Source organism: Prinia subflava, chromosome 13 (assembly GCF_021018805.1).
Source record: "Prinia subflava isolate CZ2003 ecotype Zambia chromosome 13, Cam_Psub_1.2, whole genome shotgun sequence".
In the NCBI taxonomy this organism is placed as follows: Eukaryota; Metazoa; Chordata; class Aves; order Passeriformes; family Cisticolidae; genus Prinia; species Prinia subflava.
In genome coordinates this window covers 11941774-12074676 of record NC_086259.1, presented here as the reverse complement: position 1 = coordinate 12074676, position 132903 = coordinate 11941774, and the positions used below count along the sequence as shown (strand labels likewise).

Below are 132903 nucleotides of genomic sequence, written 5' to 3'. Positions count from 1 at the left end.
TCCAAATGTGGTCAGGCTGTGCATGTCTGGTCTCCATTTGAGATTTGTGTTGTATTTAATTTGAAACTCCAGAATTGCATGATAACCAGAGCTGGTGGCAACTGGGATGGCTGATTCTGTTGTAAATAATGAAGGTGTGCATACTGTTCCCTTGCTTGACTTATACCAGAAGTTATTAATGAAGTTCTGCTAGTTCAAGTAAAATTCAAGTTTTGTCTAAAGGAACATGCAAAATAGTTACAGAATCCCGCATCTGTCTCTACATTTCTCTGTAATGGGAACCAGTTAGCCCCGAAGAGATAAAGATAATCCCTTGGAGATTTTTCAGAAGATACAAAATCTCTCCCTGGTTGCCTTCCTAGAAAAGGCTCTTTGGGACTTAATCATTGCTACTTGTCACAGGGGGGAAGTATGACTGCCTGCTGACTTGCATAAAGGGGTCTTTACAGATTGTTCAGAGAAGCTGTAGTTGAGAAAATTTAAAGTCAGGTTGGATGGGGCTCTGAGCAACCTGATCTAGTTGAAGATATTCCTGCTCATTGCAGGGGGCTTGGGATGAGATGAGCTTCAAAGGTCCATTCCAACCCAAAGGATTCTATGATTCTGTGGTGTTTGGAATTCAGTCTGCTGAAACACAGCAGGTCTATTTCTGGTGACCACAGAAAGGAGAGTTTTCCTTCTTCCAGCTGGACATTCCTCCATTCTGGGAGATTAAACATTTGAAGTATAACTCATGGTCTTCCACACCTTGAACACAATCCAGCACTACTTGAACAAGACTGGAAATAAGCATCTGCTTCAGAAAATAACAGGATTCACAGGTTGTATATGTGAAAATGTACACAAGGTGTATGGTGGATTGCTAAAATGGGAGGCTTTCATTCATCAGCAGCAATACATTCTGATCTGTTTGGGACTCAGTCACAGTATGTCAGTGTGGACTCTGCTCACTGGGCTTTAAAATCCAGGGTGGGATTTGAGTTCTACTTCTGGGAAGACCTTGAACTGGTAAATTCTGCTGCTAGTCAGCATATTGAGTTTTAAAAGTTTCAAGCAGTCAGCTGTCCTCCTATTGTGAGTAAAAGCAAGGTGGTGTACAGAAGTTGAGCACTTCATGTTTAGTTCCATGGAAATGTTTATCTTCTGATAAAGCATTCTCCATGAAGGAAGGCTGTTAACAGAAACAGCGATTCAACTTACAAAGCTTTCCCTGTTGCAGAAGCAAAATTCTTAGAACATCCAACCTTTAAGCTGTTTAAATAATTTTATATTTAAGCTCCACACTTGGAAGATTACAGAAGTGACAGCTAAAATCAAAGGCAGTACAGCCAATAGGAAAACAATTGTTTTTTCAGTAGTGATCAACGACAGCCAATGACACACCTTTCAGGATATTTTAAGGTATTTAGCAATGTGGGCTAGGAAGATTAAGCAAGGATGCAGAGGTAACAAGCATCTTTACTGGTCCTGTTCATTCCATTCAAACATAGTCAATATTGTCCTGTGTCTCCCATTAAAACAATCTGAAGGAAAACAGAGGCTGAGTTTGGAATCAATCCTTTAGAAATATCACTGCACCAGGAATTGGTGAGATTATTAGCAGCTTGGTATTAGTCATGCACAGTTGGAATTCTGCACATTAGCAATGATGTGTTCTATGTAGAAGGAAAGCAAGTGATGACAACGTAAGAAAAGGTAGCAAAAAGGCTTTGCCTTGATTTGTTCTGGCTACCATAAAAGGTGACATGGAATAATGTATGTTTGGGGCATACATGCTTGAATTAAGTAGGACATAATGTTGTCCTGAACAAACAGATGAAACTTAAAAAGAAATTCCACAAATAACTTTGAAAAAATGGACAGTGCCTTTTAAATGATAAAGGGCTTCGCTTACAGGGTTGAAAATACAAAATAGTTGACATTTAAAATGTCAATAGCTTTGGTGTTTACCAAAGAAGTTCTGACATTTTAATAGTGGCCATTTGAGCTTTTATTTGTTGTTAATGCCTCACTTAAATTCTTTTAGCAAATTATTGGTGATCTGGTCATCTCTGAGAAGTGGCATCTTTTGGAACTAGTGCTATTGGGGGAACAGAGATCTTAACTTTTGTTCATACTCAGTGAAATGAGGTCAGCCAAAGATGGGCACTTATTTCCTACTGCTTGCATTTGCATTTTGCTCTGGACAGGTAAGAGAACTGAGCAAGAGGTAATTTCTTTTTTTTTTTTTTTTTCCCTGAAAATGTGGATGAAAACCTTTCTTTAATGATCCTTAATGATCTTTAAAATGCATCTTGACATCAGTGTTAGGGATAAATTCATGATGTTTATTGACACTGCAGAGTCTTCTGAAACTATTTTAGAAGATGAGAGTTAAGATTTCCCTATTTAGAACTTAATCTATACCCAATTATTCAGTGCTTTATGACCGCTAATGGAGAACTCATATTAAAAGTTTTTCTATACCATAATCTTAATGTATATAACTGAGCTGAGCTAACACTTCCATTAGGGAGATATTGAAATAATTAATTTGGTGCCATTCTCACTTCCAATGCGTGTGCTTGTTTTGCATAAACTTCTAATGCAGTCTGCAGTATCTCCTGTGTGCTTGTTTTAGCTCATCTAAATAAAAAGTCTGGTGTGAGGATCCATTCCACAGAGTTTCATATCTACATCATATGCACAGTAAAAGGAATCCCCATCCCCAGTTTCATAGGGTGAAGTGAAACAAAGTACACGTGAATGCCTTTTGGCTGAAGAAAACTGTGTAGCATGGCTTGCCAAAATATACTTATTCTCCATGAAATTCTGCTGGCTTGCAGCTTTTTCTGTAGAATGAAGAATTTCTGTGAATGCATGGTATATTTTGGTTGTTGCTATTCTTGGCTCTCTTCATAAAAGAAACAACATAAGCTATTACTGCTATTTATAAAAGTACTTTGTGACCCAATGCCATAGTGTTGAAGAGTTTTTAATCCAAAAGTTTAACTGCAGCAGAACAAAAGCTGATAATGGCAAATCTGTTTTTAATTTAAAAACGCCTATTAAAATTCATTGATGTAGAACTAATATGAGAAACCAATTAGATTGCTCTCAAAACTTCCAAAATGCTAAATGTAAGTTTAAGCTTTTTTTTAAAAATGTGATTTAAAAAAAAAATTCTGGATATTTTATCTCTTTTGTTATAACTCAGAGTTTTATTCAGAGCTTGTTAAGACATTGGAATTCCTTACTGGGACACTGCCAAATGAACTCATTTGCCTCACTTAAGTGGAATATGTGGTGGGAATTTTCTGGCTTCTGTACCTGCAGAGATGAGTAAGGTTCTTTAGCTGTGCTCAACAAATAGGTTTATATTGGATCTTACAATATTTCAGTCTTCAGAAGGAAATCCCTCATGAAATTTAGGATGGTGGTTTTTTCCCTATGAGGTAAAAACTATTCAATAAGGGGCCTGTGCCAAACCTGTCTCTGTTTCCATGGACAGAGGGATTTATTCTGGTTTCTATTCTCTGGCATGTCGGTTCACTGTGTGTCTTGAACATTGCATCAATAACTTGAATTAAAAGGTGTGTGAATGATGAAATAAACGTGATGGTTTCCATTTTACTTCTTGAATGCTGTTAGAAAAGGGGAGCAAACACTGAAGGGCAGCAGCTGTATCTGTTTTCCTGCTCAGACTCAATAGAAGCTCCTGTAACCCAAAATGCTGAAGCAGTTCCTTGATTCCATTCAGTGCCATGGAAGACTCGTTCCTGCTAAGGAAAATGGAAGCAATGTACTTCTGAGGACTGAGGTAATCTGAGCAATTCATTTCTTTTGAGATCTTTATTTCTATTCTATCATCAGGGCCAAACATTCTACTGCAGCTAAATGTGTTGGCTATGGCAGAATGTGAATAAAATTAATAATTACTGATGATTTTGCCCCTGCAAAAGACCAGCTGCAGTATGTGAGGATTATGTATGAAAAGGGCAAGACAGAGTTTGGCTTACTTCACTGTGGTCTTATCCTGACGTAGGGAGCTGTTATGTACAATGAAAGTCCTTACCAAAACTCTGTTTGATGTTTGATTTCTATGTTTCCTGTTCTGCCAAATTAAATGCATTAAGTAAGAGACACTTGGGGATGAGCAAGGGGCTGTGTCTGTGTGTTCAGTGTCAGGAGAGGAAGATCATTCACAACCATCTCCCAAGGAAAAAGCTGTAACTGAATCTCTTCATTCTGCTCCTCCCTTGATGATGCTATCTCTCACTTGTCCGAGCTGTGGGGAAGCCAGTGCTGCACTGTAGGTGTGAGTACATGGTTATAAAGGGAACAGATAGAGATGGAATTGAGTAACTTCCATGGACCATGGTTTTGCACACACTAATTGTGCTGTGTCAGTGGCCTTGAAATGCTGCTGGAGCACTGCGGTGCCTGCAGGTTTTCCCAGCAGCTTCAGTCTGTGTCATGGAAAGATTAATGCTGTGAGACTCATGACATAAGAGTATAAGCTGGCCTCATGTGCCCCGTGATGACTCTTGGAATTGGTAGATAAGCTTGCTCTCCAGCTTTCTTGTTTTTAATGAGCAATTATCTTCCTGCAGGATCCTGCAAATAGTGCAGTGACTTCTCAGCAATGCAGAGGGGCTAAAATGGTGTCCTTTTATGGCAATGTCTTCGATGTGAGGCAGTTTTCAGGGACTTTCAGGGACTTGGTGTTGGAAGATTATTGCTGCTGCTACAGTGGATCACACAGGCAAGGGTCCTTTTTGTCTTTGGCTGTAAAATCTAGAAGGAAACCAAAAAGACCTTGAAGCAAAGTCCTGGTGACATTAACACCTACATGTCCTACTGATGGCAGGGAAAAGGGAGAGCCAGCCTATTCCACCAGCCAGAAAGTGAACACAGCAGCTCTAATGGACTCTTACATTTTCAAAAAGCCTGAATCAGACCAAACCCTCTAGAACTAAAGTTCTGCTTATAAAGACTCATAGAACTGAGGAGATTTTGGTATGAGGGGACTGAATTTTGAAAAGGAGTTTTCATTTTCAGCACGCTTCTGTCTTCTTTAAAGCCATACCTTTTTGCATTATTATTTTTTTTTACTTCAGTTTGGATATAATCAGTCTGAAGTAGGAAGGTTTATGCTTAGTTTTATGTGCATTTTTGTATTCATATTATTTGTTTGATGCAGAAGTGCTTATCTCCACACTAAATTAGTCTTATTTGTTTTAAAATCCTTTCTTCATTCAAAAAAATTACAAAACATTTGAAGGATACAGACTGTTTCCATTTAAAAACATCATGTGCCTGCAAATCTTGTAATATCAATTGATTAGATTTTGTCTGCCTTTATGGATACAGTGTTAAAGTTCTTTTCAAAACTAAATATTGTATTTTTGTGACTAGTGCTGTGGATTCTTTTCTTGATAACTGCATCATATGAGATTTTGTCTGCTATATAAAATACACATTTAGTTGTGAAGACTTCAAAATCTTGGGAGATGGGAGGAAATTCCTGTAGCAAGATCTAAGAAATCTAAAAATATTTCCTTGTTTGCTGATGTTTTCTCACAACTCTCTTCTGCTGGGTGTCTGGTATTTGTTTAAACACTCTTTGCCCTTGTAGTGGGTACGTAGTTGAGTGAGCAGGCAGCACTGCTGTGATCTGTTTGGTAATAAATACAACTTGTTTAGAAGTCACATTTGTTTGAGGAATCATTTCACCTGGAGCCTGCAGGAATACCTATGGGTTTTGCTTTTACAAAATGTACCTTTTGCTCTAATAGCTTTAAAATAGACTGAGCTGGAAGCTTTCCTACCTGACTGAGCTCTTGTCTTGGGTGTCAGTGCATCCCTTCCTTAAATATGAGGAACTGAACTGGTCTAAACTCAACCATATAAAACATTTGAGGTGCTGATAAAATGGCTTTGGGCTTTTACATTTTGCATTATTAGAGGAGTCAAGTTTAACCCTGAATAGAATGATCCTGTTCTAGTCTTGTTTTCCTGAAGGTGCACTGTTCCCAGCCTATTAAGGATGTCAGCAATGCTGGGTAGAGGAGGGTTTTTGAATAATCCACCAAGAGAAAGGCACTGATGGGATATGAGAATAATCTTGCATAAACTGCTATATAGGTGACCATCAGAGCTGGCAGAAAAGGCATAGTGAGGAACTGGAATGTAGGATTTAAAGCTTATAAAAAACTTTGTGTGTTTGAACACAAAATTATCTGCTGAATTGCAAGGGGCATTTAAAATGTCAGAACTCATGTGAGCTGTGACACCCACTTGTTTTTTAGCAGCTCTGGCAGTGAGGTTTGTGGGGATGGATGCTGAGACCCTGTTAAGGCCAGGAGAGTTGTTGCCATAGTTGAAGTTGGGAGATACTTCTTACTGACCCAGTGCTCGTGTTCAGCTCCACACTGGCAGATAGGCTTTATCTCAGGATAAACCTCAGTGTAACTCAGAGGCAAATTCATCCATGAGGTGACTTCATTGAAGTCAGTGAGTTACAACAGCCCACAGGAACATTCAGCACAAAATTAATTTCTGTGTAACTAATGAGTTTTATTACAGAGGTAGATTAACATGACTCTAGTTTTTAAATCCATTATCTATTATTTTCTTGTCTTCTCAGCTCTGTTTACTCCAACAGGAGCTGTAATTCTGGTCAACAGTAAGCAGTGTGTCTCTATGGCAACTTTCAATAAAAGAATTATTTATTTGTACACACACATACTTTTTGTACCTCATTTATACCGTAAGTGAGATGTCTGAATCACTGGAAAAAAGATTTACAGTTCTATCTTTTTAAATAAATTAAACTCTCCCCTTTACAGGCCCACCAAGGGACCATACTAAGCAATTGAGGCCTGTGCACACAGGAAGATGTGCTGTAGGAATGTTAGATCTGGGTGGGGCCATAAACACTGATTCTTTACTAAACACCTCTAAGTTCAGAGACATCAAGTGTGTACATCATTTTCCTTTTTAATCTTTGGAATTTGAATGAACTTAACAAACGTATTATAGGTTAATATATTTGCAAATATATGGAAAATATTATTATCACCTCCAATTGTATGTGAGGGAAGAGCAGTGTTGCCCAAGTAGAAGGCTGCAACTGAAATGAATCAAGAATAGCAGGTGTGTACAGTATATTAATGAGAAAAGCTAAGAAGTTGAATTAAATTCACTGTTTTTTTTCTTTGGAGGTTTCAAAGAACTGTTATGAATATGCTGATTTCTGTTAGGGAATTTAATGCCACAGCATTTGTTTTATAGGGGAAGAATAAGACATGGCAGGATAACCTAAAGCTGTACCATGAGCCTGAATGTTCCTTCTAGTAACATTTTGGACTGTAGTGATGTGGAAATCGCATAGTTCTTACACCATGTCAAAAAAAAATGAAAAATCTTTGTACTTTTAGGTATTTCATTGTTTTATTTACCACCAAATTTTGGTATGACTGGGATATGTTAGAAAGGAGTGCTTCCTGAGGAGAAAAGCATTTATTTTTTTATTGCTCAAAAACTCTTTGCCTCTAGATATTGTTGTCTAAATAGTTTTTGTAATAAAAAGCCCCAGTAGGTCATGTCAGGCTTGTTTATTATCATTACTCCTGAAGTTTTTTGGTGTTGTTTCCATGAAAGACAGCCAGTGTCACAAAAAGCTGTGGAGCCCTATGGTGCTTAGGAACCTTGAAAATGAGTCAGCCTGAAATAATTTGTAACAGACAACCAATGCTCTATTTTCCAAATATGTGAAAACTATTAGCAGTTGCTGCACAAGTTAATTTGACATTTAATTGCATGGTATTTGTCTGTGAGCCAGAAAAATATATAGAGCAGGCTTTGTTTATTGTGATGCTATGCACCAAAAGCATGTGCATAACAGCTTACCCCTAGCATGAACACCAACTTTCCAGCAATGACTTTTCTTTTGGGAATCCTACTCTGGGGTGCAGCTGCAACTTTTTAAAATATTTTGCTGTGTGAGAAATAACACGTGGCCTGGCTTACGTATAGTTGGCAAAACATGGAGAAGAAGATGTATGAGTTCAAGTAAATTGTCAGGTTCAAGTCTCTGATGTTATTTTCCCCATGTATATATGTTTCTTACACAGCTGTGATGCTGTGTCTGAGGCGGCAGAAGTCACAATGTTTGTGCACCTTGCACATCAAGATAAAGGGATTAAGAGGTGTTGTGAGGCTGGTTTTAGTAGCAGCCCCAAGTTACTCCTGTTCTTCCTTCTTGATGTGCCAGCTGTGCCCCAAGAGCCTGTGACAGCATCTGAATTCAGAGAGGATTACTGCCAGTGCTCCTTTTTGGGGCAGTAAAACCATTCTGCAGCTCAGTGCAGCCCTTAGTGGTTCAGTTGTCTTCATGCCTGTGTAGAAGTTTTATTTACCCAGAACAGATTGGTCACTTTTACAGGTTTTAGTTGTTCTTGTGTTTCAGATTTGCTTGCCAGGTCAGAGGCTTGAAATTCTTTGCCCATGTATAGCAGGAGTGCATTTTCTTTCCGTGTTTCTAAACCCTTTAAACATTTTAATCTGTTGACTTGGGAACAATTAATAATGTTTTGGTAATAAATTTGGATATATATTTGACAAGAAAAGCACTATTTATAAAAAATATACTACGTTGTCCATCATAAACCTTATTTATAAATGGTTGAGGCATTTTTCTTAGAGAATGCAGTCTAGTATTACTAAGATGAGGAAAGGAAAGCTTCCTTTTAGAATTCTAATAGTGCTGTTCCAGATTAAATAAAAAAGGAAAAAAAACGCACTTTAGCAAAAACTAATAAAAATCTTTGATCTGCTTGTTACCACAATTACATGTCAATAACCTGGTGCTTGTATAGACCAGGAGACATTTTCTGGGCATTTATATGTGGGGGTTTTTTTCGGTGGTCCTAAATTATTCTGTAGGAATACCGACATATGCCATTAGTAGAAAGGGAATTCTCCCCTCAGGGCCTTTTTCCAGTCTGTGAGCCAAGAACTCGCAACTTTCATGTTTGCAGAAATTTGTAAGTCCAAAATTTTATGTTGAGTTCTAGTGGATGTTCATGGCAGATGTTTCCCTGCATTTGCTATGCCCTCATTTTAGTTGTCTGTGTGACCACTTCAGGGGAGATTGGCTGTTTGAGGAATGGCTGAATGAGAATTTTCTGCAGATCCTCTGAACACCTTCACTAGATAAATCCAGGTATGATCACACAGTTGAATCTGGGCATATTCCTGGGCTGATAGTAAATGAAATTATTGCTGCTGTGGAAACTGTTTGAAATGACGGAAGTGCCCTCTCTAGGGATAATGGAAGCTGTGATTGATGGGTTTGAGTTTATAGTTTATTTTAGCCAGGTTTAATACAAGAATTTTCTCTTGGCAGAAACATGCATCAATCTAGTTGGCACTGGTTGGGCACAGAAAGTAAATAAACAAGGACTAAGAGACATGTATTACTCTACACACTTGAATCACAATAGAGATGGAATTGGAATAAAGTGTCTTCCAAGAGCTGGAGATAGCTGGAACAGCAGCTGAGGGTTATTTACAAAGTTATTTTTATGGTAGTCCTCTCATAAAGAAATTTCCTATAAATCAGCACATTGCATTGCTTGACATCAGGCTACTCTTGGTTTTTTTGTATGTTGTAGGCATGTCTATAAGCTATACTAATAATTATATATAGGACAAACACAGTAGGAACTTCAGCATCAGGAATTACTTTTCTTGCTTGAATATTTCTTAACTGCCTTAAATTTGGTGTGATATTTGATGTTTAATATTAATAAATCATGGAAAAGACCTGTACAAGGATCAAAATAGTGTGAGTGATTATACTTTTTCCTGCTGGAAGGTATTTGACATGTTTTTATACATCTTGAAAACATTCAAGCAAGAGCAGATGGAAGTTTTTGAGAATGGTGGCTTTTAGATCAGGAACCAGACAGATTAATGTTATGTGAATTAGATTAGAGTCCAAATTGTCTGAATGAGTTTGTTACCAGACGTCTAACCAAAGTGTGTTTTTTCCTCTGGAATTGGATTAAACTGTCACAGTCACAGCAATTATGCTGTGGTTTATGGGAAGTTTACTGACTTTAATTATTGAAATAAATTTTAAGGAATTCTGTAAGTTTGGCCCTTTGTCACACCAGATAGCAGCAGGTGTTTGGAAGGAAATCAGCTGGCTAAAGAACTGTTGAAAAGCCAGATTTGCCCAAGTATACGGTCATTTTTGAGAACGGATCATAGTAAAACTCCAGAAGACCTATGAAACCTCTTGAATAATTCTAAGAGATATTTTTCTAATTTTTACAGTTTGTTCACATCAGTTTGTTTTTTTTTTTTTAATTTCTGTGTTGGAAATGAAGTCTTGGAAATTAGGAAGTACTGAGTGGTACTTGTTACCACCCTGATGCATTTGTTCTAGCCAGGTAATGGTTTATTCTGATTGCTTACAAAAAATATTAAATATCAGAAATAAAGGAAAAAATATCCACAAATAAAGGACAAAAATCCCTGGGAATGTCTGACAATCTCTATGGGGTTCTTATCTAGGATTTTGTCTCAAGGTATAGCAAGTAGAGATTTAAATGAGGATTATGCAAATGTACATCATGAGTAGAGTTGTTTCAAGCCCAATACAAGTAGCAGAAAAACCAATGAAGGTAATAGTGATAACTTTCTTCTGATGTTGTGCATGGAACAGTATTTTGTATGTGCAATCCAGTAAACGTCCTTATGGGTCATTATTTTGTATTTGGTCCAGAAAGGGGAATATAGCATGAGGATCCAGTCAAAATTGTCTAACCTTCTCTGGCATCTGTATTTATTCTATAAAACATATTTTGGTCTTAGCAAATAACTGAGCAGAAGTTAGCTATTCAACAGACCTAAAAGGATTATTTTTTTCTGAAATTGTAGCAAGGTGTTATGAAGAACGAAGCAGTAAATAATATCTGCCCTACTTTGTAAAAATAAATATTCTGAATCAAAATATTGGAAGAGTTAGCTTAGGTTTTTTGACAGAGGTTCTAACTCCTTGCCAAAAAATACAGCCTGTTTTACACAGTATTATCTCAAAAGCTTTGTTAGCCTGAGATCCTCATTTGGTCAATACTAATATTAATCTTATGAAGACTGAGGTTGCTAACAAAATAGTCAAAAAAGTCTATTCTGGTGTAGCCATAGCATGTGTAGGGGGTTGAAGACATTCCTGGAAATCAGGCTGGTATTGCTGATGGATGCTGATGATGGCAAATGAAAAGTCACAGTGAACACTTGTTTGTCATGGGCTAGAACATAATTCACGGGAAAATGAAAGATGTCTCTTGAATACAGGAAACGTCTGAGAATTCTTTAGGTCAGGTCCTGCATAGTGCCAAAAGAGGTCCTTCAAGGGGAATTACTTGGATCAAAACATCTACAGGAGGTAGTGAGGTGTCTTGTCTTTGAAGTTTTGTCATAGATGGGACTCCTGTGTCTGAATCAACCTCCCTAAAAATGCCAAATGCCTGAACTGAACTCTTCCTGGCCTGAACTTGCTTGCTGCCTTCATTTGTACTGTGAGGGATATCAGAGCTGATGTATCTCCAAGAGGCTCTGCATGGAAGGGGTGAGTGGGAGCAGAAATGGTTGAACATTCTTCTTAATCTTCCTTTTAGTTGCTTAATTGTATCTTAGCTTTGTATACAGTGACTTTTCTGTGTTACCTCTTTCTTGATGACAGCAGCCTCATGTACTTAAAGGGTAATGTCATTTTGCTTCAGAAAGCATTGAAAAGTCAATGGAAAATGTGAACTAATGAACTGGCATATTACAAGGACAAAAAAAAGTCAAATCAGATGAGTAGAAAACAGGTAGTTTTGTTCTTGAATAGCAAAGAGTATTCTATATGCCTAGGAGGGACATGATTATTTCAGGTTTGATTTTTAAATAAAACAGATTTAAAAACAACAAAATAGTTCAGAGGTTTCAGGGTCAGTTCAGTAGGTAAATGCAACATGCTTAAGAAATAGCAAAAGAGCAAAATAGTAATTTAAAAAGATATTTTGAATTTCCTAGGCTGCCTAAGTATTTCAAACCAGCAAGGCTGGTGCGTGTTTCTGTCCTTTCTAGGTGGTTGCACTGGCACTCGATCAGCACCCAAGCTTTTCTTGCCATTGTTTTGGATGAGGCAACTATAAACTCAAAGCCAGTTTGGTTTTTTCCAAAAATGGGAAATCAAACTGTGTTCTTACACAGTTAATTCTCAGCCTTGTTTACTATCCCCAATAGGAGTGAGGCCATTGAGGCCTAGTGATACAGGAAGCAAAATGTAGTATCTGCAAAATAAATAATATAAAACCAACTCTTTCTAACATTAAAATTTCACAGTCTTCAGCTACAGACACTTATCTATGTACTCTTAGATTACATAATGTTTTATGGAAAACTCAATGCTTGATCCTATTCTTTTAGAAGGATTGTGGGTTTCCTATCTCTGTACAACTCCTGGATTTCTATCACTTGGCCTGCACCAAATGGGCAGCAGATGGATTCAATGCCATAGCTGATTTGAAGTGGTGTGAGCAAAGAGGACCAGGACATGCACAGGTTGCATAGGTGGCAAACCTGAGGCAAGGCAGACACCTGGCAAGTGGAGCAGTGCAGCTTGGGGACAGCATTGGAGTCACCTGGCAGAGCTGATGCCAGTCCATGTGTGCCATGGCCTTACTGCATTAATGCTGAGTGTTCCTTTAGAGGGCTCTCCTTTTACTTTCTGAAACTGCTGGTGATCTCTGCTTTTCACCACGCAGCCCTACAATGCCTTTGTCTTCTTCAGATTTGTTGTTACTGATGATGAAAGCTAGGTGATGGAAGAATTCAAAACTGGTTGTAAAGTTCAATCTAAATAATCATTACAATCAGGCTTAATTAATTTTGAAGTTTGAAAACAGAAGCTTAAGGGAAGCTGTCAGTGACCTCAGCAGAACATGGAAGACTGAATGTTGTTCAGCTCAGGACCAGAGTTATAATGGAGACAGTAGGTGTCAGAAAAATACATCAGTTCTAGGAACTAAAACCAGGACAAGATCCATTATCTGGCAGTCAGTGTCTGTTTCACCTCAGGCTCAAAATTCTGGTCTGAGCTTCCTTTAATGTGGTCTGGAAAGAAGTCAGGAAATAGTTTAGATAAATGTGCATTTGGTTGCAAGCAAATCACCCATATTTACCTTAAAGCGTGATTTAGGATAAACTTCCCTTCTTGGGGAGGGAGGAATTAGCCTTATTTGTCTTGGGAGGTGGCTGAGGGGAGCCTCCTCCGTGTCTGTCAGTGTCTGCAGGAGGTGTCAGAGGATGGAGCAGGCTCTGCTTGGTGGGGCCAAGCAAGAGGACAAGAGGAAATGGGCAGAAAGTGAGGGATGGGAAATTCCACCTGAACATGGCTGTGGGAGCCCCTGTGGTCCCTTTCCACCAGAGGCATTCTGAGTCAGCAGAATGTTTCCCATCTATGATTTTTTTTCACTTTTGCAAATTAAAGAAATGGGTAAAAATATGGAATATCGATTATGATACTTTCAGTTTTGCAATTGAATAGCTGTAACTGTGATCATTTCTGGTCATATTCAATGTAAAAATAGTGAATTTCTTGAAAGATTTGCTTTCACAAGCACCACTGATGGAAGCATCAAGCATCTCTTCTTTGAAAGGTGGTAGAACTTTTTCTCTGCTAGAAATTACAACTTTTTTTTCTACCTGCATTCCTTTATTTTTGCTCTAGTGTTTTGTGAAGGTTTTGTTAAAAGATAATGAGTGAAACCACTTGACAATTTTGTTCCCTATTTGGGACCTGTCACGCTCACATTGGTTAATATTGTTGCAAAGTGCTGCTTGTGGAAATTTATCTGGAAACAATAATGTTCATGTTGATATTTGTGGGAAGCAAGTGCTTTTTTTTTTTATAAAACTGAACACACAATTCTGAACATTAATCTCATGAATTTATCAGAAATCATATGGTGTGTCAATTAGTTAAGACAACTTGAACTTCAAGAGTTTCTGAGGCCTATCTTTGGAAAATTCGTGATCAGGGATTTAGAAAAATGGTATTGACCAACAGTATTCCCTGCTTGATTGTTTTCTGGCTTTGGCAGAGAGAAAGGAAATTAAAAAATGGATTTTCATTTTAAAATGTTTCAGTGGTATGTAAGTATCTTAAATTATGTTGTTTTTTTCTGAGTCTTAGTGACTAAATGTAATCAACACTCGACACCAGTGCCCTGAAAATGTATGCAGTGTCATATATTATGGTTAAAGCCAATTTCTGTCTGAGTTGAGACCTAAATCTTTGCTGAAAGAGAAATCAATGGTTTGATTATACATTTTTGCTTGAAATGACAGCAAATTTCACAATTTGATTTTAACATGACCCTGCAGAAAAATAATTAATGGGTGGCTGAACTTTGAGTCTCCTTGTGTGCACAAGGACAAATTCAGACCAGTAGATGTTGAATTTGCCAGTTTGGTTCACTGTGGATTTATGTAATGTGGAACAGCTTTCATTAAAATGTGTAAATGTTTCCACATGCACTTTGTAGATATCTAGGAAGAAAATTATTGACTTATTTTAGGTTTTTTGCAAACTACAGGAAGGGGACAAGCTGATTTAGTATGTGCTTTAAAGAGGGGTTTAGTAATTGTAGGAGCGAAGGGTTCTAATATCTGGCTTGTGTAATGCCATTGCTCTGGTCTGTTCCAGATTTTGTGAAGATTAGCAGTATTATCAGTGTTTTTACAGCTGAGGAAGGAGAGGGCCTTTCTATTCTCTAGGAATCGCTTTTGATTTATTGCTGGAATTACACATCAGTGGATTATGCAAGTAGGCATATCTGGATCTCTTTCAATTCTAGCAGTTCACTCTTAGTTTTTAAAACAGGTTTCTTGTGGAACTCGTAAAAATAGGTCCTTGTTTCTTTAGTTACTACTTTTAAACATGTCGTATTAATTTTCTCTTCGTTCTCTTTGCTTGTACCAGAATGTAATATTTCAGCTTTTTGGCAGCATTGTTGATTTGTCTTACAATGAAAAAGAACCAGATGTTTTCTGATTTTTCCAAGCCTTCAATTTTCTTTTCAAAGATCATTTTTGTTGTGCTTTTGCATTTTAAATTATCTTAGGCTATAAATATTAGCTTAGGTAAGAAAGCAAATTGAAGTTTCATTTTAACTTGTATGAATCTGAGATGCTGAAGATTCAGGGATGCTGACACAGTTGTTGAATCTGCTGGTAGCATCCAGTACCTCATCTGCCTCTTCTGCTTTGGGTGTTGAAATATGATGCTACTTAAAATCCTACTTTTAGAGAAAATTAGGGAGATATTGGAAGAGGTAACATAGGTATCCAAAAACAGATAGAAAACTTGGTTTCAATGATACTTCCAAGGGGACAGAATGATTCTCTTATTTTAAGTAATTCCTGTCTAGTTGTATTTCCATAATAATCTGTTAGTGCTGAGTCTTAAAGACTTACCAATTGACAGAAGCTTGGTTAAAGCAGTTGATAGGAGAATGAGGAGTAGTGATTAAATGAAAATTTTGTAAACAGGCTGCTGCCGAACAGTAAAATATTCAGTGTTTCACAGAAATTTGTTTTGAAGAATCTTGAAATTACTCAACTTCTAATTGTTTTAATACTAATTTGTGGGTTTGAGTGTTTGACATGATTAAAAAATTCCACACAAAAATTTTGTTATTCAAAATCTTTCAGACTTTCAGACTCAAAATAATCAAAATAATTTAAACCATGCATTTCTTATTTGAAGGCAGTAGAAAAATATAAACAATTGAAGGTTGTACCTTAGTAATATTGAGATCTGCTTAAAGAAAAAAGCACCAAGGAAGGTCATTAGGTTCTGTAAATTCCAAGTATAAAATTTGTATGGAGACAAGTGAGATAGTCTGACAAAACGTACCTTTGGAAATTGTGGTTTCATTACTGATGTGGAAATGTTAGAAACTGATGTGGAAATATAAGAAAATTATTTTAGTTATAATAAAAATGTTAAATTAAATAATTGTCATTTCCTAGTCTTCATTTAAGTTGGGTTAAGAATCACCTTTTCCTGGCTGATCTGTAAATTATGAATAATGTGCTTATAGCTATTACTACTTATGGCAAAATTAACCAGGCAAAAGGAATTTCTTGTAAAGAGGAGAACTTGGAGATGTAGCCTTGGAGATTTTGGGTATCTGTGCTCTGCATCTTGATTCACATGCCTAGAAGGTCTTGATTTTTCCTTTCAATGTGTGATTGTGGAAGCTTCATCGCATTACTAGAATTATTTTACTGAAAGGAGTATAGAAATCATTCTGCCCACTGCATCCACTGGACAACAAAAGGATGTGAACAATCTCCTGAAGGCTGAGAGCTGTGTAGGTTTCCACCTTTTGGGATTTTGTTTGTAGCTGGCTGCTGAGCCAAGGACCAGGTGCCCCTGCAAAGGTTTAGCTCAAATAGTATTGACAAAACCCAAAAATTTCATTTTAGCTTTTAATTGACAGAAGTAAATTCCTGGTACATAATCCTTTTCTTTATACTCTTCTTATGTGCATATTTGTCAGATTTTTTTTAAATAATTTTATACACAATATTGGGATAATCTGTTACATTAATGCACAGCTTAAAACAGTTCTTATTTACACTGATCACAGAAAGACAGAGGTATGAGGACAAATAGTTTACATTCACCATCTTTATCAGCATTTTAAGTATAGTTAACCAGCACACATCACACACATCCATATCCATATTTATAAGAAATGTAGTTTTTAATTACACACACGGGCATGTAGGTGTCTCCCTTTGAAAACACCAAAAATTAATGAAAAAAAATTGAAATGCCATTTCCCCCAGATAACCAAAGACTTTAAAAAGAAAAAAAAAGAAAAGGCAAAATTGACCTGCAGATTGCACAATTAATGGAATCAGGTGTGGAAACGTGGTGGCTGTGTTTGGACACTTTTGGTCACTGGGGCACTTTGAAGAGTATTTTTACTAGTGGCAAGTTTTGAGATCCTATGAAGATTTATTCCTGAAAACTTCAATGTGTTCTCTTGCTTTGGAAGTGATCTACTGGACACTAACACATTTGGTTTATTGTTAAGTCATCTAACAACACAAAATTGCAGCCAAAGGATACTCTGGATTTTTTTGGTGTTTTTTTTTAGAATATAAATTAAATACACATGACTTCATTCTATGAGATTAAGGCAGCAATGGAGAATATTGTGCTACAATGTGCATTAGCTGTAGGTAATATTTTATTCTCCTGTATCACATTTTTACATTTATAATCAAAGGCCAACATATTATTGAACTAGACTGGCTGACTACAAAATCTTGTAATGGAGAGATAGGTCTTGTGTGATAACCTTGTTACATCAAAGTTGAATTTCTCGCCTTACAATATACATATATTCTATGAAAATTAAAAAAAACAGGTAAAAATATTAAAATATTTCCTATACAGAGGTACCCTTATCTAAGTTAAATTCTAGTCACTGCTATAAAAAGGCATTAAAAATTAAGTAAAACACTGGTGTAAACCAAGTAAATGCTCACTGTAAAGCTTTTATTTGTAAGGCAAATCTTCATCAGACCTATTAGAATTTATATTTAAAATGTACTGTTTGGAGGTTCTCCCTTTGTAACTGATATTGCCCATAGCAAAGGAGAGCTAAGTCTTGCAGAAAGGTTCACAGAGAGTGCAAGGTAAATTACAAACACAGGTCACCTGCAAGCTTGATGCCTCTTGGCAGTGACCAAGAAATAACATGACACTGTCAAAAGAAAGCCAGCTTAAGGCTTAGTAATTCTCTTAATTCACTGAATTTATTCTGTTTACTTATAATGAGATTAGGCAACTCATGTTTAGTACAGCAGCTAAAGGAACACCTTAAGAAAGGAGGAAAGCAAAGCACACAGGTGACTCAATCTTGCTGTCAGTGCTTGGACAGGAAAGATCCCCTGTTCTTATGGAAATTAATGCAGTCATTGTTAGTGTACACTGCTGGGCTGAGACTTAAACCTCTCCATTTATCCCCTGCTCTTCCCAGCCACTCAGATCTAGAGACCTCCACGTCCTTCTAAAAGCACAATTTCACTGAGCACAGTCATATCTGTGTCATTTATATTCTTCTGGTCTTCAGTTTCTTGGCCTGCTTCTTCTTGTCAGTCACACAGTGACTGCCATCTGTCTAAGCACATTCTGGTTTTTAATGGTGAAGGAAAACCAGTCAAGTGCTGTATTTAATCGTGACTGTGTTACCCTGTTATGTTCTTTTACTGATTGAATGTTTTTATTGCCCGTGTAGCGCTCTGTAGTAGTCTCTGATGAATTTAGATGCATCTAAATTTGACCAGTACCACTGTACAAATGAATCACTTTCCATTGATTAGCCAGGTAAGCCCAGTCACCAACAGGAACATGGATATGAGTCAGAGGAAGGGAGTGAGAAAATCTCCCAAGTTGTTCAGGGGTCTAATCTGAAACATCATGTTAATCTTTACATTAAGAAAATCAGGTTCCTACATGAGGTGATCTATGGACCACAAATATTCCTAGTACTGAGAAAATAAAGTGTGTAAGAACAAAAGTCCTAGTTTACTGCTCCAAGAGGCTCAGAGTTCAGATTTCTGCAGGTAGGGCTATATACTGTCATTTGTTGAACTGTGATAGCTTTCTAATGTCCGAGCCCTTCAGGCTCATTTTAACATGGCATGCTGATGAAATATTTTTAAGTCTCACCTCTTTTGAAATTGTTGAACTATAGTTTTAATTTGGTTCTTAGGAAAGAAATTCTTAAACATATGCCAATTACTCATTAAACTTAGCAAAGCAGTCCAGAATATGAAGGAAAGCTATCTACTCCCATAAAAGCAAGTATCTGCTAATTAATGCTTTGAATTGGAAGAGCTGCAAGAGAGACATTAACTGCAAAAGAACTTTTGATCTGGCCTCCTACAACCTAGCAGTACAAAACAAACCTATTCATATCAAAACAATAGCATAAGAAGTGAATGCATATACAGAATGTTTGGGCTTGACCCTTTTAAATAATAACACTTAAATGGTATTTTGCTAAGAAGAAATAACCAAGTACAGGAAATTTCCTCTGGGAAAAGTACATACAACACACATTGCACGTGCAGTTAGGGAACATGCACAGTAGTAACAGCCAAGTAATTCTCCTACATTCTGTATTTAAAATATCATGTTTGATCCTGGATATCCTGCAGAGTCCCTCACTGTGTTTCAAGTGTTGCCAGGGTGTATGTCTCAGGACATGGTGGAACACAAGAAGGACTGACAAAAAAGGTATAGGTCAAACAGGGGCCCAATAATAAATAACACCACTGCTTTTTGGACTATTGCTTTGAAAGGCCCACTGTGTCTTCCAGAAATCTATATCTGTGGAGTTTTACTAATGTAGCTTTAGAATAGTTCCAAAGATGTGAAGAATTATCTGGCTGAATGACGGCAGGGAGGGGTACAAAGAGAGAATGGAGGCCCTCTTTCCTTGGTGCTAACTAACTTTCTGTGGATTGATGAAACATTATGGAGCACAGGCAGGTCTTTTTCACTGGTCAACAGAAAGGTCAGAAGAGAGATACTGATATGTGACAGCTGCCTCCTTTATCAAATTAAGAAAAGGCTTTCAAGAAAATATTTTCTGGAACTGTCAAACGAGCTCTTTAATTGCTTCATTGAATTCTTCCCATGGGCTTGTTACCCAAACAGCCAACATAATTAGCAAGCAGATGATTCTGCAGCTTGTACCAAAAATTTTCTTCTTTAAAAAGTGGGCTGCCTACTCAGTCAGAATATACATGCAATTCCTCAGGGGCATCTGGGGCAGTGGCATTCCCCAGAGAGGGTCTGTTCTTGAAATAGATGCAGCTGAGGGAGAGGGTGAGCTGCTGCTGGGCTGAAAAGTCAAGACAGAGTTAGGGGAAGGCTTGCACTTAAGTGACATGGATGGATGGTAAAGACCTGACTGGCAGCTTGGTCTTTTGTGTTTTAACTACAAGTATTTTAACTGAAAGGAGATGAGTATCTTTGTGGCATTTGATGTTTTCCATATTGAAAATGTATTTAGGAGCCCAAAGAAGGTGCTTAAGAGGAGGTGGGTGTCCATGCTATGGCTTCTTATTGGACTGTCTGTACCATATCACTGAGTGGAAGAAATGAACATAACCTGGTCTTCACAGAAGTATTTGTCATTTGTATAGATGCTAGTTTGTGTCTAATGGCATCATCCATCATCCAAGAGGCATGAGGTAGTTCATCATCTTTTTCTGTGGAGAATTGAAGACATTTGTCTCCAGGACAGAAGTCATATTATTTGGAGGGAGACTTTCTTTGGGCAACTTGTTGAATTTAAAGTCTACCTATGCAGTCATGCACTGTGTATTGTCTTTTTCATTCAGGCTAATTCTGATAATAAGATTTCTACTTTCTTTGATAAGACTTTTGTCTTCTGTATTGATTGCATGTCCTTTACCTAGAAAACCTCAGAACAAGGTGACAATAGTGCAATGTAGTCCTGAGCTATAAATACTACACTTAACCCAAGAAGTAAAACAGTAACAGAAATAAAAAAAATGCAGTAAGTAATTGCCTTGGGAGTCAGCATTAAAACTACAGTCAGACCCAAACACACTGGTAAAGCTGATTTCACTCCCAGGTATGGTCGCTTTGCTCTATGTCAGAGCAGAGTGGTGAGGACATGTCACTTCTCCTGCGTGGGTTGTGCAGTGGGGGTGATGCTGATGGACTGTGTCACAAGTGAGCATTGGAGGAGGTTTGTAGCATTTCCAATCATGAGCCAACCAAACAATGTGTAAAGTGACAACCTATTAAAGCTCCATGTTAAACAGCCCCCAGAAGTTTCAAAACTTGGTAATTACATCTGTGCTAAGAAGCTTTTGAGCCATGCCAAGACAGTGACTGAAGCAGCTGGATTGCTGAAAAGTAGGCTTTAAAACAATGGAAAGATTCTCATATAGTTTGGCAAACAATAAAAATGAGATTACTGGGAAGTTTGGGGGATGACTTTTTTGAAGCCTTCAACATATTTGCACTATTTAGCCTTTTGTGTAATTACAGCATTAGAACTGCAACATTTGGAATTCCTTTATCATTGAAATATATTTAATAACAGGGTTTAAGCAGCTGTTGGCCATCAGCTGGGCCAGAAAATAAGACTTCCTTTCTAATTAGAAGAAAGTATTCTTTGGGTTTAAATCCTTGTTTAAATAAAACTACTGTTTGTCACAGAGACTCTTCAAGAGGACACCACTTGATTAGTTCTGAAGTACTGAATATGTTGGAGGAAAAGAATGAATAAGGAGAGAAATTTCCCTTTCATTATTTTGAACAGAAATCAATGTTAAGTAGAAAAAGCCCAAAAGCACTTGGCACGTTAAAACTTGGCTATTTTATAAAAGAAAACAACTCAACAAAAATTGTTTTATAAATAAAAAAGGCCTATCCACTTAAAAGGTCTTTTTTTAAAAAAGAGGAAGCACTACATACATTTAAAAGACAAGCTCAATTGAATGTATAGAGACAAAAAAAATCAGAGGTAATGCCCAGAGATAAACTCTGGGCTGGATCCAGCTGAGAAGCTACTGCCTCTGAAAATTACTGTAGACCTAGTGATAAATAATTTACAGGAACTAACTCAAAGCTACTGAATGTAGTGATCACTTGAAAGGTACTACAGTGACAAGTGACCACAGAATAAGAACAGCACCCAAATGCAGTTTGTTCTGTATCTTCTACTTTGCATAATACTACTAGAGAACAGAGCTGGAATAGTTTTAGAAAGCTGACTGTGCCTAAAATATACTTTTAAATTATTCAGCAAAATATTACTATATTTTGATAGGTGAATCCTGTTTAAATGATAATAATATATTCACAGTAGGGGAATAAAGCAAATTTGGTTTTTTGTGCCACTTCGTAATGACGTAATTCTAAAAATTATCTCTTCCTATCTATTTTACAATGTTCATTTGGAACAAAATACAACAAAAAGATGAGTGTCTATCTATTTGGATGTAACTTTTATGCTTAGCTGGAAAATATGGAGAGTGAGGGTCATATGATTAAGCCATTTCAATTGTTGATTTAAGGGAATATCTCTTTTGTGAAGTGCACTGTGATATTTAGCTGTCTTCTGAACTAGGAACTGTAACAGGAATTCTCTTCAGCTTCAGTGTAATGAAGCTGGTCAGAAAATGGCATGGACATGTACAGCAAAGACAATGTTCTTCACCAAAAGAAGGAAGTAATAACAAATCACTGAAAATGAAGCACTGAGTCTTCACTTCAGAAGGATGCAAACTCACATCCCAAAGGACAGCAAGAAACCTAATGACATGAGTACACAGTTAAAATTGCTCTTTTGTCATAACTGAGGTGTACTTTTTCCTTAGATCTAAGAGTGCTCAGGTGTTGTTGCTTTAAAAGAGGTTGTGGCATTAATATCTGAAGAAGTAGTTACTGTCAGAAAAGTTTAATTTACTTCTTCACAATAAAAAAAGCACTTAACTTATGCTGATTGCTCTTTTTCTCTGCTCCCCACTCCTCTACTTCTGCCCATAGCAAAACTCACAAGTTTTGGTCATGTAGGGATCTCATGGCACCAAAGGATGCAAGAAAAATTAAATGGAGTCTTTAAAGATCATTTGAAGCCAAGTAATAGAAGGGAGGCATTGACAACAGAGAGCAGATGTCTTCCCTCAAGGAGTCAGTAGATAAGCTCTGGGCCAGCCTGGTCCAAGCATAAGTGAGGGAGCTTTGAACTTGACTTTTCTGTATTCTCAGTTTTGCTGAACGTGGGATTTTTCCTTGATCTGTTGGTTGTCATATTGTTAGCCAGTGTTGGAGCTGTAGGGAAACAGAGGTGGTTGTTAAATTACATCGTTTCAAATGATGATGCTGACGGATAAATTTTTTGACAAATCTAGAGTTACAAAGAGGTTTCAAAATAATGGCTAGATTATCCACTCTGTAACTAAGTTTCTGTGCAGTCCGGTGAGAAATGTGCTGGATGTAAAGGCTACCTAGTTAGCTCTCAATTCAGTTCTAAAATTCAGAACAGCCAGATATATATGGGAATAAAATATTTGTATTTGGTTACAGTAGGCAGTGTTTTGTTTACAATCTTAAACATTGTGAACAAAACACTAAATATGCTTTAGCACCAACAAAACCATTCCTAGTTGTTCATTGAAGATGGCAGCAAATTAAACTGCTCTCATGTTTGACATGGTTTGAGGTAACTTTAGTAGTTTGCTTCTGAGGACAGCTTTTACTAATTTACATGAAATTAATTTGCTACCATTTTGTTATAGATTTGTGTTCAGAAGGCCAGCACTGTGGAATAGCTGTTTATAACACTTTCACACAGGAACATCTGCCCCTGGAAACACTGAGTTACAGCAGGAACAGTAAATCATCTGACAACTGAGGGCAGAAACAGAAGAAAGAGAAGGCAGGAAGAGGTGCTGTGCTATTTCATATTCTTGGCCACATCAAATAAATTGTGGTCATGAAACAGGAAGCCTATTTGTGCTTTCATTCTGCATCCCATAAATCTACACAGATTATTTCCTTTAAAAGCCAAAATTTACTTCAAACAATATCTTTCAGAATAAGCAAAAGCCAGATTTATTTTCAGTATCAAATATACAAACCACCACTGTAAAATCTGGGTCACGTTTTGAGGAGGTGTGCATAATTCTCATTGCTTTCAACTTTGAAGACAGAAAGTGGTCCAGAACGAATGCTGATAAGTGTAACAAGCTTCACATTTGCATCCTTTTTATCTTCTACATAAAGGAGGTTTTTTTCAATAAGCTAATTTTATTTGCTAAAAGGAAAGCAGTATTTGGAAACCTATAGCATATTTTTCAAGGCTTATGAAGTCTCCAGCAATGTTTTCAATCAAATCTAGTCCTGTGGGGAAAGCCAATTCCACGTAACCTGGTATGACATTATGGGTAAGCTCTGACATTGGATATTTTTTTTTCCTGTTTATCGTGTCTTGTGGGACATAATTTCAGTTTTGGAAACATGACTTCGTGCTGCTGTGCAGTAACTGAGTGAGAGGCCGTGGCCTCTTCAAAGGCACATGATAGTTTGGAAATACCTTTGTTTCTTGGTGAGATCTCACTGTATTCAAACATAACCTAAAATACCACATTCAGGTGATCTGTTAAAATTGAGGGCTCTTCTTAACCAGAGAAGGAAGGTCCCAAAAGCCTTCTAAAAGTGTTAATGCATATGGTACTGAGCCTCCTACATCTTGTGCTGGCAGAAATAAAGAACTACAGACCTGCAAAGGCATTGACCGTGAGGAGATTGGTGCAAACCAGTAGCTATTGCTAAAGCCAGGAAAGGACTGGGATCAGGAGAAGTACAAACCTTAAACTGCCTGACATTTCCTTGGGCCACGAGTTGGTGCTCATTTTCAGGTGTGATGCAGTAAGCTAGTCTCTAAACCAGACAGGAAGAAGAGGAAAAAGTCAGCCATATGAAGTGGGATTATGTATGTAATCCCCAATCTATAGTGGGGAAATAACATGAACTTTATTTAAAATGGTAAATTAAATCTTTAATATCACTGCATCATGTGCATTTACTCAGTCACTGAGAGAATAAGCCTATTATAAGCCCTTGGGTGTTAGCCTTTAATATAAGAAGCAACAGTAGAAAGTGTATGCAAATACTAAGTCCAAATATTTAGCAAGTGCATATAGAAAAGAACATCAGGAGCAAGTTGGTATTACAGGCCTTAGATCCCCTAAATTCATGCTTTTCTGTTAGTGCTCTAAGAGGGTTGGCCAGTCCCAGAGTGGGAGAGGAAGGAGGTGCTGGTATTTCCCAGCTCATCTCCCTTGTCTACCCTGTGCTGGGCCCTTTGAGATCACATGTAGATATTGGTTTATTAAGAACTTTTAATCAATTTAAGGACTTCCCATTAGGTTAGGTTCATACCTTTCCCCACCCTTTTAAGAGCCTCAGTTTGGGGCATCGTGTCTTGAGCTGGTTACTTGGATATCCTGTATTAGCCTTTTGCCATAATGCTCATGGGGAAACTGGGGAGTTGCTCTTTGCAGGAGCAGTAACAGACAACCCAGGACTTGCTAACAAGACAGATGAATGAGGGAATGGGGTTTTGGCCAAAGGCTTCTGCATCCCCATAGCAGTAAACCTGAGCAAGAGGGAAAAAGCCTGATGGGCCAGTGCAAAATATTCTTTGAGACTTAAATGCTTGAAGAAAATGTGTTTGTAACCCTCCACAGGATGGACAAAACAAAAGGCTTCCAGAATTGCTGGAAATGAGATCTAAATTTGTGCACAACATTGAGATGTGGGAGCTGATGAAAACAGGGCAGCTGAGGAGTTCCCACTTTGGGGTGCCTCTCTGAGGTAAACAACACATGAGTTGACTGTAATGTTTCAGAAACAAGGTCTTTGTTCCTTTGGGTTTGCTGGGTCAGCGTGACCTATCTATGTAAAGGTTGTGATCCCATTTTCTGCTTAACTCTGTGTGTGGTGTTGGTTCAGTGATTGGCCTAAGAGCATCAAAATCTTGCTACACTGTTGTGTAAATGTATGTGTAGGAAAGGAGAGCAGTAGAACTAGGTGTAAATCAGTGGGTCTAGATAAGGTTATAAAGTTATGATGTGATGGGAAAAAATTGGTCCTGTATAATGGTGAGGAGGCTTCTGAGCACCATTAGAGGTTTTGAGACTATAGATAATAGTGAGGGTATATAGACAGTGAAGTTAATATGATGGTAAAAATGATGTGGTTAGTGAACCTTAATCCTGAGCCATTTTGAACTGACAAATTAAAGTACAGAACAGTTTGAAAACCATACCTCATAGCTGAGTATGAAGATACCCTAATTTATACATTCTTTGTTAATAACAAACATCTAATCTCATCAACTGGATCAATTGCATGCATAAAAAAATATTTTTTTACTATTATTATGGTGCTGTCTGGAAAGCTAATTTCTGTCTAGAAACTCAAACAGAATGCAATAATCCTACCTCAAACCAATGATCCACCTGACAGATGGATTCAAAAGGTCACTCATAAGTAATGAGTTTTGGGAGGGAAATAAACTGCCAACTTAGACCCAGCCATTTCATTTCACAGCAACATTTCATGACATTTGGTTCGTGTTCCACGTACCTCTTTAAAGGTCCCACGCACATTCATAAATTTATAGATGATGTAGGCAGGCACAAGGATCATGGAGGATAATGCTATTCCCCAGCCAATGCGGTTTGCCCACAGAGGGAAGGTGTAGTCATCGTAGGTCAGAGGTTTGAAATTTATTATGCTGACTATCACAACAAACTAGAGAAGAAAGTATAAAATGAACCTCAGTTTTAAGATGAAGAACCTTACTAGGAAACTAATTCCAGGTGTTCTATTAGGCAGCCACCCTAAAGTATATTTCAAACTAGCTTTACAATGTACTTTCAGCCTATTTACTTCATGCCTCTTACTGCTTAAGCTGCTGAAGTTCTACCCAGTTATATTTGCAATACCAGTATTGCTTTAAGTTTGCACAGCTTTAATGCAAATAATTGTCTCTTCAAATCATGGCAAGGTCAAATTTCCGTATTATTATCATGACCTTTTGATTTACAAATATGCATAGGAAGAGATTCCAATATAAAACTCTAGGTTAGTACTGAATTTAACCTTTACACAAAGCAACCAAATTTACACTTTGGGATTTTTTTTCCCTAATGCAATGGAACATTTTTTTTTCCAACAGGCAACTCACAAGGTATATTTTATACAATTCTTCAGTGTTTCAAACAGCATTACAGGTGTAGTTGTGTATTATTTTTTCTAATGTGTTGTTCCACAATTTGGGGATCTTGGTATCCTCCAATCAAAAATATATTCTTGCTAACACAACCTCTTATCCCTGGCTAGCTTATTTTCCCAGGGGAATGGTTTTTCTAGAGGTGCTGCAGGGACAGGGAGGACACTGCTTAAGTGTTCCCTAAGAAAAGCTGCCTTCTTAGAATCAAGCTAAAATGAAGGAACCATCATAAGAACATGACCACAACCACCACTAGCTTCTTTTTCACAACTGAAATGTATTATACAAAATATAACCAGCATGTAATTTCAAGGAGAAAAAATAATTATATTGGAGTGTCTTCTATTCATCCCAACAATACCTGGCACAGCAATAGGTATCTTGCTCTTGGCACCTGTTGTATATTCTGTAAAGCAATGCACTAGTGTTCTTTCCATGATGGAATAATTATCAGCACTTACCAATAAAAAAGCAGGACTAACGAATTTCCAGCACAGCCTCCAGTAGAGGCCTGGTTTGAAGCCCATCATTTGTTGGATGTCTTCACTGAATCTGTCCACACCTAGAATGGATGTGAAAAGGTGTGAGCATGAACTGAATTCAGTCTAAACTGATGAGATGCTGGCCTACCCAACATATCTTTTTCAGAAACCAGATATGAATGACTTCCAAATCAGAAGACATAAGAAATAACAACAATACTCTCCTTTCAATGTCTGGATGTGTCTTTGACATCACTGTAGCTGACTTAAATGCCTGAGAGCACTTAAGGCCTGTTGTAGGCAGCAACATTACCACTGAAAAGAGGCATTTCACAAATATCTAGAATTTAAGTTGCAAATAGGATGCAATTTTTAAAATAGTTACGTATTATTGTAATCTAATTTCTCTGTGTTATCATGAGTACACTGCAGGAAAATATAAACCCTTACTCACCCAAATTGCTTGCTGATAATGAGGTAGATTCATATGAATTTTTAATTTATCAAAGGAAATTTCTTTGTTCCACTTAAAGGCATATTTACCTTTCAGAGCTTCATTGAACACCACAGAATGTTCTTTATATCTATTACAAATATAGTTTCGTATTTAAGACTTTTCCTGAAAACTCAAGCAATTCTTCTTCTGTTTGTTGTATAAAACTGTGTCACTTTAGAATGGGATGATCAACATTGATGTAAAATGGGGAAAAAAGTATCCTTCCCTGTTTTCTGTAAAAAGGAAACAAACTCTGGCTTTACACTTTAGATACATTGGTTCTGTGCATTCTGTCATGTCAGACTATTTGTTTATAATTTATTTTGCTTGATATGTTCAGGAAATTGACTTTTAATCATGAACCTATTAGGTAAAGAGCAGAAATGCAGCTTTTTACCATGAATATTTGTTTATTAGACAGAATGTATAGTTTTCCATAAAGATTATTTCTCTTTGTGTGAATCAGTTCAGTACCATTTATTTAATTTATTTAATGTAAATAATTGGGTTAATCCATTGTACGTAATGGGATGCAAAATATTTTTAGGTTGTGGACATTTGAGTGTAAATGTCTCAAAAAAAATTCCAGCCCCCAATATTATGTCCAGGTGAAGAGAAATAGCCAAGAAGGATCTGCAAATGCTCTTTAAACTTAATCTGCTTCTATTTACAGTGCTTTCTGTGAACTTTGAAGTGACTGAATTTTAACTGCTATGAACACTGACTGAAATTTATCATTGTGTAGAAGGTCAAAGACAAGGTCTGCATATATCAGAATTTTATTCATATGTTTCCAGACAGATGTACTTAGAGCCAGACAGTGCTTGGTGCTCAATTTCTGCTGAAAATGGAGGATGAGTAGGCCATGCTCTCAGACTGCACTTTCCACAATGTGCTTTTTCAGTACAGCTACAGATGACAGTACCTGTAGGGCTTAGCTTCAGAGACACTTAAAATTTATTATCAGGAGCTGGTTAAATACCCAAAAATAGAATGTTCATCGGAAAGATGATATGAGGGTTGCACATGAGGAAAATTGATAACAACTTAGCAGTCATAACTAAGGTACATCTGCCCACTAAAGCAAACTAGCTCTCCCTTCTCTTACATATACATTTGGCCTTTGCAAGAAGAAACTTCACAGTAAATGGTCATAAGTATAATTTGAACTAAATTTCCATGATTTTAGTCTGTGCCAAAATGTCAATGCTTGCCTTTAGGCTGCCTTAATATTCAGCTAGGTCATTAAGGCAAGAGGGGTCTATCAGAAAAAAGAGGCAGACAAGATCATGCCAGATTTAATAAGTTTAAATAGCACCTGGGGCTGTAATAAGTTCTTTATAAAGCAACAGGTCATGCTGTGTCAGTAGAAACATCTGTCAGCTGCTCAAGAAAAATGAATAGATATTTTCCCGATTATGGGAAGGCTGCAGGAAGAAAGTAAAAAAAGATAAAAGAGGGTGTAAAATAAAATCTAAAAAACTTTGGCCTGGTTTGTGAACCACATACAAAGCTTAGCTACTGTAAAGTGCAGTAAATCCTATTTTAATAGTAGCAGAAGGTTACTTGCCCTTAGAAACTGAAGAAGCCTCTACTTCCAAGCTAAGCTGTGATCACTCATCTGCATTCAGCTCTTTTACAGGGATTAGAACCAGTTGTGTGTGAAATAAAGTGCCTCCATTATTTTGAGAGACAACAGCCTGTGTGCTGCTTGCTCCATGCTGTTATTGGGTGACAGAATAAGTGCACTAAAAGTAGAAACTGCTCCTTTAGTAGATTGAACAGCTTTATGCATGAATGCCATTCTTTCACTACACTCACTCTTCAATAGTTTTTTAACTGCAAGATAAAGTTTGTTTGTTTACAAGGCAGAATGGATGGATAAATAAGTGACTGAGTGAGGCAAATAGCAATAAGAATCATAATGTCTAAGAACCCTATGAATCATACATTAGCTATAAACACTATGTCTGAATAAAAATGAAGATGGTTTTCAGGGGAAGAACAATCTTATTGGGAATGAGGGCAAGTAATTCAATACAGGCTTAGTGGGAAGAAGATTTGCAGGCTGCTACGACATCAAAACCTGGCAATACTGAAAAGTTGTGAGCAGCCAGGAACTAAAACATGAGAATAAAGAGGAGATTAGGAAGGAAAAGAAGAGGTCATATTTTTTAGGTGGCTGTAGCACATCACTGCACTCTGATTGGCATAGAGTGATTCCAGTCTAGTCCCAGAGGTCAACTAAATACTCCTAAGGCTTGCCATATTTGGGATAAAGTAAATCACTGCTCTCTTTTGTGGCATAAATTAATATCAAATACTAGAAATGGAATTTCTGGTATCTAGTACGCTGGGTATTTTATACCATTCTATGAAATGAAATAAGTAAACTGCTAGTGCTTTACAATGAAGTAGGATATTGTCTCAAACAAAAGGGATTAATATAGGAATTATTATAACTTTCTAAACACTACCTTTATTTATATTGTGTGGAGAGTGCTTGAGATTGGCCCTGGGGGAATAATGAAAAGTAGAAATGGGGTCTGTATTTAGGCTACTCTACTTGCTTTGAAAGTACCAAGTCTAAGCCTGCTACTGCAAGTCATCAGCAATATTAAGAGTTATAAAATACTGGCAAAAGTTATAACTCTTCCATCCCATCACAGTCCCTTTCACAAGGCTGTTTGCTTTGGCTTTGTGCAGGGGCTCAAAGCTTGGCCCACTGAATGTCTGCATTCCTGTCACTGCTCATAAATCAGGTGACAGTCACTCTATGAAACCTGACTTGTCATGGTGTTGTGTATACAGGGCTGTGCTGTTTTCCCTTTCAACAATATGTAAGCCTGTCATGAGCACTTGGAATTTCAGAAAAGCTTTTGCACTTGCAAAAGGAGGAGCTTACCATAAAACCAGGAAACTCCAATTGCCTCCATTAGAACAGCAAACAATATTGAAGTCCCAGCTGCAAACGTGTCCAGAAGTGTGAGCACATAAATTCCACCCTGTAATGGGGAGTTAAAAGATGCAAAAAAGTGAAGTTACAAATGGAATCATCTCGGTAGTTTAGTATCCACTTAACAGAAATCTGCTTTATTTGAAGCATTATCTAAACCCAAGTGTTTTAATATGGATCTGCAGACACAGGTTCATATTTGCATACAAAATAGTGGAATCAGAATTGCAGCTCTTGTAGAGAGGCTTCTTTTCACCCATGTCCTCACTTCACAGGGAAACAGAAACCTCAGCTTAGATTAAAGACTTCTCTTGGCACTCCTGTTCAGTGGAAGTTTGGGGAAATGATCAGCAACTTGTAGGGCAGGGCCTGTCTGCAGCAGTTAATAAAGAAGTTTCTTAATTAATGGCAGGAACGGAGCACTCCAAGTGTTTCCATGGACCATTATCAGTTTCTTCCTCAGGCCTCTTGTTCTGCAGGCCAGTCAATCTGCACTGTTGGTCTGATTTCCCTTTTTCCTGACTGCCTGAATCCCGCTGCTCTTCCTAAGGCAGAAGATTATGTTAATGAATAATTAATTAATCAAGAAGCTGCTGTGCCCTGTTCAGTCTCTGGGTTGTGGTATTTGCAAACCTTTGCTCAGTGGAGACAGCAAACCTTGTCTTCCTTCACAACTGCACATTTTGTGCTTCAGTGGTTCATGACAGAACTGGAAATGCATTTACTGAATTCTTGTTTCATTGAATTTTTTAGCTGCAATTTGACTACTTTCTGCCATGTTTGACAATGTGGTATGTATTTGTGTAAATGACTGCTTATTTTACTGAGTTTTGTCTAAAGAGGAATGGAAAACCATTAGATCCAGATTTGTTTAAAAATGAACCCAAATAAAGTGTGTCAGGGAAACACTTTGTCACACGTAAACAACTGAAATATTTGCAGTTGCAGTAGATTTTTGTTACAATATCTTTTTACAACCAAAGTTAATCTGATTATACCTGTTCAGAAGGGGAGGAATAAAGAAATTATTTTCTGGGTTTTTACCATCAGTGGTATAAATAGCACTTGTATTCGTTAAATCTGTAGGTGATTTTAGTCTCTGTAATCAGTTGCCCTTTTTTTAAGATGTTTTTTTCTGAAACAGCTGCGCATATTTACAAAAACAGGGAGATCAGTACTTAGGCCTCGTGTAGGTTTTTAATTCTGTGGGGACTTGTCCGGAAATAGAATGAACTTTGGTTGTTGTGTTAGAAAATGTTTCTTATTGAATGACATTTGAGTTTGACCTCTTGTTTTTGCTCTACACCTGCTCCAAATGCATGCCTTTGCAATTCACTTAGCAAAGTGAATTACTAATGTGATTTTGTAAGAAACATGTTTGTTTCAGAAACAGCTTCTTTTGAAAACATAGCCTTAAAAATTCAGGGGACAAAATCAAAAAATTTCATGTGATGTTCTGACAAGGGTTTTCCTTTTTATTTTTTATACATCAGAAATGTTGTTCTTTATTATGTGAATACATTTGGACTATTCTGGAGAGTTTTGTGAATTCCAGCTGGAGGCGTGAACCTAAGTCTAAACAGGTGCCCTTATGTAAAAGCTAGAGTTGGGTCATTATCTTGAATAGCTTTAGCTCACTTGGAGGCAGTGGAATTGCACCCACTGGCTCCTGTTCATGTTCTTAACACTGAATTTCTTCTGATGTTACTTCAGGAATTTTTATTCCATTTGAAACTTTGAATAAACAGGAGCCTGTTCAGTTTTTACGTAACAATAGAAATAGTATGGTATTAAAAGAATAGGTATTTTAAATGATATATCTATTTATAGTCTCAAATGTTTCTCAGTTTGAGGAAACTGGAACGAAAATATTGGGGGATTTTAATGTGAAAAGAACTTATATATAAACTTATGTTATTTCAGTAATCTTAATAATAGATATGGAAACTATTTTTAGGGATGGAGAGAAGTTCAGCACGTCTGCTTTCATGGTGGTTTCCTCAAGTTTCAGTTGTTTTCTGACAGTTTTGGCATCTTTATTAAGAGGTTTCTGCTTTTTTGTGGTCAAAAATAAAAAAAGAAAATTCTCTCCCACCTAGAACACTGTGATTCTCATTCCTTAATTAGTTGTAAAAAGCCAAATGAGGCAAAACATTCAGTCTGATGGTAGTGATAAATACAGGTTACTAAATGTTCAGGATAAGTTTTCTATGTGCTTTATATGGTGTTAAGAATAAAAAATGTCAAGATCTGATGAAGGAACATTAAGAAGAAAAGTGGAGAGAGGAGATCATTATTCTACAGTCCTTCCATAAGAAGTGAGTGTCTCGTACTTTCTCCAAGAAGAGAATTGTCAGATGGTCTGGTCACTTGAAATGCTTGGTTCCTCACAGAGGAATAAGCACTCTACATAGTTCCATTTAATGTGACTAACAAATCCAAAACCAAACCAAACAAAAAACCTTCCGAACAAACACAAAAGAAAGCACACAGAACCAAATAAACCCAGCAGTAGCACAGACAGTTCTTTGGAACAAAGACTTGTAGGCTTGGTTGATAGCAAATGATCTTGTGCCAAAAACCAGAGAAACTTCATATACGTAAGATTAAAAGTGATGTTCTGAACACAAGTTTTTTAAGAACTAAAATTTATAAAAAAATAATAATCTGAACCTATCCAAATTTCACCTGACAAGGTTAATGGCATTTTTAAGGTAACATTTTGATGGAAAATTTTGTGGTACTTACATTGGTAATGCAGAAAAGGGCAAGTAGGAAAGTGCCAAAAGAAACACCAAAAGTGAAGAGCTTTCTGTGCTGTTTCAGAAGGTGGAAATCATCTGCCAAGCCAGTGATGACTGCCTCCATCCCACCCATCTGAGGAAGGGAAGGCAAAACTCTGGTTAAATGTTACTGACTGTTGGAGATATAGGCTGAAGGATGCAAAGCAGTTTGTGTAATTAATGCCCAACCAGTCTGTGATTTCTGACATTTCAGCTGTAAGTCACTGGTGGTATGAGGCTTTGTTTCCTTCTGGTAAAGGACGGGGTGGGGAAATGACATCAGGAGGGGTGGTTGTTGCCTCCATAGCTGTATCCTCTGAGGACTCCTTGCTGACTCGATGCAACAATAAGTAGACAGTACTTTGGGGAAAATATTATACATTTTAATATACTCTGGAGAAAGAGCTGCTAGCTTAAGTAACTAAGCTCCTTAAGATACTTAATAAATAAAGACAGGCACAACAAGCACCTAAAGCAAATATACTGAACAAAGATTTGCATTAGCCATTGATAAATGAAATCTGGTTTGACAAAAATCTTTACAGACTTGGAAGACTTACTACATAGGAAGCTTGATGTAAATTTTTTCTTTTGTTGACAACAAGAAAAAATTTTACTTTGCTTTCTAGAAGTTAATGAGGAACATTAGCCATTGTTTTGCAATACAGGAAAGATACTTTCCAAGTTTTCATTTAAATTGATGGATTATGTAGGTGGTTATGAATTTTAATTTCTCTTCACTAATGACAACATTCTGCCCCCACTCCAACAAAAAACTATGAAAATTAATTTCAATCTTTTATCATAGTAAACAAATTTATTTAATATTTCTGAGAGGCTTAATTTTATGCTTTTTGTGATGCTAAGAAACCATGGCAAGACCTGGTATGCTTGGTGCAATACAATAGATGGTTAGCAGGTGCTGACATAACCTATCGCTTTCCTATAAGCCTTTGATTAAAATATTCCTGGTTGAAATCAGTAACAGAAAATTATCACTATAAAAAGTACTGCAGGACCTGAGTTTTCTTTAAGAAATTATGACAAATCTTGAGCCAGTAAATCCTTCCTCTTTTAGAAGTTCACTAGTTCACTCTATTTTAGTTTCAGCAGAAAGACTTTTTTCCATTTGTAGGAAAATTTTGTTCTGCAATCTAAAGCCTCGTGTCTTTGTCACTTCTATGTTTCTTTACATTGCCCTACTTTTACTGCTGTCACAAAGGTAATGGTTTTGGGTCTAGACACTTCTGACCATAAATTTTCTTCTTTCTCATTCTGCCCTTTTCCTACTGGTCATTCATATCCTTTCACTGTGCTAAACCCTTCATTTCAATTCTTCATATTTTCTTACAGTTGAAAAATGGCCAAGCTACAATCTCAGATATAATCTTCCCTCAAACTTTTGTCTAAGGATCCAGATCTTAGTCTATATAGACAAACTTCATTGGACCTCAGCTGGAATCCAAAAATCCAAACACTTTGGAAATATTTAGACCTGAATCTGACCTTTACAGCTCAGCCCTCGCTCCACAAGATCTCATTCAGCTATTTGCCAATGATTATCAAAGATTCCTGCTGCAACTTTTTTTTTTTTTTTTTTTTTTTTAGTTTTGCTCTTTTCCATGTCAATCATTCTTTCCTTTTCTTGTCCTTGAAAAGGAATGAATTTTCCTGAAGTTGTAAGCAATGGAAACACTGTGTTTTACCATTTCCAGCAAGAAATTCCTAGATCAACTTTGTACATTCTGAACTTCAAAAGAGACTTCTATGCTTTGGAATGGTAAGAACCCCCTACCCTGCTAAAGGGGATGGAAGTTTGTCCATGGTGCACTATTCCTTAAAGACCCTATTTGGTTTTCCAGAAACTTTATCAACCTTTAAGCTAAATATAACAGGAGGTCTTGAGGCCTCTTTGGTAGAACAAAGCAGTACAAAAGTTGTTTGGGGACTTGGAATATTTTCTGGGATGAAGTTTCTGTGATGCTGAATATCATGGTGTTGTAAAACCTATCACAATAAAGAGCAATACACTTGTTAAGACTAGACATTTTACAGAAAGATTACAGGAAAATGAAACCACTATGAAAATATTATGATGTGATTTTTAAATGGTGATTAAATTTATAGGAAATTCTGTATCATGGCTTGTAGAAAACCATGGGAGTACTTTCAGACATTGTCTGGCCTATTGGAGCAGATTAGTGCATTTCAGCACATATAGTAATCCCTTCTAGAAACTGCTTTACTCAATGTCTTACTTGTGTTTTGAGCAGGGCTCCAAAACCTTTTACAGGTTCACAGTAGTAATAGTTCATAGTAGTATTGTTGGGTAATAACTTTAAATAGTAATAACTGTTGATAAACAGCCCCTCTGTAAAGTCATAAAAAAGTAGCAGGGAGTAACTATTTACTGGCTTGTCAAAGATTTAATCTTTTCCTAAATCTTTTAATGATGGAGAGTCTTTATAAAACAACGAGTAATAGCATTTGCTGTGTTGTCTATGACTGTGAAAACAGATTAGGAAAGGTACAGAATGTTTACTTGAAATGTAACCCCCTGCTTAAGGCTGATGCCTCTCCACTTACAGAATATGACAGGAAAAGAACAATGTCAAGGATTGAAGGAAAAAAATACTCACAGAACTATCGATGCCAAGAGTAAGGAGCATGATGAAGAACACCACAGCCCAAAATGTAGATCCTGAAAGAGTTGAAATTGCCTCTGGGTACAGGATGAAAACTAAACCAGCTCCTGGAATAGAAAAGGGGGAAAAGGTGTCACTATATGATGTTTCTTATTTTCACAAGAGTGTTCATTTTAATTAGATAAGCCATGACTAAGTTGACTTTCATTTCAGTCCTTGTCACGCTCTGAGTACTGTTAAAACAAAATTTGTATTATACTAAAATATATCTAAAATGCTTTATTTATTTACTCATGATCGTTTGGTATTAAAAACCCCTATCCCATTGTTTTCCACTTTGAATAATATTTTATGGGATTTACAACGTTACTAGTAATTTTTCAGCTACGTAGTGGAGAAGGAATTGTGTGGACGTGGGCTCGTCTGTTTGGCAAGAGAACTCTTGGATGTGATGAGAGGTGCAGGAGCTGGGACCATGGGTGAGCTGTTCCCAGTGAAAGGACTACAGAGCTGAGCTTGGCAGAACCACCAAACCCAGTCACCCGTGGCACTGAACAGCAATACTTCTGTAAGATACAGTGGTTAATTCCTGTTCCTTGAACAGGCAATACCTGTGGGGGCCAGATGCTGGGAAACCTCAGTTCAGTAGAGGTGAGGTGAACCAATATCATTTAGGATTCACATTTCAACAAAGAATGTAAACACAGAGTTCTAGTTCCAGGTAAGCTAATTCAGTGCACTTCCAGATTTTCACACACTTGTTGGAAACAAGTATAAACACATTTGCAAAGAAATAGCAGGGGAAAAGGGTTAAAATTAAAATAGAATTAACTTCCTACCTTCAGTAGCTACATCCTCAATTTTAACTTTGTGCTCATGGGCCATGTAGCCCAATATGGAGAAAATTGCAAATCCTGAGATGAAGCTTGTGACACAGTTAATGGTGCTAGTCAGCAAAGCATCCCTAAACATGAAGAGAACAGCCCAGTGAGAAAAAACTTTAGGAACTAGATGGGGATTTTCTTTAACTTTTTTTCTCCCATCCTTCAGTTCCCAATGTGTTTATAATACATTGGGACTTTCTGACTTTTTCTATTTCATTGGAAAAGTGATGCTTGTTTCCATTCCAAAATGGAATATTAACAAAATATCTAAACGTTGGAATTTTTCAGAAGGTGCAGGGTGGTTCTGGTTGAATTTCCATGGTGTGATTCAGCAAAACACTTACAAACTGACTTGATTTAAAGAGCATTCCTAAACTGGAGCGCAATGTATAATACCAGAAATATAATGCCAAAGCATAGAAACCCTTCTGGAAGCTGGAATCTTTCTGCTTTTAGTTCCTGCACTAATAAGATTTCATCCTGTGTTCACTGTTGTGCTTAATGGTACTTTTGAAAGGCAAACACTGGCACAGTTTACACAGCTGTCTAAAGTCCAAACCTAATCCCATTCTGCTTTGGAGAGCAGCAGATATCTTGGCAGGTTCCTGTTACTAAAATTTCAGTAAGGAAGACAGTGTTTCTAGATTTGGGTTGGTTACTATGTCTACACAAAACTCACCATCATTAATATATGACTGAAGATAAAAAGATAGCTAAAAACTTATTTCAGCTGCAGACAGAGTAAAATAATACAATTTTGCAGCAGTAATGGAAAAATAGGCTCTTACCTGTAGCAGTTGTTGTCAAACTTATTGTAACTGGCAAATGCAATTAAAACGCCAAACCCAGCTCCTAAGGAGTAAAATATCTGAGTAGCTGCATCAATCCATACCTGCATAATGACACCAACATGGCCAGCGTCAGTTCAGTCCACAAGGATACAGCAGGAGAAAAGCAAGACAAGGGTGTTGGGAAACAATTGGCATTGATGCTAACAGGAGTGTGTCACACGGGGCATGGCTGTGTCTGGAATGGCCTGGATGGAGCAGGGGCCACGTCCTCAGAGCACGCATGCACTGCTGCCCTGGGGGCTGGGGTGGGACAGGTACTCCTGAGATTTTACCCAGCACTGAAACGCTTGCAGGGCTTTTCTCCGGGGTGACAGAAATTCCAACAGTCCTTGTTCCAAGTTAGTTTGAAATGTACAATGAGAAAACTAAAAGTAGTTAATGGGTCAAGAGTTATAGGACATTTTCTTTCCCATACTAGAGCTTCCTTTTTGTGACTGTTAGTGCACTCTACATGATACTTTCTTGATTCAGGAGCTGAAGCATGATTGATGTGCTGTGAACAGAACCAGGCAGATTTATCTCTCAGCTTTCTCATTTAGCTGGAGAGTTATTTCTGTGATAGTCATTAAATTTCACTTTAGATGCAGCTTGATCATTTAAAGGATTGTCCACCAGGGAAAACATTTTAAAAGCTTTAATATTTTCTAAAGCATCCCTCCTACCTATCCATTCATCCAGTCAGGAACAATGTCACAGTCCTGGTTCCCTGAACCAGAAACCTGAAAATGCCTTGGTTACTGAGGGTTTCCCCTTTTCTATTGTTACACAAGATATTTAAATGAGCAACTTCAACAGAAGTAGTGAAGTCAGTGGTGTGAATAATGTTCAACATTTCTCAAAATGAGATCTGCAATGTTTCATTAAATCTGCCAAGAACTCTGAAAGGACTATGAAAAGCACTGGATTTCATGATTCATCCATCTCTACAAAATCAGATCTAATATATCTATTCAGCAGTGACTAACAGATCTAAGCAGCTTACGAGCTCCATCTGCACTTAGTGGAATTTTAGTGCTACACTTTTATATTTGGCCTATAGTGGAAAGGAAGATAGTGCCTTATCCCATGCTGACATGATATATGAAAGCACTTGGGCTGGTGATCCCTTTTTTCTCAACGTAGATGATAGATGCTTTCAACTGCTGCCTGCTGGACACCAGGAACCACTTAGGGTACTCTGGGTTTGTAGAAAAACTTAATTTCATGAACTGTGGAGAGGGGTGATTACTTGAAAGGTAATATGAACCCCATAGACTTATGGAGTGTTTATTGCTAGCCAGTGGATGGGAGGATATGATTTTCTCAAATTATAGTTCATACAGGGTTTTCTTTCAATGAATAACAAAATAATCCTGTAATTTTAATTCCTTGCTCATTCTTTTATATACCTGTTACATCTTGATATTGTATTTTCACACAAAGACTGAGATCATATAGGGTTGTACTCTCATAAAAGCATTTATGTGTGGATAAGAATGCAGAAGGAGGGATGCAAAATCTACTATGCTTGTCCTTGTTTTTTGAAAAATTCAGATAACTTCTGTTGTTAAAAAAAATTTCTGAAAAATTTTAACATCAATTTTGCTAAACTCTAACCATATCTGCATACTGCCACCACAAGACATTTGTTTTTAGTGGTCCTCTGTCTCTCTTGTATCTTGCCAGTGCAGTTGTACTCACCCTTTCTCACTATTCAAGCACCCTTAAGCACGTGCCTAAGTCCTGTTGACTCAAGTAAGAGATTAGCATCTGCTGCCTCCCAAAGGATTTAAGCACATGCTGAAGTATCTGTTGGGTAAGTCTTGGGTCATAGTAGCTGATTAGGAAACAAATTGAGAAGATCAAGGTGAAGGGAAAGAAGAGCAGAAAGCAGAAATTCCTTTACAATTAAGATGAAATGCAGAACATTCTCTTTGTTCTAACCCAGCAGGATGTAAGACAGCAGGGCTGTTCTGCAGTTCATGCTCATGTTTCTCATATTCACAGCTTCTGATCAAGGTGTAATCTAAAATATTTTATGATAGAATATTGTTTTATATGTATTAAAAATAAACAGATAGGAACATTTTACAGTGGGCAGTCATCAGTCTTTCCAGCCTTTCTTCAGTGTTTATGCTGTTATAACTTCTGTGCATATTCAGTGCAGTGCAGTTTGAGAGTCCACAAAATGGGCAGTGACAGTGGTCAGGCTGCTCTAGGGGCTTTTAGAAGAGCATTGGCAGAGCCTCTGTGGGTCATTACTGTTTGTGACTTAGGATGTTTCTTTGTTAGATTCTTCATTTGGAAGAAATAAAAAAAATCATATATCACATCAGGGATGCATTGACACAGAAATGAAGTGGGATTCTATTCTTTGGAGCCTGAGGACAAAGATTAAACACACAAGGCTATTGCAGCAGCAGGGATCCCAGTCTCCAAGAGGGGAAGGGCTGACATGACAAAGCAGTTAGTGGAACTTCTCAGCATAAGTGTTCTTTAGTCTTTTATTATTCTAGCGTGTAACTTTTTGTTGTTGTCTGAAAACTTTAGTCTTAGAGACAAATAACTTTAGGGTCATCTAAACAGCAGCTGCAGAAATATTAAGCCAAGAAAGAGCAGCACACAGAATGTCCTTCCAGAAGCAGAAGACAGACATGATGCTGGAGGCCTGGTACAGCTAGTACAGCTCTAGTTGAAATTTTGATGTTTATTTCCAAACAGCACTTGAAATATATAAGAAAAATATAAGCACCTGCTTTGTTCATCTTTGCATCTTTGTATTTATGTGTATGCATTAATGTGAATTACTGGGGTGGCTACTGCCTTGTGACAAATGGGGATGAAAATCCCCTATTGAAGTTTGATTGGATCATTCCAATACAGATATGGGGTCTGGGTCTGTTTTTGAAGAAATGCCCGCTTTCAAATCTAGCATTAAAAAGCCAGGAATATATATTTTTGGCTAAGAATATAAAAAAATATGTCTGTATTGTAACACTTGAGGTCTTTCTTACTAATTCAGGAAAAATCAAGATAAGGTTCATAGGAAAGGTACAGTGCAACTATGGAGAGTCTGCAGACATTTCTGAAAGCTGCAATTTTTCAAGATGCTGCATTTCCTTCTAGTAAAATGATGTTGTCTCTTTTCAAATTTATACCCATTTGAATGGCCTTGTGACCTATCCATAGAGGTACTACTGTCTTATAAATGATTTATGCTATTTTTAGGATAGTAGAGGGATAAAATATCTCTGTAGTCTTTGTTCTTTGTAGGTCTGAAATGCTGCTAATTTCATGTATTAATGACTGTACATGTAGATTTTGCTTTACAATGTATGAAATAAGTCTTAGTTCCAAGTTACTCCATAAATTGGGTTGGTTTGGATATGTTCAATGATACAGTGAAATGTACATTACTTTCAATAGTGAGATAAGAACATCATACTTTTGAAAATCTTATTTGTTTGAAGGACCATGGTTTGACTGAGTTAGTCCTGACTTTATATATTTAGCAAGGTTTGCATGGGCCAGTATTTTTGTTTTCTAGGTTAATATTTAAGCTAGTGATTCAGAAAGCAAGATTTTCTTCTGGAGGAAATTCTTAGCCTTTTGAGAACTAAACTTTTGCATGACTCAAATTTCCTGTATAAAGGATATTGCAGTTTTCTGGGTGCACAATGAATGCATGGACTTTTTTGGGGCCTGCCACACTTGTGCATGCCTTCACACAGGTGTTTTGTGATCTGAATTGTTTGGGTTCAGTGTGAGATAGTCCTGTTTTGCAGAGTATTGGAAATTTAAACTGTCAGAGAAAGGGGACCAGTGCTTTGGCAGAAGCAGAAGCATGGCTATTTAATTTCAGAAGTTAGCTATAATATTTTCAGTTTCAATAATGAGGGCAGCAGGTTCAATAATTAGGGAATGAGAACAGAAGAGTACACTTACTGTGGCTTCTTTTAATCTTCTGAAATCTATATGCAGGTATGCATTTATTCCATTGTATGCACCAGGCAGGGTTATTCCATGTATTAATAAGACAAATAATACAACATAAGGCAAAGTGGCTGTTATCCAAACAACCTGCAGACAACAGAGATTCCAAAGGTTAATCAGCTGTTACAGAAGATTTAAGAATATATATGTAAGTACAGCTGGAATTTTCTTGGTTTAGTCCATTCAGTTCAATAGAGAAGCTCTTTTTAGGACATGAGGAAAAATGCTGTTACATGTCATGAATCTTTTCATATATAAATTTACAGATACCAGCAGGAGACAGTTTTGACAAACAGAAGACAGTGTCAGTGTGTGTTAGACTGCTGATTACTCCTCATCTCTGTGTTGTTTACTAAAAAGTGCAGTCATTGCCTGATGTTAAGTGATACTTTCATGAAAATGTACAAAAAGCTCTCAGATGTATCCAGCTCTGAAATTTCTGTTGAGGTATTTTCTGAAGGATGTCAAAGAGTGATTTCCAATGTCTTTCATTAGCTATTTCTCTTGACATGGCATTTTATTTAATAAAAGCAAAGCCTCTTAGACCATTGAAATATTAGTACATTTGTCTAAGAAGTTGCACATTTAAGACAATTTTGAGTATTTAAAAATATTTTCTGGATGAAACCACGAATGTTGAATTGAAAATAATACATTGATAAAAAATTCAGTTGTAATATCACACAAGAAACATGATCGTTTGGTCCCTGAGGATGCTTCAAAATCAGTTATTTATTTTCTTGCTTTCCAAAATTAGGAGACTTCTTAAAATAGACAAAGAATGTAGTCAAGATAGAAGGACAGTATTAGCTCTACCTTTCCTGAAGTCTTCACGCCTTTCCACAGACTAAAGAAAAGAATGATTACCACCACCAGCAGGCAGAGGGAAAGTTGCCAGCGAGGCAAGCCAAGGTCGTGGATTCCACGGCTTTCGTGCAGGTGCAGAACTCCTCGCCTGCATACCACATATACAGAAACAAAGCAAAGTCACTGGGGGAAAAAGGCTTTTGTTCTTCAGTAGGAGCCCTACTGGCATCACTGGCAGTCAGTGAAGGTGCTTTGTGAAGCCTCTGTTCTCTGTCAAATCCTTCAAATTATGTCTTAGGCATGTCTTAAGTAAAAGTTTCTGAAAGCAATTCTTGCTTCATAAGTTGAGAGATGTTTGTCCAATTCTGCTAACAAAATAAACTCTCAGAATTCAAATGAGTCAAAGAAAGGAAAGACCGTTGGTAGACACCTAGAATTAGTGTTTTGCTTGCAGATTGTTGTTATTAAGAAAAGAATGAAAGTAGATGAGAAATACATGCAAAAAAGAGAAGAGAATGTTATGGGGGGAAAGACTAAGAATAAACATTAACAGATGGAGCTGACAGTAGAACAGGGATCTATTTTATTATGCCAGACAAAACGCAAGAGAAACAATTTGTTTAAGCTTTCTGATATTCTAGTCAGAGCTCTAGAAATATATAATTAAAACAGCACCAAGAACTGTGCACCAAGAATCTAGTGCATACATGCATTAGAAATCAGGGATTTGTGCAAAGGAGCTTGGTTTATGCTAAAACTGCAAGGGAGTGTAAATTACATTTGCTATGACTTTGAGATTGTACATCTGGGTTCTAGGAGTCTGTTCAGCTATCTGCAGGAGGGGCAGGAATGGGAAGAGCTCTCAAGTTGAAGCTGCATTCAGACATTCTGGGGAATTTTCTTCTCATTCTCTCCTTCCCCTGGGAAGGAGAATCTGCTGGGAAGATTGTCCTAGTCACCCAAGAGCTCTGGCTCCAGTTCCTGCCTTACTTCCACCCTGCATTCACCTAAAGGGAAATAGTTCACCTCAATTGAAATCTGCAAACACTGATTTGTTTGTTAGTACCACTGACTCTGTTTAGTCTTTGTGCAGCACTTGGGTCCCCCTTTAATTTGGCATCAGACCCTGAACAGCCAACAGGCAGCTCAGCTGCTTCATACTCACACATAAACCTTACTAAAAACAAATTATTGAGGACGTAGGAGGGGCAGCTGCTCAATAGGACTCAGTAAATGAAGGACCCAGTCACAGCTTTAATAACAGAAAATGTTGGAACCAATAAATTCTTCCCTGTGTCTTGGTTTTCCCATCTGTAAAATAAGGATTGTTATAAACGTGTGCTTTGTCTCTACTGTGAGGAATTCAGAACATATTTGTTACAGAAGTGCTGAATATTTACACATAAACAGGGAACCAAATCAGGAAAAAAGAAATGCCAAAGGTTGTGATCTGAAAATTACTTGGTATCATTTTCACTCCAACACATTTAATCTATAGTAGAAAACAGGATTTAAGAGTTTGATATGTAGAATTCCCTGGGATGTTTTTGTCAGACTCGTACTTTCTAGGGAGCTTTAGGTGTTATTCATCCTGTACAGATTTACAGATTGTCTTCTAGAAATTTAGAAAATTTTGCATAAATTATCAAGTTTAAGGTCTTGGAGAAGGCCTCATTTTTTCAATCCAAAATCAATTATAATTTTCATTTTTGTTCCAAATATGTTTACACAGCTCTAAAAGATCATTCTTTCTCTTTTTATTGGAGCCAAAAGTTAACTTGCCTAAATTTGATGTGCTCAATAGAAGAGTGTCATTTATCTAAATTTTAGATGTGTTGCATCAGGTTGATTCAGAATTCAAAAATGTCATCACTAGTCAGTAATTTAGTATGTTAACTAACAAATGTATTTGTTAGTTAACATGTTAAGTACATCTAGGAACATCTAAGTCCTTCTAAAAGTTAGTAGTCATATTTATGAGCTCAAACCTAAATGGCTTCATAAACTAAGAATCAGCAAAATGGATAAGGTATAGACATACTCCTGGTTTCTCAAGCTATATTTCCTATTCTGGTAGTTAGACTATGTTTTTATGATTGAAAACTTTATGCAAATTGTAGATGCTAAAAGAACTGTCAGTGTATACAATGTTCAATCTATAGAAATTAATTTGCATTCTCAATTTAGAAGGCAATTTGAAGCATAATTGGGCTCAATTAGGAAACTCTTCTACATGCATCTTCTGTGTTATATATTTGGGCAATCCTAGTTCAGTCCTCATTGCTGCCAGTTTCCTTCAGAGCATGAAATGAGGTTTTCCAATACCTGTGGAAGGTTAGGCTATCTGCATCAAGCTGATGTGGCCAGAGCCCTTTTTGCAGAGTTTGCCAGGCTCCAGGTATTTTTATTTCACAAATAGCTCTTCCATGCAGCTTGCATCCAGCTGTAGTTCTCATGGCAGTTTGTGTCCACACAGGAGAGTGAGGCAGAGCTTGTGGTACAAAACCTGCAGAGCTGAGCTGGCTCCATGGGCTGGGCACCAGGGTCTCCTCTGTGACTCTGGGTTGGGGGTGCAGTGCTGACAGAGCAGAGTGGCTCCCATGAGGTGCCACAGGGACATCCTGGCTCAGGCCCAGCTCTACAATACCCAGGGCTGCTGTCTGAGCTGCTTGGCTGTCTCTGGATGCTTTGTAAAGAGCTCGGAGTAGGCACAGCTGCAGTGCTGAAGGATCTCCTGGCTCTGGGACAGTTCTGTGCTGCAGCCCAGAGTACAGGAGAGCAGCTGAGCCACCTGAGGTGCAGTGCTTGTGCCCTGGGTGCCTCACCCCCACCCCGGAGTGCTGGGCACAGCCCAGGGGGATGCCAGGGGGATGCAGCAGCATCTGGGTTTTTCTCTAGATATTTCAGCTTCCTCTTGTGTTGGAGAATGGAGCTGTGTAATGGACTGCAAACCGGATTTTGGGAATCACATAATTTACCAGTGGCACCCTGGCTGGCATATAAGTAATTATTTGTACTTAATCATAGAGTATACTGAGTTGGAAGGGACTCTCAAGGATCGTTGACTACAACTGCTACATCTGCATAGGACATCTCTAAGAAATGTCCACATCTCCCATGCCTGAGAGCATTGTCCAAACACTTCTTGAATTCTGTCAGGCTTGGGGTTGTGCCCAGTTCCTTGGGGAGCCTGTTCCAGTGGCCAGCTACCCTCTGGGTGAAGAATCTTTTCCTGATATCCGACATAAACCTCCCCTGACACAACTTCAGGCCATTCCCTCAGGTCCTGTCATCAGTCACCACAAAGAAGAGATCAGTGCCTGTCCCTCCTCTTCCCTCATGAGGAAGTTGTAACTGCACTGAGGTCTCCCCTCAGTCTCCTCTTCTCCAGGCTCAACAGACCAAGTGACCTCAGCTATTCCTCATATAGCTTCCCCTCAGGGCCTTTCACCATCTTCACAGCCTTTCTTTAGATGCTCTATAACATCTTAATGTCTTTTTTTATATTGTGGTGCCCAAAACTGCTCCCAGCACTGGAGGTGAGGCCACCCCAGTGCAGAGCAGAGCAGGACAACCCCCTTCTGTGCCCAGATGACCCCTGATGGCCTGATGCCCCTCCTGGATGCCAGGGCCCTCCTGACTCCTGTTCAACTTGCCAATGACCAGGACCCCCAGGTCCCTTTCCATGGCACTGCTTTCCAGCATCTCACTCCTGTCTGTCTGTACATCCAGGGTTGCCCCACTGTAGATGAAATTTCTTTTTGAGTCACGATAAAACAGTGAATGTTTATCTCAATGCACTGAAAACTTTATTCTCCCACTAAGTTAGCTATTCTGACCTCCTTTGCTACTGGGCCCCATTTCAGCACATTCATGACTCTCCAAAATTTACTGTTTCAGAAGAGAATGGAAAGACTGGATGTGATTAGCATAATATAGGGCTATCCACTCTCATTAGTTCTTGTTGTCTGATTCAGATTTTATAAGAATTTATAGGCAGAATTGCTTGTGCTGACTTTTGAAATGTTTTCTCTTTTGGGAGAAGTTGTTTCACAATTGTTTAGTGGGGATGGGTTCCTGCATCTTTGGGGGCCACAGCTTTGATCACTCCATTTGCTGTGATACTGAACCATGTGGACCCTTTGCCTGGGGTGCCATTTCCAGTGGAGATTTGTACCCTCAAGCACAAACCTCTTGGTCTATAAAAGTAACCTTTGCTATATAGGGTGAGGGTTTTTTTTCAGGATGTTCTTGGTTCACACACTTCTCATAAATTTCATAAATATGATGCTCATAAATATGACAAATGCAGACTGCCGTGACTGAATCTTGGTTTTATTCCTTGTTCTTAGGTGGGCTTTTGCAATTGCTCACAGCTGGGCAGACTTGTGAATTCTGTGAATTTCTTTTGCTGAATCTGGCATGAAGATTTCCCTGTAAAATTTCTCATGCAGAAAGAATGGATTTACAGTCCTGAGAAAAAGTAGTGTCAGAAGGAAATAGCTGTAGCCCAATGTTTGTTGACATTTTCACTGTTTCTTCTAAAAAATTGCCAAGATTGGTTTCTACAACAGATTGTGATTTTTTGCAGGCATGGTACCTTGTGGGAAGAATAGTGCTTTTGTTCCTCCAAGCTGGTATTTTTTAATTGTCAGCATAAATGAAAGCAAGATGGCAATAGACTTTTCCCAGACACAAGAAAGGAGAGAACAAATATAAAGTATGCCTGTGTTCAGATAAAGTATTTAAATAGGAGTAATATGGGATAGGAAAACTTTATTTGTGATATACTTCTGTTCTTCCAAAACAAAAAGGGTTTATATTGAATTATTTTAACATGTGTGGGAAGGATTCTTTTCATTTTCTGTGTTTAATTCCAAACCACTGAAGAGGGAAGGGATTAAAGTAATGTGTGCCCCTAAAGAAATGTGGAGTTGACATTTTATTCCTAACTGGATTTCTTTTATGTCTGGCTATTACTTAGCAGAAAGGCACCAGTTGTTATTAGATTTTAGCTTGGTTTGCCAAGTTTACAATGTACAAATACTTTGTAGTTGATTTTAAGCATCTCTAATGAAGTATTGCAGAGGTCCTGTTCCTTCCTGTTATAAGGAGCTGTCCCCACGACATCAGTGGCACCTTGGCCTGAATTAGGCCTCCACAACTGAAACCAGACTTGGTAAAATGAAACTCTCTAGAAGGCCTCAGTGTAGAAGCACTTCAGCCTCAAGTTCTGCCCAGGTCTTGAGGCTTGAAAACAAAATCCAAATATGTTCTTCAAGCTTCTCCTGTCATTGCCTTGACATGGAATTTGCAACTTGAAATTATTTCTTCCAAGTCTGAGGCTTAGAGGTTTCTCTCTGCTTTTCCTCCTGGCTGGATACCGGACAGCTGATAGATTTGGCTTAGACTGCAAGTTTTCCCTTTTCTCACTCAGTATAAGTAGTGACAGCATATTTCTGCTGAATTGGAGGTACCTTTCTTGTAGTATTTGATGAACTGTCACGTCACAGTACTCCCACTTCCTCCTACAGTTTATTCCTGTGCTGGTGGAGGTAGAGGCAGTCAGCTCTGGCAGCTACAGGGCTTTAGGAAATATTCAGCTCTAAATTCATGGTCAGGCCAGTGTGAAGGAATTATGTCCCAAAAAGAAACATCTGTGTCTTTTCAGAATAATCATACCAACTGTCTGCTTGAGACCTGTCTTGGAAGTACCTCTTCTCAGTCGCTCTCCAGCTGCAAAATAAATGTTTGGTGTTTCTGGTCTCCCTGCTTCCCCCTGAGCCTTCCCACCAGAGGCCAAGAGTTTGTGTGTGAGTGTTCTGATGGAACTACACAACCTAGAGAACCAAGTTTAAGCTGTATCACTTCCCATTTCCCTTTGTGACTTGGCACAAAATATGAAACTTTATAATCAAAAGATTCAACTCTCCTTGTTGTAAGAAGACCATGAGCATGAATTAGGTTATTTGATATAAGAAAGAAACTGTGTTCTGATTTTGTTTATTAGGTTGGATCTGAGTACACTGAGACTTTGTATAAGCTTGGGTTGACACCTGAGCTGTACAGCTGGACCTGATGAGCTCATCCAAATACTGGATAAGTGAATATAATGCCCCTTGTGATTCCCTGTTTTTACAGCTGGGAAAACAGATGTTATAGAGTGTTTTAATTAAGTGGTTACCCTTCTCATTTTTGCAATGTAATCTAGTTGCTAGTAAGTACAGGGCCTACTGACCTAATTACAGCCCTGAAGTTCAGGGATCAAAGCAGGATGAAAAGTGAAATTCCCTTTCAATTCTTACCTTCTGAACACTGCACCTTGACTCTACCTCATGATGAGGAAAGAACCATAATATTTCAATTTTCAGTGTACAGACAGTCATTAATTGAGCTGTTCCCCAGATCAGTGGAACTAAATCAAAATATCGTGAATTGATTCTACCACAGCCTGACCCCCTACAAAGTCAAAATCATTACCCAAGCATCATGTGATAGCAGAAGTTGCAAAGAACCATTTTAAATAATAATAAGGCAAAGCAAGGATGTAGAGATTGCATTTTACTTTACTAAGATTTAAGCTTTTTATTGTAAGGGCAGTAGATTTCACAGCTGTCATTATTTGCCATTTTAGTGAGCTCCTTTGAACTCAAGCCCCAATCTTGTTTTCAAAGCACTGAGTTTCATTTACCCAAACCCCTGCCAGCAGTTTGTGTTTCTTTCACTGTGCTGTCTTCAGAGAAGGAACAGCAGCCACAAAGGTTAAAGAGCTATTTACAGAGACCTCAAGATCCCTACTGGTTATTTATGGTAACAGTGTTTTCCCTTCGTTTCTGTAGGGTTACTACCGTCTACTAACTGCTTAGCAGGTGTGCGCCCTGTTATCCTTCTATTCCCAACACAGAAATATTAATTAATTCATTATTCAATGTAATTCAACAGCTGATTCAATAGCTTGATGATCATCCCCTTTCTTTCTCCTAATCAAATCCCATTTTCCCCTTTAAGTCCATAATGAAAATATTTATACAGAGATTGGCATCTTTGTTTTGTAGTTCAGTTGTTAATTTATATACCTTTTGGGGTTTGATGCCTGCTGTTTGATTTGAGTGTGTCTTTGCCTGTCTCAGCCCCTGTTGTAGAACAGTCTTTTGCTTGGGCATTGGTAAAAGCCTGTCTTTCTATAACCTGGCTCTTTCCTCCTGCTCAGTGTTTCATCTCACTTCATTGAACTATTGAACAGTGGAGCACACACAGGGGTCTGCTGTTGCCCTGAAATATTTTTTGAGTAGAGAAACAGTCCAAATCTGTGAACAAATGGTTATTTTAAAGCCCTAAACTCAGCTCAGTTTGGCATGCAGTCACCTTTGTCAGAATATTGCTGTGTTGCCTTGCCCTAGCAAAGCTGGTGCAAGCAAAAGTGGCACAAAGAGAAGATTTGTGTCTTGTCCAATTCCATTTTGCTCAGTAGCAAGCACTTCATTAGCACAGGAGAAACCAGAGATCACAGATGCAAAAGTCTTAGTCACCCAGGAACACAGACCAACATTACAGCTCCATTGTAATTTTAGTCTTCTGAGGCTCATTCTAGAGGCTGGATACAAACTATTTTACCTTCAAGAGGAAACTCCCTTAGACATAGAATTTTGAATAAATAGCAAAGTCAGGTCAACACTTACTCATAAAATTCAGCTGCAGGAGTGAGCTTGTACTTTGAGTATTTAGTACCATTGCCAAGCACTGATGCATTGAAGAGTTTGGGATCTGTACAGTTTGGGCTGTTCCAGCTGTTGTGGCAGTTTGTCCAGGGGAGCTCAAATGTGAATGATGAAAATAGATAATACAGAGACCAAGCTATGATAACGTTGTAGTAGAAACCCACGTAAAGAGCTATGAGTATCACTGCATAGCCTACACCTAAAGACAAAGGAAAATGAGATTATACATTGCATTTGACGTGCAACAATATACTCAAACACTGGAGTTAAACTCAACCACACATGATAGCAAATTCATTTTAGGTCTTCACACCAATAAAAAGGAATTTTTGACATTTGCATACACATATGAGGACACGATGTACCTGACCTCTAAACAAAAAATTACAGAAATGCTTCTGGAAAATGACTGGCTTTTATCAAATCCAGTTGTTTGTCAGAAAAAGAAATTAAGCAGTGCAATGTCAAAATTTGTCCTTGTACAAATCCATTGCTGATTTGCTTCCAATGCAGAAGATTGCAAGCCCATGTTAGGAGCGAAACTCATTTCATCTTCATGACGTCAGGGACCTTGGCAACTTCTCTTGGAAAAGTAAAGCTTGACACTTAAATGAAGTTTCCCTATGCCTCACATTCCCACCCTGAACTAGTTTGGAACAGACACTGATCCATCTTGCTTCTTTCCCATTACTACTCTCTAGACTGGCTTCCATCAGCATGTAACTGGCTCCAAACCATGCATGAAATAGTCTGTGCTGTTCCACTGAGGTCTCTAGGTGGATTTTGGGCATGCCAGCAAAACTTGGCGAATATCAGGTTGGGGCTAAATTGCGTGGGACATTCAACCTTTTTTACTCTCTCTCCAGGATTACAGAATTCAGAGTGTAAGCATTCTCTTTTGACTTTGAACATTTGCTTTGTATTTTTGCATAACATGAAGTGTGGCTGGAGGGTCTCTTGAGCAAGTGCACATTCTCCTCATGAAAATGGACATTTTCCAACAGTTTGGGAGGAAGTTTTGATACTAATTTTGAAGCCAAATAAAAGTTGGCTGGCAAAATTGTTCAGAAATCTTGCTTTGCCTCGACTTCAATCATTCTTTCTTTATTGTGTGTGCAGCTTTGCTCTTGGAATCCTCCCTCAAAGTTGTATGTACTGCATATAAAAGGTAGCGACCACAGATATTTTATGAATGTTATCACTGTCACTGTGGCTACTGTCACAGCAACTAAGTGCAAACCTTTACTTATAGCTTTCTTCAGTTTAATTGGAAGCCTAGCAGTTGGAGATTATTAGAATTTCTTATTTCTTTGTAAAGAAAGGAAGTAGCAAACACTGTGAGTATTAATCCCAGTTTAAAATTTGCATAAGAAACAGATGCTGACCCTGAAGGAGTTGGCAGTTCAAAGCCTGCTGCATGTACAAAAGTTACTCTTTGCTCTGCAGGAGGCTTTTAAACTGTAGCTCACCCCTAACAATGGGGAAATTATTGTGAAAGTCAAGATGAAACAGTATTTTCAGATCCTTGGTGCTTAAATGAATCTAGTACTTGAACACTCAAAGTCTAGTGATACACCATGATCAACAGAATGGACAGGAGGGAGGAATCCCCCAGAAGAATAATTCTTAAGTATTCAGGTAAATGCTAAAACACTAAGCATGGATAAGATATGAAATACTAAAATTCGATGATAGTTGTTAAAAAAAGTGTTCCTGAATTCCTCCAGTCCAGGAGGACAATGAGAGATGTTTAATATTGAGATTAAAAAATACTGGATCAAATGTGTTTTAAATAGCTCTTCCCTGTGAGCTTAAGAATGTTCAGGAATGAATTTGCTCTTGTGTTTCTAGGTTTTCTTAAAAGTAATGCTGCACCACCCACAGTCTAAAATACACCCTGGAAAAAAATGCAGAGATGAGAACAGACTGTGTTACAAAGGTTACAGGGTATATTTGTAATTGCATATGTTATGATAGCATCTCATTAAAAGTAGACTGCTTACAGTTCATAGCAATAATATTCAGAGCTAAAATTAGAACTATAGTGCTGTTCATTTAGAGAAACTGTTATAAATTTGTGTAGACTGTGTACTTTTGCTTTGAGTGAGAGATTTGAGTTGTCCCAGAAACAACTCCAAAGCATTAGCAGTAAAATGTGTTTGCATGTTATCAGAGGTTTCAGTCAAAACTTTAAAAGTACAGAGTTTATACTGAGGTGCAAATATGTCTCAGTGCCTATTACTTTTTGAGAATCAAACAACTTATGCTATTCTATAGTCTTGTAATAAGAAACCTTAAAAATCAACAGTAATGTATGTTTAGTCCACCTTGAAAATGTCAGCTTAAAAACACAGCTGGAATGTCAACAAGAATATACATGAAATAAATTCTATTTTCCCTTTCTCATAATCTTTTCAATCCTGAAGTCAACACAGAATACCTCTGAACACAGTGGTATTTAGCTCAAATGCTTTGAGATCCTGAAGGTCTAATTTTTGCATTTAGGTTTTCAAAATCCTCATTGTCGTCCAAAGTTCTATGAATAATACCAACAGGAATTTTATTGAACAAGGGTGTTCAGGTTCCTGGGCACTGAGATGAATTTTGTTTCCCATGATGAGATTATAGAAGGACTAGGTAAATCTATATGAGTTAATTTTAAAATTTTGGGGCACATTATTTTATTAGCTTGCTTACTTATTTTTTGTTATATTGCTGGTTTTGCTGTGAGTTTTGGGTTTGAGTGGAAAGAAAAATCCCCTTCACTTTTCTTATTGTGTGGCACTAGACTGCTTGAAGAGGAAAGCTGTATTTTGAGAAAGAAGACTAACATTTACTCAGTGTAACCTATATCCAAGCAGCGGATACATCAAGTTTGGATTGCTATTGTTAAGCCCCTCAGCTTTTGTCAGTCCCAGGATGAACATGACCTGAATTTTAAGGTTCTAAGGTCAGAGGAGCTTGCCTGGTTTAATTTCAGATATCTGTGTGTTGAAAAGGCTTTTGCATAAGATTTTAGATACAGTCTGGTATACATACAAAGGAACTTACATTTTTTGCTGGCAAGCAATGCTTAAAAAAATTCTTGAGGTTCCTGTACAGAACACATACAGCTTCTTTCATACATTGATCATTTCCTGATCAAAGCCAAACACCCAGAAGCACCTAACCTATTTTTTCCTGCAGAATGATGCAGTGCCCAAACAACACTCCACAGCCTTTTGTTCAGTGATACTGGAGAGTTAGTCCTAGTGGAAAACATTCAATAATGATAATGGTTCAATTTTAATAAATGTTTTTCATTGCTAAATCTGAAAGACACTTTACAAAGACTATCAGAATCATAGCTCCCACTTCACAGGCAGGAAAACAGAGGTAGAGAGATACCACAGAGAAAGTATCTGTGATGTTCCAAGTGTACTGGCCGAACCTACAGTCTCCACAACTTCATTTTAGTGTTGTACCCACTGTGGTGTGTTGTCTCCTGCAGAGAAAGTTCCATGCCCTGAATGGAGTAGTAGTTACCTTAGTCAATGGGAAAGACAGGGCTGAACTAACCTGGATGGGATTTGGTATTTCCAATGTTTGGATTGGCAAACTCCTCCCTCCACCTAGAGACGCCCAGTTCCTCCCGGTACACAGGGGAAAGGGAGGGCAGGGCTGAAATGCTCCTGCTCGTTGCCCTCTGTCACACTCAGCCAGCAATCACCCTGATGATGATTTCTATGGCTTTTCCCATTCTGTGCTTCCCCTTTGATAGCATAAAGACTTCTGACTTTGAGGGCTGGGGAAAGGTCGCCAAATGGCACATTGTCCATGAAAGGTGAGAGATCTTTAAGTTTGTGATCATGTGTGTGGCACCCTCAGGTGCTGTTCAAGGGCACAGAGGAACACTTACCTTTGAAAACTGGACAGATTTTCCACACAGTGGCAGCCCCTTCTCGGTTATATTGTCCCAGTGCTAATTCCATATAGAACAGAGGCATTCCAGCAATGATTAAGAAGAGGATGTAGGGAATAAGAAAAGCACCTGAAAAGACAGTAAAGAGACATTGTAGTCTTTGTGTTGGTTGCATTTTTCTTTCTCTGTTGCTTACTTTTACTGGTTAAAGACAAAACCACTGCTTTTGGGAAATAGAAAGGGAATATCAGGAAGGATGAACCCATATATCCTCATCTCTTTCCTGTATTTTTTAAAGGTCTCAGAGACAGAATCCCTGAAAAAAGTTATAGGCCATAACTCCTAATTCCCCTAAACGCTTCCCTCTGCTTTTTTGGCTTTAAAGAGGAAAAAAAAGTGTCTGAAAATTAATCCCTAACTGAAGAAGAAAAAAAAGCTCAAGACACTTGCATACCTGAAAGGGAAAGGGACTATGAAAATTTTTTTAAAGATTTTTTTAGTGTAGTATTTTCAGAAGGGAACACAGAACCAGCAACAGAAGAGAAAAATGTGAAATCTTGTAAGTGCAGCTTAAATGACTGTGTGAAGTGTCTGCAGGAACCTCTGGCTTGAAAACTAATTACTACTGGTTAATTATATAGAATTTGAACTTCCACAACATATTTTGAATTTTGCTGTAATAAATTCCCTTATTCCTATGAAATGTGTTAGACAGCACACCCCTTTCCAACCTAGGGACACTCATGGCCATTACTGTGGAGAATGTGGAGGTTCCTGCTGGGCCCCTGTAGAGCATCTTGATATTGCAGCAGGACAGTGGAACCCTTCCCAGGACTGAGCATTCTTCTGTGAGTTTGTACTGTCACTGAGGAACTGTCACCTTCGGAAAAATCCCAGTGTGTCAGCTATTATAGCACAAAAAGTATTGCCAGCTGAAATACAAAAGGATCACCTAATGTAGAAACTACCTGAAAATATCTTAGCTATTTTATATGATCCAGGTCACAGAGAGATTATCCCCGTGCATGGCTACATGTGATACTATAAAGCAATTATAGCTGGTGCCATGTTTAATAACTGTGGGCTCTGACAGTTCTCTGCTTTGTGGTACATGCAAAGGGTAGCTGTCATTATATTGTGCAGCTGGCTTGGTCAAGAGGAGTTCAATTATTATTAAACTTGCCTGTATTAAAAACATTATTGGATTGCTTTAATAACTAGAGAGCTGACAGAGTAATTACATACACTGACTAAATGACTTAAGGCGTTACCTATGAAAAGGAAACCAGATTGTGAATATCATGGTTCAGTTTTTCAACAAAAGGAAAAACAACAGTAGCTTGACTATTTCTCCTAATAGCAAGTAGTACAAACTTTTGCAAACCTTTAAATCTGTTGTGCTTGTTTAGAAATTTGAAAACTTCCTTTGTAAAAGGATGTAAGTTTGCATTGCTCCTAAATTTATACACTTACAGGAGGTAAAAAGCTGAAAGCATGACTGTAGCTTTTTAAAACTTGCCAGTAAGCAAAATGAATTACATGTTTAAAAAGTATGTTTGAACATACTTTGAAACATAAGTTTGAAACGCGTATTGTTATTGAATAGTTGTTTCATTACCTTTTGAGCTTGCTTTTCACAGATATTACTGGTGTAAATTGCCTCTCATGACTGCTTAGAAAGGGAATTTTGACTATATACTGGAGAATAGAATTGAAAAACAAACTCTGCTCTCTTAGTCATACCACCAATCTACTTCTAAAAGTAACGTGCTGTAACATAATGGTAAGGACAATGTATTCAGCATTCAGTCATAAGTTTAGTCATTTGAAAGTTGAAACCTTGCAATGAAACAGAGGCAAGGTATATCAACAGAAAGAAAAAATAGCTTAAACCTTGGAGAATGCATATGAAAAATTGAAATGTATTGGTTGTATCCCTTTGGGGGCAAAAATCTTCTTCATGATAGAATATATTATAAATTCAATTTGCATTTGCATAAGCAACTACAGTATCAATGATACACATTTTGGTAATTTTGGTAATTTTGTTTATAATCTGTTTTCTATGATTGCCATGTCGAACTGTTGTACATTTGAACACTGTACAGAAAAAAAGATATTTCTAACAGATACTTAATATCCTGCAGTTCTGAGTTCTGTTCAATGTTGGAACATACTCAGCAAAATCAGTCTGGGATACTACATATTGCTTTCACTATATCTAGTATCTGGAAAAATTATTTTAGGTGGTTTTGCTGTTAGATTTCCTGCAAGTGAGCTTTTGAAGCGCCACACTTGTCTTGCTTTGATTGCATTGCAGTGTGTGGAGCTGACTCACAAACCTGGCTTGTATTTGGGAGGTATGGAGTTTGCAGGGAGTGATGTTTGATTAATGTCATAAGACTGTGGAAAGCATGATGCCTATTCAGGGAAAATTGTGTTTGTGAGGATTAATCCTGGAGATGGGTAGTGGACATACGTATTAAATGCGAGTTTAAAATACGCAGTTTTTAAGTATGACTAATAGCAAGATGAACTGTGAAGTGTACTGTACTTAGGCATACTTGCTCAAGTGTCATCTGTTTGGCTGCGAGTCATTCCAGGCTCTCGTTAAAGGAGGTTTCTTTCTTTTTTTTCTTCCCCCGCCCTGCCCCCGCAAGGGATTAATAAGGTGTGGTGTAATTTTCATCAAAGAGCAGTTACACAGTATGGCAGGGTTACTTTTCAGGTGCTAAGTGATTGAAGTATTTTGAAATTGAGATAAATACCAAAGTAAGGGTGCTTAGTCATATTAGTTTGACTTAATGTTTTGGAGTCTTCTGGAAACTTCTTGTTTAGCAGCTTCTGGTTAGGTAAAAAATAACAAAAAGTCAGGTACTTTTGTAAGTGTCTTTATATTTGCTCTTATTTTCCTCACCAATATCCAGAATCAATTTTCAGTGGTGTTTGCTCAACCCTTTCTGGGATCAAGGGCCCTTCGAAGAAAAATAAATGATGGTCAAAATATTCAGATTTCCACCTGAAACAGATATAGAGTAGAGTAGAATGGTCTGCAAATGCTTGTAAAGAGCCTATGTGTGAGAGCTGACCAGTGGTGCTCTGGGCTTGCACAGGGGCTCTGTCTTAGGGCTGTTTAGGAGCAGTGTCCTATGAACAAGAGGTGTTGTTTGGAAGTTCTTACAGTCCTGTTTGTGTGAATACACTGTGGGCCAGGGAGGAGGCAAAGCAGTCCTGGTGGGCCTCTTGCTTTAGACCCACTGGTGTGAACTGAAGCATCAGCCCAGACTTCTCTGCAGGAGCACTCGCTGTTAGTGCCCACCCTGTCTGGGAAGTCAGAGCGAGTTCAGAAGGGTGGCACCATGTGTCACCCTGCCCGTGCCACTGGCCACAGAAACTGCACTGCTTTAATTGCATGAATCCAGCGCCACATTTGGACAGGCCAGACAGCTGAACTCTCAGGAAGCAGAGCTTGGCTAACACTTCAGACAAGCTTGCCAAGATCTACCTAGCTCAGCGAGCTGAGGGAGCGCAGTCTGTGCGATCGCTGCCTTGGCAGTAACGCGCTGATAGCACTCGAGGGGATTCCACTCCCCCACGGTGTGAGCACGCAGCTGCATCCCACAAGGCAGCACTAGCTTCAGCAATCCCTAATGGCTCCTAATTTCCCTCTACAGCTAAAAAGCTGAAGTCATTAACATCTGTAATACAGCTCTGGCACAAGAGCCATACTTGACTCTCTACTGAGTCACATGCAGCTCGAGAGCCACAGGTTGGCCTGAGACTGTTGTGAACTGCTGCATCTCTCTCCTGACAGATTTCACAAGGTCCACGTGTCCCTTTAAGGACCAGTGCAATTATGAGGTTAAGACAGTCTTACACAAAGCTAGGTTAGGTCAAACTCTCTGCTTCTACAAGAACCATCTATGTGAAACGTCAAGTGGAAACTTCAAGAGATGTATTTTTTAAAAACTATTACATTTAATTAATGATGGACAAAATACAAGACAGACTTTGTGTTCCTGTGTTCAGACTTTGTATTCCTGTGTTCACCAAAATAACATCTTAATTTTGCTATACCAGAAACCACATGGAGTGTTTCCTCTCGTCATCAGCATTCCCAGCATCCTAAAGGGTGGGAAGCAAAAGCTCTAAATATTCTGCTCAGTCCTACCAGGAGGTCTCATCTCACTTTTAAACCCCAGAAAGAAAGAAGCATTAATTAACTAATGGCTGAAAAAAGATAATTTAAGCAGCTGTGGTTATCCTAAAAGGATTTTTGATGCACATACAAGAAGTAGGCCAGCACAGGGGTAGTTGAAACAATTTTGAACTCTTTGTGTTTGTTAGCCTTCTGCTTTTGTTACCATGGTTATTTCTAGTCAAAATGTTATACTGGCAGTGGTGTCTGCTAAAACAACAAACTTTGAACAAATATTACAGTGCATTTTCCAATAGGAGTGTTTCCAGAATTTGTGCAGGAAAAATCTAAAAGCAGAGATCTCCCATTTGGTGAACTGAAATACAAGCTAATATCTCTACTAACATTGATCAACTGATCTTTTTTTCATTCAGAATAAATAGTACACCAAACAATATAAACAAACATTTGATAGAATGTAGTACATTCACTTGGACAACAAGGAAAATGGGTGGAAACTCAGATCTGTGCAGACTCTTGTGAATGAAAAACAAAATCAGTGATGCAGAGTTCTTGAAATCTAGATTGTACAAGATCACCATGGGTAGAAAATGAGGCAATTGGAAAGGCAGGTGTTTCTAGTGCGTGGATGTCATCTGGCTCTTCAGCAGACAGGCCTCCAAGCCTGCACAGCCTCCAAGGGCACCTCTGAAGGAGGGGAGCTGGAGCCTGCTGCTGACAGCTGGGAGGAAGGGGTGAAACACTGGGACCTCACTGACCTGAGATTAAAAGCAATGAGGGTCTGTGTGGTACAGCAAAGAGAAGTCAGAGCTACAAAGGAGCATGATGGAACCTCAAGTCAAAGACAAGATGATGATGGTAACAGCAGCTGTATGATGATGTTGACAGCAGCTAGCAGGAGACATTGGTTGTAAAAAATAACATTTTTCTGCAAAACAAATCGCATGACATACTATAAAAACTTCAGCAGCACTTTATGCATGTAAAATTCTCCAGGTATACAATAAAATCTTCCAAGTATGCAACCTTTTTAAATAGAAAGTATTTCTGAATCATAAAACCAGTGGATCTATACCATGGTGAGTGGTGTGTTTCTCTTAAAGCCTTTACATTTAGCTACTCCCTCTAACCAACAGTTGATAGATTTGAGCTTATTTATATTACTACTCTCAATTTGGGCTCAGAGCCTTCAGTTTTTTTCAGAATTGCAATTTTAACAGCATTCCTTTCACTCAAAAGAAAGTGAAAACAAATAGTTTCCAGAAATGGTTCAGTGCTGTTGGCTGAGGCCAGCTGAAGCCTGCATTTTTTGTCTTCAGCTGTTAACCTGCTACTGTCTTAAAATCACTTGAAGTAACTTGAAGTGCAGTGTATTTATAAGCTGGTCACCGATTAGTAACAGAAGGGGTTACCTAGGCACTCCCCATGCAAATCCAATCATCCATCTGCCTTTTGTTAGAAGAGTCATGAGCTAAAGAAACCCATTAGTAGCTATTTTGAACAAATTAATGAGAGTTAAATATATCCAGCCACTCAGAGCAGCATGATTCATTCATAAATAACAGCCAAGTCATTGGCCAAGGTCCTATTTACATAAATTAATGAAACAATCACATTTACAACAATGTGTAGTTTAAAGATAATTGCAGGCACATACAAGAACAGGACTCTGCCTATGTTGTTTGGTAGGAAATTAAAAAATAAATGAAGAGACATGATGGGTATGAGAGAATGTAAATCAGGTTGATCCAAGATGGACAGTGTGGCAGTGGGAGCTCTGGAGATTTGCAGGGGCTTCCTGCTGCTGGCCTTCACTCACTGTGTCTGGCTTAGGAAACGAACAATTCCCATCATTTGCCATGAGTGTGACCATGGAAAGTCCAAAGATCTGCTTTATGGGTTGCAGTGATAGCTTTTAACATACTGCCTCTATAGCAGAGGTACTATTGGAGCTGCATCTTTTGTTTCTAGATCAATGCAATAAGGTGAGTTTTATCTTTGTTTGATAAGTAAATACTTGGAGTTTGTAACAAAATGAAAGCCTAGCTACTAACATTCCTGCCCAAATCCACCATCTTGATTTTGTGCTTTTTTCTTTTTTAACTACCTGGCTGGTTTAAACAAGAGAGGAGAGTGTGAGTGAGCTGGACTGTGGAGCCAGCTTGTACATTGTTCTGTTATTTATGTCATCCCTATTGCTAATGCTCAATGGGACAGGGGCTGTAGGAGTGGTAGTATCCTTTCCTGGACGGACAACACTGTTGGGAACAAACCAGCAAACTTTATAGTTCACAAACTCTTCAGAAGGTCCTAGTCAGGGGAGATGTGTAGTACAGGACTACTGGGTGAGCATGCAGATGCCTTCCTGGAGAACTCCTGCTTCACAACAGCCATGACTGGAAGCTTAAGAGATATTAAATTAAGAGGGAAAAAATACTATTCTAGCATTTAATTAATAGGAATGTTCTATTCGTGTTTTTTTCTCCAACCTTGCAATTATTAGGGGTGACATGAGGATATATTCACCTGCAATTGCATATCAACAAAACCACCCAGGTAAGGTGTAGGCTGTACTTCTGATGTACAAGAGCAAGGTGCCTGTCAAAATGTACCCTGATTTATTGGTGGCAGAACATCCAAGGCTAAAAATGTTTTTGAATGAAGATATCAGAAGGTATTTTCTGTGAGCTTATGGATTGAGATAAGCAAGTTTTCCTAGATTCCAGCACTAGATTCACAACAGCGTAACATCATATGATAAGTTTTCCTTGAACTGTTAAGTACTGAAAATGTATTTTCTGTGATCTATGGAACATCATCATGGAAACAAAAGGAAATACTACTTCATCAGCTTAGCTGTCTCCTAAATCTACGGAGAGTTGGTGCCAGGAAGATTTTGGCAACCACAGTTCTACTCTGGTTCAGATACAGACTGTTAGTCATAGTTTTCTCATCTCAGAGAACATGTATGTTCATTTGTGTTGGGTTTTCTTTTCCTCAGTCAGCTGCAAATTAAATGAATGTTTTCAAAATTCATGGATTAATCTGACTTTGATGGCAGAATGGCTTGTGAGATACTTTTATCTAACTTGTTGTCTAGCACAGACCAGACTTTCAGACAGAAAAGCCTACAAACCTGATCGGAAGATACTAAAAGATCCTTTGCTGTTTGTTTTGTTTTCTTTTGGGTTTTTCTTGATGTTGTTTTGTGCTTTTTGTTTGTTTGTGTTTTGTTTTTGAATCAAGTTTCAGCCTTCTTTTCATAATCTATAGAGACTGAGTGAACTAAACTACTTAAATACAGTGATACCTGCCTTTCTGTCTGAAATTGCCACCCTACAGGTATTTCCTGGTGTGGCATGTTCATGCATTGGCAGGTTGAAGAGCTGTGTAGACACTTTTGGTAGCTACATTAAGTTATGATACTGCTTTCTGAGCTGTGCTTTTAACATGTCAGGAATGCCAAGTTTATATACCTGAAATATTTTTCCACCTTAATAAAAAAGAGCCTGGGATGAATCCTCTGGAGTTGAGCCCCTCATTTAGTCAGTATTGGTCCTGCTTTCTACTCCAACATCTCAGGATTGCCCCTGTGGGAGCTGCTCAGTGTCCTTGTCCCTTGCAGCACGGTACACGAGGAGATTCCCCTGCCAGCCGTGCCCCCAGTGCTGGGGTGGCAGGACTGCCCTGGCACAGCTGATCAGAGCCCCATCAGTCACACAGCAAGGCAGGGTGTGTGAAATGTGCTTTGTGCTGTGCATGTAGCAGGGCAATTCCTGGTTCTCAGCAATCTGGGACGGAGGGTGTTGCTCTTAAAGACTGCTTTTCTTTTGCACATTGTCCAAATAAAAACCAGCCTGCAGCATCCAAGTTAAGCACCCTCTGGGGAGGATGCAGTACCCATTTTAGGCAGCATGAGATTCATAACTGTGCCAGGGTAAAACAAAGTGCCCAAGACATCTTAAATCAGCTCCAGACAAGTGCCAGGCAGCTTTCAAGAGGATTAATGTCCAAACCAATAGGAGGTAAATGCCTTGAAATTCTGCTAAAGAAGAATCAAGCACAACAAACTGTGGTACTCTTACAAACTTGCCTTACACCCTTTAGTGATTAATCCAATTCTAAGTTGTAACTCTCAGTATCATCCCTCCTGCAGCAGGAGGACTGTAAGAACTACTTCTCTTGACATCGGTTTGCTTGAAAGCTTAAAATGAGTCTTATTTAGACCAGCATGAAATCACAACAATGCTGCACAAATCTACCTGTACTGGCTAGCAACACCCTGCTTTCATTTTCCATCCTTCAACTACCCAGCTTCTTCTGTGGGAATGAATAGGACAAAAGATTATAAGTTTGCAACTTGAGCCTTATGTTTGTTCTTAGTGGGCTGTTTCCCTAATAAGCTTCAAGCAATGTAATTTTCCCCTCAGTCCAGGCTGTGCTGTCCATGCTGTGTCACTGCCATTCTGCACAGGGCCTCCTAGCTTGAAATGCCATGAAAGAATGTGAAAATTACCCCAGGGCCTATCATAGCTCCCTGCCAACATGAAGCAGAGACCCATTAACAGTTTGAAGCAAAATCCTTCTTGTTTCATCACAGTGCAAACTTTTGCTTGGGCAGATTGCAGGGCAGTTTTGTTCACTGATTACTCAGACCTTTTGATAAATCAGTGTGGCTGCGTCTGATGTTTTCAACTTATCACACAGTGGGGTTAATTTTCTTTTTAATTTCTAAACAGCTTTAAACACATAATACAACATAATTGTAAAATGGTATTTACAAAGAAAAATATAGGTGATCTTGGAGATCTCAAAATCTCAATTTAGGGTCAAACACACTGACTTTGTCATCATCTTCTGTATGACTAAATGGAGGATTAACTGGCTATTTAGGAAGAGTCTGGCACGTGGTTTCTGCCTCTTTCTTTTAGGGTAGAGTCAAGAGAGTAACTTACACCAGCGAGTGACTGTATTCTTATAGCCACCAATTTCAAAAGTTCAAAAACCATGAAGTAGGCCCCAGAATACTTTAAAATGTATGATCTTCTACTACAGTCCTTTTATTTGCCTGCTTGTTTTAGTTTTGAGTTTACTTTGTAATTTCCCAACTTTTCTTTTCAGCCTTGAAAGGTAGAAAGAGATTCTTGCTAATAATTTCTCCCTATGAAACTGTGAGAGTAAAAGGCACTTCTTAAAATAGTACTTTTTATTGCTTGAGCCCAACATAGGAGAATGCTGAGGTCATAGTCTATCTCTCATAGAGTAAATCTATTTTGTGTAATAATCACCATCATCTATGTAATCCTGACAGTTTGCTTTTTAGGTAAAGTACTGAGCTATTGTACTGAGTGAAGATCAGTTGCTACTCAGTGGAAGTCTTCTATATCAGTTTAGTCTGAATAGTTTTTTATAACTTTACTCTGTTTTTTCCCTCACATAATTCTTAGTCTGGAAATTCTGTCTGCTTAGGAGTCCTTAAGAGAGAGTCGTCTGTTATTTGGGTTTAGATCCTGGCTCTGGTGACGTCAATGGAAAAAAATCACCCATTGACTTCAGCTGGGTCAGGATTTCTCCCATGTGGTTTATGAATCTATTGATTTTAACTAAGGCTGCAGAGCCATACATACATGAGAAACAAGCTGCAGAAAAGAAGCAAATGATCAAACTCTTCCCCAAAACAAAGTCCTGGACTGTCTTTGATCTCACCAACACCTGTCTCATGATCTCATTTACACATCTGAATTTCTCTTCTGAAAGGAGACAAACCCCTGCACAGCACCAACTATTCCTTCTGTGATAAATTGTAGAACTAAGATGCCTGTGTACAGCTCTAATCTCCCCTCAGTTTGAGGGCGTGAGCTTGGGAGCTTTCTTTAAGCATCAGTCTTGCTGCACATCAGGCCTGCATGCTGATGAACAGTCATGTACCAAGCAGACTTCTGAGAGCAGTTCTGAGCTGTGAACTTGATGTTTTGGTAACATTTGGCCTTGAACTTTCGAATATCATAAGTCCAATATACTTAATTGTGAAATTACTGAGTTGTGAAATAATGATTCCTCTGCCAAGAAGGAATGATGCTGAGACCTCCTGAAATGTGGGTTATGTTAACATGGAAGAGGAAAAAAGAAATCTTTAAATTGTAGAATGTACCCATGAAAATCTGTGTGGAGCTTGTTGTTGGTTTTTTGTTTGTTTGTTTTCCAAAGGCAAATCTTTTGAGGGTATTTGGAGCACCTTCTAAATATAGGATTTGAGAAATTGTTTCCTCCTGTATCAGTCCTTGGGGGGGAAAGAGATTGTATCTCCATTTTGTTGCACTCCTTTTAAAATAGGTGTGTTCAGGGCCAGCCTCTTGTTATCAATGGATTGTGTCCTTGCTGCATTGTGGCTATGCTGACAAGAGAGGTCCTACACGTGAATTCAGTACCACTAAAAGCTGCCACCCCTAAAATATCTTAATAAATAAAATAAAGTGGGAAATAAAAGAATGTTCTGCTTGGGAATGATCCTTGTTATTGCTGGGCAGCTCTGTAATTAAAAGTAGCCACTATGAAATTCTTTTTTCCTATAAATGTTGTGACATTAATTATCAGGTTGGGATCTCCCAAGACCTGTGAGGATCTACTGCTCCACCTTGTGGTCTGACAAACCCTTCCCGTTATTCTACTGTGCACAGGGTGCTGTGCCAGAAAGAGCCCAGCCTCTTCCCCTTTTTTAGTTTCTGGAATCAGTATCATACTTTCCCTTGAGATATGGATCTTAAGGGCAAGTAACGTGGTATAACCTTTAGCATGCTTCAGGATAGACATTGCAAGAGGTCCTTCATTAAAGAAGAGAAGAGTAGAAATGAAGGAGAGTGCTGTATACACATACCCATATGGTTTAGGAGATGCAGGCTAAATTAAAAGTAGCTGACAAAAACCAAGATGCACAATACTCAGCTGCTTTTTTCAGTACATACCCTGGGCCCAAGGAAACACTGATTTGGACAGTCAGTGAGGCAACTGCAGAGGGTTCATCCTTCTGTGCTGCTGTTGGGTCAGAAAATCAGCTCATTCCCACAGTTCTGCAGTCTTCAGTAAAGATGAATGCTATGCAATTGCCCAGCCACAATCCTTCCCCTACACCAATGCCACAAAAGCTGTTTCTCAGACTAGCAAAAATGCTGTAGCAACACAGGACACCCAGTGCTTGGAAATCATGCAACAACTTTCTCCAGCTCTGAAATAAAGACTGCAAAGGAGTAATATTCTTCTGCTGTTGAAATCACAATTCCTGTGTACTTCAGTGGGGTGAGATCAAACCAGTGCTGCTCTTCTGATGCTGTGTTTGTTCTAGGGAAGCAGCTTATAACAAAGCATTCCGAAAAAGACTTTGTGTGATCTAACACCACCACTCTGGGAGGAATTGGACCCTATTTTGGACAACTAGCAGATATTCTTAGACAATTATAATAGCCAAACTGTAGCAATCAGTTAATACCTACATTAAGAACACAGCTTCTGCAATCACTTGTGCTTTTGGAAGTGAGTGGTTGTGTTCATGAAGCCTTAAGGAGTGGGAGCACTGGAAAAATTACCATCATCTATAAAAAGACTTATTGTATAATAAGGGCACCTTGCCTTACTACATACCAACAGCCAGAATGCTTGTCATAAAAAAACATTTACGGACTGGCAACAGACAACTGCCTGCCCAGTCCTGCCTGAATTTTGCTTAGTAATATGCTATCACAGAACTCAGTTCACTGGAAAGTTGGTAGTGTACTTTAGATGGGTATGGGTGTAGAGGAGGACGTGGCCTATGCAGCCAGACCTCCCTGCTGACAGCTTCTGCTTCTGAATGACAGACCCTGGTTCACAAAGTGCTGTTCTGTGCTGTCACCTTTGTCATGCTTCAGGAAAGATTGCAAAACTTGTTTGAATAGAGAATAGGGGAAAGGAGAAGGAGGAATGAAAATAAAACAAAGGATAGTTGTGATAAGTAGTTTAGAGGTTCTTTCCTATAGCTTTCTAGAAGAATATGACACAAGGCAAGGAAATAACTGTTTTCTTTCCATGCCTCTCACCTCCTTTTCCCTTCTTTATGGATTAGTGGTTTCAAAAGCTCTGTGGCTAAAATTAAGTATGTTGACTCTATACAGAAGTTGAGATGCTGAATTATACTACAGTTACCCAGAATTTCCATGAGAACAGGAATTATTCAACAGTACTGGGGATCCAGGCACTTTTAATGCTGATTTCCTGAAGGATTCAGATATCCATCTGTAGGAAACCAAGATTTAAATGTCAATAAAGTCTTGAATTTGAAACTATTCTGACTTGGCACCAGTATATAAGATCTGTGCAATAAGGATGAAACCTTTCCATCAAAGGTTCAAGACTTAATATGAAGGTAGAGAGAGGGAAAGCAGATGATTATGGGGTTGTAGCTGGAGGTGGCAATTACAGGTTGTCAAGACACGGGTAATGGGCTGCTAACATGATTCCTTTGTCTCCAAAAGCCTTGAGGAAGGAAAGCTCAAGGTTTATAACCAGTGTGATATTCCTGGATTCCTTACATACTCTTCATTGAAAATGGATCGGGACAGTGGATTTGTCCTCAATACAATTTATTTCAACTTTAATAATGATGATGATGATAATAATAGGAAGAAAAATAATAATGATTTTTTTTCTTGTTGTCACATTTTGAATCAAAAATTTGAGAGTCAGTTACAAGATTCCAGGACAATCCTTAAGGTCCCTTCCAACCCAAATAATTCCATAATTCTATATGTACAGAGAAAATGGAAAGTACTAAGAGTGAGGTAGTAGTGAAAGACCCAGAACTGTTTTACAAAGACACATCATTTAAATTTGTGTCTTGACTTCTAAATTACAATACCTTAGTATAACTGTATCTCCAACTGTAGAATTATTTGGTTATGGTTTACTATTTTGTAATAAGGTTGAGAGCAGTTAGGTACAAAAGTGTCTAATAACTACATGTAATAACTACAATACATGTAAATGCTAGAGAGTTTAGAGTGCAGACTGATATCAGAGAACCATACTACAGTTCTTAAATATTTAATCAATTGGTTGAACTGGGACAAAGGCTTTACAACTGGGAGTTGCTGATGTACTTACCATCAGACATAGCAAAAATAAAAGACATGGGCTATTTGATGTTGCTTCTCAGACGTGCTAAAAATTTTTGAAACCATTGATTTCCATTTTAATACACAGGAAGAGGTTCAGTAATTTATGGACTGATTTTAATCCATCATTACCCTCACAGCATATCTAAACTCTCACTAAAGCTGTATTTTCCTCCTGATCTTATGTGTAAGTAGTTGTATTAATATTCTGTTTCATATTGGTCTAAGCATAGGGAAAAAGTATCTGTCTGGAAAAAACATCTTTAGACTGCTGCAGCTGTATTCACATATTCACTGAACTGACAGGTTTGTGCTATTTTGCCTAAAAGTGAAATTCTGTCCCCAAACCATGTAAACCATGTCTCGGTCTCTTTAGAGATATTTTGGTTTCTTCAGTCAAGAAGTGTTCTTGGCTGCTGCGCTCCTAACCTGGCCTTTCTGCTTTCCATTATTCCCAGAGCTTAAGATGATGTGAGTGAGAAAGCAGAGGCTCACATGCCTGCTGTGTCAGCTTGAATGAGCATCCAAAGCCAGGACCCCACGTCAAACCGTAAGAAAGTCCTGTATTTGTTTCAGGAAGAGTTAGTGGGAGCTTTGAAGGCTCTCTAATGTGACTTTCAGAATTTACTTGTGCAGGAATGGTTTACTAGGGATATTTCAGTACTTTCATTCCTTGGCAGAATTTAGAAGGGTGTACAGGAATGAAGAGGGCTTGGTGGGGAGGCAGGGGATGGGAAGACCTTAAACAGAGATTTAAAATTTTTAAAAATTGAGCTAAATTTAGTTCTTGAAATCTGTTCTGCTTCTTAGTTTAGAATAAAGTACTACAAGTAGTAATCAAAATGTGCATCCACCGTACTTGGAAAGATGTATCTTTGCTTTTGTCAGCTGGTCCGCACCAGCTCTTTTACTGCCAGTAAAGCTGGAAAATCACTTTTGCTAATTGATTGGAGCTCCCTTTAGAGCAATTCTCAATATTTGCCCAGCCACAGTATGATCCTCTTAAGGTGTAACCTCAAGCTAAATACTGTGGATCTCATCTAGAACCTTTCTATGCTGGTGTATCCCTAGACCTTTGTAAATTTGTCAAGCTAAGAGTTACTGGAATTGTGCATGGACAAATAACATCTCTGCACAGGCAGGTATTTAGCTGAGAGTCTGTACAGTGTGCCACTTATGCACTATTTCACAGTATACCTCAGAGTCAGAAACAAGAAGTTTACAATTGATGAAAGTGATTGATGAAAGTTCTTCCCTCTCAGCTCTTCTTAATACTGCATATACAGTGAATGATGTAGGTGTATGATGCTTGTAACCCTGCAGAAATTCCTGTTCTGAAGATTTATTTTGTGGAGCCAACAAGACATGTGGAGCAGAAGAGGGAATTTCAGAGGAGCAGCTGGCATGTGAGCTCCAGTGCTGAACAGCCTGGGTGAATCCATGCCCTGCATGCACCAGGTGATTAGTGTCTGATCAAGGAAAGACAATGGATGGAGTGGGAAAGGGAAGAGAGCATCTGTGAGCTGGACACTGACTCTGGATCTGGGAAAAGAGGTACTGCAACACCACACAACTGAGCATTGTCCCTAATGTCACACTATGGCTGGGAACCCAGAGCTCAAGGCCATAGTGAAGAGATCAGCATAACAGTTTAAACTATCTGAGGTCAGTTGTTTGATGTGCTAATGGGAATTGAAAACCCCTTTTTTAGGAAACCAAAACCACTAGATTTGCATCTGAGCTTTGATTGACTGATGAGTCAAACTCTTGGCGTAGGCTTTGCAGTGAGATTACTTCAAAGTTGATTTATTATTATCATCATCAACGCTATTTTGAAATATAAACTCTGATATTGTAAGGCAAAGGTCATCCACCTTTGAACTGTAAAGTGCCAGGTTATATTCTTCCCCAAAATAGTGATTAAATTTGGTGGCATACAGTTTGCAAATCTGACGAGGCAGAGTGTAGAGGAAAGTCAAGGTGGTGGTGCAGTGGCCAGGCTCCCAGCTCCATGGGAGGTGACAGCTCCACTGTGCTGTTCTCGGTGTGTGACAGCTCTGGGCTCCTGACTTCGTTCTGGGCTTATGCTGTCTTTGATACCTGTGCTGTGGAACTATGACTAGGACAGGGAGCATTAGGATAAATTGTGAGATACTTCTGAGGTGTATTGATTGCTGGCAAACTCTCGAAGCAAACAATTTCTTCTGGAAATACTGTGGTCTAAAAACACTTTAAAATAATGCTGCAGGGGAGATTTAAAGTGTGCATTATGATAGCTAGAGTAATGTTAAAACATTTATCTGCCACTGTTCTTAAATTCATTAAAAACTTAATCTGATTCTTATGATACAGTAAGTCTCCAGTGACTAATCTGACAATTACATGCTTCCTAATGAGTAGTCTGAACATGACCGACCTTGCAAATACTTTGGCTCACAAAAGAAGCACTTTATGCTGGTAAATTCCTTTTCCCCAAATTTCAGTGGGAAATATTAATTCTGCCTATGACTGTGCAGGAACAGGAAACAAAAATGAACATTAATACTGAAAGTGTCTTGTACAAAAACTACAATAGCTTGTTAACTAAGACTGAGCATCATCCTCCCCCACTGTGAGCACTTCAGTTAATCATAGTAGGCATTACTCAACTTCATTTGGCATCAGTAAAATTTCAGAGGTAATCCAAATATCAGGATAAATCTTTCTCTAATTTGATGAGAGTATAATTTTAATAGTAGTCTTCTTCTTTAATTCACCAAAGCCTCTTGTAGAGCTGGGGAGCAATTAAAATGTTGGTTGTGCCAGAAAGAATTCTTTGGAGTACATTGATGTTGACCACTTACAGAGAGAGTTATACAGCTAGGGAATCTTTTTCTTAAAAATAATTTTAAAAAAATGAAGTGGCTTTGCCAGAAAGGCTGGGAATATAGCTCTTGTAAGGATAGGATGTAAGGTGAGGCTATAACTCTTGTAAGATTAACCAGTAGAAATGACCCTAGCTGATGATTTCTCCAGTGACAAGCCCTGTTCCTTTGCAATGCTCACAAATGCACTGCACAAAAAGTGTTCCATCTGCTACAAACAGAGCATTTCCTCTGTGCTGTGAGCAGCAGTCACATACATGTAAGTTGTGGTCTTTTTTATCAGCTGGACTGACAAGGTGATGTTTGAGAATTCCTCCTTTTGGAGTGTTGCCATATCTACTTAGTGGGAGCTTGCAGATTTTTCCCATCTGTACAGAGCCTACCCTATCACCTGATAAATACTTTAGAGCACACAGTGGACATATCCTGCTTCCAGGAAGTCAATGAGGGCAGAAAGTCCTCCAGTCTGTTCATACTGAACTGTCCTGGAAGCTTTTTGTGGCACGTTTCATGTTACAATACAGCCACTGGACCTGTCTCTGCCCTTGTAAGGCAGGAAAGTCCTATGAAAGTAGGCAACTGATATAGAAAAATAAATGCTCTAGATTTTTAGATCTTACTACAGACTGGGGACCTTTTTTTTTAATAGCAGAAAAATGATTCCACAGTTGTTTACAGAAGGGTTACATTCTGCCATCTATCTTTGTGCAGAAGTCCCATTGGGGTCTCTCAGCAGGCTACTCCCAAAACACAGATGTTTCTATCTATTCATTCAGCATTTTAGTTCTGCTGGATGCTTCTTACTCGCTAGCTTTTTTGTTACCGGGAGCTTGTTAAAATATAAATGTTTCTTTTTGTTACCACCACCAGTGCTGTCTCCGAAGTGACCTAACAAAAAGTCTGTGTAGCTGCCACTGGGTGGTGTATGCCTTGTGTAAGTAAAACTCACTAAAGTAAACTCTAGTAAAGTAAACTCAGAGTTTTGTGTAGGTGGAACTTCCAGATCTAACCCAAAAGTCTCCATGTCTGTTTTTTTCTTCAAAATTTTCCTGGAGTTTATCAAAGAAAGAAACTCCAGGACTTGGCTAGTAAAAAGAATGGGGTGTGTATACATCCACGTCCTTGTAAAATTCAACTTTGAATGTTGAATTTGAATGAAATACAGTGTGTGTTTGTGTTTTCCTTCTCAGTTCTTGTAAGTTTCCATGCTTTCTTGAGGGCCACCTAAATTTACAAGCATGGAAAGGCCCTTAGTGTGTCTGCAGGCATCTTGAATTAATCACAGTTAGCTTTAGGACGTAGTCCATATGTCAATCACCTCACTTTCTTTATAGAATGTAAAAGAAGATGCCATTTTCTACCAATTCCATGTCCTTGTTGTTCAGCTTCTAAGAACATTTGTAGAACCTTTGTGGTTGTAGCTTTTGGTGGGATAGCAGAATTTCTTTTTGTTAGGTAGCACAAGGGCTATCTAACTGACCCAGGACTGAGGGCATTGTGAGGTCCCTCTGTTTCACCGAGTATTTTGTATCAATGGGTCCATAACGTGTTCATAACCCACACCTTTGACTGTCCAAAGTCAGCTCCAGTTAAGTCACTGAGGCTGAGTAATTGCTGAGGCTTTCAGAATAAAGAGAAACTACAGGAGGAAGAGGAAAGGAAACCTTTTACCTTCCACTGCTTTACTTAATGCATACCATCCAATGCAAGTTTAATCTGTTCTGTTGGTTTCTTCTTTACCTAGCAGTTCCTTATAAATACCAACAGGCAACCTGGAATTCTAGTACGAGCATCATGTAAATCTTTTTAACAGTTTAAATCTGAACATGCTAGACAAGTATAAAAACATCTGATTTCATCCCTTTAATTTGCTCAGCAGTCCAGAAAAACTACTAAGATAGTGAAATTAAGTTTTCCCCATGTCTACATCCACATACCAACTTCTGCATGGGGATGCATAGTAATTATATGAAACCCATTGTGTTATCTTTTTGAGGCAGCAAAAGTTAAATCAGTGCTAGAAAGGTTCTCTCATGCAATAGCAGTGGCAGGAGGAAGGAGGGGGAGAGAAGATATTTAAGGATATCAGCGATTTATGACTGGAAAGATCTCAACAAAATCCAATGGTAGCCCACAGCTCTGCCTGTTGCCTTATGAATTTTAGTCTTGTAGGAAAGTTTATGCATAAAGCAAACAAGCTCCCAAACACAGTTTGAAGGAAAGAAGGGACTGAGTTCACTTGAAACTCAGTAAAGTACTGAGAGCCTGAAACTCTTACAAGAGTTTCTCCTGACTAAAACTGATATGTATGTTCAACATAAGAGGCAAGGGACAGAAAATTTTAAGATACCAGAGTGTTTGAGCTCTGTATCAGTAAACAGTTCTTGGCCATTCTATAGACTTTGGTAGCAAAGGGCCTCTCTACCTTTGCTTGTAAACGTCTGATTTTACTTTGATGATATGGAAAAATTACTGCAAACTTTTCACTGAAATGTGCCTCTTGTAGCTGTTGGCTTTCTCTTCACTGGTATTTGGAAGTATTTGAATCAGAAGATGCTAATGAAGACCCAGTTTTTCTAGCCGAACTGACATAAGATAATACATGGTGGCTAAACAAAATGCAGGAGTTGCAGACTTTTACCTTCTGTGCCTGAGCTGGCAGTAAATTATGAAGGAAGCAGGTTAGAAAATCAAGTGACCCAAATTAGAATAGAAAAGAGTTCAGGCATTCTGGGTGTCACCTTGTGCAAAGTGAGGTATGGGAATATATCTCTTTTCCTGGGAATTGCCAGATGACGTGGGGATGTGGCAATGGTGCATCTGTGCTGAGTGCTGTGAATGATGCTGCTGCCACACCTGCACCTGACACGGTGGGAGCCTGCTGGGTTCCTGATTCACTCTGCTGCTGTGGTGTGAACGGCCAGGACTATTTTTGGACATAACGAAATAAGGATGGAGGTTATTTCTCAGTACTAACTACTTTCTGCAGTCTGTCTGGGTGGAGGTTTTCTGACTCCTCTCAGAAGTTTTGGAGGTACCAAGCTCGACCGAGTGTTTCATTAGCACCAGTAGCCTATTAAGTTCCAAGGACAGCTATAATTCCATGTTATTTGATAGGATTTTCCCATTCATCCCGCATTCCTATTTTCACAGGAAGCAATTATTTTATGTTACAAGTGTGAACTATTAGCCTTTTTCACCAGGCAACCACGCTATCAGTATATATATACATAACTATCTTTCAGAAGGTGCTTTCTCTGTCGGTTCTGTCTGTATGGCTCACCGTTCACACACAGTTCTCCATCTGCCAGGCAGGGTCTGTTCTTTCTGTGTGCGATTTGAAAGCACCCCAGGCACCTGCCCGGCTTGCAGATGGTGTTACTCCATCAGTCTGGAGTCATCACTGACAGCACAGCGTACTTCAGGGAGATGAAAGAGGATCGTGGAGTTAAGGTCTTACTGAAGACACGCCAGACAATCTGAGCCAACTCTAGTTACTGTATGTAATTTTTTGTTGCTGGCATTGCCAAACTGTGCAGGAGGTGAGGTTTTGTTTGTAACAAGTCTCCTACCTACTTTGGAGGAGGGGAGAACCCCCACACTGCGGATCCGAGGGCAGAAATCACGATCCTACATTAGAACTGCCCCCAGGAAGCCTTTCAGTGGTCTGGCGCTAGCTCTTCTAGATGCTGTTTTTCTGCTTGAGTGTTTTTGGTTTGGCCTTTCTTCTCCCCCCACGCCCCCCCTCCCCACCCCCCGCCTTGGTGCTATTTTTTGCGAACGAAAAAATGTGTTAAGCAGCCTGGAGTGGCGGCAGAAGGCAAATACGCCTGTTCTCAAAAACTAAGTTAAACTTCTAGGAGTGTGCGAGCGATCGTCCCCGCGGAGGGGCTGAGCGGTGCTCCGGGGGCCGCGGAGGGTCCCCGCTGCCCGGGAGGAGCGGGAGCCGGCGGTGCCGCCGCTCCTCCCTTCGCCATCGGGCAGCGCGGGCGAGCCCCGGCTCCGGCTTTCCCCGCAAACTCCGCCAGGACGAGCGGGATGCCGCCCTCCCCGGTGCGGCTTGGGGCTGTGGGGCCGGGGAAAAAGACCTCGCAAGCGGTTCTCTTACCCCCTCCATTTTTGTAGCAGAGGTATGGAAATCGCCAGACGTTGGCCAGGTCCACGGCGAAGCCGATGACGGAGAGGAGGAAGTCGATCTTTTTGCCCCAGGTCTCCCTGTCCTGGGTGCCGTAGCGCGGCGCGGGGGCGGCGGGCAGGAGGCTGCTGCTGGTGTACTGCACCCCGTTGTGCTCCTTCACCAGGATCAGCTCCACGTCCTTCTTCGGCGGCGGCGGCGGCCCCGCGCGGTCCGGCAAGGGAGCCACCACCGACACTTTGCGCTCGGGCTGGACCTGTTTGTTCATCCTCGCCTTAAACATCCAGAGAGAGCGAGCTGAGGAGGGGGCGCGGGCGCGCAGATAACGGAAGTGCGCTTCCCGCTGGAGGCGACTCCGCGCTCAGCCCGGCGGTGTCAGCGCGGCGGGAGCCAGGCACGGCCGTAATAAGAGCCATGCAAATGAGGCGGGAGAGGGGGGACCGCGGCGCCCGCGCCCGCCGGGGCGCCCCCGGGGAACGGGGCTGCTGCCCGCGCCTTCTTCCGAGGGGAGCGGCTGCACCTGGGGCCGCCGCCCGGCCCCGCCAGCTCCGACCCGCGCCCCGCACAGCCAGGAGCCCGCACTGCCCGGAGCCCCGCACTGCCCGGAGCCCCGCACGGCTCGGAGCCCGCACTGCCCGGAGCCCCGCACGATTGGCAGCCCCGCACCGCCCCTGGTTCCCCGCCGAGTTTCTCAGGTCGGCTCCGTCCTGCCGCAGACTACGGAGCGCTTCCCGCCAGGCAAAACACGCATCCCTAGTCCAGCCAGCTGAAATTGCTGTTAGCAGGCAACAGGTAGAGCCTGCTTGGATTGCCCACTTCCCTTCTTTCTCGGCTGATCTCCCCTGTCCACTAGTGTGGCTTTAGTTAAACAGAAATTTTGGCTTTTGACATCAGAAGCCGGTGGGATGCAGGCTACATGGCAGAGCTGGACACTGCTAATGCTCCTGTGCCAGGGCTGATGGATGCCCAGCTTCTTCTTTCATGGCAAGCGTGAGGCTGGTAAAATTCAGATGTCAGGTTGAGGCATTTGTGGGACATTAGCTATTTGCTGCTATTCCAAATGGAACCCGAGTCTTTTACATGTAAAATAGGCTAAGAATTATCTGGCAGAACAGTGACTGGTGCCAGAAGTTGGCTAAATACAGCTGCAGAAAGGGGTTTTCAGAGACTCTTCTTGTTACAGCTGTGAATAGTCAACTCTACGTTCTGTGTCAGTTAAGGGAATAAAATTTGTCCACAAAAGGCAGAAAACAGCTCTCCCTTCCCAGTACTAAATAGGTTCTCTTCTGCCTGGCATCCATGAGAGCAGGGTGAGTCACAGAGGATTCTCGAAGGTGTTATAGCCTTTACAGGTATTTACTCTGCTAGGGGTAATAAACCAGTATTACACATATTGTAATACATAAAGAGATGCTAGTCAGAGTTCATAAACACCAGGTTTCTCTGCAAACTTGGAATGTGAAAAAGAATATCACCTCAGAGTTAAAGTTCACATACTGCCATCCTCCTCATCTCTCTTGAGGCTACAGAGTAAAAAGATACTAGCAAGACAGCTAGTGACAATATACAGATTTTATACCTTCACAAAATACACTTGGTTCAAGTTCTAACATCCAAGCTCTGACTTGAATCCTAAATCCCTCATTTGAGTGAAGTATTTGAGCAGTGGCTATACTGTTCCAGAGCACTTAGGTGCTTAGACCATGCAGCTCAAAGGTTCTCTTTTGGTTACTTTGTGATTTCCTGTCTTCATCTCTTTCCGATACACCACACAAGACCTTTTTCTCTTTTGGTCGCTCCATGCCATACGTGCTGTAAGTTTGCTGTATGACTGTCCCGTGGTGCCCTGTGAGCAGCTGCTGTTTCCCTGTGCAGGATTGTGCTTGTGCACAGCTGCTCTGCTGCCTCCTCCTCGTGCCACCCATCAGTCACTCCACCACATGCACCACACACACCAAATGCACACCGTGCTCCGTGCACTGCCCCCAAATATGCCCAGCTCGCCTGAGTGTGTCTGCACCCCCATTCTCCCACAGCAAACAGAGGACACACTCTGTGTCAGACATAAAGGCAGCCTCTGCTCTCAGCTGCACAGCCCTGAAGGTGTCTTGTCGGCAGACTCACCAGATAGCACTGGGGGTGTCTCTGTCCCATTCCCTGGTACCTATGGGGAGGGGGAAGATGGCTGAAGGGGGGGTTGCTCCTTCTTGGTTCCACCACTCAGGGACTGCAGCCTCTTTGGGAGCTGAAGATGTAGCCTTGCCAGTAAGGAGCTTTTTAAACCTGGTTCCCCTCTCTCCACGTGACTATTACTGCCTTAATGATCTGCACAGACTTCCTACGCTAGACAGCGGCAGTCCTGTATTGCTTCTGGAAAAATAAGGCCTTGCTCAGGAACACCCTTTTCCCCACAAGGTCTCAATTAGCTGAGCTTGATCATGATGTCTATGGTGGGAGGAATCTAGAAAGCCCCCGCTTATTTCCTAAGAGAATTAAGTCACTCTGCATATATATATATATATGCCTTTAGTCCTTGCATGGAAAGTGTGCACAATCTGGTTAATGTAATATCTGCTGCACCCTCAAGGTAAGAAACTCCTCAATTGGATTTTATGAAAAAGTTGCTTAATCTTGAATCTGTCTGGATCTTGTTATGCCTAATGTAGCCTGACAGTGGGTAGAGTTGGAGTCGGAGAAGAGAATATTGTATTTAGAAGCCTCAATGGGGCCAGACAAGATGGCAGGGTGTTAGTGATATGCCACTATTGGCTGGGAAGTAGGTTGTAATTTATTTCAGAAAATATTCAGGTAGTGCTAGGTTAGTCATCAATTATTCAAGTTCTTGTCTGTCGTTCCGTGCAGTGTATGGGAGAATATACTGTGTGCTGTAACAGTAAACTGAGGCTGTCACTCACACATTGGTGTCTAGGAAGAAAAAAACCCCAGTGAACAATTCTGTGTGTGCTTTCAGAGCTCCATTTACTGGTGGTGTGAAGGCTCGCTGTGCTTGCTGGCAGCAGGGTTTGAATTCTCCAGTGCTGGCAGCACAGCCCTCTGCCACTGACACTACAGAGCGACAGGAGCTGCCTCAGTCCTTCCTATGAACCTGGGAACAGCTTCTGACAAGGATGGTATCAAACACTGTTCAAATATGCTGGAATTTGCACTTTACAGTTGGTGCATCTGTGAGAGTCTTGCTTCATGAAATGTCTGACACGCTTGGTGCAAAAGCTTGGCAGTTGAGCCAAACAAAACAGTAACTGAGAGAGGATATAATTGTTTTATAAGTAAATTGAGGTACATGTCACTTAGAAAAAACCCCACTACTATTTAAACCAAAGGAATCACAATGAATTTAGTGGGAAAATGAAAAGAGTTCTAACTATCAAAGCAGTGAATGCAATGGGAACTAAAGACTTGTGGTTTGGGATATTTTTTAATGAGTAGATTTGTATGACAAAGTTGTTTCAGACTTGAGGACTTGGGACATCAGTTTCTTCTTAGAATCCAAGATACAATGGAAAGAGTAAAAGGTGCAACAGATATATACACCAACTATTTAATTTCATGTGCTGGTACATCCACAGAAAATCATTCTGGCTTTGAGGCTCACCAACACTAGGAGACTAAACATCTTTCAAACAAAGTGCATAAGTTGAATTAAGTTAGGTTTGGTTATTCTGTAATGGAAGAAACTTGGGGAATAGCCAGTTGCTGCAGGAGCTGGGAACAAAGCCTTCTGACTAAATCAATGTTAAAAGGATTTCACAGTGATAGGAACATGGCATTGGCAGGGGTGCCCATCTTTCTAGGTTAGCAGGTAAAGGATGCCATGCTGTAGACTGTACTGGGCATCTTTTAATCACAGTAGATACATCAGCCCCAGCTTCTTGGACTTTAAGAGTGGGTTGGGCAGGTTTGCTCACAGTGTCTCTAAAATCACAATGCCATTCCAAATGTAATGTTTACTCAGTATTTAAAGCTTCCATGTTTTATTGTTAGCAAGCTGTTGACATAATATCTCTTCCCTAGAGCTAAAGAAATTAATCTCTTTCACTGAGAAGGGCTTGTTTGGGTTGGTCCAACCATGCATTTTGACAGTGCCTGTTGTGTTACAAACTGTCTTCAGACTGAAAATAAATATTACAGACACACTTCACAGTATTTTGGTATTCTGCTCATGCAAGAATGCCAAGTCCTAGGGGAAGACAAGGCTTCTCCCTGTTTCTCATGGTAGCAGCTTTTGTAACTTTGTCAAATCGCTTGAGATTGTCCCAAACACACACCTTCAAAGCTTGTTTTACCTGGGATCTGCTGTCTCTGGCATCAGATGACCTTCATGAGCCCATCAGTGTCACCCAAGCAAGCTATCCTGTGGCATCTTTATAATTTTACAATGTATAGAGTATGTGTGTGTGTAGAGAATGACACTGAAGTCCCGGAGTTTTATCCCTCATAATTACACCACTGCTGCTTCTCTTCTTCTAAAGGCATAACTTTTCCATCTCCCTTTGGCCTCTTTCCATTTTACTAGCACTTGGAGTCTTTTAAACATTTAAATCTCCTTTGAAACATTTCACACAATAGTTAAGTTTCAGCTTCAGCATATCCTTTCTTGCTCCCTGTTTTGGATTACTAGCTCCTGCTGCTGCTTTAGAGTGGGGCTTGTTCTGTCTCCGAGGTGGTTGTAGGAGAGTGGTTTGTGAAGCTGTGTGTAAGTGGGGTGGAACTGGGAGTGCTCCCAGTTTCAGTCTGACTGTGCAGGAGGTGCACTCCATCCTCCTCCCTTATCATGGCTTGTGCAAGAGAGAAGTGGGTGCAGGGTCCAAAGGGTGCCAGGGTCCCAAAGGTCCAAAAGGGAGCAAGGGCACACACTGACCTCGTCTCAGTAGGAGAACCAGTACAGCTGGCTCTGCTGTAGTCCTTCCTCTATGTTAACATTACATATCTGTGTAATCTTTCTCTTTTCTGCTTGGAATAGACCTTTCTTGAGCAAAAATGGCCCAGATTTTAGATGAAGTCTTACCAACCTTTAGTGAAATAGTAATAATTCCCAGGACTACCAGCTAAGATTTAAATGAGAAGGGGATCTCACTTGCTTTTTTTCACATCTGTACTAAATGTTTGTCCACAAACAGGCTATAAACAGCAAAGTCATTCTTCTCTGTCACTTCTCTAATTCTTCAAGGTTTACCATTTTATTCTGTTTGCTTCCATCCCATCTCTATTATGCTAGGTTTCCTTTTTTTTTCCCTGTGTGAGTCCCATTCTTTACTGATTAAATGTTGCCTGCCAACTTCATCATCTGCAAATTTCATTAGCAAACATAAACTTTTAGGTGCATATTATTAATGCAAATATTTAATAAGATCATTCCCACTAACAGATCTTTCATGATGGGTAATCTCACTCCAAGCCTGTAATTATCCTTATAGCACAACATAGTATTATATCCTCTTTAGTCAGTTCCTTTCCTGTCTTAACAATTCTATTTATCTCCATGTCTTCTGCTCAGACTAACAATTACAAATGTCATTGTAACAGCTACTTTTGTGAAGTCGTGATAGATTAATATCTCCCCCATTTTTCTTGCTTTTATAAAAGGCAGTTATGAGAAAAAGGCACCAGATTAATCTGTCTTCCTTTGGGAAGCTCGTTTTGCATGTAGGAGTTTTCTGTGCTTATACACCTGTGGGTAGAATTCATGAAAAGTGTTTTAACTTGGGAACTCCATGTGGCCATAGCATTATTTGCAGGTGTCTAAATCAAGGTTTTTGTAAGACACTTCATCATTTCTGTCATCTGCAGACCCTGAACAAGACATCTTGCTTTGATGTCCAAAGCTAGACTGAGAGATGACTCAAAATATCTAGTGATATAAGAATTTGCTGAATTTCATATGATCCCAAGATGATTTTTTCACTGCACTGCTGATGGCAAGGTGCGGAGTATTATTTTCCCCCTGTTGAAAAGACTAGACAAAAAGCCAGAAGCAATCTGTTCTTACTTGCTGGGAGGACCTGTCCTTTCTTTTGCTGCCAGTCTCTTGCTGATATCACTGCTTGTACAGCAAAACAAAATATATCCAATTGTGCAGGCTGCAAAAAAAGACTGAGAATGAGCTTGGTATCTTGCATAACTAAAAAAAAAGTACCTTAATACAGGCTACTTAAGTTTATTGATCTTAAGTTTCTTGTGTCCTGTACTGATCATTGAACATTCAGATGTTTGATAGCCTCATAGACAATCTTTATGTAGCCTCATTCAGTTTAAGGGAATCATGCTCCTCTATCTGAAGGCACAATAGGATGAATTCTTTTGCAAATGCAAACCAGCTGATTTTACTGATTAGCAATAAAGCCCAAACAAAGAGTGACACATTTAAATTATTAATGGTTGGTGCCTTCTGTTGGGCCTAATATTTGGGATCAAATTTCTTTCTTTGGTACAGAAACAGAACTCTCTGTGGCCAGTGAGAATGATATGTGGAAAGGAGATGTGGAAATGAAAGCCTCACTTATCCAAGTTCTTTTTCTCATTTTTTGAGAATTTTTGTTTTCTAAGAGTACTAAGAAACAATGTAATTATACTAAATAAAGTTGCTTTTTCACTAAGAGAAGGCATACAAGCAAAGGTTCACGCTACAGTTGCCCAAGGTTTACACTGTGGCTATATCCAAATCAGAATTCTGTTGTGCTAGGTGCTGGACATCCACAAGGACAGAAAAAAGTTTGGTTCACCTTATCTACCTAGAAGCAATGAGCTTTCCATTGCTGTTACTTGAGAGAAAGGATCATTGTGGCTGTTAGTGGTCCTCAGGCAACTGATTTCTTTAAGATTTTGATACTGCGATTCTGTGTTTTTGAGACAGAAATCCAGCAGCCAATTAAAAACAGTCTCCTCAAAGACACTGAAAAAGACCAGTTATTTATTTCTCTTTAGGAGAAGTGAATATCTAGAAATATAAACTTTTGAAAGGATTCAAGTCTCATAAGGGGTATTAGTTGAAGAGTGAAAAAAGACAGTTTCCCTACAAAGTTTAAGAACTTTTTGTATGTTTTATGAAGGTTTACACATTCATCCTACAGGTGTCTTCACCTCACGTATAGGTTTGAGTGGGTTTTACTTGCTTTTGCTGTCCAAAACCTTTGCAGTTCTATAGCAACAGGAGCATCAAGTTGTGAACTGATTTAGTACTTGGAAACCTCGAGTTGCCCTTAGTTGTAGCATTTATCCAAGTGCAGCACCAAGTAGCAATTTAGCTTCCCGGCTAACATTGAGTAGTTTGGACAGTTCTAAGTAAATTGTTTTTGTTGAGCTGATTGTTTTAAAATTAAGCCTCCAAGCATTGAAAGGATCAGCAATGCCAAAGGAGACTCAGAGCCTGTCCTCAAAGTTATGACAAGTCAGGCACTTGGCAGTTTTCACAATGACCTATATTTTAATATGGGCTATTGGATTATTTCTAAAGAGGCTTCTTAGCCATAAAAGAATTATGCTCATTGGCTGGGCTGTGGCAAAAATACAATTGAATTAAGGATTGAAATAATTTAGGATCCAGCTGGACAAGTTGTCCCTGCGGCTGAGCAGTAACAGATGTATTAAGCATTGGAAATTGCACAGAAAAAAAGGTATAATTGATCTAAGGTAACCTCACTACTTTATATTAAATAAATCAATGCTGATAAGCTGAAAGGTTAGAAGCAAGAAGCTGAATTGAAGGAAGGTGGACTTGGAAAAAAGCAACTCTAAGTAAAACAAGTTAACTTTGATGTCCTAAATATGGTAGGAACTATGGACTCTCGATTTCTCTAAGTACAGTGGCTATGAATTTCCAGATCAGCAGAGCCCTGGGGTGCATTGGGGGATGTGAAGGAGAGGTTGCATTTCCTATATGAGAAACAGAAAATTATAATTAGCCACCTGTGTGTTTATTTGTGCATCTAGAGTCATTCATCACTGCAAACCACAGGTGAGCCACAGGACTCACTCACATGTACCTGTATCTACCTCTGCTGCTCTGCTCAAGGATTTGAAGGGAAAGCTGCATCATAACAACCACATCACACCGAGCAGCTGAGGTTTTAGGAGTGCAGTGTGCATGTGCATGTGTGTTAAAAGAAACAGGCAAGCCCAAAATGTTGGCCAGTAATATGCAGGAGACAGTAAATTCCTTCTGGAGACACCCAGTGCCTGAACTTTATTAGCAAATGCAGAGGTACTGGAGGTGGAGGCTGTAAAATGAAGAACAACATACTTTTCTAGTTAAAACTGTTTTTTTAAAGGTCAGAGGAAAGCTTTACAAGGTGAGAGCAACTTCAAATAAACTTGTGCATGTATTTAATGTAGCTGGAAATACTGCAGGGCAGGAGAAGACGGGATTTCCTTGTTGTTACTCACTGAACTCCTAATTCCATTTCTTCATTTCTGGACTAAGCACAAATCGTTTCATTAGGAGTTAACCTTGTTTTGTAAAGAATGAAGAGATATATTAAAAAAAAAAATTGAATTATTGCTTTAGGAGCACCTCTAGCCAAATGAACTCAAACTCGCATGACTCTTGTGCTTTGGGTGTGCCCACATTGAACTGGCCATGTGCTCCAGCCCAGGAAGGGGCACACGGGGCGGCAGGGGCGGCTTGGCCCCGGCGGGGCTGCTGGAGCCGGGGGTGTTCCCCTGTCTCACCAAGTGCCCTGCGGATGCGCTCGGGTTTGTCCAGACTGGCTTTGCTGGGCTGCTTAGAGGGAGAATCGTGCCCGTGCTGGGCTCCGAGCACTCTGCGCTTGTGGCAGGAAGCCTTGCCCGGCTGGCTGCGGGCATGCAGGCGACAGCAGCTCCCGGTGAATCCAGCAGCGGCCTTTTGGGTTGCCCTGAAGCTCCACCTGCTGGATATCCTTCCCCGCTGGATATCCTTCCCCGCTGGTTGTGCTTCCCCGCTGGGTGTGCTGAGCCCCGGGAAGGCGCGGGGGCCGCGGTGCTGCCGCTGCTGCGGAGCCTCCGTTCGGGGAGCCAGGTCTGGGCCTGGGGCTGAGCCCTCGCTCCGATCGAACACTGCAGAGCTCCAGAAAGACCAGAGCTCCAGAAAGACCCGCAAAACTCAGTACTTTCCCACAGAAATTAAAGACACCTGCTTTGAAAATGAGGGAGGTCCAATCATCCATAATGGTGCAGTAAATATGCTGATTTAAAGCGTGTACTTGGGACTTGTGAATAGCAATGCTAAAGGTCAGTTCTGGATGCAAAGTCAAGAAAAGTTTAGGAAATGTTGTTAAGATTTTGCTGTGACACAAATTAATAGAGCTGATAATAGAACATGGCTCTGCCTGTGACATTCCTCTGCCGGCCACTCTCTTGCACACCAGGTATCTTCTGTCTCCTCCACTTCCAGGAACTGAAACTTTTGTGACCTACTAATTCCATGCAGATCTGCTGAAGCTAATAAAAAAATTTTGTCCTGTCCTCAGCAGGGAGGAATCTTTGATGCAAAAGAAAGGGGAATGAAAATTCTGATTTTGAAGCTAGACATAGATTAGAAGAACCAGTTGTTGCTTAGTTCATTTAAAATAAATGAGCTGAGATGTAACCAGCAGGTAAACATGTAGTCATCCTTCCTTGCTGTGATTATTTAGTTTTCAAGCTGCTCTTAATCGAAGTACTTTTCTTGCATGTCAGCAAATATAACCATATAAATGTCTAAACATAAAATTATGCAATTAAAAATATGATTTTACTTTGGCCAACTAAACCTTAAGTTTTTGTTTATGTACTGGAAAGGTACTGATACTGGAAGATTAATCACCATGAGACATTCTTTGTGAAGCATTACACTCAGAAGGAAAAATGGAACATTCAGATATATCCTCAACATAGAAAAATATCTATCGCTTTCTGAAGATTTCATGCTGCAATTTCTTGCTGTCCAAGTGTATCATTCCTTGTGATCAAGGTCCAAAATTGTCACAGAGCAGTAAGTTGTGCATCCTCACTCCTAATTCTTCAAAGAAGCTTTTAGATTAATGGCAGGCTGCTGTTAAATATTACTTTGGGCAAGGATCAGCCTTGAGCTTGCATACACAGTGCAGAAGGAAGTCAACGGGCCCGTTCCATTCCCGGCTAGTGCAGCTCCTCAGCAGCCTTTGGGTTTTCTGAGCAGGGACTGTGGAACTCAGGGCCTCTTTCTGAGGGGCTTTGCTGCTGCTGGGCCCTGCAGCACTGAGGTTTGCCAGAGCCCAGCTCCAGCCACGGGTCCCAGCGCTTCCAGGGAGGGCTCTGAGCTAAGGCAGCCTCACGCAAGTGAGCAGAGCTAGACTCAAAACCTTCAGAGGAAGTCGAGAAACATGGCTTCTCCTGTTTGCTTGTCTTTTTTGTCTTTATCAGAGAGCTGAAAAAAGGAAAAAGAAGATAGGGGTAGATCCTGCTTGGTTAGGACTCTGAGTGCTGGCAGCTAAGTGCTGGCTTGTTTATTTAGAAGGAATAGGTGAGTGTATTTGCTGGGCTCTGGTCTCCAGTTAGCACAAGAGCCTTTTCAATAAATTAACAAGTAGGGAGGAAATCATGGCAGAGTTTGAGGATGGGAGGATGAGTTGTTTGAGAGTGGGAACCTTCTTCCTACATCTTATTTTTTTCTTCATCAGGGCTGTGCTCTAGGAGACCCTAGACCAAAATTGGAAGGCAAATTCCACATTGAAGGAATACTGTTTCCATAGTTATGCCGGCATATGCTGATTTAGCAAGACTAGAAGAGAAGAAAGAAGATAGAATCAAATGAAGTTGGTATGGTCAATAACTTCATCAGGGAGGGTGCTACTGAAAACAAAACTATCCATATTCTACAACATCTAGGTCAGTGACTAGGTTGTCTGCTTTTTTTTTGTACAGAATTGCTGTAGTTGTCTTCAACATCTCCCTTTCCTATGTGCTTCATCCCTGCAGCTCTTGATCTGTGTGTCTGTAAGGAGGCATAAGCAGGATTTAATGCAGAGACAGCACTTCAGTATTCTCTTTCTCAATCAATTAATAATTAACATTGACCACTGATGAATCTCATGTTATTTATCCTATACTTTTCCCTATTTTCTCTTATCCTCATTCTTTCTTCCCTCTTCTGCATTGATCTCAGCAAAACTTTGTTCCAGACCCTACAGGGAGAAGGAGAAAATGGGTCAGAGCTTCAGAGGCAGCAGCAGGGCACAATCTTCTTACGGGAACGAGTCTGAGGCCAGGAACAGAGAAGAGCTGGAAGCTTTGTGCTGTGTTTCTGTGGTATAATAGCACAGCTCTGATGGCACACTAATTCAGTTTTTTACTTTCAGGAACCACTAAGGCACTACTGATGCTTCCTTAACTGTGCTAGTTCATTATCATACAATATAATTTTCTGATTCTGGTATACAGTTTGTAGGACCTATTTTCTGGGTTCTGTTTCTTGGCAGATCTACCTGATAATGCAGCTTCCAAAAATGTACATGAAAAGGTCAGGTTTTTGTGCTGAATGAATTATTATTTGTATTTTGGTGGGGTTTGGCCCCTGTTGTTATAGGCTTTGTAAAATGCCCAAAATACTGGCCAGTCCAAACCCTAAAGAACTCAAGTTTAAAAAATAATAATCAGATAAGAATACGCAATAAGCTCACATCAAAATCCCAACCTTTTGGAAGGAATTTGGATGTAAATTGGATTTTGAAAGCTCTGGAAAATTTATAATGAAGAATACCAAATAAAACTCTGGTAGAAGCCTTGCCATGTCATTGCTGATATTAACACTGGGCTGCTTTACTGGGATTGAGAGACGCTTTCTTCTTTCTTGTTTAATAATGTATTTCCTCTTGGAGGAAAACTGTGGTAGTAAAACTCAGCAAAGCCAACAATACGTCTCATAAACAAATTCATTTCCTTCTTCAAACATTGTTTCATTCAAGAGCAATACATTCAAAATTCCTTTTAGTGCTGGATTTTTAATTGGTTCCTTTTGCAGGAATGAATTAAAGCCATTCTTTGAATCTTCCTTGAAGTTTGCTGAATTTGTTAAAATTTGCTATGTTACATTTATTGAATTGCAGTAAGGGAACGATCCTGATAACATAATTAATGTATGACTTTATTTAGCGTTTCTTAGGAAAAACCCACACATTTGTTTGTAATGGTGTTTGTCTGTAATATTATAAAAAAATCACCTTTAACTTTTCCCTAGAGGGATGCAGTTGAGTTTCAGGGTTGTTCAGTGATATCTAAAACAAACAAATGAGGGATACCTTTTCTTACAGTGAGGAGATCTCATTTGATCTGCTTCTGAGAAGGCCTCAGATTGCTAGTGGTCAGACATCGAGTGAAATAATTATGCAACTAAAATTACCATGATTGTAGCATTAATATTGCTGGAGGAGCATTAATATTTCCTGAATGGCTGTGGTTTAGGTTAATGATTTGTATTTCCTTTTTTTTTTTTTTTTTTTTTTTTTTTTTTTTTTTTTTTTTTGGAGGGGGTATAGTAGGATGGGGATGGTGTGGGATCTTTAGAAATATTTTTCTTCAGTCAAAGAGTAGGGGAAAAAATACGTGATTGCAGCTATGTAAGCTATGTAAGCAAGGTTCAAGCCGTGGAAGACAGTCTGTGGTGTAACCCAGGGCTGAATGTGTTCCCTTAAAGGTATTCAGTAGGTGTTCTCTCCTGATGAGTAGATTCAGGGATCAGCAGCCCTGGCTTTTGAATCACTTATCAGTTAATGAACCCGAACTGTAAGGAGTATGGGGATGAACATTGGTAGTTACAGGAGAAGCCTGTGAGCAAGAGCAGGTCACAGCAAGACATGGCCCCGTGGCAGTGCTGCCTCAACCAGCCCTGAATAATGAAAATTGAACAGAAGCTGCCATTGTTGGGAAGGAGCCAACACACACAGAGCTGCCCTGTGAGCCAGCCCCGACCCTCAGCAGCAAAAACCTGCTCAGTGTGGGACTGTGCCCTTCCAATGAGAGGAGCTTCCTCCAGCCATGAGTGAGGCTCTCACCACAGAAAGAGCTCGGGGTTGGCTGTGCTGGGTGGCAAACCCCTTCCTTCACCCCCACTGCAGGGAAATTGCCTGGTTGCTCCTGTGAGCCAACAAGTCTGTGTCGTGCTGCTCTGCTGTGCCTCTGGCTGCACTTGCCTAATTGCCAGGGTGAAAGTTGTTCTTCCACCAGGACTGTGAAGGATGCCTGGCTTCTCATCAGTCTTTGTGTGCCCTAAGAAAGCAGTGGAGGAAAAGAAGTTTGTACTTTCTTATCAGTCCTGTGCTTAGGTCCTCCAGAGATCTTATTTTCACAATTAAAATGGATTTAATAGGGATTTTCTTTGTGCCCCGGGCTGTGTTTTCTGAAAAAACAGACTGAAAATGTATTTTATTGATACTTGGTCCTCTGAGCTGTAGGTAGCTTTTGGAACATGGTACATTAGGCACAGAGGCACCTTTGCCCTTTAAACAAAATGACCTTCTGTCTCTCAGTACTTCCACACAGCATTTATCTAGAGATCAAGGTAAATTTTCACCTGAGACACTTCCTCTGAAGTAACTGCTTCTGAAAAAATAAAGAAGAGCTCTTGATTTTTTAAATCATTCCCCACCATCTGAAAGTGGATGGGTTACAGGCACCTGTGTAATGACAAACTTCTAATCCAAAGTAAATATTTTCTTTTGATGGTCCATTACACCAGTAAGGACTCCAGCTAGGAAGTTCTTTTAACTGAAGGCTCCACATCTGTATGTGTTTTATTCCTTAGAGTTTGGGTGACCTGATTGCAAAGCGCCCTTTTTAAGAGAGAAGAGATTCTCACATTATAATGCTGGCTTTTTTTATAGTTAAGGTTGCATCTGAAACAGTTGCCAAGGTGGTTTCTTTACTGCTGTTCTTAATTAGGAAGTGTCACCAAAATAAATTGGGTTCAGTTTTGCAGTATCAGTATCATTTATTATGGAGAGCATGGCGAGCTGAAATGTAGGTAGATGGCTAAAAAAACATCAAGTTATTTTGTATTTTCTCAGTTAGGAGATGGTGGGATGCACTGATGGGTAGGTCTGATTCAGAATCAGGCTAGGATTATCATATGTTTTTCATCTAAGAATAGTGTGAGAATTTGCAATATTTTAAAGAAAGGGGTGAAATACTTAATATTTAAGCACTTATAGAACAAACTACTTCCAGAGAAACATCCAGTGTTTAGGAATGATTCAATCTTGATGAATTACCCTGCCATGTACAGTGATACAGCTAAAGGACACTTCCAGATGGCTTCATTTTGTGTGACCAGTGTGATATATTCCCAAGAGACTGAAGCCTTTTCTAAGGAGAGAATATTTTGTCCTTATTGCATCAACAGTCCTTTCTTGGGTACATTGTGACATCCTTTTTGTGGGGTGTGTTTTGTCACCGTGCTGTACAGGAGATGTGTGCGTAATAAATCCAGTGGAAATAAACAGTGCTTTCCTCCTTAGGAGTATGTGATCCATGATTTATTTCTCCACCCAGACTCAGACTAATAGCATGTCAAATGCTGCCTGTTTGTCTTCCTGTTGACATATTTCTATCAGCAGTGTCTTCTTTATTATGGGTAGGAAAAATATTAGCAGATTTATAAAACAATGGCTTAACGAGGACAGTTCTTTGATGTAAGCTAGATGGACTCCACTAGGGAAAATAATAAGAGATTAGGTGGAGGGGAGGGGTTTTTTGTCTGCTGTGAAATTGTTCACATTAGGCTGGAAGAAGAGTAAATGGAGACTGACTGACTCCACCAGAAGGTCAGACACTGACCTATCTGCTGGGCAGAGCTTGCTGATGTAGCCCTGCAACTGCAGAGAGAACTGAGATCTCTTTCTCTTGCACCTTGGCCTGCCCCGAGCCATGGTGGAAAGAATCAGGCTTAGTACCACAAAAATGCCTAGTGACAGCAAGTCAGAGATAGATGTAGGTAAGAGGCACAAGTGTTTTGATAGGGAAAAAGATGCTAGAAGGGTCTAAATGCATCATATTGCCACGACTATCAAATGTGTTTAATCTGTGCTTTTCAGTGTGTAATGCTGAGTTCACCTTCTTGCATCTGAAAAAATAATAAGTGGGAGTGGGAGTTAAAGCAAATAATGTCCAATTTGACTGCAGGGTTTGGAACACCATGAGCACCCATAGGTAATTCATGAGTCAGAACTCTTGTGTTTCTATGTTTGCTACACCAGTGCCCTCCTGTGCAACTTTCGGCAGGGCAGTTGCTTTCTTTTTGCTTTGTCTATTTATAAACAGTTAAATAGCCAGGAAAGGTGGAAACTGTTCTTATGTGCTTTATCCAATGCTTCAATGGCTGTTTCTTCTGCTTAAGAAGCAAAGCCCATTTTAATAAAATGAGTAATAATGGAGAGTGTTGTCAAAGGTGTCTCCTAGTGCTTGTTGCCCAAAGGGCAAAGATCTCTTTTGGTTCTACTAAAAGAGAAGTTTGCAGTATATAAAGGGTAGACTTTTGCCTTAAATTTGGTAATACCAAAGGTAGAAAGGATGGTGCCTGTGTTTGTTTCGAAGGTTGTGTTAGGTTTAGTGCAGCTTTGAGTTAATAATAGTCCAAACCTGAACTTAAACCACATAGGTGACAATGACACTGTTTCTGTCCGCACTGTGTGTATTGACATATACTGCTCTGCTTACAAGAGATGGGCTGTTAAGGACATGATTAAATAACATTATGGGGTTTGGCATGCTTTCATTCGAAAGGCCAGTGGACAAAATGTAAACATTTGAAATGATTTCTGCTTTGAATGGCTGCTGTAGCTCATGGCTGGTATCTCCTGTTTCAAAGATTTCCGACATTGAGGAAAACAACTTTTCTAAAAGCTGCTGGCACTGCTGGTATGACTCCTTCTAGTCTCCTACACTTTTTCCTGTTCATTTCTTTTTTACGTTTTAAGAAAACATTTTGAATTTTCCTGCAATCTTTGATATCAGAGATATGAGCAGAAACACTGAGTGCCTATCTAATTGTGCACTTGGCCTTATCTTTGTCTGCAAGGCTGATGTTTACCTTTGAAAAGGAAATCATTCTTTTTGAACAATTATAGCCTCTAAGCTTTCATCATGTCTATCTAATCTGTAGAAGCTTTACAGTGTACTGTCAGATGCTTAGTGAAGTTTGAGGAAGATAATGTCCTTAACAAAAGGGAAATAAAGGGTTTTTAAATAAGAAAGCTCTTTTGAACAATAACTTGAGCACATTAGAATGTTATTGATAAACTGATCTTTTAAATTCCATAAGGATAAAACGAAGATACTGCAGTAGGCAGGAATGAGCAGCTGTAGGATGAGAGAAAGGGGGGAGCAGTTCATTAGATTGGAGATAGCTCTACAGTGGACAATGCTGTGTTGTTTTTGAAAAGCCAAGCTTTGCACTGGGGGTGTATGAACAGGAGCTTTGACTACAAACTACAAACTACAGGAAGTCTTCTTGTCTGCTGAGGTGTGCTAGATCTGGAGCTGAAGCTGGGAGCTTCTCTCTCTGGAGAACCTAAATGAAAAGAATCAGTAGTAGAGATTTTGCTTTTTGACTTAAAAAAAGCAGGCTGGGAAAAGCAAGAGTGAAACAGGCATGATGATAAGATCTGGATATAGGTATTTGCAGTTATAAATAGTTACCCAGCAGAGAACTAGAAGTTAATCAATTCTCCTTGAGCAAGGTGAACACAACCCTTCAGCTGCAAAAGTATTCAGGCTAGACCAGAAGAAAAACTTTTCTAATAGCAGAAATTATTGAGCAATGGATTAGATGGGCAAGGCTGTGCAGTGTTCCTTTGTGAGGCCTTTAATGGCAGCTTTAGTCTGGTGAATGCTCCCTCCTTCAAATGAATGCTCTTACCTATGCCCAGTATAGAGCAAAGCAATGCACATGCAGCTGCAGCTTTAGAGATGAGCCTTGCTTGAACCTCTTTTTAACATACCATTTTCAGTCTTGAAAGGAAGATTTTCAACTGACTGTTTCCTGGAATAAAACTTGTAATAAAAATAACAGATGAAAAAATGTTAATCTTGATTTATTATCAGCATGGTAAAGCATGTAATAGTATGAAAACCAAGAATAATCACGATGTGAGAATAGAGAAGGGGCACATATTTACTTTCAACCTGTTGCAGGAGGAAGGGGCTTAAAAAGTAGTGCTTAGCCAAGGTAATGAAGTATTTTCTATGATATCATTGTCGTGTGTCTCTGAAATCTCACCAGTCAAACTGTAGTTGTTACAGAATATTGCAAACTAAGAGGATGGCATAATAAATAAAATTTAATCAGTTGTGGTGTTGTGTTCCTTGATGATGGTCATGCAGTTCTCAGCATCCTTACAATAACTAGCCATGGAATTTTTTCATGTTTTCTGATTATTAGTATTGTTTTCTGCTTTTAATAAATGCAAAGCATCTGGTTGATAGCTATAGGATTAAGCATACACTGAAGTGCTTAGCAGAAGTTGGGTCCTTAAATGACCCTCCTGTATTTCCTTTGTCATGGCACTAAACCTGCTGTGCTTCTTGAACTTTATCTGAGTAAGTGCTGCATGCTGTATTTATATCAGACACATTTTATTGTTTGCATTTTGGCTTTATGAAATGTCAGAATCAATCTTATACTAATGAAATGTTCAAATTTCATCTCAGCTATGAACATAGCTGCTAATCCTATAAGATGTTTACTTTCTGCCTCTCTGGCTATGTATAGTAACAGAGAGTCTGCAAACTTAAGCACTGCTGACAAACGTCTCCCTACTGCTAGTCAGTCTAATAAATGTTATTTCACTGAGTAAAGATTTAAAATTAATTAATTCAATGTCATTACAATCCCTTGCAACCTTTGACAAGTTTGCTCTTACTGTAGGCCAGTAAAAGTAGTTACTTGAATACTGCATGTGCCCCTGAATCCCACCAGATTTAGTAATTTTTATGTTTTAACCTTAAAACTTTAATCGCTGTGGAATATAACTTTTAATGGTAGTAGCTATGTTTTAGGTGGAAATGTGGAGGAGAAAGTGGAGGAGAGAAAGGTAGGTTGTTTCAAGAGATGTAAAACAGAAGGGAAAAAGGTAAGCCAGAGGGCACTGACCAGAGGTCAATCTTCCAGCAAATCATACAGGATGTAGCTACCAACCTCCCAAGCCTTTCTTTAGAGTTTCTCCTGTGGCATTTTCAAAGTGAGAGCTGTGTAATTCTCAGCATGAAATCTCAGGCTGCATTCCCTGTTGAAGGCTGTGGTCAAACAGTTCACAGCACTGTCCAGTGTGGGTGTGTTTGTATGTGCAGGGATGTTTTTTACATTTAGTTTCTAAGCTTTGGGCCCTGATTTTCCAAATCCACGGGTTCTGAGTAGCTCTTGGCACCCATGCAAACACCACCAGGAGCCTGCTCAGGCAGAATGGTGTATTTATTTGCACTGGCACGGTGCCTGAGGAATTGTCCAGGAATAGAGCCCTGGTGGGCTGACCACCGTAGAAGAAAGGTCTCGACAAATGTTTCTCAGACTTCTGCTACCCAGGGAATACTTTGTTTTAGATGGAAATTGCAAGGGACAAGGCAGATGTGGCCAAGCACCCTGTGCAGCTCTTCTGTGAATGGTCAATAGAGCTGTCACACAACACAACCCTTGGATTCCTGGGGTTCTTAGTCCTGCTGGGGCCTTGGAATGGATGAATGGGCAGAGCACACAACTGTCATGCAGAATTTCCCCTGTAAACCATTTAGGAATCCCTGAAATTCGCCTCCCCTGCATCCCCCATGCCATGGAGCAAGCTGATGAGGAAGAGACTGTAACACTCACAGGAATATTGTGGGGATATGATTTGACACCTCCCTTGTCCTGATGCAGACAAGCACCAGAGTTCAGGAGCAGCAGTCACTGATGGTGCCTCTGCTTGGTGCTGCCCAGCTATGTGAGGAGAGCCATTTTCAGATGCTTTCCATTAAACTGTTACTGCTCCTCATAGTTCTGATGGACAGCAACCAGCCAGGAATGATGTGATTTTGGCAGTTTAGGACCAGATCCTATACAGATATAACCTGACATGAAACCTGGATGTGTCATCCTTGTTTCCACTTAATTAGGCAGTAACACTGATGCAGCAAAGGAAGTACAAATAGTTTTAATTTTCTTGGATTGAAAGATCTTTGTCTCAGAAATCAACCTCTGGTGTGGCCAGTGGAGACCCTCTTAATTCACCTTCTTAAACTTCTAGTATTTGTGTCTTTGTTGTTCCAGGGTGAACAAAGAAAGTTCAGTTTTCTAGGTGAACCAGCATTGCCTTTCATGTGTTTAGAAACAGGAGCCTAGATTTAAAAAAATGTAAATGTGATTTATTCATACTGTATATAGTTATCAAACTTCATGAATAACAGCATCCCATGTGCCTGTATTCTTGTGAATAACTTGGATTTCCCTCTTGTAATAGACTTGTCCAATTCTCACCTGTGTTAAGATTGCTGGAGTTTCTGCTTTATTTTAGGTGTCTTATTTTTGTATCCATGAAGGATTTATCATCAAATCTATGTCAAAGCAAGACAGAGAAGTCCTGATTAATTAAACAATGTTTTCTAGGGTGACATGGGGCCAAATACACCTTTCTGCTGTGCAGGACTCACAGTGATCCTAAAGCAGCCCATAGATTTATGAGCTTACACCTCAGGAAGTCTGAGGTGGAAAGGTGTCATCCCTCAGTGCCTGATTGAGAGCCATTTTCTGTTTAGTATGTTTAACCTTCTCCTTCTCTTTAGTTCCTGCTCTGCCACTTAATGTAATGCCTGTTTATTGCAGACTGCTTTTAGTTTGGTCCTTTTAAAAGCTCCCTGAGGCACGATGATGCCTAGAAATTAATGTATTCCCTTCCCGCACATCCAGCAGATGTGTGTATATTGAGTTAGTGTCTCCAGTGTTTAGCTAATTTCTCTTCAGAGCATGGTTCAATCACTGCTACATACCAAACCCATTTGTGGCCTTTCCTCTAACTTCAGGGAAAGGTAGATTTTTATATTTATTAATATATAATATTTTTAGCTTTAACTGCAACAGGCTTGTGTGACTTGCAGATTTTTATAAAATCACTAAACGTGTTGTGCTATTGGACAGCACAGCTCCTGCTGCTGACTGTGGCTGGATTCAGCAGGAGTGTGTGTAGGGCAGCCTTTGCATCCTAAGACCCTGAAGTGCTTTCCTTTGTCATCTTCACCCACCCATTTTTTCTTACAGGTTGGAATAGAAGGCACCTTTGTAGAGATTACTGCTGGTTGAAAAGCTGAGACCTTGGTTAACATGCTAGGTAAAAGCATCCTTGCTAAGAATTAATATGTATTCATTCCAGTTAACTGTATTCCTGTTTCCCCTTCTCTAACTGGGAGAAGATTCTTCCATGATGTTCACAATACTAAAAGCCATAATTGTTACATCTCAGCTGTGGTTGAGGTCACTCATTTTACACGTAAATGGAGATGCTTTATTTTCCAATGAAAAATGGAGGTCTCTCTCCATGGATTTGCAGACCTTTGTATCATAATCCCTCTTGTTGAGGTGGTCACCAGAAGTAACTCTGGGGAAGAGCATTGGTCCTGTCCTGCTCTTCCAGCCCTACCATAAAGCAAAGTGCCATCATACAAAGAACTGAAAATGCCAACTGCAGGCTGCACTGAGTTTACCAAAGCAAGACATCTTAAGCATGATTTCCTGGAAACTCCCCCTCAGCCCCTTATGGTAGACAAAGTACCCTTCCCACTGTACTAAAAGGACAGCTGTACAAGTAAAGTCTTTTTAAAAATATAGATTTATTTTAAGCACGTGAAACATCAGGAGAGGCACAATTATAAACAGAGAAAGTAAAACATGGCAATGAGCTTGTGGCCAGACTGCAAGCAATAACTTAGAGGCAGAGGTTACCATTTCACATATGAAAACCTGCTGAAAATTGGTTATTATTGGTACTAGACAGTCTAGGCTTTGCTCATCTCAGTTTTTATTTGAAAATACCTTCCCTTTCATCCCTTCCAAGTTTTTATTGAGACGTATTTGCCTAAATAGCTATATATTTTAAATAATGCATAAAGTGCATTCAGATGAAGGATGGAAAAAGGTAAAGGCCCAATTTCCTGTGCACTAGAGAGGACCGAGGCAAAACATTCAAATCACTGACTAGAAGGAGCTTGGTTTTGAACCAAACCCCAAGAACACTGAGTAATGGCACAGTAATGCAAACATGGTTTCCAGGAGACAGCTTTAGAGTAGATACTAAGTACTAGAACTATGGTTTGACAGCATATTTGCCTTTCAAGCTTTGCAGAGCAAGGTCACATTCCTCTGTTGATAATTGCGAGAATAAAAATATGCTGAAGTTTTGAATGCTCCTCCCAATGTGATCCTGAACTGTTGTTACTGTAAACAACATGGTATTTATTTTGAAATAGTCCATTAATTCTTAGGTCTTACTGTCTGCATTTTCCTCTAGACTGTAAGCTGCTATCTTGGAATTCCAATTAGTTTTTGTTGTTAGAAGTGCAGCCATTTCCATCTGTCACCAGCTTTTAGGCCTGAAGTGTTAACATCAATGAACCAGCACGTTTTGTTCAGAAGCTTAGGCTTTGTGGTTCATAAGTAGTTAAGGACAATCTAAGGAGGGCCAAAAAACATAATCTTAAACTCTCAGCTTCCTGTAACTCATTTTTGTGTGTCTCAGAAACTTGAGAATGGCTAAGTGATATTGCAAATTAAAACACTCTAGCATAATTTCTTCCCTTAAGTCATGTTGGGGATGTAGAGGAATTGAGCAGCACCAAAAATCCCACTTGTTTTTAGACAAGTGGACTCCTCAGTCTCCATTCTGAGAGAGAATGCAGTGCTGGAGCCTCGTACTCCTCTTAGCACACCTGTTACTTTTGTGGAAGCATGAACTTGAAAGACACTGAACAACATTCCCAGTACTGTGATGCTGACATTAAGGATTGAACAGTGGTTTTTCCCTTACAATCAAACAGGAATAACTCCTCCTGATATGAAAGTAAAAGAAAAAACAAACACAAAAACAAAACCAAAAACAACCAAAAAAAAACCAAAAAAAGACTTGTTTTGAAATTGTAACTTCCATCTCTACTTTACATCACTTGTGCTTATGAACAGCTGAGGAAAAAATCCTGTAGGATTCAAGAGCTGAATTATTTAACTCTTCTCAGTCATCCTTTTTGTCAGAGGTACTTGAGCTATCTTCTTCATTGCCTTCAGGACAGACTTTATTTCTTGCGAGCGGTGTTGTTTCTGAGACCGGGGCTGTGCTCCTAGCTGGGCTGTGTTTGCCTTTGGGTAGCTCAGTGTCTTGCTCCTCAAACACACCTAACTGGTGTCTCTGGAGATCTAAATATGTAGTAAACAACTTGGCATATTCTGGATGCTTGAGTGCAAAGTTCTTGAACTCCTCTGAAAAACATTAAAAAAAAAGATGCTACAGTGCAGTAACAGAATCAAAGAAAATTTCAGTGCCTGCTTCTTTCACTGAAGCTGATCTCCAGTTAGTTCCCTCTAAAAACACCTAGGAATATCACACAAAGCATTCTAAACCTGTGCTTAAACAGTTCTCCCCAGAAACAAGGTATGAGAACCATCAGGGAATTTGAGGGAATTAAAAAAGGAACCTCCCTGTCAATATGACTATCAGAGTATTCTTTCTAGCAAAAGGATGTAACTTACCATAGGAGAGCTTCCCAGTTTCATCTGCATCTATTTCTTTAAAGAGCACAGAAACATCAAGCTCAGGCAGCCTCAGTGCTGACTGAATGATAGAAGCAAACTCATCTTCTGTTATAGTCCCATCCTCATCCATGTCAAAGAGCTGGAAGAGACAGAATGTGTGGAAACACTTTGGCATCACTCTGCCTGTGAGCCCTCTGTGCACATTAACCACTCATCGTGGTTCCAGCATTCAGGAGCTCTGTGAACAACGCCTGGGATTTGAAGAGCCTGGAATAAGACTAAGCAGACACTTTGCAGAACAATGTCCATGCTACAGCTGGGAATAGAACAATCTGTGCAAACAAACCAACCTCACAGCATTGGTTCAGTGATAAAAGTAATACAAAACTGATAAAACATAAACAAAGATATAGATTTATTGTTACCATGAGCTATGCTAAGAGTCTACTGAGTTCAGCCAGGCTATACTGGAACATCTTAGGGTTTAGTCTCCATTTCCACTAGGTTATGGCACATCTGCTATCAGATTAAACTTGCTATCATAGTTTATGCTCTGACATACCTAAATTTTAGTGTATGTGATTGATCACTCACTAAGGAATTAATTGTAATTAACAAGGAATTTTGGTTCCTGGAGTGCAGGCTGTTGTACACTGATCATCCCATCCTTCCCAGTACAGTGACAGTAACCATCTGCTATGAATAACCCTTGGAGAAATACAAGGGACTGTTTGCTGTAATTCTTAAATACTTGTGACAGGCAAACTTTGCCATTGTGAAGGAGAAGACATTTAGTGGCACAGAAAACAGGTAGCAAAAGGGACCCATAGTTCCATTTTAGACTGTAACAGGCTTTTACCAGCTGAACCAGGTGTTTTGTGCTAAAAACTGGAAATTACAAAAAATTCCTGATTTTTAATCAGCACACTTGTTAAGATTCTGAAGAGTATAGTCTAGGAAACTAGACTATAATGGAACAATAGCTGCTAGGCTTGTTTCTTTATAGGAATCTATACTGAAGAAACATCCCTAAAAATGAACCTTGAACAGCTCTAGTGCTTATCTGAAAAGAAGCCAGTGGATAATGGATTGCCACAAAGCCTCTGGTACTTCCCAAGTATGCATCAGTACTAGGAAGCACCCAGTTTACAATGAACATGATTGTACCTCTATATTTTGTTCAACAGAGTTCATAAAACCAGATTAATGGGTAAAACAACTGGATCTGTGTCAAAGAGCTACTTAAAAAAAAGAGCCAAGGATTCTCAACATGGGCATCCCACGTCGTGTATTGTCCGCATGTCCCTGAGATGTGAAAGCAGCTACTGCTCCTTGACTCCAGTACTATCAGGGCACCACGGGACAAGCCAGCAGTTCTTAGATGCAGCCCAGTTTTCAATGTGCTACTCCTGAACAGCCCTTGATTTTTTTCTCCCTCCTCTTGTTAAGAACAATGACTCTAGTGAGGCTTGACCCACAAGAGGATATTACTCCATCTATTGTGACATTGAAGAATCACAGCAGAAAAAAACCTCAGGCAAAAAAACTACAAGTGCTGCTGAATCATTTTTGGAGTTAGCCTGCCAAGTTACATATTCATTAGTGCCTTTACATGGCTTTTGAAACCCTTCTCTGTGATGCCTGCAATTCTTCCCCTCCCTTTCACACTCTAAATGTCAATTGGTTTAAGAGAATTACTTACATTTGCATAACAGATTGAAGCTATAAACTTATGATTTGAAAGCTAACAGACTTACAGTCAGTTCTGATTTGTCAGTTTTGTAGATTTACACTAAATTGAACTTACCTTAAATGCCATCCGAATAGTCTCCTCTGTGTTGGCTGGGTTACAAAGAATAGACAAACCAATTACATACTCTCTGAAGTCGATGGTGCCATCTCCATTCTGTAACCCAAACATGCATGGCAGTAGTTATAGCTAATACTGCAAATCACTTTAAAAGCTCTTCTGTAAATCAAACACAACACATGCACTAAGACAGTTTACAATACTAGAGGTTTTTGTTCTTCCTGGGAAAAAACCTAAGAGCTCACTAAATCCGTGAGACTAAGGCAGGAATAACAATACATGTTTCCAGTAGCTACAAACTGGGTATAGATTTCTATTTTATGAACAAACAAAACACAAACAAAAAAGATTGAAAACAAAGATTTTCTCTAGTACATGGCCTTCAGGAAGGCTCTGAGAATAACTGGAATCCAGTGTTTGAGGTAACTGTTGCAGTGCAGGCAGCACTGGCACTTGCTGAGGTTCAGAGACCAATGCAACAATCCAGAATCAACAGGCCAAGAGCGAGGCTGTTGCTTTGAGTTTGAACCTTCAGCAATAAAATATATGGCAGTGAAAGGAGAACCAAATCTACCTGGTTTATCTTAAGCTTCCTTTGAAGCCTATGCACTGCCCTACAAGGTATTTGGAAGCCAATGCACTGTCCTGCTGTTTAAGCCACACTTTATCTCCTGCTCACTTTTCTATTACTCAGAGCCCAAATTGGCACTATGTGGCACAATGGACAACTGAGTGCTTTCCACTGAAGAACTGGGAGGAGGCTGAATACCATTAGAGAGGAACTGGCCTCTTTTCTCTGGGACAATATGAGTATTTTTCTGTTTGCTATTTAACAAAGTGCAGAAGGAAAAAAGTCTGGGCACAAACTGTAAAGTTAGTTTCATTTCAAGTAAAAGTTTTCTGCAATTATACAAGGGAGGGTATCTCATCAGTTTGAAAAATACTCTTTGCCAAGTGTAAGTGCAAGATTTAGAAATCAAAGCTATGGAAATTTACAGACCAAACCACACCACAGCACCCCATTAACATGCAGATGGCTTGCAGGTATTGCGTGGTATTTCTCAATGAGTCACTGCTATGTCCCTGGGGAAGGGCAGGGGTGTGAGGACTCTCACATCTGGAGACTGCCTCTAGTGCCAGGCTGCCTATTTAACTCATCTTTTCACGTTCCAGCCAGCTCGCACACACCCAAGACAATTTTCGTTTAAAGCAGCAAAGCCTTGCCAAGAAATCTGCCTTGAGCTCTTTTGATCAACAATGGAATCCTTAATTCAAAGAAATGTACATTTAACAGTTAATATTATTCCTTTTTTTTGTTTTTTTTTTTCACTGAGAAGTTGACATCTTAGCCAGAACTGCGTAACTACCTTGAGTGGGATGCTGCACTCTGATGAAATTTCACTCAGATAGCTGGAGGTTGACTTTGGCTGTCTGTCTGCTATGTGACTGCACAATTATTTCAAGTTTCTCTAAATATAAATGTAGTATTTTAAGTTGTTTGCTTTATAACTATGTTTAGGCTTGAAGGAAAGAGAGAAAAGTCTAGTTCATAGAACTGTAGGATGGAGGTGATCATTATAAAAGTAGGCTCCTGTAAGTCTTCAATTTTGTCCTGGCCACCAGATAGAACTGACAGTAGCACTGACGTTTTGCTTCAACAGCCAAGCATGAAAAAATGCAAGTAGAAAGGAAATTGATTATGTAAGTTCACTGATCATTACAGTTATTGCAACTCTGATGTTTTTCCCCTTGCTAGAAATAACTGCACCAGACTCTACCAGTGACTGCCTTCAGGCAAACAGCCTTTATTCCAGCTTAGTGACTGCTGACAAATCAGAACAGCAACATCAACACCAAACTAGGTTTTTTATATAATAATTATACTCGTATACAAGCCACTTTACATGAAAAAGTAACAAAGCTTTGATCTTTCCAATATATTCCCTTATAGTCTAGAATTTTCTGAAGACAGACTTATGCAACTGCCCAATCAACAACCTACACAAACCCCTCAGAAAAGCAGATTCCATGCACAAGAGGAATCACCACACTTGAAGCTGAGCCATCTATCGCTAGCTAGATCTGTAGGAAGACTAAAGACAAAGACTACAGTTGTATAGCAGAGGATTGTAGTGCTCCCTGTGACTCCTCCACACAAAGCTGCCTCTCTGCCACACCCTCACGAGTACATGGTCAGCTGCAGCCAGTCCTCAATGGTCACTCTGACGCGGCCGCTTCCATCTGTGTCCAGGGCCCTGAAGGCCCTGAACATGCCGTCCAGCCGCACCAGGCAGCTGATGAAGCTGTTGAAATCCATGCTGCCGTCGTCGGCGGCGTATCTGCGCACGATCACCTGGCACAGCTGCTCGCTCAGGTGGAACCCCGCAGCCTTCAGGGCGCTTGGCAGCTGGGCTCTGCCAACAGTGCCCGACCGATCAGTATCGTACTGCTTGTACACACACTGCCACTTCTTGACGTTGTTCCACAGATACTTGAACTCCTCAAAGCCCAGTTTGCCGCTCGCATCGCTGTCCATGACGGCCACCATGCTACGGCAGGTGTCCAGGCTGAAGCCATCTGTCTTCAAGTCTTGGTGTCTGGAAAGGACCTTGTTCAGGATGTCCCTCAGCTCTGTGGCACACACTTCCATATCATCTCCAGCCAGCTGGGCAAACAGGCGACGAAATTGTCTGACCTCGTCACTCTCCTGAGCTTCCACATTTGTAAAATGATTGCGAGGAGGTGGAGGTGGTTCTGGATTATACTGAGCTGCCGCTTCACTTATAAGGTTGACGAGACCTCCAACAAGTCCTCCAATATTCCCTCCACCTCCACCTCCTGTTAGGAGCCCTCCAAGGCCACGTGCAAGGTTTCCTCCACGACTGCTACCACTTCCTCCGCTCAGCAAAGCTTTAGCAAGGAACATTGTGAAGATTTTTTGAAGCCAGTTGCTCTGAGATCCAGTGTTCTGTAGCCTTCCAAAGCTGTTTGGTGTCTGACTTGGGCGTGGGCAAAACACAGCTTATCTGCATGCTCAGACTTCACCATGTCTGTGCACGTCTCTGGCTGTCAGTTACGCCTCCCTAGTTTCTGTCACATGTTGATACGCCTCTATTTCTTTTCTTCTTTGCATTGTTATGTTTATGTGATTTGAGGAACCATTTTAGAGAAAAAAAAATGAAGTTGACACCCACAAAGCAGAAGTCTCAGAATGCCTGTGCTCATACCTGAAGCAATTTGAAAACAGCCCTGTTAGATGAGCATGACCATTCCTCAGTTGTGCTGATCTCCTTAAAGGTGAATGCAGCCTTGCACTGGTTTGGTTTCAGAATCTTTTATTCCCTCAGATTTTTAGTGAACATTACGTTGCTATTTCTGGTCATTGATGCTGTGCCATATAAAGACTATGAAAGGAATATGATTGCCCTGAATTACTCTGGTTACTACAGCACATTTCTGATGTAGGTACTGTGCTTCAGGACTCAGACTACATGTCTCAGGAGCCAATGGTCCAACATGGGGGGGCAGGAATGACAAAAGGATGAGTACCTAGCTCTGCTAGAGCTTCAAGGCATTCAGCAGTTCAAGAGATATGTTTGACTCTTTCCTATTTTAGAGCCTGTAAAAACTTTTCATGTGGAAAAATCCTGGAACAGTTTTAATCAGCATATACCATGTCCTGCTAGGGACAGGTGTACTGCTAAGGGTAACTGATCGGGAGGAGTGATGGCGAGCTGGGAAAGCTCTTACAGTCAGAGAAAACCTCCAGTCCATAGGCACTTGCAGGACACCAGGCTGTGTGCACTGCAGCACATGTGGAGGCCTAGAAGATTAATTGTATCTGTGCCCTAGCTTCTGGTATAGAGAGAAATGCAGCCATTTTTGTCATCCTCAGAGAGAAGCAGAAAATTGGAGAGATTAGCACTGACTAGGGGTAAAGCCTAAATGATCATGTTAACACACAGCCCCCTTTATGGCTGGAGAGAAGCAAGAGGAGTCCCTGTAAAGTCTAACAGCACTCTTCACAAGCACAGCAGGAACACTCCAGGGTTAACACTCCAGTTAGCTTTACTCTGCTTTAAATTATCTAATTAATTACAATGGCTAACTCAGCTATCAAAATGTACATAAGATCAAAATCTGCAGTCGGCAAAAGAAAATATTCAGCTATTACCAGCATGAAGAGTATTGTTTGATACTGGTCCAGCAACTTGACCAACAACTGGCTGCCATCTCACAAGGCAGAAACTAATGAATGTTTTCTCCAATGAAACTTTTGAACAAAACTGTGAGAGTCACCTACCTTGCTTACAGAAACTGTTAACCAAGGAGCATTTACTAAGGTGGACATAATGAATTATAATAAATATCCTTTTGGTACGTGATTTCTAACAAAATATTGTCAACAAGTCAATTAACCAACTACTCACCCTGTCAAAAAGTAGAAACAGCTCTTTGAGGACATCTGAAATAGGCAGCTTCAAGTATTCAGCAAACTCCTCAATTCCAATTCTTCCCCCTTTGGAAGCACTTGCAATAGCAGCGAAAGTATCCAACTGCTCTCTGACATGATTCCATTTTAGGCTATGCAAACATGAGGGAGAGGAGATATTTCTATACAGCAGTTCTCGGACAGATGGAATTTCAGTAGGAGTTACTACAGCGTTCAAAGATGAAAAACTGCCAAACAGGGCATGGGTGTACAGCACTTCCAATGCCCTGCTTCTGACCAGATATTTTACTTTAAATCAGTAATAAAGGACTGCTCCCCTCTGATTGTTAATATTAAAAGCAGGCAGTTCTATGCTTGGGTATGTCAGACTTCCATAGAATAACTTCCCAAACCTAGAACTGTCTGTCCAATTACCAGGCTGCCCCAGCAGAGAGCTTTTCATTACCATAAACCCAGGTGTAGCAATACTTTGCTGCATCATGCTCTAGGGTAAGTATTTCCTTGACAGAGGGAGCAGGTCTCAGCTCTGTTACCAAACCCTCTACCCAAACACCAGCATTGCTAGAGTCTCAGAAGTGTCAGATCTCTGCAGAAATACACCACTGCACCTTGGTAAGAACAATTAGGATTGCCATTAACTATTCCAGATAGAGTTCTATAAATGAATATACAGCACATAAATAATACGTCAAGATTTACTGGACACATTCAGATTTCACCACAGCCATGCCAGGTTATTTGATGGAGTATGGTTACATGGCTCAGTCCTCAAATTCCACTGTATCCAGACAGAAAAAACTGACATCACTAGTGACACATGGCTGCACAGTAAAACTAAGAACAGTAAGATGAAATTTCAGGCTGGAAAGGTGGCTTTTTACTTCCTGCCACAAGCTGCCAGTGCCTCACCACTAAAGCAATTTAAATTTGCACCAGTATTACCATCAAGTGCTTAAAATAGGTGCTGTTCTTTCTTTGATGAAAGCAATCTTTCCTCCTGCAATACTGGCGACAAAAATCACTTGGGATTAGGTCTTTACTGGGATTTTCCTCATCTCTGATTTCCTTGTAATTTATGTAAGTTGTATGCTAAATATGCTATATTACACATGGCCAAGTCTGTTGTCTGGTTATTTAACCTTTGGCAGACAGCACTTTAGTAATTATGCTACCAAGAGATGAAACTTCCCTTACTTGAGTTTCTTGCTAATTTTGGTGAACTCCACCAGCCCAGCTTCCATGGGTAAAGTCAACTGCCCTGCTGAAATCATCAGTCTGCAATCTTCAAAAGTGTGATCAGTGATTGGCACATTCAAAGCACTGAAACAAAATTAAGGAAAAAGTAAAATCAATTTCTTATACGAAAATAACTTTTTGTTGGTGGTTTCCCTTCTCTGATATGCGAAACAAATGGTAATTCCTTCTTGCACTGCTGCAAGCAGGACAAAGCAATACACACCAATTCATGAAACTGTGAAACCACAGCGGGGAACTACGTTATGGGAGCAGCACCATGAGGTTTTCAGATTTACAGTCTTGTAAATGCAGCCCAGTAACGTTGATGAACAAACCACCACCCACTTATCCTTGCCAAGCAAGAAGAGATCATTTTATTCCAGTTTTCTGTGAACTGAACATACTATGTTCCAATGTAAGACAACCTTCTTTATGCTCCATGTAAAAACAATCAGATAGTCTAGTATAGGAGTTTTGACACTTCTTAGTGAAAATCTAGAGCAATTCCTATATATAGTACCTGGGACTTGATTAAATTGTACTTTATGGCTAGGCTGTATGTGGAATTACTGGACATAAAAGAACAGTTCTCAAAGCTTTTATTCATGATCCATTACTTACTTTGCCATGGTTTGTCGGACTCTGTTAGCAAAAAGAATTGGATCATTCTTTTCTTCCTCAGTAGGAACATGAACAGGCAGAAACTGAAAGGGATGAGTTATCCAATCAATTCAATAGTTACCACTTCATTAGGAGCATGAGCGATTTGTTATTTTTGTTTGAGTGCGGGAGAACAGGAAAAAAACATCAGCCATGCAATGAAAGGACTGGGCGCTAGAGGTCTCAGGCACCTTAGAAACTGCTCAGCCTCTGCTGCCCTCCCCACACAAATGAGATTTACTGCAAAACTATCTCCTAAGGATTGGTAGGAGCTTCTTTAATATGTAAAATCAACCCCCAAAGAAGGAAAGTATAATAAATGCATACTTAGTTGATGATTAAATGCTGCACTGGTAAGAATGTGAGTTTGAAATACCGCACACTTCTTTTCAAAGATCCTTATTAAGTGATGTTATATATTGGACTAGTGTATGTGAGAGTGTTAATGTTTTCAAATGCACACTGCAGTCCCACCTCGTACCTGTTAATTGTATCTGTCAGCATGTGACTGATAAGTTTCCTGTACATTATTCCCCCATGACAAAAACATTAAGGAATCATAGTTCTGAGTTGTAAGTAGCACACTAACTGGATACAATTTTGGAATTGTAAGCAGAAGGTAAAAAATCCCAACAACCCCCTCTCCTCCCACACCTAGGAAACCCCCAGTTATCTAAATGGTAACATGTTTACTACTGAGGATTCAGTGTTAATATGTAAGAAGTTGGAAGTACCTTTTCACTGAAATAGCCTCCAGATGAACTATTATCTATTGTGGCATGAACCAGCACCTGTTTGCAAAGCAGTGTGTGTGGAGGAGTGCTTTGCTCTTTCTACTTCAGTCTACAGTGTTTGCTCACAGCCCTGTTTACTGTGCCTTTTCCCAGCCATGGTTATCATTTCTCTTGAGTTCTGCTGCTCTGTCCTTAATTCCTAGAATACAGCAATTCAAAAATGAGGTGCTCATGGTTCATTGGAAGAAAGTTGTTGATTGTGTGCCAGTATGTTGCTTTATACTGCAGTTGCTGATGCATTATTATAGCGCTGTCCCATATAAACACAGTTAGTCCTGAACAGCCTTTGAATGTTTGTTTTTAAGGAATCCTTTCTCTTTATGATTAAAACCAGTGAGTTTATGGAATTGCTTATCTGTCAAATAACCATAACAATTTCTGTTTATAATTAAAAGTTGTCTCCCCTGTAAAGAGGGGAGAGGTCCAGCTGCTCACAGGAATATTTGAGATCTCATTCCTTCTGTAAGCAGTTGCCAGCTTTGTTCAAGGTCTGAAATAGGTCCCTGCTTACTACAGCTCCCCTTCAGAAGTCACATAACTCCTAAACTGAGAGAGCACAGGCACACAGTACACAGAAAACTCTGTCATCACTGGGTGAGATGAAGTTGTGACTCCGGGTTTGTCTACGCAAACACGGTCAAGGTTTTCAAAGTGGTCATTACTTCACTTGAGGCTCAGGCCTTGCTCACAGAGCAACGTGAATTCCTGGCAGCTTAAACACCACCTTCATCCCCTTCAAAAAAAACCCCTACAATTATTCATAAAACCTGTTTGCCAGAAACAACAGCTGAGGAGCAAGAATTTGGTTTCTTGACCTCCTGCAGTGGCTGCATGATCTCACACCCTCAGCTGCTTATCTGCTGGAGAGTGGCAAGTACATCTTCCTATCTTGTCTTAGAAACTCATCAGAATGATACACACATATGGACAACAAATTAGAGCTATTACTTACTGTGATGCGTGTTCTTGTTTCTGAGACATTTGTTTATTGTTCACTAAAAATAACTAATAATGTGAATAATGCATTCATATTAAAACAGAAATTCCCTGGTTGCTAAATCTTAGTACAAAAATATTTCCAATTCTTACCTCGACTTCTAATCTTGTGAAGACCTGACACAGTGTCATTATGCACAGCTCTTTACTGCAGGCAAAGAGGAAGAAAAATAAATTTTACTTATTAAAAACAAAATTAGTTGCATGTCAGTAGATTAAACTTTTTAACGCACAAAAAACCAAAGCCAATATTAGACAAGGTTTTTAAGTACCTTGCAGTGAAGTTTCCCAAAAAGTTACTTTTTGCATTTTTTTTAACAGGGCTTCTGCATATAGCAGCTGTCTGCTCACAGGACAGGCAATTTGTTGTCTGCTCTCATGCACATTAACAATTCTGCACAGGTCTTTGATCAGTAAAATGTCTCCCCCTGTTTAAGGAGGTCCATGGATACTGGATTTTAAACTTTAGGAGCTTTGATTCCGAGAAATAGCTTTACTTTATCTTTCATTCTCTCAGCTGCAAAATAGGACCAGTCACTTCCTTATGCAGAACTGGATTTGTTAGTATTTGCTAGTCATTTTGCAAATTACAGTAACATTTACACAGATGTGTTAATCAAGTGCCAGTAGGGTCAGGACCATCAGTGCTTTTGTAAAAAGTCACACATTTTACGATCAACAGATAAGCTAGGGGGAGGAAGAAACTGCTAAAGAGGATAAGCACAGTCACTTCTCCTTCCGACTTGCTCTTTTTACTGTGTTTTTTCAGCAGAAATTAACATTTGATCTTTACAGCAGGTATGTTATAATAGAAAACTTTCAAGCAGTCTCTCTCTGTTCTTGTATTGGACAAAATAAAAAAGGGAAAAAGCAAGAGAACCTATGGAATCTTGTCTATCTTCTGCATGAGTCCACTCTTAATGCTTGATTTTCTAACACATGACATCAGGTATTCCTCCCAGCAAGGCACAAAAGTAAGAGAGAAGCAGTAAGTGAAAGCAGGAACTATGTCAGGAGGTTTCTGAGAAGGAGACTGGTACTGTCCTGCCCTGGCCGCAATATCCAGGAAGTTTTACAAAGAGAGAGACAGTTCTGCATTTTGTGATCTGATTCCCTTTGTGCAGGGAATATTCTTCTCCTGGTTGCAGTTAGTTTTGTTAAGAATCTACGGGTTCTTCTCCACCCATCTCTTCTCTCCTCATGATTTGGCTAAGCTGTTCCTTTCACCTGCTCCCAGGTTTTGATTTGAGCCTTCACCATGCAGCCACCAGGCTTAGAGCATTTCTCCTTTCTGAGTGAATGGGCAGCCTCCTCCCTCCCATGGCAACACCTCTGATTTTGTGTCTTTCTTTGCCTATTCCTACTCCATCTGTCATAACTGAAGATAGAGCTCTATTTTAATCTTTCAGTGTAAATCCTCCATAGAGGAAATCTGTACTATGTACTGCATTTGCAATGTTCATTAGTCTCAGGATGCTGATAAATGTATCAGCAATAGCAGTAACAGCAAAAAATCTTGGGAAACTAAAATGGACATTTTCATCATGTCCATTGTCTAAGTGTGCAGGTATTAGGATTATATATATATATATATAAAGTGTGTGTGTATATATATATATATATATATATGCATGTATATAAAAAGTATATATATACACACACACACACACACATATTTATAAAGATAGCTTAGAAAGTGCTTATGATCTGCTCCACTAGCTTAGATGTGTTTCAAAATTAGCTGCCTTACAAATATTAGTTAGTAAATCAGGACTAGTGTACTCAGATGCACTACATATTCCTCATGAAAATATGGTATATGGATTCTGAAAATGCACATTTTAATGAATGTTTGTAAAGTGAAAAGTATTTTCCAGACATATTTTAAGTGTCGTTGTGAAGGTTCTTTAATACTTCCCTTCCCTTTGTTCTAGTGTAATGTGCGAATCATAAGAAAATGAAAAGAAAAGAGTGGTGGAACTGGAAATAATACTTTCCTTTGCTAACCCTTCCTCTAGCCATTCAGATATGAAAGCTACTGAATGACAGCATTATCCCCAGGTATTTCCCTCTCATAAAAACAGATCTGGAAGAACATGTGTCTTGGCTTAGTGGAATCTGTCTGGCAGACTGTTTAGCAACAGGGGAAAAATTTCTGTATGTAATTTTGAGTAGGATTAAGAAACTTACAATGAATAGCCCTGCCATGTCCAGGTCACTGTATCCTAAGGAAAAAATAAAACACAGAAATGTATGACAAAAGTTGATGAAAGTTAGCAAGCATATAAGTTACAATCTAAAACAGGCACAAGTTTAGTAAGAGTGGATGATGTTTTTATAGGCCTGTAGTGAAAATAAATCAAGGTGTAAAGGCAAATAGGATTCCTTGCCATAAATATTTGGAAACAAGCACGGCAGACTTTTATAAACAATTGGGAATAACATTTATAGTTAGTTAGATACTGTAAATCATTCACTCTGATCTAAACAACAGAAGTAGGGAAAAATTAGTAAGACACTGTCAGCGGGCCTTACTAGTCCCTTTAGAGAGGAATTCTCATAAATATCTCATTTAGTTTTTAAGGACATTTCTGCACGATTTATCATGCTTGTTCTTTGATATTTCATTTTTCTTTTTTTTTCTCACTCTCACTGTTTATTTTTACAGTGTGTAATGGCAGATCCTTAAATCTTATCAGTGAAATGTGATATTGATCCCCTTGAGTGGTTCACTTTTGACATTCATTTGTAAAAGGATTACACAAAGGAGTCTTTGCAAATAACCACAATAGCAACCATATTTTTAATCCTAACAAAACACTAGGAAGTGAAAATTTGGTCTTTTTGGGATTTGTTGGATGACCAGGTAATTTAAAAAAAGGTGAAAAGGTCCCAGCCTCACAGATGGAGAAAAGTGGAGCTGCGCAAGAAATGCTGCATGAAGAGAACATCTGCAAAGGTGCTCTCCTGAGGAGAGGTGCTGGATATACTGCATGGCTCAGCTTTGCTTCTGTTCAGAAACTTTCCAAGTCCCTTTGCAGTAAGGCTATCTGAGGTTCACCAAAAAATGATGACTAATAGGGAAGTTGTGTCCATTTTAGACTTCAAAGTACAGGCTCTGTGGCACTGCAGGAAGTTTCCAACTTCCGCTGCAACACTTTCCTCTCTCCCCTCTTTAGCTAAGAAGCCCAGCAGTCATTTTTCAGTCAGAATAGCAACTACACCACGGTGACCCTTGGGAAGCCTGGCTGCTTCCAGGAGCTCTTCTATGCTAAATCTTGGGACAATACATTCTTCAGTGACAATGCAAAGTATTTATTGTAGGTACCACTTAAGTGAGGCTTTTGCCTTCTGTATTATTAGTTAGTAACAGGAGAATGTTCTGCTCACCAGCTTGTTGGGGTATCGGAGTAACACAGGTTGGACAGGGACTCGTGGAATAAAGGCACCTGCAGCCACAAATCAGAACTAATTGTTACAACTAAGCTTAATACAGCAATTGGGAACTTTAAGTAATTTATTTCAGACAACAGTATCTGGAAGGAGACATTTTTAAAAACACAAGTGAGAATGAGAAGTGTTCTACCTCAGTTTTCATTTGTTGTTTGATTTGGGTTTTATGTATATTGTAGGTTGGGTTTTTGGTTTTTTATTTGTTTTTAAATCAGCAGCACAACCAGCAAGATGTCAGGACAGAAAAGGGTTTGGCTCCATCTCAAGGAGAAAGCTGCCTAAGACCCCTGGACTATTCAAACTCATTTTCTGTGCATTATCTCCCCACTGACAGGCATTAATTTCAAAGGACTAGATGCTCTCAAGGCTTTTGAGCATTTCCTGAATCACTCTGTGCTCTGATCATCACAAGTGATACGGATCTGAGCACTCAGTAATGGTTTTGTAACACTTCTACCAAGACACTGTGAAATTGTTAAAGTCAGGTTGCTCTCCTTTCTTAACTGAAGGGCAGCACAACAGCCTAATGCTCAGTGATGCAATGAAGTATGGTTTTGTGTTAAAAATGATTTGTTGTCCTGGCTTGCTAAGCACTATGCAAAGACATTTTGTAACTTGGTTGCTGAGCCTTGCATGGCAAAATTTACAGGAATCTAAGACAGCCCAGCTATTAGCTGAGATAAAAGAACATCATGTGAGTAAGTTCATACATTCACCTCATAAGAATAACAGCTGAGTTTCTGAGTAAATAAATTAGATGAAAACTGTACCCAGAAAAATCGCCCAACTAACTAATCATATAAGTCACAGATATTTTGTATCCTACACAATAGCACAAACCAGAGAAGTAAGCTGACTAGGATAAAAGACTGGGTTTAGTGCCACAGAAACTTTAAGAATGTAAGGGATTACTACAGTGCTGTTGTGGATGATGTACTTTCACAAGTTCAGTCCTTCAGTCCTATAACTTTCAAATGAATATCACACATTTTTTTCCAACAACAATGTGATAAAATCTCTCACCTTGTTTAAATGTGATCAGGCAGGATCGGTTTGTGCAGGTGCCTTCTGGGAAAATCAGGATCTTGGATTTAAAGAAAGAGAAAAATATATACACACATATATTTCATAAAAGGATTATACTTTAGTAGCTGTTATGCATAAGCTGACATTATGCAAGACAGACAATCTCTGTCCTGTTGTACTGAATTGCAAGAATATCATTACTGTTTCCAAAGGAAACAAACATATTAATGAAGGATGCTCACAATATTATTAACCTGGTCTGTCTTGATTTGGAAACCAATGCTTTCTAAGAAAGGAGTTCTGGGGAAAGGCTTTCTATCAGTTCAGAAATAACAGTACAAAAGGCTTTAAGTGTTTCACTTGTAATTTTAGTGTTAGTAATAACAGAATTGTTCCTCTGGCAGCAGTTCTTTATTGAGCTGCTGGGTGTATAAATACAGGAGTCTGGGCCGAAAGGAAGTGGATGGGGTACTTGGGCATTTACAGGCAGAGATGCTATCAGTGAGATGCCAGCCGTGATGAGACCACAGCTCGAGCAGCAGAGCAGAAGGCACAGAAGGCATGTGCTGTGAGGCAGAGCTCCAAAGGCATTACACACCCCAGCAGCCTCTGAACCCCGTGACTCAGACACACCAACACCCAGAAGGTTTCTGAATTAGTGTCTGAGACATAAAGTGCGCTGTGAACTGCAATGTGACACACAGAATCCAGCCCCCTGTGGAACACAAGCTGTGCATTTCCCATAACACTACAGGATCATGAGCAGCGTTCCAAAAACAGCACTAAGTGGTCTGGATCAAGAGTTTGAGGTGTGCTCCCACTTCAGTCTGAACGAACAGGTCAAGGCTGTGCAAGAGGCCTCAGAAGGTCACACCCAAGGGACACAGATGGTTCAAGGGTATGACAGAGGCAACTGCACACAGCAAGCTACAGCCAGCCCTCCACAACACATCCTGTAATCAGAAAGTGTGGCCAGGGCACAGGACTAGGAACCAGCCAGTGACACCCTCAGTTGGACTGCTGACTCAGTCTAGGAGATTCCCAGATTACTTGACTCATAATCTATTTATGCCACAATACATATCTAGGTTTCATCCCAAGTGCAGCACTGGTGCAGGAGCCCATTTCCCTTTCCTCCTCATGCTGCCTTCAGCAGAGATCAGATCTACCAGCACATTTGTCCATAACAATTTAGCAAATCATGAGCACCAGTGTAGTCTCTAAGCCCAGTACTAACAAAAAAAATTGCCATGTGCATGTTTAACTGGCAAATTTTTAAAAAATAATGGAGGCTCTAAAATTATGTAGAGCAGCTTAGAAAAATACATTTATGAGTCAAAGTACATTAAATGTTAAAAAAGCTTTTAGAAGGTACTTATGAAGTTAAAAAGTGTAGGAAATGTGTAATGTCATTACAAAAAAAAAAAGGCAAGTGTTGGTCTTCCCTACTTGAATGGTCTCTGTTTCTAGAGACTGTTCAGAAAGTAGAGCAGTAAACAGCAGGTCTAGCTGCTGATGCCTCCTACTGGAGTCTATTGTCTTCAGTTGCCTTTTAATTTTCCTCAAAAGCCACTCACTGGAACAAAAGCAAAGGAAAAGTCAATTTTTCTTAGTCATGTAGGGGGAACCCAACTATGACTAAAGAGACCTTGTGATTTCAACTACTGAACCAGTCACTTTCTAGTTTTATTTTAAGTAAATTAACTCCCAAGAAAACAAGTCAAGAGGTAATTCAAAACACAAAGCATGAATTTATACACAAATCTGAGATGTCTGGAGAAAGGTTTTATATTATCACTGACTGGATTTGTCCAGCAGCATGGCAATGACATTTGTAGTAGTTGAAGGCAATGTGAGACCAGAGCCAGTGCAACAAGAAAGCAGAAAGACACTCCCAAATGAGACGTCAGTAGATGCAAAAATACTCCCAGTCTTCTTCCAAGGGATGTGGATTTCCACCCCAGGCCTCTGCTTTTCATATACGCAGCAGAGCTGCTCCCTCAACACTTTCCTCCCTCCTGCTCAGCCCCCAATAGCTCTTCAGATGGAAAGTCATCCAGGACCTGGAAGCAGAACAGCAGCTTGCTGCTGAGGAATGACCATGGGAAACACTGCAGAAGCAGTAACTATTGCTTCCATGTCAAAATCCTTCCACAGCTCAGATCAATCTAAAAATCTTGGGTTTCGTGCATTATTAACCTGAAGAGTGAACTGAGCTCCACCTCATCTACACTCTATGTGAGAAACTGAAGTTTTGAGCTAAAGTGCTGTTTGTACTGATCTTGGACAGTCTCATCAACTGCTCATCCTCTACATCGTGCGAGCACAGCTGTATGGTCTAGATTCAGAACACTGATCCACAATTCATCTGCTACATTGAAGGCAGCATGTTAAGACTTGAAAAGGGAAAACAGTCAAGAGCTTCTGCACTTGCAACAGCAGTTGGAACTGGCTGCATTGAACTGATCCATTTGTCACAACAAAACTCTTCTGGACACCAGATTTTTCCCTTCTTAACCCAGCCATATACCTCAGAGCTGACTTCATTTCTGGACATTTTAAGAATCCTATCCAGGCTGTCACTTGTGCTATTGTAATGCACAGTGAACAGGGAATAGGAATACAAGACAGAAGAGAAGTTAGTAGTGTATTTACTACCTGTGGCCACTGGCCTCTTGATAATGCCCTCCTAGTTATCTCAGCAACTGTGTTCTTCCGTGAGTCGGGGTCCTGACGAGAAACTGCCACAGGCTGAAGGGAACTTAAAATTGCTGTGAAACAGATTAAAAAAAAATTGCTTTATACTACTGCTTAGAAAACACATGGGTTCAAGGCTCTCTTACAGCAAAAACTTGTTATTCATATACTAGGAGACAGACTCCACGCAAACAACTTTCAGACTACATTGATAAGAGTGTTATTATTCTCTTTCTGCAGAATGGGAAGTAAGACACAGAAGACATCCCCAGCCTGCCAGCTGAGGAGCTTTACAATAGACAGACACATGCAAAATTCACCCAAACACATTCTAATAATAATGCTGTTATTTTCAACTAAGCATTTCCACACAATTCTGAGGGAGTGACCTGACTGGGTCAGCTCATGGGCCATGCTCAGGCCTAACTTATGCAGACTGCACCCAAAATGTAGTTTTTGCCTTCCCTTTTCCTTTACAAAGCATGCACAGCTTCAGTGTAAATTACAGATAAAAACCCCTCCTTTAATCAGAAGTCTACATCAGAATGTGTGGACCTTTGTGATGAGGTACCTGGCAAAGAATTATCTTCTCTGTTCCGAGCCTGAGCTTTTAAGCTAAAATCAATATACTCTCTGTTCATTTCTTTTCTACAAAAACACTTTGCTATGTTGCCTCCTGTGTTTATTTCTGGGTTACTGTATAGCCAGCAGAAAGTCTACAGCTGATTCTAGCAATAATGCAAACAGGGATTCTTTTTGTGCCAGAAGGAGGAGAAAATAATAGAAGCATGACTCATCTGATCTTTTCCATTCCCTGCATTTCCTTTTTGAGTAACTCCTCTTTCATTCCTTCCTGGTCTTGCTCCCATTAAAAAAATCCATAACAGTGCCTGCAAGTTTGATCTTATAAATGTGGTATTTTCCAGACTACTGTAGTTTGGGTCTGTTTTGAAGTAACCTTCACTCACATTTGTGGGCCACACTGTTAAAAGACAGCAGTGAAACAGATTTTTTTGAGCTGCTACTGGGAGAATTAAAGAGAAAGCTTCCAACCTGAGCAGCTGCAAAACATGCTTTCACTATAAAACAAGTTCAAAATGATATTGTATTTCATACCTGAAAAGAAACAGCATAATTTCTAAGCAAATTTACCAATTCAGAAAGATAATGTGTCATAGGAATTTTAGTAGAAATAATTTGCCAGTATCTTTGGAAACTAAAGAGCTCAAAAGTTCACCCTTAAATCACTTTAGGAGATAAAATTTTTGACTCAATGCCGAGTCATTGACTCATAACTTTTAAATTTTTTTTTCGTAAATACTTACTGCCAAATACTGGAGTTGACAAATTCTCTGCTCTAGACACTATTGATGGCATCCCAGTCAGGGCACAAATAATGGCATCAAAAAAGCTTGAATGAGGAGCTGCGACAAAGATTGGGGCTTCTGTCAGACTGGCTACTTTCCCTTTCACTTTAACTTGGAATCCCATCAGGAAATACGCGGTACGAGTCAGGCCGGAGAGCGTTGTCTGGATCATCCTCCTTGTAAACAGAAACACAAAAAAATCGTCCAGCTAACAGTCAGAATTCATTCTGTGCTCCAAAAGAAAAGTCCCTAACAAATTTCCTAGCTCTAACCAGCAATGGGGCCCACACAGGGTGGCAATGCTCCTCACCAGCAGAATGTAGGGCTAAAGGGGAAGCAGGGAAGGGGACATCACCTTTCATGATGGAAGTACAGCACCTTGTGAAACCTTCTTCCCAGGTACACTGGAAATGGCGTATTTTATGGCATTGTACCATAACACTTTTGTGAAGGGAGTAACTAGCAGATTTCATGTCCTTTCTGTAAGAATTTATGTAACTGAGACTGGTTTTTTACTATCAGTTTTAAACAAGAAAGATTAAATGACAATGTTTCCTTACTGGAAGGTGTTCCCACAGTAAGGGACATGTTCCTTCCATGTGACTTTCCCTGACCTTTTGATCTTGCTGGAATTCACCTCCTGTTTCTCTTCCTCCTCCTGCAGCTGCAGTGCATCGTAGCTAGGAGGGAGCTGCAGTACTTTGAGGTCAGAAGTGAGTGACTGAAACCCAGAACCCACAGAAGCAGCTGTGAAATACCACTTCAAGGGCAATGCAGCTGAGAGGAGCTGGCAAAGCTAATTTTGTCATAGAAACATAGCATAGAAGAAATGACAAAGGCTACTCAGGAGCTCAGCCTATGTCATGTTACAAAATACTTGCTTAATGAATTTATCTCAAATATTCCTGCTAGGATTATTAGTAAGGTAAGTCCTGGCTTACAGATTGTCTATGAATGTTTTTATATTTTTTTTTAGCCTCAAGGCAACTGAAAATCTACCCATTTAAAAGGATCCACTATTGCTGTAAAATATACTCATTAAAAAATTGCTTCATAGAAATGGGTAAAAAAACCTGAGGAATCCTCTTAAATCAAAAGGAGGAGTGAAAGGGAAAAAAAAAGCTTTAGACCCTTGCTTTGTGTTATTAGGAAAAAAAAAAGCTTAGTTTTCACAAATATTGGTCACTTTTTCACCTTCTCCATCCTTTCAGCGGCAGAAATCCTCTTCCAGGCTGACAGCAAGTTGCGACTGATGCAGACAGCCAAGCTAGCAGTAAAATGAGTATGATGCATATGGCACGGAGGGGAAGCAAAATAATGCCCTGGAGAACAGTCTGGAAAACAAGAGGTGAAAAATCTTAAGAAATGCTATCAACAGAAATGACTCTGCTATCTGTGTAGTTACTTTACAAGATTTTAAAGTACTACCATTATTGCTTTGTGATTTAGTAAGGAAAGCTTTAATGATTCCAGTGCTCTTATGGGAAGTAATTAATATTTCATTTTCACTTTTGAGTTCCCATTTCAGGAAGAACTGAAATATCTGAGTATTTACGTTTTTGACTTGGATGTAGCTAGACACAGAGGGTAAACTAAGTTTGCTGGCTCCAGTTTATATTTGGTCCTGGTCTGCAGCACACAACCAGCTCAGATGAGTGCCCAAATGACACATATCTCCACTACAGAGCTTTCTATCACTAGCTGCCTATCTAGAAGTCAAGCAGGATCATTAAGATGACTAATTGTACTCTTGCCCTTTCAAATGACAAATCTTGTGTTGAGTCATGATATTGCTGCAAGTGATCCTCACTACTGCTCCAGGGAGCTGTGCACACACAAGACAACATCATTCCCCCCAGCTGGGACTTAAGCAAAACCAAGATTTTAGTTGCCCTGATTGCAAATAATCCTCAAACATCATCCCCAGCCCCCCCAAAGGAATCTTTAGCTTGTGTATTTTCCTCCATAGCTCCAGGAAACAGGTGTACTGGCACCATGTTGTACCACGGCAGCTCTGGTACAGGGCAAGGCAGAAGAAATTCTTAATTATTTTACCCCATCACATTAGGTTAGAAAGTGTACCCTGAAGGTTGGCTTTATGGTGCAACAAGCACTGTGCAGACTGAGCAGAGCTGGGGCTGGAACCAGGTGAGCTGTGTGAGCAGGACAGAGCCCAGCATTCCTGGAAACCAGTCAAGGGTTCAACTCCCTCTGGCACTAATCCAGCTCAGCTGCCACTCACTGAGGAGGGCCAGTTTGTGTGCAAACCTATGCACAAACCAAAACACCCCAGAAGAACTGTAATAGTTATTTTTAAACATTTATTTGGGCTGTTTCTTCAAGTCCCTCAAAACCTATCTGAGAGTGTGTCACAGACTGACAGGTCCACCAGTTCAAGTGTATGGGAGAAGTTACTGAAGGAGAGTTAAGAGAGTTTAACTTATTCTTGTGAGCTTACTACATTTTATGCTTTACTAGTTTTTAAGAAAACCTACAACTGAACAACAGTGTTCCTCTCTCAAAATCAATTCTAGTCAGCTCTTTAACAATGGCCTCTTACTGGAGAGAAAAAGCAAGACTTTTTGTCAGTTTTATAAAACAGTTTGCAACCTCCTAGAGACGTGATTATTAACATCACAGTGAATTTTGATTTATGTCTTTTCTTTAAAAAGGAACAAGTGTAGTATATTTGAAAATAAGCACCCTAGTGTATACTTCATCCAATTTTTTGATACAGTCAGTTGCTTCTAGTTTTCCTTTCACCAACAGAGTCCTTTCCCTCCCACCAAATCCCTTCCATCTTCATGTAATGTCTGCTTACCCTCCTCTTGTCAATACTCAGGAGAGGCTCTGCCATCTGGCTCTAAACCCTGTGACACTGATGAGGATTAAGATGAATTTGGGACCTTCAGGACTCGCTTCTGTGTCCCCACAGGCACAGTGACAGTGGATACACAGAGTAAATGAAGATAAGCACGATAAGCAGGTACACTGTGTTGATGGCTATGTTCTGCAAGCACTGCCACAAAATGTGTTTCCAGGAGAGATCTGAACACACAGGTCTGATTATTTCTTTCTTTTATTTAACACTTCTGTGTAATTAGCTATAGAATTTTATGGACAATAGGTAAAGGACTGCTCCAGATCCCAGAAGTGAGCATGACACGTTTGACCCTATAGAGATCTATTGCCTCCACTCACTCTGGTGCCAGTTGTGGCAAATCTGAAAAAGTCGGGTAGGAAGATAAACCAACAAAGACTCTTTGCTTGTCTCCCAAAATTAGATTTGGGGTTTTTTTTCTCTATATGCATCCTCTTTTACTATGATCTATAGTCCATTTCAGCTGCATTCACTTATCCAAAATGTGCAGCGTAAGCATAATCAGTGTCGTTTAACTTAAAACAACGTTCTTCTTCATGAAAGAGAATATATATGTACTGACCTAAAATGAGAAATAAAGGATGCAATAGCAAAATCAAAACAATCCCTTCTTCAAAACTTTAATAAATTCATTAATCTAGTTGAGGCAGATGCACAGGTGGTACTGATTTGCTGATGCAAGCTATTGGCTTTCTAGGTCACTGTGTAATGAGGCAGAGCTGGTTTCTGCTCCATCAGCTGCAGAGCAGGGCAAGAAAAGGACAGAAAAGAGAAAGGTCAAGGTAGACTAGAAAAGGGAAAGCATAGGAGAAAAACATACAGAGAAAAATACAAAGTTTAATTACTACTCAGTAGGATCAGAGCCATTCCAGCTTCTGTGCAGTAACCACCAAGATAGAATTATTCTGAGTCATCCAAGGAACCTTTTCCCACATACTGAATCACCCATGTACTTTCTGTTTATTGTGTCTGCAGTAACTGCATATCCTGTCACTGCAGCAGTCCTGGCAGCCCAGGTCCCACTCCCACAGCTGACTGACCCTTGATCAATACATGGCGTTATGCCTCCACTGATGGTAGGAACCTGGAAAGTGGAGAAGCAGGTCTATCAGAAAGCCACGGAATTCCATATGAAATTTTGTTCAACTTTAGCCACTGTGAAGTTATCTAGGAAGCAGCAGAGCTGGCTGGGGACCAGAGTGAAGCCCAACTCCACTGAAATACTTTGACATCTGAAGCTGTGATCAGTCCCTCACAGCAGCACACACAGGGCAAGACGGTGTCCCATGAGCATCCAGGGGATGTCACAGCTCTGCCAGGCAGGTCAGCTGCTTCCTTCCAAAAATACTGCTTTTGGCTGTGGTACTACACAGTTCACCATTGCAGAAGTCCACTGAGCATCTCTTCTGAATCAATTGGAATCCAGTAATGACTGAACTAGAGTTTGTGCTTTGCATTTGCAGTTCAGAAGTTAGGACAGCAAAAGAACAATCACAAACCAAAGAACTTAACCCCAAGAAAAATCTCAACAATGAATGGCAGCCAACTTCAGCCAGAGGATGGAAAACAGAAGTATTTGACAACTGTTTTAAAATCATTTGGCACATGAAGATGTTTAGCACAGCCCAAATGATCCTTGCTTTGCACATGCTAAAGAATAACAAAATTGACACATAAGGGTGGCTTGTAAACTATTAACAAGGACTGGCAAGAGATTGTAAAATCTTCTCACTCCACTTTTCAATTTGGCTGTTTTTATATTTGAAGCTGAATGAAATGCAAACAGCTACCCTGTCTCACTTTCAAGCTCCACTCATCAGGCACACAGCAGCCTTTACACTCAAGGTCACCAACATAAGGAAATCCTGCTGCGGAGTCCCAAAGAAAAAGGGTTTTGAAATATGTATGTTTCTAGCGGTGTATGTCAAAGGAATAGTACAGAGTGGGGAAACGCAACAAGACTATCCTTAACAGGCAAGAATGGAGAAACACTACACTTGCTGTGAACGGCAAGAGAAAGGAGACTTCCCTTTTCTGAGGTTTATAGTAACAGTCTGGTAAGGCCTTGATTCCCAGCAGGTCTGACTGGCAGTGCTGAGCAAGAGAGGAACAGAGGTTCACATGACAAAGCAATCAGTAGGAATCCCAGTCCTTATGACCATAGGGGGAAAAGAGCAGAAGGGATGAAATACAATCAATAGGAAAAAAGTTCTCTCGTGTGTTTTTCTGCCTTCCAGTTCTGTGACTGTTTTTCTCCTCAGCTCACTAGCACCAGGCCCTAACCCAGATGGATGTTTTTCCTTCCAGGTGCATTATGGAGTAACTTAAAAATGCAAGCTTTTGAAAAGCATCCTCCAGAAAGGACAGCCAGAACAGAATGCTGCCCATTTCTGGAACCTCATTAAGAAACTGGTTTCTTCAGGGTTCATGCCTAAAGCTACTGATTCAGATGCACTTGAAATGTGTTCAAGTAAAACACAGCGGATAAAAGGACTTGAAATCATTTTCCAGGTTTCTCACATTTCCTCTACCCAGCTACCTTCAGGGCAAACATTGTTTATAACTTGAGGAAGATCCATATGAAACATAAAATATTTAGTTGTATGTCAGCTTCAGATATTTATAACCATCAGCAGAAAATGCTTCAATTTCACACTGATAATACACACTGATGTCCTCATTGTCCTCAATCATATATTTATGTTTGGTTCATCATTTAATTTTTAAAGAATGTTTTTAAAAACAAAAGCTTTATTAGTTTTATGAGTATCCTGTAATCTTGTGTGTACTTGTACACATATCATACTGGGACAGCACTCAGCTGAGGCCCGATTCAATTTGCCCAGTGACAGCAGTCAGTGACCCAGTGGAATATGAGGTACCATTTTTTGTTGTACATGCTGCAATATGGAGTCAAGAGTTTCACTCCCTCCTCCCCAACCCAGGCTTAAAATCAGCCTAAAGCCAGATAAGCATCTGAAACAGCATGACTGAAAAAGTTATCTTCTGTTTTAGCTTTTCATATCAGACAGAAGTTGACATCTTAACTCCAGAGCTGGGGCATCTGACATGACTGACTGATGGGTAGTATTTAATTCTTGAAACGGGACCCATTTACTCTAGGAGTGATGTGTTATCAGCAATGATTGCACAAATATTTCCAAAAGCTTGTTTTAAATCTTGTGTTAAAAGTTTTAAGTTTGAAGTCAGTAAGCCTCTGTGTATGCGTTGAGCAGGCAGGCAGCTTGTAGACCTTGAAAGGTTGAAGAACCTAATTTCAAAACCAGTGACTTTTTTATGCTGACCACCCTTTGCATCTCTGACCGTTTACATAACTTCCTTGTGTATCTGCTCTCCAGATTAGATCAGGAAACACACTGTGCCGTACAGGGGAAGGAAACGCTCTCACTGGCAGTCAGTTCCCGGCAGAGCCAGGAGCTGCAGATGGGAACCAGAGCCGGGGCTGCTCCGCTGCCCTGCGGCGCGGGGCACGGGCGGTGCTGGGCAGGCCGGGCCCCGCAGCCCCGGCTGCCGGCGGCACTTTCAAACCTCGATCGCTCACACCACGCTCCGCCCGGGCAAGGGGGCTCGAGAGCGGCCAGTGCCCCCCACCCGCGGCGCTGACAGCCCGGGGCGCGGCACGGAGCGCGGTTCGGAGCCGCGCCCGCGCTGAGCCCTGCCCGGGGGTGCCGTGCCCGCCCCGCCGCCGCGCTCCGCGCGCATCCCAGCCCGGGCAGCGCGGCCCGGCCCCGGCCGCCTGTCCTGCCCGCCCCCAGCCTTACCCGGAGCTTGTCGCCGGCGCTGAGGCGGCCCGGGTGCACGAAGGGGTTGGGGACGGGGGGCGGGCTGAAGGACTGCTGCCTGGGCAGCGGCAGCACCCGCGGCGCCATCGCAGCCGCCATCCCCGGCGGCTGCGCATGAGCCGGCGGCGGAGCCCGGGGCCAGCGGCTCCGGCCGGCCCTGCCCACCGCGGGAGCCCCGCCTCGGGCAGGTGAGGGCGGGCGGCCTGCGCCGGCCCCACCGCGGGGCTGCTGCGGAGCCGCGGCCACGGCGGGCGGTGGGAGCCCTGGCATCAGTGTCCCCTCTGCCCTGCCCGTGCCCTGCCCGTGCCCTGCCCGTGCCCTGCCCGTGCCCTGCTCGCACTGGGATGGATCTCTGTCCCCTCTGCCCTGCCCGTGCCCTGCCCGCCTCCGTGCTCACGGCAGCTGAGCCGCGTTCGCCGGGTGCGATCGCAGGGCGATGTTCATAAGCACTGAGAGGAGAGGGGCAAGCGCGGTCACGGCACCCGGCAGAGGTCGTTTCTAGGAGAATGGTGCGTTTCCACCACTGCCTAAGGCTGGTACAGTGGTCCTGGTTCTTGGGCAGCTGAGGTCTGCCCATCCCTGCAGCCTTTCCTTGCGTGCTGGATGCTCGCGGGATCCCTTTCCGCGCGTCTGCCCTGCGGGATGCGCCGGGAGCGGCACTGCGGGGCCGGCGGTGCGGTAAAACTCTGTCCTCAGGCACCTTCTGCCGGCCTGTCTGCCCTCAGGGCTAGGGTTCCCTTAGGGTTGGGGTTAGGGTTATTCTGCGGTAGGCAGAATCATATATTGCAGAATATGAAATATTTGCAAGCATTTTTTTTTTAAGCCTTCTGTCACAAATTCCTTATCTGAACCAAAGGCTAAAAGAATTTACCTTTTTTAACATTTGTCTGTTAAAGACTTATGAGCAGGGATATTGTTTTACATTTATAAAAAATATGTGGAAAGACATTTTGGATATTGCAAAGCTGCTCCCTGCTGTTGTCTGACCAACATCTGCCATCTCCTGGCCCGGCTGTGTAACACAGCACACAGCAGCCGGGGAGCATCTGTGCCCTGCTTGGAAGGAAAACAACTCCTCTCAAGGACTAGGCAAAAAGCTTCATGCAAAGTGCCATTCTGATTTTCTGATTTCTTTCTGTGGTACTAAATATGAACTCCTTGTGAGAAATGTGTATGAGGGCAGCAGTAGATGGCTATATGTTTCTGTTCTCAATTCAACAACTTGCTTGCTTGCTTGCCGTGTAAATGGCACTGTGGCAGGCTGGATACGACAGTGTGTAAATGTCCTTGTGTTTCTGTCAATCAGTTTCAGTCTCCTGGGAATCCAGCTCTGCACGTCCCTCAGTAGAGTTCACTGGTTTAGCGAGACCTCAAGCAAGGAAAGCAGTTCTGGGCTGTTCATTTCACAGTGCTCAGGTACTTGGGGACGGGAGGAGCTGCTGACTTGTATGAATGCACCCATCCAAGCAGGCACACATGGAGGCATCATGCATACACAAACCCAGATATATCTTCTCTTCTAAGACAGGAGCTGAGATAGATGCATCTTGGGGTTTTCATTTAATGTTAAATAGAAGTGAAATACCCCTAATCTTTCTCTTGGGTATTCCTAGATGTTTTCTCTTACAGATGTTTGTTCCTCTGCCTCTGTCCCTTCTTCCCTAAGTGTTAGACTTTCTCTGTTTGTGTTATATTCCTTATATTGATGCACATAAAGTTCACAGTGTTTGCTTGGTAAGTTTACAACTGCTTTATTCAATTTGAGAGTTTTTTATAGCTGTTTTTGTCAGAGGGAAGTTGCTGTCCCCAGAGTGTTATCCATGCCAGCCCACAAGTGCAGGTAAGAGTCCTAGCGTGCTGCACCAAAGAGGAAAACGTCATGCTGAAAGTTCCCTGAAGCTGCTTCTGCTGAATTCCCTTCTCTTTGCAATGCTTAATGGACATAGGGCAAATAATTCAGAGGCAAGAACCTAATCACTTCTTTAGCAAGTCATACCTGATAATGACCTCTGCAAAGGGAGACACTTCAGTAAAGGCTTAGCTTGTGTGGTGCTATTCTCAGTGGAGTAGGTAGAACTTTGTTGGATTTTTGGTCCTAGACAGGCAGATAAATTGCTGAGCCAGCTCTGATAACAATTTAGGAAAAACAGCATTGACTCTTGCTGATGCTGAGTGAAAATAGAGGTGATATTATCTCAGGGAGTCCATTGGGTATGTCCCCTTGGAGATTTCTCCTTCCTCCCCTGAGCTGGCTACAGAACTAGACAACTTGACAAGAATTTCTTTCTGTTCCTCTGGGTAAGGAAAGCTCTTGACTGATGATGGGGCATCTCCAACTCCCAGTGCTCTCAAACTGGCATCTTTCCTGATTATTGAATTCACCTGAAAACAAAAGAAAAAAGTAGATTTACAAGAAAAAGAGAGACTCCAGTGATTTGTGTGAGAATGAGATATAAAATTACCAGCTGGGGTTTTTTTTCCTTTGAACTGAACCCAGGAGCCACAGTAAAGTTTACCCTATTTAAAGCATTAATTAGGGAGCTGACTGTACATAAAGATAAAACAGAACTCTTAAAAAAGTCTCCAGGGACTCCAAAAAACCCAGGTTTGTCTACATGAGGCAAAAGAATTTTAATTAGCAGCAACTGAATTGAAGTGAACCGATATGAGCAACAAAAAGAGAATTTATCCCACAATGTATTCAGAGAACATAATTGAATGTTCATTAGCTAAGAGTTATATACTGACTGTTAATGAGCAGAAATGAATATGTATTATTTCTTATTAAGCCAGAAATGTATGGAACTAATTGCATTTAAATATAGTAGCTATAAAGCTGTTTATTAACAGTCACTGCTAAGAAGAGGAAAGACACAGGTGAATTTATACTCTTTACTGCAGTATCGTTTTGAATATTTATTATGCTAAGTGGTATTAATACATAGTTTTTCAGGGAAACGGTTATTATGTTGTGCCAGTAGGGCTTGGTGATGCCTTCATTTTGATAGGATTTATGCTTTATTTATTTTAAATTGGGGAAGGCAGCACAAACAAACAGAAGTTCTCTGATTTCTCGAAGGCAGTATTATTATTGTATATTGTATATATTTGTATCACCAAGAGGAAGTTCCATAAAAATAAGTACAAGTGTGTTGGCTTCCCAGTGTTGAGTTAGCCTCTTTCCTCTGGAGCTGCTGTGGAGTGCTGGACCAAGCACACACCTGCTCCTGTCTGCAAACTTCACTGGCATCTGCAAACAAATTTGCATTTGCACCCATGATTATTCTTTGCAGTTAAAAGGCTACATCTTCTGCATGGCAAAAATAGGTGTTTTCATCCTCCTGCTTCATTTTGGGGCTGCAGTCAGGGAGGGTTTACACACCTTTAAGCTAGTCCGTGCATTTGACATCAGTGCTTTAGGCAATGATTTTGTGAGTTTAGATTACTATCTTCCTGCTTACATAGAAAAATATCTTGCTTATTCTGATTTGAATAGAAGTATTTTTAATTTTGCAATTTATCATTTTCTGGTAAAATTATCATCGATTATTACAGTAACCAGCAGTCCTATTGTTTTAGTAATCTGAATTTCTGTTTATTAATTGTACAGATGTGTTTTTACTACAGGATTCTTCAGTACCAGCAACAACTGCGCGTTCACTTTCAGGAGGATTGTAACTTTTCCCCTATTCACAAGAGGGCGATAAATCCCCAGTCATTTTTATGCAGCCTCTAGTAAGTGTTCAGTACCTCACTGCAAAATGTCATAAACACCAGCTTGCTATCAGAAAACTTATATACATATATATATACACTTATATATATCCACACATATATATGATATATATATATATATGATCTGCCTTAAATATTGTGATACCTTTTGTTTTGGTTCATGGGAAGTTTAAGCTCTCTTTTCAATAGTTGCTGTTTCACATTGTATAATAAGAATGATTTCAGGAGTCTTACGTGGAATAAGGAAAAGAACTGGTTCAGTATAATAAATTTTATGTCTCTTGATGTTATTTGAGTTCATTCCAGCTCCTGTGTTTGAGGGAACTGGATTTCTTCCAGCTCGAAAGCTCCATGACCCAGCCCATGCAGTTTTTAAGCTGTCAGTATTAGAACAAATTCTTGATAATTTATGCTGTAGTATGGCCTCTGAAGAATGTTTTCACTTTGTATCATAATGTGAAAAATAAATGCTGAAAGTCTCTAGCAATGCACAGAGGCATTTGCTCAATGTGTTAATACAGTGTCCAAATGAGTTTAAGGGCCTCAGCTGATGTGACTTCCTTAAATAATGACACAAGCCCATGACACAAGCCTATGACACAAGCCCATGACACAAGCCCATGACTCTTGAGATTCCTTCTGCAGTCTCAGTGGAGTTCTGGAGCTGTCTCAGATAGCTGAGACAAAAACACCTTTTTATTGTCTTTCAACAGCTTCAGCTGTGTTTGGTTGCAGAGACTCAGTCTTGCCTGGCCCCTTGCCCAGTTGTTGATTACCTCAGGCTTGCAGCACGAGGGAGCTGTTAGAAATCAAGGCTACCAATAGCTTATTTATTTTGATATTATCTTGCCTGTAACAACCTTCACAATTCACCTGCACGTCCCCTCCAGTGATGCCTGCAGGGGCTGCAGCAGTGCAAGGGCAGAGCTGTCCTTGAGCACAGCACTGCCTGTGTGCTCTGGCAGCCGTGATGCAAACAGGAGCAGGACTGGGGAGAGGTGAGGATTGGAGCTTTGGGGAGAAAAATGTACCCTGTTCAAGGGAGATTAGTGTCTGCCCCGTGCTCTCCTAATCACCAGATGAGGTCTGTGGCCTCTTCACTGTTTTCTGTCAACTCTAAAACTGGAATGTTTTAATGGGTATTACAGTCAGTAGTTCCCAGGTGGGGAACTGTAAACACAAGCTCCTTCCCAGAGATTCTCCCAGCATGGCCAGGCATTTTGGCTATTTTAGTAAAGCATAACATTATATAACAAACCCATGTGACTGTGTCTGTTGGTTTACTATCAGCTTTCCTCTGGACAGCAGCAGAGTTCTGTGTGCTTCGTTAATGTCTCCTGACTGCCTTGGCAGATGCAGCCCCAGCTCTGCTGTGTGTCTGAGGGTATGAAAATCTCAATAGGCACATTCAATTGTAAATATGATCTGCCTCCCAGTAATGTGTAACTCGTGTGCTTCCAGCTAAGGAAAACAAACTCCACTTACCACAAAAATGCGCCCTCCAGAATTCTATCCGTATGTCAGAAAGATACTTAAGTCGTATTTTTGAAATATTATTTAGAGTTTTAAGTACACCACAATAGTAGGAGAGTAAGTATGCAGATGGGTCAATTCTTTTTATATCATATCAAGAAGAGGAGTTGAGAGTGAACAAGCAAGAGTAAATGAGGCATTTCCAACTGACCCACTAACCGTGATTCAGCTTAGAGTAAGAACTTGATAACTAGAATTAAGGAGGGAGTGGAAGACATTCAATAAGTCTTTTTAATTTAGCAACTGGAGTAAGATTTCTCCTACCTATTTCTTCTGTAGTGTTAACAGGTATCTGCTTGGCTCAAACCAGTTTCTGGTTTTTTAAGTGCTAACACTGAAGCCATTCTAATGCTATTAATATGACAGGTGAGGCTGCAAGATTGTAAGGAGACCAGCAAAATTCAGGTGTGTGAGCTTAGTTAGTGCTAATAATATAATAAGTGGAATATAATCTTCCCTGAGCCACACTGCATTTTCAAAGGTGAGGATATTGGGTAATTTAAACCAACACCAAATATTCTTGCTGTTCAGCAGTCAGGAGAAGACCATCCTTGAAGACTACAGCAGTGTCTCTTCTGCACAGGTACTCACAGATAAGATTGATCTGACATAGGGACCAGTCTAGAAATTTGCTGTGAAGCCCAAAGCAGAGATCTATTATAAGTTTTGGAATACAGGTCAAAAGAAATATTTTTCTAGAGGAAAAGACAGGAAGGGTGGAAACAATGAGCCTTGCAAAAAAAAAGGAGTGAATGCTAGGAAACAGGCTTGCTATAACTTGGCAGTTTTCAGAGATGTGCTGCTTGTTGTGCCTGGAGAGTAAACATTCTGCTTTTCTGCTGACTGTAGCCAAAGTTTGTGGCCAGCAAAAAGGCAGGGGAAGCTCTGAGGAAGTGCATGTGTGCAACAGGGACATTTCAGATGCTGATTACAGGTGCTTTGCCCAAGCTTTTCATTATATTTCAAAGAAGGTTTGAGTCTGGAAATGTGCTGTGGGATTAGAAACACTGCCCAAGCTCTAACCAGCTGGCTTGAGAAGCTTTTGGACACTGATATGTGAGGCAGGTTCAACAAACTGAGATTGGGCCTTGAACAGAAAAATAACCACTTTTTCTTCTGTGGAATCAGATCACAGATGTGGATGTTAGCAAAGGATTATGAAGCTGTAGCTCAATTCTCATAAAGACACAAATGGTGATTAGCTACAGAGACTTGTGAGCTTCCTTCCCAGCAGCAGAGGGGCATGGACCCAAAGGGTCTGGGTGTTGGAATTTTACCCATGCTTCAGTGGGCAAATGACTCTGTGCTGGTTTTGCAGCCTGTAGTATGAGGTGGTTATCTTACTGGAGGGATTGAAAGGCATAATCAGTTGTAAAATGTATTGAAACAGAAAGTGCTATCTCAGTGCAAAGTGCTTTTATCTACTGCTGCACACCCAAAGGATTTACTTTTGAGGTGGAGACACATTTCTTAATGCCTGTGAGTGTACTGAGACAATTGGAAATAATAAAGCCTTGGGGTAGTGGTGTTGGAACCTTGTTCTTATTGAGGTCACTGGCAATTCCATCACTGCTTTCAGCAGGAGGAGGATCAGGCTGCTTTATCAAGAGGCCTTAGGTAAACACAAGACTTTCCAAGACTGAGGATCTGGGGTTTTTGGAAGGCTAAACTGTGCTGTGCCAGTCCTTGCCTTGGTGGGTGGTGTAGTGTTAGTAGTGTAGACACTTTATGTCAATTAATTACTCAGGGACTTATTAACTTGAAATTTTAAGGAAACTGCTAGCTTCATTGCTGTCTGCAAACAAAACATGCAGAGTGAAGAAGGTTCATACACCCTAGGCATTTTGGCAGAAAGTGAATATAAAATGTGTTAATTAAACAGAGAACAGTAATTCAAAAGGATGTGTGCCATTAAAATGGATCATACAATCCATGAAAGAACTTAGAAATAAACACAGAGCACCACTGTTGTGGAAACTGAAAAGTGACAAAGATGGGGAGAAACAAACAGAAAAAGAACAGAAAAATCTCCACAAACACAAACTAAAAGAGACCTCATGGAGATTTACCCCGATGTAAATCAAGTTGAAAATGTATTGATATTTGGGAGATGCCTCTGACAGTTATAAACTTAAACAAGAAGGATAGATATTTCTCTGAAGAATTTTAGAGTGTATAGATCTGCAAACAATTTATGTATCAAAGCAGTCACCAAATGGGCTGGAGAGGCAGAGCAACAAATCATTTCCAGAAACTGCCATTATCAGAATTTATAAGTAGTGGTAATCTCAGTGTTGTTGCAAAAGTGAATATTAATGTCTGTATTTTAAATAAAATCTGATTTTGATTTTATTATGGGGCCTTAGGACTCCTTGGAAATGATCTTGGAAAATTGTGCTGTAGCCATGTCAGCTGGACTCTTTTGACATATAAATGAAAGGAATCTGGAAAGATTTCTAAACTACCTGTAGTATCTTGTTATATCACAGTACAGCGTTTCATCTGACCATTGAAGGTTTGTATAGCAAGAAGAGTTAACAGACAGATGCACAGGTGACTTTCTTATTAAAAAACAGATTATTCCTTATTTATTTCTAATGGTTTTTCTAAAGAATTTGTTCTCCCAGATGATTTTATGCTTTTCCATTCATTTTTTGTTTTGGAAAGGAAAATCTTTTAATAATGTTTAACATCAACCTCTCACACCTGTGCAATTTGCTGCTCTAGTAAAAGTGCTGTTCCCCTGCAAAAGCTTATAACGTGCTATATGAAATGTCAGGAATGATAAAGCAAACCCAAGAACCTCTGAAAGAATATGTACTGCAATGAATATCTGAAATCTACTGAACCACTGCTTTGTTATACTTAAATTTCAATAAACACTTTTCTTGAGAGCTTGTGCTCCAGTAGGCATAGAGATGTGTTTTCTATGTAAATAGCCATGTTTGCCTTTCCTTTAAAAACTGTATTCCACTGCAGCAGTAAATCTTACAAGCAAACTAAGACACAGTTTAGGCCATGAGATGTGGAATGAAAGCTCTGAAACCTCTCTCTTTGCTTGTTGGGTTTCCAGTTGTGGCCATAGGGTAAGAGTGCCTTAGAGAAATGATTTTCACAATGTTTTCATGTATGTTCAAGTTTTGAAAATAAGACAGAAGGGAGGAAGCCAAAACCATCGAAGGGTGCTAATAAGCTCATTTTGCCTCTTCGTTGTTTTATGTCTTGCCCCAGATTCTATAGCTTCACTCTCAAACGAGATGTTTTGGCACAGGATTTATTTCTGATGCCTGTGGTCACTCTGCAGTTCTTCAGAGAAGGTGACATTCTAGATCTGGTGCCTCTTCCTGTGCTAGCTCTGACTCCCCAGCTCCACAACAAACTCAGCTTACTGAAGTGTCCCAGGGGTTCATTAGTTCATGTTTATAATGTGTCTTGATGTAGAAACTGTTGGTATTATTACTTAAAATGCTTGAACATCCTCTTGGTAAAGAGATAGAAGACTTCTAATTACAGTCCCATTGTCTGAATTCCAGTGACTTTATCTTCATGGCTTCTTTTTACTATTCAGTTGACTTTTAAGAACATATATGTTTTAAATAGTTTTTTTAAATTTAGAAAGGAAGTTGCCTGACATTAAAATATTTAGATTTATTCTGATTTTATTTTTAATTGCATACAGTGCTGCTTTGATTGAAAATATTTAGACTGAGAAAACCCATGCCAATATGCTGTATTTGTATTTTTGCTCAGCTCTTCAGGAAATTCCTTGTCTGTCTCTGTTGCTTGGCTATAATGCACTTAATGAAAACAGTTTTTGTTGTCTTTTTAGAGTAAATGTGGTATAAAAACTTTGGAAAAAAACACTGCTACCTTCACAAATAATTCTAAGAAGGGAGTATAAATGAACTGGTATGTATTATTTCTCATTCATTGGTGCTTTGTGTCAGAAGCCTTGAACAGGTTAGATGTGGGTTTTGCTGTGGGTAAATGATGGAACTGATGAAATGGACCTGTGTTACTGTGGAGTAAGGGATAGTCTGTCTCTTTTAAAGTTTGCCATTCCCCTCTCTGTTGATCACATGCAACTCTGCAAGTTGATGAAAACAAGAGCTTTTTCCTTCTTCCCCTAATGAGGAATCATTTCATTGGCTCTGAGTCTTACAAGTCCAGACCACATACGTGTCCTGAAAGATGGACACAGTAATATAATGGAAACATTTAAAAATAGTTGTGTTATTTAATTTATTCTAATTTCACCTCTGAAAATGAGAATTTAATACTTAATACTTTGTTTTTAGGAAGACCAAGTAGTTTTAGCTTCTGCTTAGGGCACCAGAGTTAGCCTGAGTTAGTGAATATTATAAAACAAAGTTTCCTTTGTCAATGAACTAACCTGAAGCATGTTTTCAAAAACACATCTGCAGTCAATAATTTTGAAGAGTAAGGAGTGTTATGGACAAATTTGTTGAAAGCATATTCTATACTGGATATGAAATCCTTGTGCACATGGATAAACATCACAGTTCCTGGCCTCTGGAGGTCTGATACAGGGCTTTGGAGAGACACTCAGCTAGCAGGGTTTGTATGTTTGCACAGTTTGTAAACAGCATGATTTGGAACCCAGTCATGTCCTGTGCTTTCCTCATATCCTTCATGCTGGATGAAAAATAAGCTGTCATTCATGGCATTGTGGGAACTGAACTACTTAAGAAGACAGTTGACGCGGCCTGGGGGTTTGGCCGAAGCCCACTGACCGCCCGAGGTCAGCTCTGTGGAGTCTTCGGCGGGCCGCGTCCTTCTGTGGCAAGTTGTCTTTAAAAAGACACTCTCAGCCTCAGAGGCACAGGCTCGCTACAGTGATTTAGCTCTTTTGTGAGAGGGTCGCCTAGGCAACCCCAGCAGCTCTGTGCCAGCAGAGGGAGAGGGAGCTGGTGAGCAGCTTGCAGCTTTGCCCACAGATCTAGAGCCCAGGCGGCGCAGAAAGGAAAGGCGGGAGCCAGGAGATCTCCGGAGCTTCTTTATTCGGAGGCAGGAACC

General features: G+C 40.0%; 3 protein-coding genes across 3 annotated transcripts; all 3 read right to left on the bottom strand.

Annotated features, from left to right (window-relative positions):
* Positions 1 to 16488: 16488 nt before the first annotated feature.
* SLC6A2 (solute carrier family 6 member 2) lies at positions 16489 to 75002 on the bottom strand. The gene is made up of 14 exons (XM_063410897.1): positions 74685 to 75002; positions 54408 to 54539; positions 50471 to 50708; positions 42801 to 42939; positions 41937 to 42071; positions 37950 to 38053; positions 37117 to 37241; positions 36272 to 36384; positions 33598 to 33726; positions 30799 to 30898; positions 27377 to 27477; positions 26267 to 26434; positions 24485 to 24556; positions 16489 to 22945 (listed from the first exon to the last, which is right to left on the bottom strand). The coding sequence occupies exons 1-14, from the start codon at positions 74992 to 74994 to the stop codon at positions 22922 to 22924; spliced, it is 1890 nt and encodes a 629-aa protein (XP_063266967.1). The 5' UTR covers positions 74995 to 75002; the 3' UTR covers positions 16489 to 22921.
* Positions 75003 to 95491: 20489 nt separating this feature from the next.
* Positions 95492 to 122795, bottom strand: LPCAT2 (lysophosphatidylcholine acyltransferase 2). The gene is made up of 14 exons (XM_063410703.1): positions 122578 to 122795; positions 117109 to 117248; positions 115873 to 116090; positions 114509 to 114621; positions 111848 to 111908; positions 110762 to 110820; positions 109562 to 109596; positions 107465 to 107519; positions 105543 to 105625; positions 104880 to 105005; positions 103663 to 103816; positions 99230 to 99328; positions 97420 to 97561; positions 95492 to 97149 (listed from the first exon to the last, which is right to left on the bottom strand). The coding sequence occupies exons 1-14, from the start codon at positions 122695 to 122697 to the stop codon at positions 96905 to 96907; spliced, it is 1650 nt and encodes a 549-aa protein (XP_063266773.1). The 5' UTR covers positions 122698 to 122795; the 3' UTR covers positions 95492 to 96904.
* CAPNS2 (calpain small subunit 2) lies at positions 99343 to 102452 on the bottom strand. Its single transcript, XM_063410704.1, has one exon. The coding sequence runs from the start codon at positions 102156 to 102158 to the stop codon at positions 101412 to 101414; it is 747 nt and encodes a 248-aa protein (XP_063266774.1). The 5' UTR covers positions 102159 to 102452; the 3' UTR covers positions 99343 to 101411.
* Positions 122796 to 132903: the final 10108 nt, after the last annotated feature.

Bases quoted from the DNA above. Each gene is read 5' to 3' on its own strand.
- CAPNS2 (XM_063410704.1), bottom strand. From the start codon at position 102,158: ATGTTCCTTGCTAAAGCTTTGCTGAGCGGAGGAAGTGGTAGCAGTCGT.
- LPCAT2 (XM_063410703.1), bottom strand. From the start codon at position 122,697: ATGGCGGCTGCGATGGCGCCGCGGGTGCTGCCGCTGCCCAGGCAGCAG. The intron at 105,626-107,464 runs GTAAGAATTGGA...CATCCCTTTCAG, and splicing joins TCACAAGATTAGAAGTCGAG to TTTCTGCCTGTTCATGTTCC. The intron at 99,329-103,662 runs GTGAGTAGTTGG...TTTGGGTTACAG, and splicing joins TGTTTCTACTTTTTGACAGG to AATGGAGATGGCACCATCGA.
- SLC6A2 (XM_063410897.1), bottom strand. From the start codon at position 74,994: ATGTTTAAGGCGAGGATGAACAAACAGGTCCAGCCCGAGCGCAAAGTG. The intron at 37,242-37,949 runs GTAAGAGCCTAT...CTTCATGTTTAG, and splicing joins TTTGACAACAACTGCTACAG to GGATGCTTTGCTGACTAGCA. The intron at 30,899-33,597 runs GTAAGTACCACA...TCCCCATTACAG, and splicing joins CCCTTTTCTGCATTACCAAT to GGTGGAATTTATGTGCTCAC.